A 144,179-nucleotide genomic window follows, 5' to 3' on the forward strand; every position below is an offset into this window, starting at 1 on the left:
TCAGTCGAGCACTACTTGCTTCCTTTAGGTAGAAGTGGAACATCAGCTTTCTACTGGACCCTATTGACAGCACTAAATGAGAGAATCCCAGTTCTGCTCCTGTCAAGTGGAGATGGAACAACAGTCTCCTGTTCAGGAGATAAGAAGATTAATTCCCTGCTTGGCCCTGCTGTACCATCTGCTTCTTTGGGGAGTAGTAAAGGGGGTTCAGTGGACTGGAATATCAACTGGAAGTAGGGCTGTGTATTTTTCATTGATTTTTTGCTAGAATAGGGTGGGAATTATCAGAAATATTTCCTTTTGTTAGATTATTCTTTTCCTAGATCTTTGAATATGGGAAACGGACTTTTCTGGTAGCATTTCTATGTCTGCCCATTGATAGTTCTAGGTAGGAGGCTTTTGGAGTGGCTTGTTTAGAATATGTGGGGACAATCAGGAAGCCCAGGAAACTCGCCACCTTGTCATTCCTCAAGTCCTGAGGTCTCTAGCAGCCTACCTTCTTCTTTCTATCTTTCAGAGCCTTCCTATGCTTGTTCTTTGTTAGGTACAGGATTTTTTAGCTGTAAGTAGGAGGACCTAGGAGAAATGGGTTACTCAATCTCGGCAAAATTGGAAGTTATCTTTACTCTTTTCTAGGAAAAACTGTTTCATTGCATCCTTATCATTGGTAGGCATCAGGTCCTGAAAGGAAAACCAAAAATCAGTTCAACTAAAATGCTTCATCTTGTCATTAACTCATTGAACTTCCAGGCTGAAGGGGGGTCTTACATAATATAGTTTCACTTTCTCATTTTACAGTAGAAAAAACAAAGTTCAAAATAAATAGTAGGACTTGCTCTAAAGGACACAGCAAATTGGAAATGGTACCAAAACTAGAAACTAGTCATTTGAACCCCCAGCCCTTTTCACTAAACCATTCTGCCTCTCATCAACATTTTTATTATCTTCAAATGTCGATATGTTTTTTAAAAAAACTCATTTGTGTTGTTTGTCTTAGGTTATAGGTGCTCAGAGGGCAGTTACATCTGTACCAGGATTGACATGGCACCAGGAAGAACAAGATGTATAATTGTTGCTTTCTAATAATGATGACAACATACATTTAAGGGAAAGGAAGAAAAAAGAACAAAAGTATATTTTGTTTCTAATATCACTTTGAGGAAGCCATTTCCTAACCAGCAACCAATTAATCAAAGTCAAAGTCATCAGGGAGAAATTCAGTATTCTAGCCTTGGATGTGGATTCAGGTTTGAACATAGGTTCACCTCAGAGTTCACCATTGGTTCCATTTCAAAATCCTTTCATTCAATCTCTGTGATGGTGAACCTTAAGATTTAGGTAAAAATCCTAAACTCTTTCTCGGTTGAGTGAGTTGTCAGAAGAATCCTGAACCTCTGTATAAAGGATTTTAAGCCTTCCAATAACATTTTCATATCTATGATCTCATTTGATCTTTAGAGACCCCAGGATGTGGGCCTGGTGGCCAGGATTTTTTATTTCTTATTTAACAGATGAGGATTTCAAGGCCATTGCTATTAAGTGAAAGTTCTGAGATCACAAAAAGAAGAAAAAAATTAGTGCCAAAGCCAAGATCATATCCAGGCCACCCACCTTTCCACTATCGTATCATATCACAGAAAAAAGAAAATGAAACAAAAATGCCCAGAATCATATTTCCTTAGAATTTGCTCAAGTCCTTTGAAGCAGTCTTACTGAGTGATTTGTTTCAGCCTGGGCAACTATTTCCTGCTCTGTTGTTGCAAAACCCAGAATGATTCCATTTAGTGTCATCAACTTTGCAAGAATATAAAGTTAATTTTCTAGAGAGAAATTATTTAAAAACCACCATAAATAAGAGCAAGTGGCTCTATGAGGCATGGAAATTGCCATAAAACCTTACAAAAGGATGAAAAGTTACATTTTAGAGAGTTTGAGGAATAACATTCATAGTGGGTAGTCTAGCATAAGAGAGATTTGAGCTCAGTTGGGGTTGTGTTAAAGAGAAAGTAAGTAACAGATAAGGAGAGACAGAGACCACCAAAGATGCAGAAAGACAAAGGCAGAGACACATACAGAAGCTGGAAACAGCAAAAGAAGAGAGTTGTGAGGCAAAGAAGGAAGAGTGAAATAGAAAAAAGACCGAAGAACAGAGAAAAACAGGAATGAGGAGTGAGGGAGAAGAGAATAAAGACGAAGAGATAAGAAAATGTGAGTAGAAAATGGTACAAGGAAATGGACTTAATATGAGAGAGAAGTGAATGAGAAAAAAGGAGAGGAGACAGATGCAGAAAGAAGAAAACTTTTTTTAAGTAAGAGACTATAAGACACACACACAAAAGAGGTTATCTTAGTTATTTTTATTTTTTAATGCATTTCAGACATGGAGCTGTGCAATCAGGTACTGAGTTGTGGTCATAACCATGGCTACAGAATGGCATATAGGCAACTGATGGTGGTGAGCAGTGGAATAATTCTTAGAAAAGTTTCTTGCCTGTATATATCTCTGTAAGTTATCACTTTTAAATTTACAAAGCCCCTCAAATACATTATCTCATAGAAATGACTTATTTAGGATGCCCAGACTTTATAACCTTTTTCCTTTATTCTCTTCTAGCTGAGAACTCTGAAACAAAAAGTGAACTTACAGGGACCTTGTAAGAAAACTAGTATAAAAATGCAAGTCATGGTTACATGTATTTAAACACTGTATTACTATTTTTCTCTCAGTCTCCTAACGGAATGAAGTGTTTTCTTTAGCAATAAGCCATTTCAGTGCATGATGGAATTTAGATTCTGTATTTTACCCTGATGAATTTACCTGTCACAGATCACATAACAGGGCTCTTCCTTCCGGAAAGTTCCCTTGTTGATCGAAAATATCACATAACAGGGATTGAGCCTCACTCCTAGAAATTTCACTTTATTCATCAAAACTTCTCTCTATTGATCAAGATTTATGTAGTAAAAAGTCTTTGTTTTTAAAAGAGTGTAGCTAAGTCTTCGCTTTTCCTGAAACCACGTTTTTTGTTTGTTTGTTTGTTTTTGGTTTTTGCCAGAATAGCCATTTAAATCTAAGCATCCATCAAGTGATGAGATTTTGGTGGATCTACTTTATACTTTTTGTAGTGCGTGCCAGCATTACTATCCTTTGATGCATCTATCCAACAGGTACTTACTTATCTGCAGAACATTATGCCAGGCTGTAAGAGATCCCAGTAACAAACCCAGTAATCCTGCTTTTAAACAATACTCATATTTTCATTCACATTGGACTTGGGAATCAGACTTCTAAGTGTCTGCAATAGCCACTGCTCTTCTTTCCACTGCCAGAGTGAGTCAGGAAGGAAAGATAACATGCCATGTGAGTCATGTAGTTTGTTCCTGGTGATTAGGGAGATGATAGATATCTCAGTGAGGTCACTCTCACACCTAAGACAAAACTCCCACATCGAATTGCCAGAAAGTGTTTTAAGAGGTTATGGAACTAAAAGCTATGCTGCTTGATACCAATTAAAAATGCTCAGGATTTAGGAGGAGAAAGTAATTCATGAAGGCTGGAGTTTTCAGAGGAGACTTTCTGGGCAAGGTGGGACTTCGATTTGTCCTTGAAAGATAGGAAAGACTTGTATTAATGGAAATTGAGGAGAAGAGCATTTTAAGTGGAATGGTGGTGGTGGGTCAAATATGTTTATACCCCTAAACTAGGCTCTGGGTGTAAACTGACATTGCCTTTTGGCATCTATAATGTTCTTTTGCCTTACATTATTTTTACAACTAACCATTGCTGGAGATAAAAAATGTCCAAAAAAGTTCTTATAAAAATTGAAATAAATCCAAAAAGCAGAATGATAGCTTTCTTTGACTAAAACATAGCAGTCAGAACTCTTGGTCAAAATTATGGAGACTTCACAGATAATGCTAACTTACATTTGGCATTTAGAGAATGATTACATATATGTATTTTATTGACAAATCATAGTTATATGCATTTATGGGTACCATATGATGTTTTGATATATATATACAATAAAAATATAATTAAATCAAGCTAATTAACATATCCCTCACCATGTTTACGTATCGTTTTTTATGGTTACACATTTGAAATTTACTCATTTTTAATTATACATTATTATTGACTGTTGTCTCCTTACTGTTCAATAGACGTCAAAACCTATTCTACCAGTCTAGATAAAACTTCGTAGCCTTTGATCAATAGCTCTCCAGTCCCTCTACCCCACACCAGTCTCTGGTAACCATCGTTCTCCTTTTCACTTCTGTGAGTTCAACTTCATTAGATTCCTGACATAAGAGAGATCATGCCATATTTGTCTTTATGAGCCTGGCTTATTTCACTTAGCATAATGTCTTACAGATTAATCCATGGTGTCACAAATGACAGGATCCCACCCCCTTTTTAAAAGTAAAAGCTGTTTAGTATTTCATTGTGTATATATACCACATTTCCATATTTTCTTTTCTTTCTTTTTTTTTTTTTTTTTTTTTTTAGGTAGAGTCTCATACTGTCGCCTGGGCTGGTGTACAGTGGTGCAATCTCGGCTCACTGCAACCTCTGCCTCGCAGGTTCAAATGATTCTGCTGCCTCAGCCTTCCAAGTAGCTAGGATTACAGGCTACTTGGCTAAATTTTTTTTGGGGGGGGGGTATTTTTAGTAAAGACAGGATTTCACTATGTTGGCCAAGCTGGTCTCGAACTCCTGACCTCACGATCCACCTGCCTCAGCTTCCCAAAGTGCTGGGATTACAGGTGTGAGACACTAAACCAGGCCTATACCACATTTTCTTTATCTACTCATCCATTGATGAACAATCAAGTTTTTTTCATAGCTTGGCTACTGTGAGTAATGCTGCAATGACCATGAGAGTGCAGATATCCCTTTGACACGCTGATTTCAGTTATTTTGGGTATATGCCCAGACGTGGGATTACTAGGTTGTATGGTACTTCCATTTTTAGTTTTTTTTGAGGAACTGTCATACTCTTTTCCATAATGGTTCTATTAATTTATGTTCCCACCAACAATGCATAAGAGTTTCCTTTTCTCTGCGTCCTCTCCAACTCTTATCTTTCATCTTTTTGATAAAAACTATTCTAGCAGTTGTGAGTTAATATCTTATTGTGGTTTTAATTTGCATTTCCTTAATGATTAGTGATTTTAAAGATTTTTTTTCCACATACCTATTGGCCATTCGTAGGTCTTCTTTGGAGTAATGTCTCTTCAGATCTTTTTCCCTTTTAAAAATCGGGTTATTTGTTTTCCTGCTATTTAGTTGTTGAGCTTTTTATATATTTTGGATATTAATCCTTTATCAAATGTATGGTTTGCAAATATTTTCTCCTATTCTGGAAGTAATGTCTTCACTTTGTTGATTGATTGCTTTGCTGTGCAAAGGCTTTTTAGTTTGATGCCATTCCATTTATCTATTTTTGCTTTGGTTGTCTGTGCTTTTAGGGTCATATTCAAAAAATCATTTCCCAGGCAAGTATTGTGAAGGCTTTTCTCCTATGTTTTATTCTAGTAGTTTTACAGTTTCAGGTCTTATATCTAAGTCTTTAATTCATTTTTAGTTGATTTTTGTATATGGTATAAGGGTCTAATTTCATTCTTCTTTATGTGGATATTCACTTTTTTCAACACCATTTATTGAGGAGACTGTTCTTCCCCCCACTGTGTGTTCTTGGCACCTTTGTTGAAGTAAGCTGATGGTAAATACATGGGTTTATTTTTGTGTTCTATATTCTATTCCATTGGTTTATGTGTCTGTTTTTATGCCAGTACTATGCTATTTTGATTGCAATCACTTCATAATATGTTTTGAAATTAGTGAGTGTGATGCACCCAGATTTATTTCTGTAAAGATTGTTTCCACTTTGGGAGACCAAGGCAAGTGGATCACGAGGTCAGGAGATCGAGGCCATCCTGGCTAACACGGTGAATTAAAACACGGTCTCTATTAAAAATACAAAAAATTAGCCAGGAGTGGTAGCAGGCACCTGTAGTCCCAGCTACTTGGGAGGCCTAGGCAGGATAATGGCGTGAACCCGGGAGGCGGAGCTTGCAGTAAGCCGAGATCGCGCCACTGCACTCCAGCCTGGGCGAGAGTGCAAGACTCTGTCAAAAAAAAAAAAAAAAAAGGTTTCATTTATTCATGGTTTTTTGGATTTTTTTTCATTTATTTAAAAATAAAATTGGAATTTCAACAAGGATTGCATTGAATCTGTAGATCATTTTGGGTAGTACGGACAGTTTCACATTATTAACTAGGTAACCTAGAAAAATGGATAAATCCCTAGACAGATATAACCGATTAAGACTGAATCACGAAAGAAATAGAAAATCTGAACAGACAAAGAATAAGGAGATGGAATCAGTAATAAAATGTTTTCCACCAGGTAAATGCCCAGAACCAGACAGCTTAACTGGTAAATTCTACCAAACATTTAAAGAAGAATTAATACCAATTCTTCTCAAACACTTCCAAAAAATTAAAATAAAGGTAAGACTTTCAAACGCATTATAAGAGGCTAGCATTACTCTGATATCAAAGCCAGACGGGGACACTACAAGAAAAGAAATTTATAGTCCAATATCCCTAATGAACATAGATGCAAAAATCCTCAACCAAGTATTAGCAAAGTGAATTCAAGAACACATTAAAAATAATTACTTCATGATCAAACAGGATTTATCTAGGGAATACAAAGATGGTTCAACAAATGCTAATCAACTAATATAATACACAACATAGAAAACAATAAAGGATAAAAATCATATGATCATCTCAATAGAAAAAAAAAGGAAAAGATCTAATACCCTTTCACGATAAAAACTTTCAACAGATTATGTATAGAGGGAATGTATCTCAATACAAGAAAGGCCTTATGTGACAAACCTGCAGATAACGTCATTGTCAACGGTAAAAAGTTGAAATATTTTCCTCTAAAATATTCCTTTAAGGAACACATTCCTTTAAGGAACAAGACAAGGATGCTCACTCTCACCACTTCTTTTTAACAAAGTGCTAGAACTAGCTGAGCAATTGGCAAGAGAAAGAAGTAAAATGCACCTTAATAGGAAAACGAGAAATCAAACTGTCTCTATTTGCTGGTGACACAATCTTTTTTTTTTTTTTTTTTTTAAATTTATTTATTTTTATTATACTTTAAGTTGTAGGGTACATGTGCATAACGTGCAGGTTTGTTACATATGTATACTTGTGCCATGTTGCTGTGCTGCACCCATCAACTCGTTATTTACATCAGGTATAACTCCCAATGAAATCCCTCCCCCCTCCCCCCTCCCCATGATAGGCCCCGGTGTGTGATGTTCCCCTTCCTGAGTCCGACTGATCTCATTGTTCAGTTCCCACCTATGAGTGAGAACATGCGGTGTTTGGTTTTCTGTTCTTGTGATAGTTTGCTAAGAATGATGGATTCCAGCTGCATCCAAGTCCCTACAAAGGACTCAAACTCATCCTTTTTTATGGCTGCATAGTATTCCATGGTGTATATGTGCCACATTTTCTTAATCCAATCTGTCACTGATGGACATTTGGGTTGATTCCAAGTCGTTGCTATTGTGAATAGTGCTGCAATAAACATACGTGTGCATGTGTCTTTATAGCAGCATAATTTATAATCCTTTGGGTATATACCCAGTAATGGGATGGCTGGGTCATATGGTACATCTAGTTCTAGATCCTTGAGGAATCGCCATACTGTTTTCCATAATGGTTGAACTAGTTTACAATCCCACCAACAGTGTAAAAGTGTTCCTATTTCTCCACATCCTCTACAGCACCTGTTGTTTCCTGACTTTTTAATGATCGCCATTCTAACTGGTGTGAGATGGTATCTCATTGTGGTTTTGATTTGCATTTCTCTGATGGCCAGTGATGATGAGCATTTTTTCATGTGTCTGTTGGCTGTATGCATGTCTTCTTTTGAGAAATGTCTGTTCATATACTTTGCCCACTTTTTGATGGGGTTGTTTGTTTTTTTCTTGTAAATTTGTTTGAGTTCTTTGTAGGTTCTGGATATTAGCCCTTTGTCAGATGAGTAGATTGCAAAAATTTTCTCCCATTCTGTAGGTTGCCTGTTCACTCTGATGGTAGTTTCTTCTGCTGTGCAGAAGCTCTTTAGTTTAATGAGATCCCATTTGTCAATTTTGGCTTTTGCTGCCGTTGCTTTTGGTGTTTTAGACATGAAGTCTTTGCCCATGCCTATGTCCTGAAAGGTACTACCTAGGTTTTCCTCTAGGATTTTTATGGTATTAGGTCTAACATTTAAGTCTCTAATCCATCTTGAATTAATTTTCGTATAAGGAGTAAGGAAAGGATCCAGTTTCAGCTTTCTACTTATGGCTAGCCAATTTTCCCAGCACCATTTATTAAATAGGGAATCCTTTCCCCATTTCTTGTTTCTCTCAGGTTTGTCAAAGATCAGATGGCTGTAGATGTGTGGTATTATTTCTGAGGACTCTGTTCTGTTCCATTGGTCTATATCTCTGTTTTGGTACCAGTACCATGCTGTTTTGGTTACTGTAGCCTTGTAGTATAGTTTGAAGTCAGGTAGCGTGATGCCTCCAGCTTTGTTCTTTTGACTTAGGATTGTCTTGGAGATGCGGGCTCTTTTTTGGTTCCATATGAACTTTAAAGCAGTTTTTTCCAATTCTGTGAAGAAACTCATTGGTAGCTTGATGGGGATGGCATTGAATCTATAAATTACCTTGGGCAGTATGGCCATTTTCACGATATTGATTCTTCCTATCCATGAGCATGGTATGTTCTTCCATTTGTTTGTGTCCTCTTTTATTTCACTGAGCAGTGGTTTGTAGTTCTCCTTGAAGAGGTCCTTTACATCTCTTGTCAGTTGGATTCCTAGGTATTTGATTCTCTTTGAAGCAATTGTGAATGGAAGTTCATTCCTGATTTGGCTCTCTGTTTGTCTGTTACTGGTGTATAAGAATGCTTGTGATTTTTGCATATTAATTTTGTATCCTGAGACTTTGCTGAAGTTGCTTATCAGCTTGAGGAGATTTTGGGCTGAGACAATGGGGTTTTCTAAATATACAATCATGTCATCTGCAAACAGGGACAATTTGACTTCTTCTTTTCCTAACTGAATACCTTTGATTTCTTTCTCTTGCCTGATTGCCCTAGCCAGAACTTCCAACACTATGTTGAATAGGAGTGGTGAGAGAGGGCATCCCTGTCTTGTGCCAGTTTTCAAAGGGAATTTTTCCAGTTTTTGCCCATTCAGTATGATATTGGCTGAGGGTTTGTCATAAATAGCTCTTATTATTTTGAGGTACGTTCCATCAATACCGAATTTATTGAGCGTTTTTAGCATGAAGGGCTGTTGAATTTTGTCAAAAGCCTTTTCTGCATCTATTGAGATAATCATGTGGTTCTTGTCTTTGGTTCTGTTTATATGCTGGATTATGTTTATTGATTTGCGAATGTTGAACCAGCCTTGCATCCCAGGGATGAAGCCCACTTGATCATGGTGGATAAGCTTTTTGATGTGTTGCTGAATCCGGTTTGCCAGTATTTTATTGAGGATTTTTGCATCGATGTTCATCAGGGATATTGGTCTAAAATTCTCTTTTTTAGTTGTGTCTCTGCCAGGCTTTGGTATCAGGATGATGTTGGCCTCATAAAATGAGTTAGGGAGGATTCCCTCTTTTTCTATTGATTGGAATAGTTTCAGAAGGAATGGTACCAACTCCTCCTTGTACCTCTGGTAGAATTCAGCTGTGAATCCATCTGGTCCTGGACTTTTTTTGGTTGGTAGGCTATTAATTGTTGCCTCAATTTCAGAGCCTGCTATTGGTCTATTCAGGGATTCAAGTTCTTCCTGGTTTAGTCTTGGAAGAGTGTAAGTGCCCAGGAAATTATCCATTTCTTCTAGATTTTCCAGTTTATTTGCGTAGAGGTGTTTATAGTATTCTCTGATGGTAGTTTGTATTTCTGTGGGGTCGGTGGTGATATCCCCTTTATCATTTTTTATTGCGTCGATTTGATTCTTCTCTCTTTTCTTCTTTATTAGTCTGGCTAGTGGTCTATCAATTTTGTTGATCTTTTCAAAAAACCAACTCCTGGATTCATTGATTTTTTGGAGGGTTTTTTGTGTCTCTATCTCCTTCAGTTCTGCTCTGATCTTAGTTATTTCTTGCCTTCTGCTAGCTTTCGAATGTGTTTGCTCTTGCTTCTCTAGTTCTTTTAATTGCGATGTTAGAGTGTCAATTTTAGATCTTTCCTGCTTTCTCTTGTGGGCATTTAGTGCTATAAATTTCCCTCTACACACTGCTTTAAATGTGTCCCAGAGATTCTGGTATGTTGTATCTTTGTTCTCATTGGTTTCAAAGAACATCTTTATTTCTGCCTTCATTTCGTTATGTACCCAGTAGTCATTCAGGAGCAGGTTGTTCAGTTTCCATGTAGTTGAGCGGTTTTGAGTGAGTTTCTTAATCCTGAGTTCTAGTTTGATTGCACTGTGGTCTGAGAGACCGTTTGTTATAATTTCTGTTCTTGTTCATTTGCTGAGGAGTGCTTTACTTCCAATTATGTGGTCAATTTTGGAGTAAGTATGATGTGGTGCTGAGAAGAATGTATATTCTGTTGATTTGGGGTGGAGAGTTCTATAGATGTCTATTAGGTCTGCTTGCTGCAGAGATGAGTTCAATTCCTGGATATCCTTGTTAACTTTCTGTCTCGTTGATCTGTCTAATGTTGACAGTGGAGTGTTGAAGTCTCCCATTATTATTGTATGGGAGTCTAAGTCTCTTTGTAAGTCTCTAAGGACTTGCTTTATGAATCTGGGTGCTCCTGTATTGGGTGCATATATATTTAGGATAGTTAGCTCTTCCTGTTGAATTGATCCCTTTACCATTATGTAATGGCCTTCTTTGTCTCTTTTGATGTTTGATGGTTTAAAGTCTGTTTTATCAGAGACTAGTATTGCAACCCCTGCTTTTTTTTGTTCTCCATTTGCTTGGTAAATCTTCCTCCATCCCTTTATTTTGAGCCTATGTATGTCTCTGCGTGTGAGATGGGTCTCCTGAATACAGCAGACTGATGGGTCTTGACTCTTTATCCAGTTTGCCAGTCTGTGTCTTTTAATTGGAGCATTTAGTCCATTTACATTTAAGGTTAATATTGTTATGTGTGAACTTGATCCTGCCATTATGATATTAACTGGTTATTTTGCTCGTTAGTTGATGCAGTTTCTTCCTAGCCTCAGTGGTCTTTACATTTTGGCATGTTTTTGCAATGGCTGGTACCGGTTGTTCCTTTCCATGTTGAGTGCTTCCTTCAGGGTCTCTTGTAAGGCAGGCCTAGTGGTGACGAAATCTCTAAGCATTTGCTTATCTGTAAAGGACTTTATTTCTCCTTCACTTATGAAACTTAGTTTGGCTGGATATGAAATTCTGGGTTTAAAATTCTTTTCTTTAAGAACGTTGAATATTGGCCCCCACTCTCTTCTGGCTTGGAGAGTTTCTGCTGAGAGATCTGCTGTTAGTCTGATGGGCTTCCCTTTGTGGGTAACCCAACCTTTCTCTCTGGCTGCCCTTAAGATTTTTTCCTTCATTTCAACTTTGGTGGATCTGGCAATTATGTGTCTTGGAGTTGCTCTTCTCGAGGAGTATCTTTGTGGCGTTCTCTGTATTTCCTGGATTTGAATGTTGGCCTGCCCTACTAGGTTGGGGAAGTTCTCCTGGATGATATCCTGAAGAGTGTTTTCCAACTTGGTTCCATCTTCCCCCTCACTTTCAGGCACCCCAATCAGACGTAGATTTGGTCTTCTTACATAATCCCATACTTCTTGCAGGCTTTGTTCATTTCTTTTTCTTCTTTGTTCTTTTGGTTTCTCTTCTCGCTTCATTTCATTCATTTGATCCTCAATCGCTGATACTCTTTCTTCCAGTTGATCGAGTCGGTTACTGAAGCTTGTGCATTTGTCACGTATTTCTCGTGTCATGGTTTTCATCTCTTTCATTTCGTTTAGGACCTTCTCTGCATTAATTACTCTAGCCATCAATTCTTCCACTTTTTTTTCAAGATTTTTAGTTTCTTTGCACTGGGTACGTAATTCCTCCTTTAGCTCTGAGAAATTTGATGGACTGAAGCCTTCTTCTCTCATCTCGTCAAAGTCATTCTCCGTCCAGCTTTGATCCGTTGCTGGCGATGAGCTGCGCTCCTTTGCCGGGGGAGATGCGCTCTTATTTTTTGAATTTCCAGCTTTTCTGCCCTGCTTTTTCCCCATCTTTGTGGTTTTATCTGCCTCTGGTCTTTGATGATGGTGATGTACTGATGGGGTTTTGGTGTAGGTGTCCTTCCTGTTTGATAGTTTTCCTTCTAACTGTCAGGACCCTCAGCTGTAGGTCTGTTGGAGATTGCTTGAGGTCCACTCCAGACCCTGTTTGCCTGCGTATCAGCAGCAGAGGCTGCAGAAGATAGAATATTTCTGAACAGCGAGTGTACCTGTCTGATTCTTGCTTTGGAAGCTTCCTCTCAGGGGTGTACTCCTCCCTGTGAGGTGTGGGGTGTCAGACTGCCCCTAGTGGGGGATGTCTCCCAGTTAGGCTACTCAGGGGTCAGGGACCCACTTGAGCAGGGAGTCTGTCCCTTCTCAGATCTCAACCTCCGTGTTGGGAGATCCACTGCTCTCTTCAAAGCTGTCAGACAGAGTCGTTTGCATCTGCAGAGGTGTCTGCTGCATTTGTTTAGTTTACTGTGCCCTGTCCCCAGAGGTGGAGTCTACAGAGACAGGCAGGTTTCCTTGAGCTGCTGTGAGCTCCACCCAGTTCGAGCTTCCCAGCAGCTTTGTTTACCTACTTAAGCCTCAGCAATGGCGGGCGCCCCTCCCCCAGCCTCGCTGCTGCCTTGCCGGTAGATCACAGACTGCTGCGCTAGCAATGAGGGAGGCTCCGTGGGTGTGGGACCCTCCCGGCCAGGTGTGGGATATGATCTCGTGGTGTGCCTGTTTCCTTAAAGCGCAGTATTGGGGTGGGAGTTACCCGATTTTCCAGGTGTTGTGTGTCTCAGTTCCCCTGGCTAGGAAAAGGGACTCCCTTCCCCCTTGCCCTTCCCCGGTGAGGCAATGCCTCGCCCTGCTTCAGCTCTCGCTGGTCGGGCTGCAGCAGCTGACCAGCACCGATCGTCCGGCACTCCCCAGTGAGATGAACCCAGTACCTCAGTTGAAAATGCAGAAATCACCGGTCTTCTGTGTCGCTCGCGCTGGGAGTTGGAGACTGGAGCTGCTCCTCTTCGGCCATCTTGCTCCGCCCCCGACACGATCTTATATATAGAAAACACTAAAGACTCTACCAAAAAACTATTAGAACTGTATCCAGTGAAGTTGTAGAATACAAAGTCAGCATACAAAAAATAATAATGTTTCTTTATAGTAATAATGAACAATACAAAAAGGAAATTAAGAAAGCAATCCCATTTACAATAGAAACAAAACATTAAATACTTAGGTGTAAAACTGAGAACTATAAAACACTGATGAAAGAAATAGGAATAAAAAAGCACAGATAAATGGAAAGATATTCCATATTCATGAATTAGAATTAATATTTTGTTTTTATTTTTAAAGTAATTTCTGGTAACACTAGTTTTGTAAACTATTAAAACATTACAGATTTAATGGTGCACAGACAGTGTACATACATACATTGTCTTCTACCCCTTAGGTTCTTTACATGATTTTATTAATTTGTGTCTTTGTATGTGTGTGCTTATGTGTATGTTTTACATAAATTATGTAACTTGTGTAATGGAATGTGTATTTATGCAGTGTATGTGTTGTTTTATAGCTGTACAAGTACTTATGTTTATAGTTGTACAAGTACATGTGTTTTACCTAAAGAAAATATGCAATATTAATTAGCATATTTTTGAACATAAGTGGTATATCATTTTGTGCCTGCTCCAGTCGGTCTTAAATGTATATCTTTGTAACACAAAATTGATTTACTGTTTTTCATTGTTGATGCTGTTTTTTAATCTAATCAGCATATTATTTTTTTCCTATTATTCTATTATGAAAAAATTCAATAAACAGCAAACTTGAAAGAATCTAACAGGAAATGTCCATATACATACTAGGTAGATTCTACCATTAACATGTTACTATGCTTCCTTTATCACATCTATGAATCTAGGAATTGCTGTATTTAGCCATAAATGCATCTTAAATTTTTTGCCTTGTTTTAAACTGTCACATAACATTTTGTAGAATTGTGATAACATAGTTTGTCTGAGGTTTATTTCTCTTACATACAATGCTGCAATTAATATTCTGGTCTATTTGTGCCCATTTCAGTGAATAATTAGGAGCAGGGATTTCTGTAATATACATAGTAAATATATTTTAAATATTTAGTAGATATTAACAAATTACTTTCCACAGTAGTTCTACCAATTTATAGTTCTCATTAGCGTATGAGAGGCTTGTTTCCTCACATACTTTCACAAGCCTTCGTCAATTTCTAAAGTGTTTTAAAAATGTTAGTAAATATAGTGGATTGGTGATGTATTTTGCTGCTTTTATTTGCAATTTGTATTTCTCTGATTACTAGTGATTTGAACTTCTTTCCATGTTTGATTATCCACTTTGGTTCTTGTTTTTATTCTTATCCGTTGACTACAGTTTCATTGGATTATCTTTTCCACATATATTCTGAATAGTAATTACCTGTTATATATGTGGTGAATAATTTTCCTTGTCTATTGCTCATCTTTCCACTTTATGTTTTTGTGTACAGAACTATTCCATCTTACATTTATATGGCACTTTTAGTTGATCTTCAGGGCTACCTGTGAAGTTCACAAGCAAGATGGTTTTATCCTCATTTTATAGAATAGGACTCTAAATTGTAGAGAGATTTTTTTTAAAAAAAAAAATCCTGTCCAATAACAAGCAGCTAGTATGTTTCAATAGCAGGACTCAGAGTTAGGTCTGTTGACTCCTGTGTTAGTTTCCTATTGCTACTATAATAAATTAGTAAAAACCTGGTTTCTTAAAACAACACATATTTATTTATTTGGGTTTTTTCTTCAACTTTTATTTTAAGTTCAAGGGTACATATGCATGATGTGCAGGTTTGTTACATTGGTACATGGTGGTCTGCTGCACAGATCATCCAATCACTTAGGTATTAAGCCCAGAATCCATTGACTATTCTTCCTGATACTCTCCCTCCCCCAACCCCACCCTGCCTCCTCCAACAGGCCCCAGTATGTGTTGTTTCCCTCCCATGCTTCCATGTAACAGCATGTATTTTTAATCTTATAGTTTTAATAGGTTAGACGTCTAAAATGGGGTCTCACTGTGCTTACTTCTGGAATGTCTAGGGACAATATATTTACTTGACTTTTCTGGCTTCTAGAGACGTAAATTCCCCACTTCATGGCCCTCTTCCTCTATCTTCAAAGCTGGCAACAGTGAATTGAGTACTTCTCATACATCATTATTCCAACCTTCTCTTCTATTTCTCTCTTCCACTTTAACTGGAACTTTGCTATGTAATATAACACATTCACAGGTTCCAGGGATTGGAACATGGACATTTTTGGGAGAAGCGTTATTCTGTCTACCTCAACCCTTAATCCACTGTCTTTTTCACTTAACAGACTAACAAGTAGCCAGAGGAGTAGTAGGGCTAAGATCAATAGGTTTGGAAAGTAGGGTTGAGAAGGGACACAACTGCCACTACTTAGGCTATACCTTTGATTGTGTTCACATTATTTCTTAGAAGAGCAGTTGTATTTTAAGTATTTCTGGGAGTTCTGTATATAAAAAGAGTCAGAGTTTGAAATTGCACACAATTCATTTTTTCATAATGGTGAACTTGCCATAGAGTCACGCAAACACAGAATCTGTAAGTTGTGTTCAGACACATGTGCATGTCTTCTGGATGTTTGTGGGTGCTAATCCAAAAGCCTCAGTCACAGAACCTTGGAATATGAGAGCTGAAAGGGACCTCAAAGGCCAATTAATACAAGGCTCTTATTTTCCGTGTGAGAGGACTGAGGTCCAAAGAAGGGAAATAGCCTACTCCAGGTAACACATAAGTTTGTGGCAGAGAGGACTGGAATGAAGTCCTCACTATTGTGCCCAATTATATCAAACTAAGTTGTCATTTTGGAGAGGAAGCATGGAATTTTTTTAGTCCCTTAAATAATATCATGAACATGATCACTTCCTTCAACCAGTGGTTAGGCCAGCCATCATAGAGGCATTTTCTAACACAGTTCTGTGGGGATGAAGAAAGTATTGGGCATGAAAACAAAGAAGAATGGGACTTGAAAGTCAGAACTGCATTGTAGGTGCTCAAGAAAAAAAAATACACTCTCACAAAGAGAGCTAGTTGTTTTGCTGTTAGAGGAGGGCAAGATGGCACTAACTAGCATTTTTGCTGAGGAGTTCTAAATTCACTAGAAAAAGGAACCAATGAACAGAAGGTTGAAGGCGGCATATGTTTGGCTATTTAATATGGGAAAAGATAATCTAGAGTTGCCTTAAGAGATAATTGAGTGAGTTCTCAGTTATTACATGTATCCAAGCAGAGTTCGTATAGCCGTTTGGAAATAATGCTGTGGGTACATTTGGGAGTTTTCAAGTTAATTTTACCAAAATTTATTCCTTCGAATGAAAGTCTATGGGGTTTCATTTACCCATTTAATATGTATCCAGTCTATTAAATGGATAAATGCAGCCTTCTGAAGAGCCCTATGAGGCAACATAATTTGAAAGCAAATGACAACCATGCCTTCTGAGGCTTCATTTTGTTCACTATTCTTCTAACCCAAGGTAACCTAAGATAATTTGGGGATTAGGTGCTCAGAGGAATAGGGCTGGGCCAGTGGATGAATTGATTGGAATAGCACAGGGGTTTGTAGTGACATACACACAGGCTTTTTAGAAACAAACTTGGTCAAACAATGAAACTGTCAGGTACAATCAAGTCAACCTTTCAACTAGAAAAGTCTCAAGTCATCTTCTGAAATGTGAAGTTAGCAAACACTTTTTTTCTAGTAGGATCTTGCTTACCTTAAAGGTCAGCTCTAAGGTTGCTGTCTTATTCTTTCACTAATCATTCATGTATTCATTCATCCAGAAACTATTTATTGAGCACCAACTCTGTATCAAGTGCTGTGCTAGGCATTGAGGCTACAGTAGGGAGCAAGAAAAATGTAATCCCTGACCCCATAGAGCTTCCATTATAAGGTGAGGAGAGTAGTTAAGCAAACAATTTCAACAAATTGTGGTTAGATGTACGGGGTGACTTGGGAGCACATCACAGGGGGACCTCGCCCAGAAGCATAGAAAGTCAGGGAAAACCTCTTGGATGAAGGGACTTCTAAACTGAGACCCACAAGATGAGTGGGTGAATGAACAGGTGAAAAAGTGATTGAGGCAGATGAAACAACATATCAGAATCTGTTGGAGGGAAGAGAGAGCACCATGCACATTGGAAACTGACAAACTGACAGTGCTTTGGCATGGGTGGGATGCATTGAGTGTGAGATGAGGAAGGGCAAGCAGTGACCTAGAAAGATTAGGAAGGGCTGGGCCATAAAATATCATATAGGCCATGTTAAGAAGTTTGATCTTTATACTAGTGAAATAATAAGGAATTTATTTTCTTAACGTAACAGATATGAGTTTCTTTCTTGAGAGAATAAAAATACAAAGAAGAAAACAAAAGTGGCTTCATATTCACTTTCCAGGTGACTTTTTTTTTTTTTTATAAATGTAACTAATGTGTAAAGCTTGAAATCTAAACAGTTCAAAATGAAAAATGAAAGTCACGCTTCTCCCAACCAAGTTGCTCTCCCCAAGGAAAACCACTATTAAGAATATTTTGTGTTATTTCCAGAAGAAGTATCCCTTGTTCCCTCATGTAAGTCTGTATATATATGTGTGTGTGTGTGTGTATATGTGTGTGTGTATATATATGGAGTTATCTACATCTCTATATATAACCAATCACAAGATGCTCACTCTTCTGCACCTTGCTCTTTATTTAATGACATATATTGAAAATATTTTCATATGTGCATTCACACACACACACACACACACACACACGAAATATTTCATCAGTTTGAATGCCGTCATTACTAGGGAGTCTTACTAATCTCATTATTATTCCAACTTTAGTCAATAAGGGAGGGATTGCTGGGAGATTTTAAGCAATAAGGGTTTACAACCACTTTTGTGTTATGGGAAAAATAGCTTTGGCTGTTATTTGAAGACCAGATTATGGGGGGTCAAGAGTGAAGTCATAAAGAATTATAAGGAGGCTATTATGCTGGTCCAATTAAAAGATTGTGGTGGCTTAGACCAAGTCCATGGCAGTGGAAATAGAGAGAAGTGGCTGGATTGAAAAGATGTAAAATATAAATATGACAGGACTTATCAATGAAATGGTTGTAGAGAGTGAGAGAGAAGGGAGTAATCTCAGATGACATTCAAGTCTCTGGCTTGGTATATAGGAATGAGAATCCTAATTATATCATTCAGTCGTTCAGGAGGCTTATTCTGAATGACACTCACCCATTGAAAATATCCTCTTCCTACTCTAAAATGTTGCATCACATTGCACAGACCTCTATTCTCTTACTTACTATGTCCATTTATGGTAATGAAACACTTTATTTGTACATTGTTTTAGCCTTCTTACATGCTATGTACTCCTTAGTAGTGTGGCTTGAAGTAGGAAGGCATGAGGAAAATAGAGGAAGAAAAAAAACCTGACATTTACTGATCATTTACTATGTAACAGGGGCTGCACAGGGCCCTTTTTCAGATATTGCATTTTATTTTCACAGCCTGATTTTACAAATAACAAAATGGAGGCTCAGAGAACTCAAGTGACTTCCCCAAGATCACACATTTTAGGGAGAGACAGAGCTAATATTCAAACCAGGTTTGTCCATGCCCAGAGCCCACCATCAGGAAGCCAAATGACAAAGTATAGAAGAGTTGGGAGGAGGAGCTGATGCCATGTATAGAGCTGCTCCAGGCAGGCAGTGTAGAGGAAAACATGTTAATTGCACAGGGAGAGGAGAGGAAGCTTCACCCAGGCAAGCAGAAAGATTATTGGGCAAGGGAAGTGGGGAAATAGGTGTTGGGAGGACTCTCAGGGAGATGCCACATGAATGAGGTACCAGGAAGATGAATAAAACATATTTTTGATCTAGGGCCAAAGAGTGAATACTCAAAGACCAGGGGAGTCTGGAGCTAAAGAATCAGTCAGCAGGCGCAAGTAAGCTGGTAGTGTTGGGGGGTGGGGGAGGTGAGCTTCAGAGCAAGCATCCCTTAGGGCAGTGGTCCTCAAAGTGTGGTCCTCAAACCAGCAGCATCAGCATCACCTGGGAACTTGCCAGAAATGCAAGGTCCTGGGCATCACCCAAGATTAACTGAAGCAAAAACTCAATGTCTTAACAACCCCTGTAAGGGATTCTGATACATGTTTAAGTTTGAGACCTACAGTCTTGACAGTGTTAGAGGACTAGGGAAAGCAGGGAGTGGAGTTCAAGAGCCAGAGTACAAGAGCCAAACAGTATACCCAGAGCAAGCCTGGGACTGTCGCACATCACAGCAAAGCAGAGCAACCTTTCCAAAGCATAACAGAGTCTGCTGGTCAGAAGTGGTGATGGGGAGTGGCTTCAGAGATGTGGTCTCTGGGGGACAACCCCCTCTTCCCTGCACCCCTCCACCTTTCCCCAGAGGTCTTCTTTCTAAGAAACTGCTAAGAGCAAGCTCATCAGAGGATTCTGAGGTAAAGGAGTTAGACTGTCTGTGCCAAGGCACTTTAATTTTCTCCTGGTACCTGATACTGTCACAAAATTTTACCGTGGAAAATATGGGAAGGAAAACAACATTTATTGGGGGTCCCAACATGCTGAACACTGTGCTAAGGGTTCACGCAAATGCCAACTGATTTAATCCTCACAATATTTCAGTCATGGAAGTGTTATTATTCCTATTCTGCAGATGAGGAACCAGAGGCTCGAAAAAGTTAAGTGATTTGCCCAAGGTCACATAGCTCAGAAAAAGGCAGCCAAGATACAATCCTTAGTCTTTCTGACTCCAAACGCCATGCTTCTCACACTAGACCATGTTGACTCTAATGTGAAGGTCCCTGAGGTCCTCTCCTCTTTATAGCCACCCCAGGGCCATGTGTTAGTGATGGCCCATAGATGAGTAACCTGGAAATATTGGTTGAATGAATAAATGAAAAGATGTTCTAGTGACAGATTTTAACACGTGAAGGCCCCTTAAGGATATTCTGGTCTTATGGGTTTCAAATATGTTTTTAGTGTACTAGACATTTCTTACTGGTGCTCTGGACATACACACTGTCTGGGAAACCAGTCATAACCAGTGGCCAGGTTCCTCTGTCCCTTCACCCTTGCCCATTCCTATCTCCTTCCCTGCCTTACCTAGAACAAATCCACTTTCATCTTCCATAAGTAGTGGGTGTTTACTAAGATTCTGTTTAGGGAAAGGGTTCTGCTGCCAAAATTAATTTTGAGAAATCCAAATCTAGACCACCTTTTTCATGTTATAGGTGAAGAAACTGAGTGATAGAAAGGCAAAAAGACTTGTCCAGGGTCACTGTGTGCTCTTTAGTAGCATAACTAGAACATGAAGCCAGGATTCTTGAAACATTCTTCTTTTTTAACACAAGTTAATACAGTTTGTGTCCTAATGAAGAAACAATTATTTAGATTTAAACAATTATTTAGAATTGAAATATTAAAAATTATAACTCTAATTTTTGCCTTTACTATGTTCCAGTTATTGTGGTAAATAGTTAATATGTATAGCCTTATTTAAGTTCTTATAACAGCCTTATAAAATGGGTAATATTATTATCTCCATTTTAAAGAGGTGAAAACCGAGGTTTAAGGGGATTAAATTACTTTAATCATAGAATCAGGAAATGGCACAGTTGGGATTTCAGTTCAGAATATCTGATTTCAGTTTTCATGCTCTTAATAGTGATGCCATATTTCAAATGTCTATATTGGAAAAAAAAGTCTATTATTTAGCTTGCTGCTTGTTTTGTAAATAAATTTTTATTGGAACAATGATATACCTTGCGAGCTACAAAGACAAATTTGTGTAGTTATGGCAAACAGAAACTGTATGTTCTGGAAATAAAATATTTAGTAACTAGCCCTTTACAGAAAAGGTTTGCCAACCTCTGGTCCGTAGACATCAACTTGAAAATGTTTTTCAAGTGACCTCCAGGAGAAGGAACCAGAAATATACCCTGGATTTGCAGAAGAGGTGGGTGCTGCTTGTATTGTCAGTGAAATTGGTGAATGAATAATACAAGCCTGGAAACCTGGCCTACCTGGCCTCCTGCAGTCTTCACTGTGTTGATTCAAGTCTATTATGACCTGTTCTTGTTGTCTTTCATGAGTCAGAGCAGAGGCCTTATCCCTTCCCCTCCCTGTCATAAATGCCTTAGAGCTTGGACTTGGATCTCAGCTTAATGAGTTTTGTCTCCACTTCCCCTTTCTTGCTTCAAGGTTCACATGTGTGCCAGGCCGATAATTCTAGGGGCTGCCGTGGCTTGGCTAAGCTTCCCTTGACCACTGAGCATTTCTAAGGGAGTTGAGGCTGGTGGCTCCTCCCTCCTTCCTACTGGTGCTTCCACCTGCCTTGGTCTGAGTTGCAGTCCATGGGGCAGCGCCTAAGTGTCTGAGCACACTTAACTTAAGAATCTCTAGTGGTTTATGACGCAGACTTTGCCCTACCAGCTCAGACTTCTGAATGTTCTCTTCCCTGGACCCTGCTCCAGACACTTTAAATTCACAAGAGGAAAATGTGCCCAGCCTGCCTGGAGAAAACATCTGCTCCTAGCCAAGATCTCCTCATCACAAAGTAAGAATATCAGGTGGTGGAACCTCCATCATACCTGTCCCCTTCCTATACCTGGGTCTGTTGGGTAGATGCAGTCATTTTTAGAGAGGCATAGTATTCTCAGACCTGTCGCCACAAATTGCTCCCCACTCATTCTTTTCCTATACTTTGTGTCTTTGAAACCTCTTCATCTTCTATGTTTAATATCTAGACTATACTTTCTTCATGGAATTCTAAATATGTAAATTTACAGGGCTAGGAGGGTCCATATCTAGTTTAAGACCCTCATTGTAGAAATAGAAAAAGGCCTAGAGAAGAGAAGGGAGTGGGCCAAATCCACAAAATCCACATAGCTGATTACTGCTAGAGCAAGTGGGACGAGAACCTTGGTCACTTGACTCAGGACGGTGACTTTTCACTGTTCTCTCTTTCCACCAGGAACAGTAATGACCTTTGACTTTAAACAAATCCAGACCTCAGTTTTACCCTGAATTTTTGGGAGAACGTTTAGGTTTTTTTTTTTTTTTTTCTTTTTAGTATTTTCAATTCTTCCGTGTCTTAGTTTTTAGGGTGTTGATCGGTGTTAATCCAAGCTATCTTCTAGCTATATCTGGTTTCCTCAAGTGGAAAATGTTAAATATAGTTAATATAAAATTTCACTCTAGAATCTGTTAGAAATGACAGAGGCAAAGTTAATGTATATAAAAAAAATACCAAAAAATTCACCAGTGTCTGGTGGCCAGTAGACTTTCAATAATTGTGAAGTCCCTTCTACCCCCTCGAAAGGACTGTGTTTCTCCCCTAAGCAGCACAGTGTATGTGGTGGTTTCATGGTTAAAAGTTTAGACAGGCCCAGTAAATCTCTCTTCTCTTTTACTTCCTAAGTGTGTGACCTTGGACAAGCTACCTTCCCTCTCACAGCTGAATTTTCCTCAGTTGTAAAATAGAGAGAATTAGAGTATTCATCTCACAGGATAATTGTGAGACTTAAATAAGAGAATGCATGTAAAATGGTTAACATAGGACTTAGAATGTACAAAAAAAAAAGCTCTTTGTTTTACTGCCAGTTTTATTTTTACTTATGACCAAGCAGCCATGACCTCAGAATAATAGTCAGGGCTGACAATTGTGCTTCAAAGCAAGAAGGGAAACAACTGGTGACATGGAGACTCTTTCCATTTCTACCTCATTTCTTAAACGGAGCTGTTAAAATCTACCCATGAGCTTTGGCTGGCCACACTGACAGTGTCCTCCTCTTAGCAAAGACCAATTAACAAGTTCTGAAAACAGAAGTACAACCCACCCCCTTGTAATTCCTCCTGAGATCCTAACCAGGATTTGTAAAACACCCGGATATGGGTAAAGAACCATCCCGGGTTTTGTATCAAACCAGGCCCCAGAGGAACAGGACATTCCAGTAGTTTTGTTTCTGGAAAAGAGGGCACCCAGCCCTTCCCCCTCCCTCATCCTCCCATCCCAGTAACCCCTGCCAAATTGAAATCCTGGACTTAATTTAGGAGAAAGGCCCTGTAACCAAGATACTGACTGAACATGGCTGGCGGACTCAGGCTGGAGTCTGCAGTGCAGCATTAATGGGCCGCTGACATGAATATGGAGTAGTTTTCTCTAGCAAAGGTAAGCTTTATTTTCTCTTTTCAAACCCTACTTCACCTGCCTTCCTGTGCAAAAACGTTTATTTAGTTGGGCGTAGGTGAGTCCTGGCAATTGAGAGAAAAAGTCCGTGGCCAAAAGTTGGAGGAGGTTTGGCTGGTGTGCAGGAAAGTTAAAGGAGACAATAGGCTCCTTTTGTTCCTCTCGCCCACGTAGCCAGGACCACAGGCTTGTCTGTTTCAGGGCCAATCCTGGAGCCATAGAGAGTAGTTCATTTTCCTGTCGAAACAGCTTGCTCATCTTCTGTCTCACAGGTTGAGGAATTTATTGAGGTGATGGATCTGAGGATTATATAAGTGGGAACTCAAATACTTAAAAATAACCATGTTTGGTTTCATATTTTGAGACCAGATTGGCACAGAGTAAGCCAATAAATGATAGCTGAACTAAGCTAAACATCTGAATTTGCGTAGTCTTAGTGTCTAAATAGCAAAAATCTTTTAGAAATCATTGGTTCAAATTCTTGCTATTTTTAACAACCGGCTCCCTGACTTTGAGCAAATGCCTGCACCTCTCTGGTCTCAGTTTTTTATATATCACATGAGGGTGATTGAAAAAGATCGTTTCTAAAGGTTTCATGCATGTGTGAATCTATAACACGTTCAGTTTTTCATTACTCAGCATCTGTTATATGACAAGCAATCCTTTTGCTAGGGACTCAAATATCCATGGTTTTGTTTGGGCCTCAAGACAATCCTGTGAAATAAATATCATCCCATTTTTTGGATGAGATGACTAAGGCTAAAATAATTTATTGAAAGGTCACATAGCTATCACAGACAAGAGATGGGATTTGAATCAAGGTCTTTAACTTCAAATCGGTATGTTTTCTATCACAGAGTTAAGAAGGCAGAGGACCAAAAGGTGAATTTTGATGCAGGGTTTATTAGGAAGGCTGCTGAGAGATTGGAGACAGGGCCCCAAATTTGGCTCAGCATTCCTTTACTCAGTGGAGTAATCCTTTGTTTAGGATGAGCCTGTCTAGCCCAAAGTACTAAAACTGAGAAAGGGAGATGGAGCAAGAGAAAAGAGCATTGTCACAATAAAGGAACAGTTTGCAAATTCCAGGGAACACAGCAATGCAAATTGTTATGAATAATAGGGACCAGACCCAGGTAACATTGGGATGACAGGAATGTAAGGTAAAGCTAAGGGAGGCTTAACTTTATATTGGCTGATCTTCTCTCCAGGTTGGCGCAAGGTTTCATTATATCTTAACTAAACTATCCAAATAGCCTAGAAATTTCCTTTCTCTTATCCTTCCTTTGAGTGCCTCTTCTTTCTGCCTTCCTTTTTAATTAATTAATTATTATTATTATTATTATTATTTACTTTTTCCCAGGATTCTTTCTCAACTTACTTACTTCATTTCTCCTTTTATTTCTTCCTGTTCTTTTTCCTCATCAGTCTGGTTCTTTTTTTTTTTTTTTTTTTTTAACCTGGAACTTTTTTTTTTTTTTTTTTTTATTATACTTTAAGTTCTAGGGTACATGTGCATAACGTGCAGGTTTGTTACATATGTATACTTGTGCCATGTTGGTGTGCTGCACCCATCAACTCGTCAGCAACCATCAACTCGTCATTTACATCAGGTATAACTCCAAATGCAATCCCTCCCCCCTCCCCCGTCCCCGTGATAGGCCCCGGTGCGTGATGTTCCCCTTCCCGAGTCCAAGTGATCTCATTGTTCAGTTCCCACCTATGAGTGAGAACATGTGGTGTTTGGTTTTCTGTTCTTGCGATAGTTTGCTGAGAATGATGGTTTCCAGCTGCATCCATGTCCCTACAAAGGACACAAACTCATCCTTTTTTATGGCTGCATAGTATTCCATGGTGTATATGTGCCACATTTTCTTAATCCAGTCTGTCTCTGATGGACATTTGGGTTGATTCCAAGTCTTTGCTATTGTGAATAGTGCCGCAATAAACATACATGTGCATGTGTCTTTATAACAGCATGATTTATAATCCTTTGGGTATATACCCAGTAATGGGATGGCTGGGTCATATGGTACATCTAGTTCTAGATCCTTGAGGAATCGCCATACTGTTTTCCATAATGGTTGACCTAGTTTACAGTCCCACCAACAGTGTAAAAGTGTTCCTATTTCTCCACATCCTCTCTAGCACCTGTTGTTTCCTGACTTTTTAATGATTGCCATTCTAACTGGTGTGAGATGGTATCTCATTGTGGTTTTGATTTGCATTTCTCTGATGGCCAGTGATGAAGAGCATTTTTTCATCTGTCTGCTGGCTGTATGAATGTCCTCTTGTGAGAAATGTCTATTCATATCGTTTACCCACTTTTTGATGGGGTTGTTTGTTTTTTTCTTGTAAATTTGAGTTCTTTGTAGGTTCTGGATATTAGCCCTTTGTCTGATGAGTAGATTGCAAAAATTTTCTCCCATTCTGTAGGTTGCCTGCTCACTCTGATGGTAGTTTCTTTTGCTGTGCAGAAGCTCTTTAGTTTAATGAGATCCCATTTGTCAATTTTGGCTTTTGTTGCCATTGCTTTTGGTGTTTTAGACATGAAGTCCTTGCCCATGCCTATGTCCTGAAAGGTATTACCTAGGTTTTCTTCTAGGGTTTTTATGGTATTAGGTCTAACATTTAAGTCTCTAATCCATCTTGAATTAATTTTCGTATAAGGAGTAAGGAAAGGATCCAGTTTCAGCTTTCTACTTATGGCTAGTCAATTATCCCAGCACCATTTATTAAATAGGGAATCCTTTCCCCATTTCTTGTTTCTCTCAGGTTTGTCAAAGATCAGATGGCTGTAGATGTGTGGTATTATTTCTGAGGACTCTGTTCTGTTCCATTGGTCTATATGTCTATTTTGGTACCAGTACCATGCTGTTTTGGTTACTGTAGCCTTTCAGTATAGTTTGAAGTCAGGTAGTGTGATGCCTCCAACTTTGTTCTTTTGACTTAGGATTGTCTTGGAGATGCGGGCTCTTTTTTGCTTCCATATGAACTTTAAAGCAGTGTTTTCCAATTCTCTGAAGAAACTCATTGGTAGCTTGATGGGGATGGCATTGAATCTATAAATTACCTTGGGCAGTATGGCCATTTTCACGATAGTGATTCTTCCTATCCATGAGCATGGTATGTTCTTCCATTTGTTTGTGTCCTCTTTTATTTCACTGAGCAGTGGTTTGTAGTTCTCCTTGAAGAGGTCCTTTACATCCCTTTTAAGTTGGATTCCTAAGTATTTGATTCTCTTTGAAGCAATTGTGAATGGAAGTTCATTCATGATTTGGCTCTCTGTTTGTCTGTTACTGGTGTATAAGAATGCATGTGAGTTTTGCACATGGATTTTGTATCCTGAGACTTTGCTGAAGTTTCTTATCAGCTTAAGAAGATTTTGGGCTGAGATGATGGGGTTTTCCAAATATACAATCATGTCATTTGCAATCAGAGACAATTTGACTTCTTCTTTTCCTAACTGAATACCCTTGATTTCTTTCTCTTGCCTGATTGCCCTAGCCAGAACTTCCAACACTCTGTTGAATAGGAGTGGTGAGAGAAGGCATCCCTGTCTTGTGCCAGTTTTCAAAGGGAATGTTTCCAGTTTTTGCCCATTCAGTATGATATTGGCTGTGGATTTGTCATAAATAGCGCTTATGATTTTGAGATACGTTCCATCAATACCGAATTTATTGAGAGTTTTTAGCATGAAGGGCTGTTGAATTTTATCAAAGGCTTTTAGTAGGCTCTGAAATTGAGGCAATAATTAATAGCCTACCAACCAAAAAAAGTCCAGGACCAGATGGATTCACAGCTGAATTCTACCAGAGGCACACGGAGGAGCTGGTACCATTCCTTCTGAAACTATTCCAATCAATAGAAAAAGAGGGAATCCTCCCTAACTAATTTTATGAGGCAAACATCATCCTGATACCAAAGCCTGGCAGAGACACAACAGAAAAAGAGAATTTTAGACCAATATCCCTGATGAACATCAATGCAAATATCCTCAATAAAATACTGGCAAACCGGATCCAGCAGCACATCAAAAAGCCTATCCACCATGATCAAGTTGGCTTCATCCCTGGGATGCAAGGCTGGTTCAACATATGCAAATCAATAAATGTAATCCAGCATATAAACAGAACCAAAGACAAAAAACACATGATTATCTCAATAGATGCAGTCTGGTTCTTCTCTATCGGCTTAGCTGAGAAAAAAATAGCCTTGCCCAAGTGAAAAGCTTACACAGGGTTTTCACATCTTTCATATTATTTGACTTTTATTACAAACTAATGAGGGGCCCAAAGTAGAGACAATCCTCATTTAAGACAGGAGGAAACTGAGGCTCAGGAAGTTAGGGACTTGTTCAAGGTCATATAACCAATAAATGATGAATCCAGAGCTAGAACTGACTTTTTTCTTGTACCTGAACGCAGTCCACTTTACCATGAAATATCTAAGTGGTTATATTTTATTTTATTTTGTTTGTTTGTTTGTTTGTTTATTTATTGCGACCGTGTTTTGCTCTTGTTGCCCAGGCTGGAGTGCAATGGAGCGATTTCAGCTCACCACAACCTCCGCCTCCCGGGTTCAAGCGATTCTCCTGCCTCAGCCTCCCTAGTAGCTGGGATTACAAGCATGTGCCACCACGCCCGGCCAATTTTTTGTATTTTTAGTAGAGACGGGGTTTCTCCATGTTGGTCAGGCTGGTCTCGAACTCCCGACCTCAGAAGATCCGCCCACCTCGGTCTCCCAAAGTGCTGGGATTACAGGCATGAGCCACCACACCCGGCCTAATATCTAAGTGGTTACAAAGGGTTTTATGGGTTTTCCATTTTTTCTGCTCTTATAGTATAAGATAAATCCAAATTAAATAGCAATAACAATGACAAATTCAGATTTGAGGAGGAAAGAAAGGATGTCAATAATTAGAAGGAAGAAAAATACTTATCAGGTGCCTACTAAGTCCCAGATACTGCAAAAAGTTATCTTATTTAAATACAGAGTAAAACAGTACTTAAACCTAAGTTCGTCTGACTCAAAAGTTCTAGTTCTTTACATTATAGCATGTTGTTTCCAAGAAGAGAGTTCAGCTTCGGCTGTGTGTGGTTTCATACCTGTGTATATATTCCCGTACACTTAGAATGTGTTACCATATATGGGAATTTATGAGTGTGCACATATTTGTTGCTATTCATAAAATGGAAAATATTTATGGCCCTGTCAAGTTTCATTCCCAAACGATTTCCTTACTTGCGATAGTAATAGCCACTAATACCTTTTGATCACTTACATATGCCCTTAAAGTACTTACAGATCTTAATTAATTTAATCCCCACAAAACTCTATGAGGTAGCTAATAGTATTAATACCATTTAAAAAATAAAGACATTGTGGTTAAATAAATGAAGAAGTTTCCCAAGTCATACAGCTAGGAAAACTGGAGCCAAGATTCACTTAGGTAGCCTGATACCAAAGCCTGTGCCCTGGATGCAAAATCGAGTAAGTATTCCTTATCTCTCAAGATCTTGAGAATTATGTAAGATGGAAGATATGAAAAACACATTGTAATCTGGAAACTGCTAGAGATATGTTAGGTGGCACTTCCCCCCACTCCCCAGATTCTATTGTCTAAGCAATTTGGATCATAAGTCACCACTGTTGAATGCTTGTTCACTGTATGCTGAAGGCCTGTACTAGTCTCTTCTAGGAATATTTTCAGTTTTATCATGTGTTTCTCCAGTTGTGGAGCTCTTGCCTGGGACAGTTTTCTGTCTAGGTAAATGAGTTCAAGGCACAACTGCTTTGTTGACACCTCTCTGAGACAGAAGATTGAAAGGGTTCCATGTTGCATTCAGACTTGGAATGAACCAAGGACACTCCCTCCCTGTTGAGGATTCCAAGACATGACTATTTGTGTGACCATATATAGAGCTATATGTAGGATATATAGAGCTATATGTAGGTGTATATGAGTATGCCTGTGTTTCATCAGTGAATGTGAGTATTGGCAGCATGTGAAAGCTGGAAGGACTCTTTGAGAGCTCATTATATACCACATTTTTATGGTTCTGCACTTAGATTACCAAACTTCTGTGACTCCCTCAAAAAGTAAGAACTATATAGTCCAGCTTTATATAGTCAATTATTTTATAGATGGGAAAAATGAGGTGAAGAAACTTGCCTAAATTCACCCTGAACAAGTATTAGAACTTGAACCAGACTCAACTGATGGAAAAATGTATGCTTGTGTTTCTTTATGTCACTTTAACAATAGCTGTTATTGCCCATCTACTTGGCCTTCATCACCATGTCTGGTAATAGATACACAGCGACCTCTAAAAAATGACATTCTCTTTCAAGGAGTGTGTAGTCCAATCTGAGAAATGAAGACAGTTCACGAAGCAGGTCATGAGATGGAAAGGTAACAATAATACAGAGTCTGACTTAATCTAATTGGGTGCTAGTAAGTAGCCCTTCAGAGGATAGTGATATAGAGAGGCTAGAGGTGGCCTTCTGGAGCAGCAAGTATTCAAATTAACACTTGGAGTAGGAAAATAGAAAGTATGATGCATGGGAGACTGTAGAGATGAATTAGCAAACTGTAGCCAGGAGGGAAAAGGAAGAGGAAGGCAACCAGTAGTTACTACTGCCTACTATATTCCAAACATGGATTATACTTGTCCCTTTCATGTAAGCTTTCTTATTTATTTCTCCAAGGCTGGTATTATTATACCCATTTTACAGATGAGAAAACCGGTTCTGAGTGTTTAAGAAATTCTCAAGGCTACACAGCTGGTCAGTAGGAGAGCCAGGTTTTGGAATAAAGAACCACAAAACAGATCCTCTCTTACATCAAGGGCTTTCTGCCAAATATAATATGGAATCTAGGGATTAACACTTGGGTCACTGCTGCATATGGAGAGGACTGGGAGTTTGTGAAGTAGTCTATAAGTTTGTTTCTTAAAAAGGGTAAATATCTGGGCATTTTCTATCCATATGTAAATCTGTGCATACATTTGATTCTCTATTTTTTATTAACAATGCCTATTTCATGTGCTTGGGTTGAAGATTTAGTGAAATAATTTATATAAAGCACTGGACATGGTGCTACTATGTAATAATCTCTCAGTGCATAGTAGCCATTATCATCATTATCATTAATACAATCTATTAGGTATATTTCTTCCTACAAGAGTATGTGTGTCTGTTTGTAAAATGATTGTAACTGCATGTAATTGCTTGTTTCAGAATGTATGTGTTTTTTTCACAAATATGGCTGTAGCTATGGGCATATGTATGTTCTCTGTGTATATACATGTGAGTGTGCAAGTATATTTTTGTGGAAGGTAATACAGCATGGTGATTATGCTGGAGCCACACTTCCTGAGCTCAAATCCCAACTCTACCGATTTTTATCTAGATGGCTTTGGGCAAACTACTTTACACCTCTGTTCTGCAGTTTCTCTGTTGTAATAAGGGGATAATAATGGTGTCTACTTCATATGGTGGTTGTGAGGAATAAATGATTTAATCTGTGTAAAACACTTGGAACAGGTGCACCATGCACATACAATAAATATAGCTTTATTATTATTATTATTATTGTCCTGAAGTTGACTAAGATTTTATGTAACAGAGTGATTTTATGTGTAAATGGAAGTGTGTGCATCTCTGCTTTTAGGTAAGACTACATGTACCTGTGTGTGCAAGTTTATGTATTTATGTAATGCTGTCCATGTTTCTGTGTTTGACTGTAACTGTGTATGGTATCACTGAGTGCTTCGTCCTAGTCCCAGGAAATCTAACGTCCTGACTTATGCATTGAAGTGAGAGGTTAGAATCTTGAGTCTGCTTCTGACTCAGGATTAGACCTATGAAATGAGTTTATGAATAGCCTTGGGAATCAGCAGACAACATTTCTTCTGAGAAGTTCAAAATACTTCCCTCACATACTATCATTTATTTTTGGTTCATTGTTAACTTTTGAAGTATAATACACATAAAGTGCACAAATCTTGTTTATAGCTCAATGTATCTTCATAAACTGAGCAAGCTTTTTCAACCAGCATGTAGATCAAGAAACAGAGCATTACTTAGAAGCCCTCCTCTTCCCTTCCCAGTCACAGAATCCTACTCCAAGGCAAACATTATCCTTACTTCTACCAGTATAGATTATGTTGGCCTGATTTTGTACTTTATTTAAATGAAATCATACAATATGTACTATTTTGTGTCTATTTTTTTAAACATTACATTTGTCATAGTCATTCATATTGTTGTGTGTAGTTGCAGTTTGTTCATTATTATTGCTATAAAGAATTTCATTTTATGAATAAAATGCAATGTGTTCATTATAGTGTTCGTGAACATTTTGACTGTTTCTATTTTGGGTTTATTAATATTCTAGTAAATATTTTTTGGTAAATTCTCACTTGTTGTTAAGTACAATTTAGAGAGGATAGGAAGTGGCAACAATGAGTGTTCCCCTTTTGCCTATGGGAAAACAGAGGCAAAGGGAGAATTAGTGTTAGCGGCCCAATAAGGCTTCTGGTGCCTGTTTCCTGATTCTTGGGAGAGAGAATATTCTTCCTGCTACACCTTTGAAAAAACAGGGACATGGATGCAGCTGGAAACCATCATTCTTAGCAAACTATCACAAGAACAGAAAACCAAACACCGCATGTTCTCACTCATAGGTGGGAACTGAACAATGAGATCACTTGGACTCGGGAAGGGGAACATCACACACCGGGGCCTATCACTGGGAGGGGGGAGGGGGAGGGGGGAGGGATTGCATTGGGAGTTATACCTGATGTAAATGACCAGTTGATGGGTGCTGACGAGTTGATGGGTGCAGCACAGCAACATGGCACAAGTATACATATGTAACAAACCTGCACGTTATGCACATGTACCCTAGAACTTAAAGTATAATAATAAAAAATAAATAAATAAATAAATAAATAAATACTAAAAATTAAAAAAAAAAAAAAGAAAAAACTGGATCCAGATCTCTCTTCTGAAGGAACTAGTAATACCCGATTAGCAGCATGGGTGACTTTTTAACTATGCCCTTCAAAATCCAATCACTGAACACTTATTGAACCAGAAGGAATCAGGTAAGCTAAAGAAACTGGGCTAATTGGGTTTTGCTTTCTCAGTCACTAAATCTGGCTCATGCCTCTTCAGTTTTCTGGACACGTAGAAAGCCCTTTTGTTCTCTTTCTTCTACACCAGCAGTTTTTATTTGCCTGTTTCCCAGAGTAATGTGGGCCATGGAGTCAGGCCACCTCCTCTGGGCTCTGCTGTTCATGCAGTCCTTGTGGCCTCAACTGACTGATGGAACCACTCGAGTCTACTACCTGGGCATCCAGGATGTGCAGTGGAACTATGCTCCCAAGGGAAGAAATGTCATCACGAACCAGCCTCTGGACAGTGACATGTAGGTTTAATTTCTTGTGGTATTTGTGGGGAAGTTGTGGGAGCACCCTTGAGGTCAGGAAGTAGCCTCTTGTGGCCCCTTTCCCTGGATGTGGTAGCCTCCAACTCCTGATCACTCCGAGCTGTGCATACTTAATGGCATATTTCCTGGGAAGAAGGCTAGTTGACTCAGAAGCCAGTATTTCATCTGGAGTTTGCCATAACATTTTTAGAGTCTTAAAGAGAATTCCATATTTGCTGTTTTCTAATCTGAAACCCACAATGTTTACTTATTTAATAACAGCTGTTTGATTTTAAAAAAGAATAATGAAATATATACAGTGTTTATAAGATGTATGTGTGGGAGCTATGCTTCTATAGTTTGGTGAAGCTACTGTATATTTATTTCAGATATGTGAAAATGTAAAAAAAGAAAGTAAACCTTAGAATCAAGGAATTAATGGTAATAGCTCTTACTTATGTAATACTCTGTGATACAGACCATACTAGAAATTTACATTCTTTGTCTCAACTCTCACAAAAACTCTAGAAGGTAAGTATGTGTGTAGTTATTTTATAGATGAGAAAACTGAGGCTCAGGGAGGGCAAGTGACTTATCCAAGTCCTATAACTAGTAAATGAAAGAGATAGGATTTGAACCTGGATAATGTGAATGTAAACTAATGCTCTTCTCACCACTCTGTCCCTCATAGATCCCATAGGATTCACCTTTCCTGATCTTAGAAAATAGCAAGTGCTCCACAAGTATCTGTTAAAGAATAAATGAATGTACGAAAAAATCTTTTGTGACCGTGACTCATTTTTTCTCTCCAAAGCTTTGGAGTTTTCCAAAGTTGATTGTAACATCTCTGAGTTCTCTGAGAAGAATTAGAGTATAGTAGGAATAACAATTCTGTCTTTTTTGACACAAAGTATTCATCTAGTTTCAGAGTCAGAGTCCTTGTATTAATTTTTTTGAGGGAATAAATTCATTATCTTCCATCCCTAGTACTTTGAAGTAATAGTCCATATTTATTGAGCTTTTACTATTTGCCACTGTCCTAAGCTCTTCGTGTATTTGAATGTCTTTTAGTCACCAATAAAAGCTCTCTGAGTTAGGAACTATGATTATTTTCATTTTACAGATGGGCAAATTGTGTACGGAGTAGTTAAATAACTTGTTCAACATCCCACTAATTTGGAAGTGACAGAGTAAGCAATCAGTCCAAGTGGCTTGGCTCCAAAGTTTGGAGTTATAACCACTATGCCCTAAAGTCTCCCATATGTCTCAGAATGATGTTAAGTCAGGCTACGTCGACGAGGAGTCGATCACTTAAAGAGTCAGTCCACAGTTGGTTGTCTCTTTGTTACTATATATTGTGTCAAACTATGTGAAATTGCCTTTTATGTGGGTTTAAAGTGGTCAAATATCAGCAATTTCATATGCTGATATTTGAAATTTTTAACAGTTAAATCTAAAACTTTAGTGTTTTGATCAGTACAATCCCGTTTCCTCTTATTTTGTCCTAAACAAAGATATTCACTTTTTGGCCAGTCTCCTCTGGAAAAGGAGCCTTCCAAGGCTTGAAGATGGGGGGCAAAATTATGACTCTCTTTCTTCTTTCCCAGAGTGGCTTCCAGCTTCTTAAAGTCTGACAAGAACCGGATAGGGGGAATCTACAAGAAGACCATCTATAAGGAATACAAGGATGACTCATACACAGATGAAGTGGCCCAGCCTGCCTGGTTGGGCTTCCTGGGGCCAGTGTTGCAGGCTGAAGTGGGGGATGTCATTCTTATCCACCTGAAGAATTTTGCCACTCGTCCCTATACCATCCACCCTCATGGTGTCTTCTACGAGAAGGACTCCGAAGGTAAACCATTTTGCCGTTTCTTTCCCCCATGCCCAACAAATATCACTTTTCCTTTACTGCCATTTAAAGGAGAAGAGTTGGCAGTGAAGATTGTCTTTTCTTCCTATTTATCTGAGGTTGCAAAGACTCTCCTCAGAGTAAACAAGGGTGGGCACTGGTATCAGCTCTGCCATTCATATATTGTGTGACTTGGACAAGTCATTGTCTCTCTCTAGGTCTCAGATTCCTTCTCAGAAATGTGAAGACACAGTCTACCTCTTAACACAAGGAACTATTTGAATGGCATTTCCATAGAATATTTGAATATTCTATGAAAAGAAAAGAGAATGCTATAAATGTGAAGGATTGTCATCCTAGTGTCACAGTCTTCTGAAAGTTCCATTTCGTTTTTCCCTAAAGGGGAGTTCAGCTTATTTATCTCCACTTCCCTTATTCCTGGCCCAGTGATTTATAATACTGACAACAGTGAGTGAGAGGAATAGAAAGGGAAGTCAGAAGACTCTGGCTGGGCCACTGAATCCCTGTATGATCCTGGACAAGTTGCTTTTCCTTAGTTTTCTCTTCCATACAATGGAGAAGCGAACCAACTATTCATTAAGTTGACTGTAGACCGAAATTATGTGATTGCCTGCTTTTTTTTTTTTTTTTTTTAAGTGAGTGCTTGAAGGGAGGGAATCATGTCTTCTTCCTTGCTTCTATGCCACCAGCTTTATGCTATGGCATTACCAGATCAGGCCGAGCTGTACTTTTCCTAGCCATAGAACTTTTCAAGTGGCTACAATCTTTCCACCCATTGTTAATGTGAGGACTGGATTTTTTAGGTTAAATGTTACCTAAATCTGTGCTCTCCTTAGGTTGTGAGGAACACTATGCAAGTCATTAGAATGCTACATTTTATAAGACCGGACCTAGGGTTCTACATGTCAGCTGTGTCTTAATTTATGTATTTGCCACGGTCCCTCACTTATTCTGGGCCTGGGCATGTGCAATTTCATTTCTAGGTTCCCTATATCCAGATGGCTCCTCTGGGCCACTGAAAGCCGATGACTCTGTTCCCCCGGGGGGCAGCCATATCTACAACTGGACCATTCCAGAAAGCCACGCACCCACCGATGCTGACCCAGTGTGCCTCACCTGGATCTACCATTCTCATGTAGATGCTCCACGAGACATTGCAACTGGCCTAATTGGGCCTCTCATCACCTGTAAAAGAGGTACAGGTCCCAAGGATAAGCTATGAGGTGCAGTTTGGGACATCTAGGGGTAGCAGTGATATGGTTGAACCACATACATATTGGGCAGCAGCTTGAGGAGTGCTAATTCAGCACTCTTGTTTATTAGCAAGGAAAATCTCTGCTAAACTCACTTTCCACTATTTTTTTTTTCAATTTCATTACTTTTTTCTTTGTTTGTGGGTTAGGAACAATTTTTTTTTTTCAATAGGTTATTGTGGTGCAGGTGGTATTTGGTTACATGAATAAGTTCTTTAGCGGTGATTTGTGAGATTTTGGTGCACCTATCTCCTGAGCACTACACACTACACCCTATTTGTAGCCTTTTATCCCTCGCCCACCTCCCAGCCTTTTCCCCAAATCCCCAAAGTCCATTGTATCATTCTTATTCTTTTGCACCCTCATACCTTAACTCCCACATGTCAGTGAGAACATACAATGTTTAGTTTTCCATTCCTGAGTTACTTCACCTACAATAATAGTCTTCAATCTCATCCAGGTCACTGCAAATGCCATTAATTCATTCCTTTTTATGGCTGAGTTAGTCCATCGTGTATATCTATCTATCTATCTATCTATCTATCTATCTATCTCACAGTTTCTTTATTCACTTGTTGATTGATGGGTATTTGAGTTCGTTCCATGATTGATTTTGCAATTGTGAATTGTGCCACTATAAACATGCATGTGCAAATATCTTTTTTGTATAATGACTTCTTTTCCTCTGGGTAGATACCCAGTAGTGGGATTGCTGGATCAAATGGTAATTCTACTTTTAGTTCATTAAGCAATCTCCACACTGTTTTCCATGTGGCTCTACTAGTTTACATTTCCACCAGCAGTGTAGAAGTAACTGTTCCCTGTTCACCACATCCAAGCCAACATCTACTGTTTTTTGATTTTTTGATTTTGGTCTTTCTTGCAAGAGTAAGGTGGTAGTGCACTGTGGTTTTGACTTGCATTTCGCTAATCATTAGTGATGTTGAGGATTTTTTCATATGTTTGTTGGCCATTTGTATATCTTGTTGTGAGAATTGTCTATTCCTGTTCTTAGCCCACTTTTTGATGAGATTGTTCGTTTGTTTTTTTCTTGTTGATTTGTTGGAGTTCACTGTAGATTCTGGATATTAGTCCTTTGTCAGACGTATGGATTGTGAAGATTTTTTCCCACTCTGTGGGTTGTCTGTTTACTCTGCTGACTGTTCCTGTTAGCGTGCAAAAACTCTTTAGTTTAATTAAGTCCCAACTATTTTTCTTTGTTTTTATTGCATTTGCCTTTGGGTTCTTACTCATGAAATCCTTGCCTAAGCCAATGTCTAGAAGGATTTATCTAATGTTTTCTTCTAGAATTTTTATAGTTTTAGGTTTTATATTTAAGTCCTTAATTCATCTTGATTTGATTTTTGTATAAGGTGAGAGATAAGGATCCAGTTTCTTTCTCTTACATGTGCTAGCCAATTATCTCAGTACCATTTGTTGAAAAGGGTGTCTTTACTCTACTTTATGTTTTTGTTTGCTCTGTCAAAGATCAGTTGGCTGTAAGTATTTGGGTTTATTTCTGAGTTCTCTATTCTGTTCCATTGGTCCAAGTGCCTATTTTTATACCAGTACCATGCTGTTTTGGTGAAATGGCCTTATAGTATAGTTTGAAATCAGGTAGTGTGATGCCTCCAGATTTGTTCTTTTTGCTTAGTATTGCTTTGGCTATGCGGACACTTTTTTGGTTCTGTATGAATTTTAGAATTGTTTTTCTAATTCTGTGAAGAATGATGGTGGTATTTTAATGGGAATTGCATTGGATTTGTAGATCGCTTTTGGCAGTGTGGTTATTTTCACAATATTGATCCTAACCAACCATGAGCAGGGATGTGTTTCCATTTGTCTGCGTCATCTATGATTTCTTTCGGCAGTGTTTTGTAGTTCTCCTTGTAGAGGTCTTTCACCTCCTCAGTTAGGTATAGTCCTAAGTATTTATTTATTTATTTGTTTGTTTGTTTTTTTGTATGTTTTTGCAGCTGTTGTAAAAGGGGTTGAGTTCTTGATTTGATTCTCTGCTTGGTCACTGGTAGTGTATAGAAGAGCTACAGATTTGTGTATATTTATCTTATATCCAGAAACTTTGCTGAATTCTTTTATCAGTTCTAGCAGCTTCTGGAGGAGTCCAATTTAGGGTTTTCAAGGTAAACTATCATATCATCAGCAAACAGTGACAGTTTGACTTCCTCTTTACAGATTTGGATGCCCTTTATTTCTTTCTCTTGTCTGATTTCTCTGGCTAGGACTTCCAGTACTAAGTTGAAGAGGAGTGGTGAGAGTGGGCATCCTTGTCTTATTCCAGGTCTCAAAGGGAATGCTTTCAAGTTTTCCACATTCAGTATAATATTGGCTGTGGGTTTGTCATATATAGCTTTTATTATATTGGAGTTTGTCCCTTGTATACCAATTTTGCTGAGAGTTTTAATCATAAAGGAATGTTGGATTTTGTCGAATGCATTTTCTGCATCTATTGTGAGGATCATGTGATTTTTAAAAAATTCTGTTCACGTGGTGCATGTTCTCACTCATAGGTGGGAACTGAATAATGAGATCACTTGGACTCGGGAAGGGGAACATCACACACCGGGGCCTATCATGGGGAGGGGGGAGGGGGGAGGGATTGCATTGGGAGTTATACCTGATGTAAATGATGAGTTGATGGGTGCTGACGAGTTGATGGGAGCAGCACACCAATATGGCACAATTATACATATGTAACTAACCTGCACGTTATGCACATGTACCCTAGAACTTAAAGTATAATAATAATAATAATAATAATAATAATAAAATTCTCTTCACGTGGTGCATCACATATATTGACTTGCATATGTTAAACCATTCTTGCATCCCTTTCATACCCATCAAGTTAGTATGAAACCCACTTGATCACAGTGGATTATCTTTTTGATATGTTGTTGGATTCCATTAGCTAGTATTTTGCTAAGAATTTTAGGACCTATGTTCATCAGAGATATCGGTCCTAGTTTTCTTTTCTGGTTATGTTCTTTCCTGGTTTTGGTATTACGGTGTTGCTGGCTTCATAGAATCAATTAAGGAGAGTTTCTTCTTTCTCTCTCTTGTGAAATAGTGTCAAAAGGATTGGTACCAATTCTTCTTTGAATGTCTGGTAGAATTCCACTGTGAATCCATCTAGTCCTGGAGTTTTTTGGTTGGTAATTTTTTAACTGCCATTTTAATCTTGCTGCTTGTTACTGGTGTATTCAGGGTATCAAATTCTTCCTGGTTTAATCTAGAAGGATTGTATTTTTACAGGAATTTATCCATCTCTTTTGAGTTTCTAGTTTACGTGCATAAAGGTGTTCATAGTAGCTTTGAATCTTTTGTATTTCTGTGGTGTCAGTTGTAATATCTCCCCTTTCATTTCTTAATGAGATCGTTTGGATTTTCTCTCTTCTTTTCTTGGTTAGTCTTGCTAGTGGTATATCAATTTTATTTATTTTTTTCAAAGAACCAGCTTTTTGTTTCATTTATCTTTTGTATTTTTTTTTTTTTTTGTTTCAATTTCCTTTAGTTCTTCTCTGATCTTGGTTATTTCCTTTCATCTCTAGTGTTTGGGTTTGGTTTGTTCTTGTTTCTCTAGTTCCTTGAGGTGTGACCTTAGAACGTCAGTTTGCACTCTTTCAATCTTTTTGATGTAGGCGTTTAGAGCTATGAAATTCCCTCTTAGCATCACTCTTGCTGTATCACAGAGGCTTTTATACGTTGTGTTATTATTGTCAGTCAGATCGAAGAATTTTTAAATTTCCATCTTGATTTCATTTTTTGCCCAATGCTCATTCAGGAGCAGATTAATTTCCATTTATTTCCATGGTTTTGAAGGTTCTTTCAGAGTTGATTTCCAGTTTTATTCTACAGTGATCCGAGAGAGTGCTTGATATAATTTCAATTTTCTTAAATTTATTGAGGCTTGTTTTATTGCCTATCATATTATCTATCTTGGAGAAAGTTCCATGTGCAGTTGAATAGAATGTGTAATCTGCGTTTGTTGGATGAAATATTCTGTATATATCTGTTAAGCCTATTTGTTCCAAAGTATAGTTTAAGTCTGTTGTTTCTTTGTTGACTTTCTGCCTTGGTGACCTGTCTAGTGCTGTCAGTGGAGTATTGAAGTCTCCCACTATTATTGTGTTGTTGTGTATGGCATTTCTTAGGTCTATTAGTAACTGCTTTATAAATTTGGGACCTCCAGTGTTAGGTGCATATATGTTTAGGATTGTAATATTTTCCTCATGGACAAGGCCTTTTACCATTATATAATGTCCCTCTTTGTCCCTTTTAACTGTTGTTGCTTTCATGTTTGTTTTGTCTGATATGCGAATAGCTTCTCCTACTCACTTTTGGTTTCCTTTTGCATGAAATACCTTTTTCCACCCCTTGACTTTAAGTTTATGTGAGTCCTTATGTGTTAGGTGAGTCTCCTGAAGCAGGAGATGGTTGGTGATTTCTTATCCGTTTTGCATTTTTGTATTTTTTAAGTGGGGCATTTAGGCCATTTACATTCAATGTTAGTATTGAGATATGAGGTACCATTGCATTCATCATGCTATTTGTTGCCTGTGTACCTTGGGTTTTCGTTTTGTTTTGTTTTGTTTTTGCTTTTTAAATTTTATTTTTGTTTCATAGGTCCTGTGTGATTGATTTATGTTTTCAAGAGTTTCCATTTTTATGTATTTTCTGGATTTGTTTAAATATTTAGAACTCATTTTAGCAGTTCTTGTAGTGGTGGCTTGGTAGTGGCAAATTCTCTCAGCATATGTTTGTCTGAAAAAGACTGTACCTTTCCTTCATATATGATGCTGAGTTTTGCTTGATACAAAATTCTTGGCTGGTAATTGTTTTGTTTGAGGAAGCTGAAGATAGAGCCACAATCCCTTCTAGCCTGTAGGGTTTCTGCTGAGAAATATGCTGTTTATCTGATAGGTTTTCCTTTATAGGTGACCTGGTGTTTTTGTCTCACAGCTCTTAAGATTCTTTCCTTCTTTGTCTTAACTTTATATAGCCTGATGACAATGTGCCTAGGGGATAATGTTTTTGTGATGAATTTCCCAGGTGTTCTTTGTGCTTCTTGTATTTGGATGTCTAGGTCTCTAGCAAGGCCAGCGAAGTTTTCCCCTATTACTCCTCCAAATATGTTTCCCAAACTTTTAGAATTCCCTTCTTCCTCGAGAATAGCAATTATTCTTAGGTTTGGTCATTTAACATAATCCCAGACTTCTTGGAGGCTTTGTTCATGTTTTCTTATTCTTTTTTCTTTGTCTTTGTTGGATTGGGTTAATTTGAAGACCTTGTCATCAGCCTTCGAATTTTTTTCTTCTACTTGTTCAATTCTATTGCTGAGACTTTCCAAAGGATTTCGCATTTCTATAAGTGTGTCCAATGTTTCCTGAAGTTTTGATTGTTTTTTCTTTATGCTATCTATTTCCTTGAATATTTCTCCCTTCACTTCTTATTTTTGTAGTTGTTGTTTTTTCTTTATTTCCTTTCATTAGGCTTCACCTTTCTCTGGTGCCTCCCTGATTAGCTTAATAGCTAACCTCCTGAATTCTTTTTCAGGTAAATCAGGGATTTTTTTTTTTTTTTTTTTTTTTTTTTTTTTTTTTAATCTTGGTTTGGATCCATTGCTGGTGAGCTAGCGTGATTTTTTGGGGGTGTTAAAGAACCTTGTTTTGTCATATTACCTGAGTTGGGTTTCTGGTTCCTTCTCATTTGGGTGAGCTCTGTCAGAGGGAAGGTCTAAGGCTCAAGGCTGTTCTTCAGGTTCTTTTGTCTCAAAGGGTGTTCCCTTGATCTCTCCCTTCTTTTTTATGGATGCGGCTTCCTGTGAGCTGAGCTCCAGTGATTGTTGTCTCTCTTTTGGGTCTAGCCACCCAGCAAGTCTACCTGACTCTGGACTGATACTGGATGTTGTCTGCACAGAGTCCTGTGATGTGAACTGTGTATGGGTCTCTCTGCTGTGAATACCAGCGCAGTATTTGGGGTGTCTCCCGAGTCCTGCAGGAGCAGTCCATTTCCTTCAGAGGGTCTGTGGGTCCTCTTGGGATTCCTGGTGTGTTCATGCAGGGTGCTGGAGCTAAAATTCATGATGCAAGCCTCCACATGCTGCTCTGTCCATTCAAGTCTGAGCTGCAATCTAGTCCTGACTCTTGTCCACCATGATGATCGTAGGAACCTTTTTTAAAATTATTGTTATTAAAAACAACAAAACACCGAACTTTTCTCCTTTTTATTTTTTGTTGTTTCACTTTTAAATCTCAAATTAGTCATTATAGGAGTCAAGTCACATTGAAATCAGATATGTGGTAAGAGTTTAGATATGGATAAGACTGAAAGTGTGGTCATCAGGGTTTGGGAGGATTTTGCTGGTAATAGGACATGCTCCAGGAAGAGTCAGACTTGAAGACCAGAGGGTGGCAGGAATGTGGTCAGGTTTAGGCCCTGGGTTGAAGACATAGGCAGGGATGGTGGGAGGGAATTATTGTAGATTCTATGTGTCTTAACATCAAGTTCTAGGTTCAACTGAATTGGTGGTTTTAAATGGGGAGTTCGGAAATAGAAATTAACCCAAGAAGGTTATATCTGCTTTTCTGTTGCTTACAGATTCTTAAGGCCCCTCTCTTTCTATTCCTTTCTTATGAGTACCCCTTTCAGCTTACTATTGCTAAGGAAAGGATTTTCTCAAGGGAAACTTTCTTACTTGCTCTAGGAGCCCTGGATGGGAACTCCCCTCCTCAACGGCGGGATGTAGACCATGATTTCTTCCTGCTCTTCAGTGTGGTAGATGAGAACCTCAGTTGGCATCTCGATGAGAACATTGCCACTTACTGCTCAGATCCTGCTTCAGTGGACAAAGAAGATGAAACATTTCAGGAGAGCAATAAGATGCATGGTGAGTTGGGAAAAGGTGGCCACATTGTGACAGGGAACATTGTTGGAGGGTATCCACTGGGCCTAGTATTTGGTGGATGCTTTCACATACATAATCCTTTTTAGTCATCACAAGGACAAGGAGTAGTAGATGGCTCTTCCCTGTTTTACATGTGAGGACACCAAGGCTCCTAAGATTATGCAGCAGATAAATGGCACAGCTAAAATTCCAACCCTGATCTCTCTGACTACATAGATTGTGCTCTTGCCCTTAGGCTATTCTGCCTCATAATGTAGAATAGCACATAGGCTGATGACGGCCTGTGGAATAGCACACAGCCTAAAGTTATATAGTATATACTCAATTACTTTGCTGTGGGTTTCCCACTGATACAATTAATTAATATTGATTTGTTTTAAAAAGGAAGAAGTTAGCAAAATTATCCACTTTGAGGAGAAAAATGGTTGCTTTCAAGCTACCTTGTTTATATCTCCCATCCTACTCTGTGCTTATGTCTATAAGGGCATTGACCATATTAATTAAATTAAAAAAGAAACTAAAGGCACAGAAGATCTGAGGCATGAATGGTGAACTGATTTTAGGAATATAAACAAGTCGATTTTGTTTTTATTTCATTAAGGAAGTCATTTACTGGCCACTGGTGACAGGGGTGGGCTAAAAACCATACAGCCCCAAAATGAGGCGGAAATTCAGAAGGAAGATGTAAAGGATGGCTTGGACAGCTCAACTTTCTCTTGAATTTTATGCCAATTGATTATAATAGCCATGTTAATTAGTCAGCCAGTTTGACAATTGTCCTGTTGAAATTTTTAGAATGAAACCACCCTGAAATAATAGCCTGCAAAATAACTAAATTCCTTAGAGTGCTTCTTCACATTTCTAGTTTGGAATATTGGCTTTAAGAATTTATTAGCTCTATGGCATTGGGAAAGAAGTAACTTCACCTCTCTAAGCCTTGTTTTTTTTCTCTCTCTCTCTCTCTCTCTTTTTTTAATGAGACTAATGATATCTGCCTATTTCTCAGGGATGTTTTTGAGATTTAAAGAAGATATGGTCAACACAGTGTGCTCTTTATAACCTCATTTAAATGTCATATATTACTGTCAAATGGTAAGGCTTCTTCCATTCGGGTGTCCTTTCCTAATCTTGATATTTTCCTTCAATTTTCTTTTGCAGCAATCAATGGCTTTGTTTTTGGGAATTTACCAGAGCTGAACATGTGTGCACAGAGACGTGTGGCCTGGCACTTGTTTGGCATGGGCAATGAAGTTGATGTCCACACAGCATTTTTCCATGGACAGATGCTGACTACCCGTGGACACCACACTGATGTGGCTCAGATCTTTCCAGCCACCTTTGTGACTGCCGAGATGGTGCCCTGGGAACCTGGTACCTGGTTAGTTAGCTGTCAAGTGAACAGTCACTTTCGAGGTGAGATCCAAGATTTCTGACCCTTGGGTTGTAAGACAGAGGTACGATAATGGTCAAAGGAGGCTGGGCTTCTGGCCTGAAGCCATAGATAAGTCTTGCAGTTGAGGCATCTTGGGATAAAGGATAGCACACTAGATTAGAAGTCAGGGGACCCAGGTTTTTTCCTGAATCTGCTGTGAAACTTGCTGGGTAACTTTGGGCACATCTCTCTGTGTTTAATCTTCCCCACCTTGAACATAAGATAGCTTGGGGATGAATAGGTAGACTTTTAATCAGCGTTTTGTTATTTGCTTAGAATTCTAAACAATTAATGCCTGGAGACATTTTCAACATATTGAACAGGGAGTGAAGGAGAGATTAATTAAAAGACAGTAACATTTCTGTAGGAGATCATGGTGTATTGTGGGTACATAGTTACACTCTGGTTGGAACTCAATAGCAATAGGAGTGGAAGGTTTCATTTTCAAAGGGAGAAACATTAAAGTAATGTCATTGCAGAGCAACGTATTGAGGAGCATCAGATGCGTCAGAGGAGAGGAAGAGCATATGAGGCAATGGAAAGAATAGTAGATAAGTGATTAGGTTTGAATTGTAGTCTCAGGTTTGTGAAAAACTTTATATGACTTTAGACAGGTGCCTTTCCATATCTAGGTCACATTTGCCACATCCGTAAAATGGGAAAGTTTGTCTAAATAGCCTCTTAAATCCTATTCAGCTTTCATTTTCTAGAATTATTTGATTTATGGTAAATTAGAATGGGTGTCACAAAAATGACATGCGAGTTCTTGAAGTGGATTTGAGTAGGTTAGGAGTCGTAGACTAATAGGATAATAAATCTTAGGTGTTAGGTTTGACACAATAGGGGCCAGTTACATGTGCTCCATTATCCAGGGTATGTCTTAGCCCCAAAGCTTCTTAGGTAAGAGACTATAAATATGAATTGGGGTTAGAGAGGCAGCATGATAGTGGAATAAGCATGGACCTTAGAGACAGACATGCCTGGATTCAAATCCTGGTTCTATCACTTGTTTAGCCACCTTTGATAAATCATGTCACTTCTCTGAGCCTCTTAATAGCAGTAGTGATGTGTAAAATTGTAATGAGGTTTTAGAGTAAAAATGTGATTTTGAGTCTTAGAGAATAGGGGGATGATGTAACCACGATAGCAGATATAAGAAAATAAAATGAACACTTAAGATCTGTAGTTGAAAGATGGGAATTTAAGTCTCAACTCCACCTCTGACTAGCTGTGCAACCTTGGCAAGTTATTTAACCTGTCTGACCTTTAGTTTTCTTCATCTGCAAAAGGGGACATTAAAAGTATATTTCATACAATGGTTGTAAAGATTGATAGGGGTAACATATGTACTCCCTGGGACTGAAATTTTAAAAAATATGTAAAACACCTGACACAGAACCTACCTAACATAATACATGTTGAAGAAAAAGAATATTTTTTCCACTCCCTTCATCATACCTCAGGTTTCTAATTTACAGATTTCAAATCTCCCTGGGATGTTGTGGGACTCTAATAAAATAATATACTAAGTGACCTCTATAAGTTGCTAAGCCAATATAAGACAGTACTATCCATTGCCATTATGACCCAATGTAGTATATTCCACATTTGAAAACACTACTTAGAATCTACATTTTCCTTACAGTCCCAAGTCTGAAGCTTTATCTCCACTGATAGAAGATGTTCTATTATTCTGGGAGCTTCCCAATTTATAAATAATTAACCCCTATTTTAAATTTGATGCTCCTACCAGCCACATGAGGTAGACTTTCCTATTCTCTCCTTTGGCAAAAGAGGGAAGCTCAGATTGAGGAAGTGACTTGCCTAAGGTCCTATAGATAGTGCTTAAAGCTTGGGCTTGACTCGTTTCCTTACTTCCGTCTCTGTGATGTTGCTACAATGTGAGTCTATATTCAGAGGCAGGAATGAAGATCTAGTAAATGCATCAGTGGTGGTATAAGCAAGTGGAGGTACTTGAATTCTAACCTGGACTCTCTCTCTCAGTCAGGCATTTTAAGAGTGAGAGAAAGTGGCCCTTTTTGGAGCAGGAGTAGAGATTAGTGGAGGGTGGGAGGAGGAAACACTAACAGAAGGAGGAAGGTGAGTCCTCTGCGTTAAAATCCTATTGGATAGAATGGGGTCAGCCATAATGTTCTTCCTTCAGATGGCATGCAGGCACTCTACAAGGTCAAGTCTTGCTCCATGGCCCATCCTGTGGACCTGCTCACAGGCAAAGTTCGACAGTACTTCATTGAAGCCCATGAGATTCAATGGAACTATGGCCCGATGGGGCATGATGGGAGTACTGGGAAGAATTTGAGAGAGCCAGGCAGGTAAGAGGCAATGGGATCCCTCTCTTTACTTCTGGGTCCAACTCCAAACACTTACTATCTTTCTTCTAGAAATCTCTCACTTTACTCGGGAATCGAAATCATTGTCTGACTGGGATTACATGAACCAACTGTTAGCCAAGTTCTTGTGGCCCCTGGAGAGCTTGCTCTTGGGGAGATACAGGTAACAAAGCTTTTTGTGGGATTATTCCATATCCCCACAACGAGTCCAAGCAGAGTTTGAAGTCGGTCCTACTATAATTCCTGGCCATTTTCATAAAGGAAAGTCCAGGTGGGACCAGTTCTTGTATCAGTTGAAATAGCTGTTTTTCCAGGTTTCTTCACTTTACCCATTATTTACCTCCTTGCTCCTTCATTTATTTTCTATAGTCTGAATGAGGCGTTTGAGCAGGAGTATAAAAAGCACTCTGAGGAATGTAGGAAGAGAGGCAACCTGCTTTTTGGCTATCGCATGCCCATTCTTTTCAAGGAATTTCTCCAAGTTCTCCTGCCTCATTCATGATCCAGATGTGGGCAAGAAAGAGTAGGAGGTTAGTGCCCTACTCAGTTGCTGGGTCTTAAGTCATACCACTCACTGGGCAATTGATGATGATAGGTCTTCCACAGAGGAGGTGCTTGATAGACAACTAAGACAGGGGTTGGGAGAAGGTCCTTCATGGTTATACTTCTAGCAGGAAATAATAGAGTAAATCTGGAGAAAACTTAGGAAAATTGGTGTTTGAGTCTCAGCATGGATTCCAGGATTTATAACTGGGCTTATTAACATAGTGGGCTTTCATTTTGGAGTGAAAGGATTATTAATGCCTAAGGATGATTAAGGACAGATGTAGACCATGAATCTCTGAGGGGCAGAACTGGTCCCCAGTGCCTGGAAATTATAAGCAAGAATATTCCAATTTACGCTAAAATAGAATTCCAATAATTTAAAATACCCAACAGTAAGGGAGATTGTCTCCTCTGGATATGAGTTTCCTATTTTTGGAAAGGCTCAAGCAGAAGCTGTATATAACTTTCTAGTGGTGTCGCCAAAGAAGGTATCTTCACTGGTGGGAGTTAACTTATATGAGCTCTGAGGTCCTTCCTAAACATAAAGATTCATAACTTGATGAGACTAAGGGTGAGATGGGAGTCTATTTGATACCAAATGAAATCGTATCATATTTTCCTTTTTATACATCAGTATCTCAGATAAGTTTTTCCAGAAGAGCTCCAGCCGAATTGGGGGCACTTACTGGAAAGTGCGATATGAAGCCTTTCAAGATGAGACATTCCAAGAGAAGATGCAGTTGGAGGAAGATAGGCATCTTGGAATCCTGGGTGAGGAATTTTTTAATTCTGAAATTCATTTACTGAGCCAGATAATTGAATTGAGGAAGACTTTGAAGCTGAGGCCTGGACATCACTTAGGAGCACGGTATAGACTAGTATCTCCCAAAGTGAGTCTTATGAGACGATTGTTTTGTGAAAAAGGGTTATGAGTCTGAATGTGTTTGTAAAACCACTAAATTAAGCAGTTAAATAGTGCTTTTTATGCTACAGGATTTCTAAGAGCCTTAGGTTTATTTTTGTTTATCATGAATCTCCACTTTTTTTCAGTGAATGTCTTCCAATACCACTGATGTACAGTAAACACTTTTAGAATTCCTTGTCTAGAAATATTCCTAAAGGGCTACATGAGGAATTAAGACTGTATATGTTCTCAGCAATCTGGGGACAGTAGCAGATTGGCATGACATACAGACATACTTGAAATAGGAGGAATGCGAAATAGGCTTAGTGTCTGAACTTGAAGAAGGTATCTAGAAGGGCTAAACCACGGTTAGATGTGGGTTAGTAACATGATGGAACCAGAAAATAAAATAGGCCAGATGGAAAAAACTTGAGAAATTAATATAATGGACCATACTTGGGATAGGTGTGTGCCAGTTGATTCTAGATCTAATAATGGACAATAGATCTTACATCAGCTGGATAGGCAGATATAATGAGGAGACATCCACCACAGGAAAGAGAGATGGTGGTCAGCGTGAAGGAATTGTCATTGGCTGGACTTCAGTATGGGTGCCCAGTCTTTGAGAAGAGGTGAAACATTAGATGTGGAAATTGAATAGGAAACCAAGGTAGAAACTCTGACCAAGGGTTAGAGCCAGAATAGGTGCCCAGTTTTGGTACTTTTGGTCTGCTTCAAAGGTGACCTAAGCTAGATTATATGTGGCGGGTAGTGAAGTTCAGAAGAGTCCAAGAGTTGTGGCTAGATTACCTAGCCCAGTGCCTGAATAGAAGATATAATAATTCTCTTTGCTCAGAATTGGTTTCAGATTGAGGCGAGCGCAGATCTTAGATAGGTCCACCAAGAGATGTAGCTATGGGATCTGGGACAATAAAGTAAGTGAAAATTAGATTGGGGCTGACAGTGGGATGAGAGAAATTCTTGGCCTCTGGTCCTGGCTGAATGGCTAATCAACCATTTAAATTTGCGTAGGTAAATTCCACCTCTCTCAGCTGAAATTTTCTCATCTGTAAATTGGAGTTAATAATTCCTGCCCTATATGCCTTAAAATGATGTTTGAGAATCAAAATAAGATAATGGGTTTTCCAGTGTTTTCTGTAACTGTAAATTGCAGTACACTTGAAAGGGATTATTCTTATTATTACAAAGAAAAGAGTTTCTTATTTTCTTCTTCACTTTCACTTTCCTTTTCTTTCCCTCCTTCTTCTTCCATTTCCTTCCTCCCTGTTTATCCCTTTCGTCATTCTCATTATCTCTCCTTCCCATTTTCCAGGGCCAGTGATCCGGGCTGAGGTGGGTGACACCATTCAGGTGGTCTTCTACAATCGTGCCTCCCAGCCATTCAGCATGCAGCCCCATGGGGTCTTTTATGAGAAAGACTATGAAGGCACTGTGTACAATGATGGTGAGTCAACAGGGTTTCTAGTAAATGTGGGCTCTAGGTGGTACCAGATGTCTCTAGAAAACAAATAAATGGGGGATGGGGAGGACGAAGTAGGCAGAAATAGTTCCCTTATGTGGATGTTGTTGAATGAATGAAAAATATAATAGTAAAACAGAGCTAGGCTTCAATAATAAGATAAAATCTCTTTTAAATATATCCTAATTCTAAACATAAGTGTATTGTAGAACTCTGAAAAGCAGACAATTACAAAGTAAATAAACATCATTTATAGACAGTTATATAAATTTTGATATACCTTTAAATATTTTTATGTGTTTATACAAGTCTGTATATAGAAATATGTGATCATATGGTTTATACAGTTTCGCATCCTACTATCCTCACTTACCATTGTATTGTGTTTGTTTTTCCATGCCATTATAATGCTACAAACATTTTGATGACTATATAACATTTTATCTCAAGGATTTGTCATAATTTATTTACTTTTTCCTCTATTGCTTGGACATGTAGGTTTTATCAGTACTTTGAATATTGTAAGTCAGGTTGCAATGAATGAATGCATATATCTTAGCTTGCATTTTGGATTACTGTATCAGGAGAGAATCTTAGAAGTGAGAGTATTGTGTAATTAATTTTTAACTTTATCTGAGAATATTAATGCATGCTAATTCTAGCTAAAATATAAAATAAAAACTGAAAGCATAAAGAGTAAAGTTGCAGACAAATCTTCTATAAGGCAACTGGTCTAGTCTCTTTAAGAAGTCAATACCATCAATAGGGGGATTAGAGACATAACAAATGGAATGTGCAAATTTTGATTGATTCTGCTTATAAAAATAGCTTCAGGAGACATTTTGGAGATGATTGCAAAATTCTTGATATAGACTGGATATTAGATGTTATTAGGGAATTTTCTTAGGTGGAATAATGGCATTATAGTGACATAGGAGATGCTTGCTAATATCATGATGGTTGCATTCTACTTCCAAATGATTCAACAAAAGCAAACCAACAAAAACTGTGTATGTGTGTGTACATGTACATATACATAGATTGGATAAAGATGGCAAAATGTTAGCAATAGATTCTAGGTGACAGGGTGATCATTGCACTGTTTTTTAAAGTTTTCTGTGTATTCAAAAATTTGAAGAGTAAGAAATAATGAATGAATAAGAAAAGATAGGTTAAAACCATCCTAAATTATAGCCCCTTGTTTTAAGCTATACTACAAATATCCTTCCATATGTTTCTTTGAACATTTTTATAAACCTTTCTTCAGAATATATTTTTAAGATGAGGAATTGCTATATCAGAGGGTATGTACATTAAAATTTTTGGTACCTACACCCAAATTACTCTCTGGAAAGATTTGCAGCCCTATCAGTTTAGAGTTCCATTAGCGGTACCTGAGGAGGGCTCCTTTTCTGACAACCTCATCAGCAATGGGGAAATCTTTTCAATATTGTCGAAATGGCAGTCTTGTAGGCAAATGACAACATCAACAAAACTCACTGTTGATTTGATTTATGTTTGTTTGATTATTTTATGTTGAACATTCAGTATTTATTGCATATACTATTCTACTTGTGGATATGAACCTTTTAAATAACTAGCTTTGTCTACACTTTTGTCTACATTTTTTTTTTCAAATTTTGTCTACATTTTTTTCAAAAGTGTTATTTCCTTTTACATTTACACTCTTTATAGATGAGTGAGTAGGGCAGTTGCCATCTAAACCACTTCTTACCATCATGCATTATTACAATTTGTAAAATCTTTGCTAAATTAATTTGTAAAAAAGTTATCTAGCTATTTTCAATTGTACTTCTTTAATTACTGATGGCATGAAAATTTGAAAAAAGTCTGTGCATTGCTTGACCATGTCTTGTGTCCATTTAGAAATTACAGCCTTAGTGTTTTTTATATATATGTGTGTATATATATATACACATACATACATAACATATACACACCCACATGTACATAATACATATTAAAATAAAAAATATTAAATAATCAGAGCTGTTCAAAGATGACATGGGCTATAATGGCAGGTAGTGAGTCCCTCATCACTGCAGAGTTTTAAGCAGAAGTAGGGATGTAAGAGCAGATTAATGTATGTTTTCAAGTGAGAGATGTTCCAAATAAGACTTAAAGTCCCTTTTAGTCCCAAGGTCCTATGATCTTGGAAAACTGAAACATAGGGAAGATTAAATTGCTGCATTTCATATAGCAAGTAGTGGCAGAACAAGAAAATAAACTCATCTCTTGACTCCTTGACCAGAGTTCTCCTCAATATTCAATATTCCATGTTGCTGCTACTGCTGCTCCAAAATGCCTTTGTAGTTCATTATCTTTATTTTGCTGTTTGGAGCTGATGATTCTCATTCTAGTCAATCTAAGTAATTAGTCCCATATTTTCCCTACAGGCTCATCTCACCCTGGCTTGGTTGCCAAGCCCTTTGAGAAAGTAACGTACCGCTGGACAGTCCCCCCGCATGCCGGTCCCACTGCTCAGGATCCTGCTTGTCTCACCTGGATGTACTTCTCTGCCGCAGATCCCATAAAAGACACAAATTCTGGCCTGGTGGGCCCGCTGCTTGTGTGCAGGGCTGGTGCCTTGGGTGCAGATGGCAAGCAGGTATTGTCGGAGTTATCTGGCTAGGAAGCCTGCTGGGAGAAGGATGAAGCTGGGTTGCTGGATAGGAGTTAAGCATGGAACTGGGTTCTAAAGTTTATGGAATAGAGGAAAAATAATCAATCTGGTCCATCAGAAATTAATAGTTGGTGACCTCATGCTATCTTGCATGTTATTTTTTGTACTGACAAATATATATCTTCTTTAGCCTTGCAGATAATTCACGATATCCTTTCATCATCTCCTTCTTTCCTCCCTCCTTCCTTCCCTCCTTCCCTCCCTTCCTCCCCCTCTCCTTCTTCCCTCTCCCTCTCACCCACCTTGGTGGCCCCTAAACCTTGCTCCTGATTGGTAAATCTGCTTTAATGTTTGCTTGTCTTCTTTTGTATTCAGCCCACGATTTCTAGCTGTGTAACACTGGTTGAGCTACTTAACTTCTCTTTGACTCCACTTCTTCATTTGTAAAAATGGCATAACAATGGAAGAAGACACCTTGGGTTTCTGTGAAGATTAATTAAAATAATCCATATAAAGTGCTTAGCACTGGGTCTGGCACGTAGTAAGCACTCAATAAATGTTAGTGGTAACAATAATTAATACTGATATTACTTATCTTTTATTTTCTGGTTTTCCCCCAAGATGCCCCCCTGCTTTTCTAGCCACCTCCCCTCATTCCTCTCCCCAGGTGATTCCCAGCTCTCTTCTTTTACACTGTATACCTCTTATGTCTTATCCCTATGCTCCTTCCCTGCCCACTTTCATACGTTCTTCCCTGTCAGGCTTGTCCTTTTATTCTGATCTTCTTCTCTCATCTGCAATTTGAGGTTACCTAAGGAAAAACTGCTGCAGCTCTGGATAGGAGGTATGGGCTCAAAATGGGAAAAGGAAATGGCAAAGAATCTGGCATCCCTTGATCTGTAACGACACAGTCCACAACTGCTGAAACCATTGTTATTTTTCCCTCTACTTTCTTCTATTGGGCCTGCAGAAAGGGGTGGATAAAGAATTCTTTCTTCTCTTCACTGTGTTGGATGAGAACAAGAGCTGGTACAGCAATGCCAATCAAGCAGCTGCTATGTTGGATTTCCGACTGCTTTCAGAGGATGTTGAGGGCTTCCAAGACTCCAATCGGATGCATGGTATTGGGAGTACTTTTGCCCTGGGCTAAATTGGGGGGTCCCAAGTAAAATCTAACTTTAACCGTAATCATGACCAATCCTGAAAACACTGATTTTATTGGTCATCTCTGTCTAAGAGGCGAGATAGATTGAGAGGTTAAACCAAACACAACAGATCTTATACTTAGTACCTTTGGGTGCTGTGTTCTGTGTTACACAGTATGGGGGGCACTGGAAGAAAGTACTGCAAAATGAGGATTGTGCACAAGAAATCTACAAGGGATTGTGAAGAATAAGCCAGATGATACCTTTCCAATCTTATCTCCCTCTTCCTTATATTTTAGTACCTTTGCTCCCCCACCCCATACTCCAGCCAACTGGGGCTATTTTTCTTGTGAACATGCTGATGTCATGCTTTTGCAGTGCTGTTCCCTTCACTTGAAATGCTCCATCTCTTGGTTCCCATTACTAGTTAGTTTCATCATTTGGAAAAAGTAAAACTGTCTCATGAGCAAAGTTCATTCCAGTTAGAATTTACTGAGTGCCTAATTGGTACTAGGTAATGTGCTAGGTGCTCAGGCAGTCACATAGATATAGAAAAAAAATGATATGCTTCCTGTTATGTCAATCCAGTGCAGGAAATAGATTTGTAAGTAAATCACCAGAAAGTATATCAATTACATTCCACAGCAACTGATACTGCAGAATTTTGTGGGATAAAAGTTTCATGGATCAAAGAGAGTGTTATAACTGATTTACAGAGGATATCTGAACAAAGATACGATGGGTAAGTGGTAGGATGCCATAGAAAGAGACCATAAGGGAAGTTTATTCCAGAAAGAGGAAACTATGTGAAAAGTCAACAGGTATTATCAAAGCGCCTACAATGTTTAAAGTTTCGGTAATGCAGAGACAAATAGAGCTCATAGATAAGGACAATGGCGTGTGTGTGTGTGTGTGTGTGTGTGTGTGTGTGTTTGTGTGTGTGTAAGAGGATGGGAGGACAGATTTCAGGTAGGAGTACCAGAGAGGAGGCTATTGTAGGAGTTCAGGCCAGGGAGGATGAGGGCCAGAACTAGGGCAGTAGCAGTGAAGATGAAGAGGAGGAAACAGGTTGAGAGCTGAAGATGGAATTTTCAGATCCCCAACACATTATGGAGGGGTGGAAAATGAGATCAATGTAGAAAAGGAACAATCAGAGTGGTTGTAAAGGGACCAGAAAGTATGTTGCCACAGAAACCAAGGAAGGAGAGTTTCAAGAAATAGGGAATAGGAGAGATTGGTGTGTGTGTGTGTGTGTGTGTGTGTGTGTGTGTGTGTAGTAGTGGTTCAATGTTGTCAGGATGTGGATCATGGTGGAGGTGAGGCAAGAAAGGACAGTTGAGTGCTCATCTCAAAGACGCAGATAATCACAAGTAGAGTTAAAGTGGATTAGAGAAGAAGGCAGAGGTGTTGAGGATGACTCAGCAGTTTCAAGTTGTGTGAAACCATAGTACATAGCTGATACCATGCTGCTGGCCAATGCTGGAGTAGTCTGGTCTCATCTCCCCATCTTGTCTTGTGTTTTTGTTTTCCAGCCATTAATGGGTTTCTGTTCTCCAACCTGCCCAGGCTGGACATGTGCAAAGGTGACACAGTGGCCTGGCACCTGCTCGGCCTGGGCACAGAGACTGATGTGCACGGAGTCATGTTCCAGGGCAACACTGTGCAGCTTCAGGGCATGAGGAAGGGTGCAGCCATGCTCTTTCCTCATACCTTTGTCATGGCCATCATGCAGCCTGACAACCTTGGTAAGTGCCTTAGCGGCTGGCCCTAGAGGCTTTATTGGGTATAGGGCCAGGAATGGGGTCGGGACGAGGGAGGGATGGTGAAGAGAAAAGAAGAGGCATGCTGACGGTTCTAGGAAGTTTTTAAAAACACTTTTGTCTTTTTCTTCTTCAATGTGCTCTCCATGTTCTGGTTACTTGGGTTCCCTACTCAGCTGCAGGCAGAATAGAGTTAGTAGAAGGTAGAGGAAGCTCTTTTCTGGAACAACAGAAGGGAAGTTGGGATGTTGATCAGCTTTAGTGCAGTTCTTACATGGCAGGGAGTGGACTTGACCACATAGAGATTTTTTAGATATAGTACTTTTATTGGGAGGAAGGTAAATAAAATGCACTTATAAGTGCTATCAAATTGATACTCTGAGGATTTCTACAGACTTTCGCATTTCTGGTCTCTCCCTCTCTCTCTTTCTCCCCGTGACACACCCCTCCTCCCCTGCTGCCCCCGGCCACCCCATTGTGTGTGTTTGTATGTGTGTGTGGTGATGTAACAATTTCAGCCTGGAAATCAGAACACAGGAGCCCTAGTTCAGGCTCTTTCATTAACTTGCTGCAAACTTTGGTCTAATTACTTCCTTTCTCTCTAGCTAGATTTCTTCCTTCCTTGATTCTTTCCTTTCTGCCTTCCTTCCTTCTGTCCTTTTGTCCTCCCTCCATCTCTCCTTCCCTCCATATCCTTTTTCTTCCTTTTATGAAGATGTTTGACTATAACGTTTCTTCAGATTCTAGGTATTTCTAGCATTTCATAATGGAGCAGTTATCTTTTCTTTTGTCCCTATGGTGTATTTTTTTTCCCAGCCATTAGATGACAATAGTGTTTGTAAGAACAACCTGTCAGCTCCACACAGTTCCTATTAAACTTTTGTTTTACTCCTGTAAATTCCATGCATATTTCGGGGCAAAAACATCCTTGAACAAGTGTCTTCAACACTTTAATAAATTTAACCTAGTCCTGAGTTTGACAAACACTTGACATAAAGCTGGTCTCTTCAGAAATAGAAAGGACAGTTTGGAGGCTATTGTAGTTTTCTCGTGAGAGAAGCTTGTGGCTTGGACTAGGGAAGAGGCAGTGGAAATGAAAAAATAATTTTGAAGGAATTGCTGATAGGATTTACTGATGCAATAGATAAGGGTGGTAAGGGAAATAAAATAAGTAGATGTGGAAAGAAATGAACAGACCCTTTCTTTCAAGGTGTTTATAAACTAGTAGAAGGGATCATTTTAAAAGAGAGGGGCACTTAGCCCTTTAACATATGCTTTAGATATAAAGTGCATTAGGGGTGGAGAAGCGAAGAATGCAGAACTCTGTTTGGGCCAAAATAGTCAGGGAGGGCTTTCTGGAAAAGAAACATGAATTGGGTCTTGGATAATGAGTGGACTCTCATTGATACTTGGGGGTTGGGTGGACAGGTAAGTTCCACAAAGAGGGTGACAAAATGAATGAAGATTTCAAGGTAGGAATGAATGAAATGTGTGAGAGAAGCAGTCAGAGTTCCGTGTAGTTGGAGTGATAGTTGAATTTGAGACAATGTGTGGGAAGTAGAACTGGATAGGTAGTTTGGGGCTAACTCATAGAAGGCTTTGAAAGCCAGGAAGAAGAGTTTGTAGTGATGGGATAAGCACTGAGCAGCAAAGTAAGGAAACGATGAGAGTAATGTTCTACGAATGTTAGCTTCTTTGATCGACGTTGAGTTTGAGTATCCTTGAGGTAGAAATTTGGAGCTTAAGATCCGGTTGCGGCAACTCCACAACACAGACATTTAAGACTGTTACCTGCACATTCCATTGTAAAAAAAGAGTGAAGGACCTTCTAAAGCTGTCTTAGGTAAGCATCCCTCTGCAATCAAGACGTTCTCTTTCTTTTTAGCTAACTATTAAATTCTATTTTATTTCTTTGGTACTTGGTGGGAAACAACTCATCATTGTTTTTCTTGGAATAAGTATTATTATAGCTATATTTACTTATTTATAGCATCACTTAACTGAGCATTGAATATGTTCTATACTAAGCACTGTTCACAAATTATTGGGTTTAGTTGTAAAACAACCAAATAAAGTAAAATAATCCTCATTTTACTGATGAGGGAACTGAAAAACACAGAGGTTTAGCAATTGCCACAAGGTTTTATGTGTGTATATATATATACACACACACATATATTATATATGTATGTATATGATTTATATATAATAAATGAAAGATAGGGTTACCAACCATGGCAGTTTGCCTAGTACTACGGGGTTTCTAGGAATATGGGACTTACAGTGCTAAAACTAGAAACACCCTGGAAGAAGTTGGTTATTCTAGTGTCTGAGTTTAGTTTTAATAAACCCAGTGTATGTAGCTTTGGAGCTGGAGCTCTTAACCTTTGAGCTCATTACTCTCAATAAACTTTTAATACTCTTTTATCTATGTGTAGTTAAGACAAAAGCCTTATCTGAGTCTATCTGAGACTAATTATTTTCTACAGTATGCCTAGGGAAAGGCAGGAAATCCCCCAGGCACCACCCAGGGGTGTTCTGAGTCAGATTTTTCTCTCTGATCCTCCCTTAGGGACATTTGAGATTTATTGCCAGGCAGGCAGCCATCGAGAAGCAGGGATGAGGGCAATCTATAATGTCTCCCAGTGTCCTGGCCACCAAGCCACCCCTCGCCAACGCTACCAAGCTGCAAGAATCTACTATATCATGGCAGAAGAAGTAGAGTGGGACTATTGCCCTGACAGGAGCTGGGAATTGGAATGGCACAACCAGTCTGAGAAGGACAGGTAAGGCTTCAGAAATGGAGGGATTACACTTTTAGAAAAGTGTTTTGCAAATGAGAATACTGAAATTCTGAGATGAGGAGACTCTTATCTCAGGTCTCCTAATATGATACCAACAGATTTGGGAGATGGGGCTATAATGCAGCTCTTATGAATTCTAGCTCAGTGCTGCTTCTATATTGACATAGTGAGGGAATAAAGCTTGCCCACACTTTCACGCTCTTAATCTTTGTCTCTCTTCTTTCAGTTAACTGAAGTATTTACCCTGGGACTTAAATTTTACAGGATTTACTCAAGGGACAGAATGTCTCAAGCTCAGCTGCCCCTTGACAAAATGGCATTGCATTTATTAAGGTACAGACTAAGCTATGTAGCAGAAAATGTCCAAAACAGAGTGATTTAAATATGATAGAATTTTATTTCTTTTTCACATAATAATACAAATATGAGCAATTCAGGGCTGGCAGGTGAACCCTATCATCCTCAGCACTTGTTTTCCTTTCTGGGGTCAAGATGTCTATTCCAGTTGTAGCTATTCCCAGCTATCATGAAGAAAGAAAGAAGTCTAGGGCAAGCAGCTTCGTTTATAAGGACACAGCATGGAAGTTGTATACATCACTTTTTTTAAAATTTATTTTTTATTATACTTTAAGTGCAAGGGCACTTGTGCACAACGTGCAGGATTGTTACATATGTATACATGTGCCATGTTGGTGTGCTGCACCCATTAACCCGTCACTTAACATTAGGTATATCTCCTAATGCTATCCTTCCCCTCTCCCCCCAACCCACAAAAGGCCCCGGTGTGTGTGATGTTCCCCTTCCTGTATCCAAGTGTTCTCATTGTTCAGTTCCCACCTATGAGTGAGAACATGCGGTGTTTGGTTTTCTGTTCTAGTGATAGTTTGCTGAGAATGATTGTTTCCAGCTGCATCCATGTCCCTACAAATGACATGAACTCATCATTTTTTATGGCTGCATAGTATTCCATGGTGTATATGTGCCACATTTTCTTAATCCAGTCTGTCATTGATGGACTTGTGGGTTGATTCCAAGTCTTTGCTATTGTGAATAGTGCCACAATAAACATACATGTGCATGTGTCTTTATAGCAGCATGATTTATAATCCTTTAGGTATATACCCAGTAATGGGATGGCTGGGTCAAATGGTATTTCTAGTTCTAGATCCTTGAGGAATTGCCACACTGTCTTCCACAATGGTTGAACTAGTTTACAGTCCTACCAACAGTGTAAAAGTGTTCCTATTTCTCCACATCCTCTCCAACTATTGTTGTTTCCTGACTTTTTAATGATCACCATTCTAACTGGTGGGAGATGGTATCTCATTGTGGTTTTGATTTGCATTTCTCTGATGGTGAGTGATGAGGAGCATTTTTTCATGTGTCTGTTGGCTGTATGAATGTCTTCTTTTGAGAAGTGTCTGTTCATATCCTTTGCCCACTTTTTGATGGGGTTGTTTGTTTTTTTCTTATAAATTTGATTGAGTTCTTTATAGGTTCTGGATATTAGCCGTTTGTCAGATGAGAAGATTGCAAAAATTTTCTCCTGTTCTGTGGGTTGCCTGTTCACTGTGATGGTAGTGTCTTTTGCTGTGCAGAAACTCTTTAGTTTAATTAGATCCCATTTGTCAATTTTGGCTTTTGTTGCCATTGCTTTTGGTGTTTTACACATGAAGACCTTGCCCATGCCTATGTCCTGAATGGTATTACCTACGTTTTCTTCTAGGGTTTCTATGGTTTTAGGTCTAACATTTAAGTTTGTAATCCATCTTGAATTAATTTTCATATAAGGAGTAAGGAAAGGATCTAGTTTCAGCTTTTTACTTCTGGCTAGCCAATTTTCCCAGCACCATTAAATAGGGAATCCTTTCCCCATTTCTTGTTTTTCTCAGTTTTGTCAAAGATCAGATGGCTGTAGATGTGTGGTATTATTTCTGAGGGCTCTGTTCTGTTCCATTGGTCTCTATCTCTGTTTTGGTACCAGTACAATGCTGTTTTGGTTACTGTAGTCTTACAGTATAGTTTGAAGTCAGGTAGTGTGATCCCTCCAGCTTTGTTCTTTTGGCTTAGGATTTTCTTGGCAATGCGGGGTGTTTTTAGGTTCCATATGAACTTTAAAGCAGTTTTTTCCCATTCTGTGAAGAATGTCATTGGTAGCTCAATGGGGATGGCATTGAATCTATAAATTACCTTGGGCAGTATGGCCATTTTCACAATATTGATTCTTCCTATCCATGAGCATGGTATGTTCTTCCATTTGTTTGTGTCCTCTTTTATTTCATTGAGCAGTGGTTTGTAGTTCTCCTTGAAGAGATCCTTTACATCCCTTGTAAGTTGGATTCCTAGCTATTTTATTCTCTTCGAAGCAATTGTGAATGAGAGTTCATTCATGATTTGGCTCTCTGTTTGTCTGTTACTGGTGTATAAGAATGCTTGTGATTTTTGCACATTGATTTTGTATCCTCAGACTTTGCTGACATTGCTTATCAGCTTAAGAAGATTTTGGGCTGAGACGATGGGGTTTTCTAAATATACAATCATGTCATCTGCAAAGAGGGACAATTTGACTTCTTCTTTTCCTAACTGAATACCCTTGATTTCTTTCTCTTGCCTGATTGCCCTAGCCAGAACTTCCAACACTATGTTGAATAGGAGTGGTGAGAGAGGGCATCCCTGTCTTGTGCCAGTTTTCAAGGGGAATGCTTCCAGTTTTTGCTCATTCAGTATGATATTGGCTGTGGATTTGTCATAAATAGCTCTTATTATTTTGAGATGTGTTCCATCAATACTGAATTTATTGAGAGTTTTTAGCATGAAGGACTGTTGAATTTTGTCGAAGGCCTTTTCTGCATCTTTTGAGATAATCATGTGGTTTTTGTCTTTGGTTCTGTTTATATGCTGGATTACATTTATTGATTTGCATATGTTGAACCAGTCTTGCATCCCAGGGATGAAGCCCACTTGATCATGGTGGACTAAACTTCTTGATGTGCTGCTGGATTCGGTTTGCCAGTATTTTATTGAGGATTTTTGCATTGATATTCATCAGGGATATTGGTCTAAAATTCTCTTTTTTTGTTGTATCTCTGTCAGACTTTGGTATCAGGATGATGTTGGCCTCATAAAATGAGTTAGGGAGGATTCCCTCTTTTTCTATTGATTGAAATAGTTTCAGAAGGTATGGTATCAAATCAGTTATTTATTTAGTTCCTCTCATTTGTTTCTGATCAGAAACCAGTGAGAAACATCTAACAAGATCTTTTAATTTAAAAAAAAGAAACCAGAAAAGAGAGAGATATTTACATCAGTTTTTTAAAAAATGTATTATTAGTTGCTAGCATTCAGGTAGGGCCAAGTGAGAATACTTTTTTAAAATTATTTTGACTTTTATTTTAGATTCAGGGAGTACATGTGCAGGTTTGTTACATGGGTATATTGTGCAATGCTACGTTTTAGAGTATGAATGATCCTGTCATCCAGGTAGTGAGCATACTATCCAATAGTTAGTTTTTCAACCATTTTCCCCATCCTCCCGTCCCCCTTTAGTAATCCCCAGTGTCTCTTGTTAAATCTTTCTTTTAATTAATTTCAACTTTTATTTTAGGTATGGGGGTACCTGTGCAGGTTTGTTACATGGGTGTATTATATGATGCTGAGGTTTGGGGTACAGATCCCATCTCATAGGTAGTAAGCATAGTACCCAATAGGTTTTCAACCCTTGCCCCCCATACCAGTTTCTATTGTTGCCATCTTTATGTCCATAAGTACCCAATGTATAAGTGAGAACATTTTTGCTTTCTGTTCCTGCATTCATTTGCTGAGAAATTAATGGCTTCCAGCTACATCCATGTTGCTGAAAAGGACATAATTTCATTCTTTTTAAAGTCTGCGTAGAATTCCATGGTTTATAAGTACCACATTTCCTTTATCCAGTCCACCATTGATGGGCAGCTAGGTTGATTCTATGTCTTTGCTATTGTGAATAGTGCTGTGATGAACATATGAGTGCATGTGTCTTTTTGGTAGAATGATTTATTTTTCTTGCTTTTTTTTTTGAGATGGAGTCTCACTTTGTCACGCAGGCTGGAGTGCAGTGGCTTGATTTCGGCTGACTGCAACCCCCGCCTCCCGGGTTCAAGCAATTCTCATGCCTTGGCCTCCCAAGTAGCTGGGACTACAGGCACACACCGCCACACCCATTTCTTGCCCATTTTTAATGAGGTTATTTGATTTTGCTTCTGAATTGTTTCAGTTTTTGGAAATTTTAAAAAGTGACTTCCTCTCTCTGAGCCTGAGTATACTCATCTTGAAAATTATGCTGTATAAGATGAAAGAACAGGACTAGAAAAGGAGGGAGGGAAGGAGCAGCAGGCTTGAATCTACATCCTGGCTCACTTTCTGGCTAATAATGTCTCTTGTAGAATAAGTCCTGTCATCTCTGTGCAACTGATTACACCTCTGGCACCTACCTAAACCCCATAGGCCTATTAGAAATGTCAAATGACAAATCTCTTTGTAAACTAGACAGAATCCTATAAGGATAAAATCTGTAAGATTTCATTCCCTTCCTATGCCTCACCATAGTTAATGCTTTCCTGCCACCTTGTACCTTGCCCTTTTGTAAAACTAATTTCATCAAGACATCATTAGGGCTGCAGCTAAAGCCTGTGGCTTCTGATTCTTAGCTCAGTTCTCTTGTAGTATTAATTATGTACCAAATTTCTATCTGGATGATGGCAAACAAGGAAACCTGCCATCCTTTATTCTTTTTTCTTTTTTTTGACAAAGCCTCACTCTGTTGCCCAGGCTGGAGTGCAGTGGCATGATCTTGGCTGACAGTGACCTCTGCCTCCCAGGTTCAAGGGATTCTTGTGCCTCAGCCAACCAAGTAGTTGGGATTACAGGCACAAGCCACTACACCCAGCTAATTTTTTTAATTTTTATTTTTAGTAGAGATGGGGTTTTGCCATGTTGCCCAGGCTGGTCTTAAACTCCTGAGCTTAAGCAGTCTACCAGCCTTAGCATCCCAAAGTGCTGGGATTACAGGCATGAGCCACCGTGTATGGCATACCTGCCATCTTTAATTGTGGTTATGCAGCCAATGTGGTGAGAAGTCTGACATTAGAAGAAATAGGGACCAGGCGTGGTGGCTCACGCCTGTAATCCCAGCACCTTGGCAGGCCAAGGCGGGTGAATCACCTGAAGTCAGGAGTTCAAAACTAGCCTGACCAACATGGAGAAACCCCATCTCTACTAAAAAATACAAAAATTAGCCGGGCATGGGGGCGCATGCCTGTAATCCCAGCTATTCTGGAGGCTGAGACAGAAGAATCGCTTGAACCTGGGAGGCGGAGGTTGTGGTGAGCCGAGATCGTGCCATTGCACTCCAGCCTAGGCAACAAGAGCGAAACTCCCTCTAAAAAAAAAAATAATAAATAAAATTTTTTAAAAAGAAAAAAAAGAAATATATCCCCCCCTTTTTTTTCTATCTGTGACATGAAGCTGGTTCTGACTTAGCTTCCCCATAAATATTCAAATGAAAATGAGGGGTGGATGGGAGGTGCTGATAGTACTCTTTGGATTCTTCTAGTTATGGTTACATTTTCCTGAACAACAAGGATGGGCTCCTGGGTTCCAGATACAAGAAAGCTGTATTCAGGGAATACACTGATGGTACATTCAGGATCCCTCGGCCAAGGACTGGACCAGAAGAACACTTGGGAATCTTGGGTAAGGGAATTCCACTTCCCTCCTAATGTTTAACAGCCTGATCTGCACCTAGGGCAGCTATGTTGTACCAGGATGGCCTCACTATTCCCCATTCTCAGTGTTTTCATATGATACACTGGAATTATGGAATATTTTATGAAACAATCACGACAATAAACAGTGAAGGAGGAGGAGGGAAATCATGAATTCTGCTGCAACATGAACCAGGTTTTACTGGGTTTTCTGTATCGTCAAGGTATGAGTTTCTGAGGATGGTAAGTTGTAATAAATGCTAGGGGCAGGAGAACTTAGGAACATCAAAAAGTGAAAAAAATATATATATATACAAGGAATCAGTTTTTTCATTGTACCCCTGTTTAACTATTGCTTTAGGTGTTTTCCCCCTTATTCTAGTTATGGTACAGAAGGGACCCATTGACTCCTGAAGAGATCCTCTCAATTCTATATTGTCTGCCAAACTTATCACTCCTTATCATCAATGATTCCACAGCACCTTGATTCTTTAGACCTTAGGGCTGTTATAGATAAAGGGTAGGGGTGGGAAAAGTGGAGGTAATTGAAAGTATAATCTTGTCGTTGAAGTACCTTCTTCCTGTGGGTAATAGTAACAGTTTAAGGACTTCTGAATCTAAAAATGGAGCCAGCCATGCCTTCTAGGTCTTAGAAGGATGTTTTTTTCAGGGTAAACTCCTAATTCTATGAAGTGCCCATGTATGTCCCTTTCTTTAATGTTCCCTGTCCTACTCCTTCATTAATGAAACTTTATTTATTTACTTATTTTTGTTTACATTAGGTCCACTTATCAAAGGAGAAGTTGGTGATATCCTGACTGTGGTATTCAAGAATAATGCCAGCCGCCCCTACTCTGTTCATGCTCATGGAGTGCTAGAATCTACTACTGGCTGGCCACTGGCTGCTGAGCCTGGTGAGTGAGGACACTTAGTGAAAGAACAAAGGACATGCATCACCTCTGCTTCAGGCTTCTGGATTGTTCCTTTAAAAATTATGTACTTCAGACTGGAGTGGTAGCTTATTCCTATAATCCCAGCATTTTGAGGGGCTGAGGCGGGTGGATCACTTGAGGTCAGGAGTTCAAGACTAGCCTGGTCAACATGGTGAACCCTCATCTCTACCAAAAATACAAAAATTAGCTGAGTGCAGTGGCGTGCAACTGCAGTCCCAGCTACTCAGGAGGTTTAGTCAGGAGAATCTCTTGAACCCAGGAGGTGGAGGCTGCAGTGAGCCAAGATCATGCCACCACACTCCAGGTGGAAATGAGACAGCTGTATGGATAGGAGATTATCATCAGTTTGAGATATGGATCTGTAACTTGGAAGAGACACCTGGGATAGATATAGAGGTTTAGCAGTTGTAAGTAATTACAATGGATGATAGTTGAAATCATGATATGTATGTAATCACCCAGTGAGATAGTGTGTAAAGTGACAATGATATTAGCTGAGAATGAAACTTTGGAACATACTACTATTTAAGAGGAGGTAATCTATCTTAAATAATGTATAGGTTTAAAGTAGTTCTAACTACTATATCCAATCACAGTTGGATATTTTATTTTATTTGTACAAATGTAAGGAGTATGTGAGAAATTTTGTTACATGTATATTACGTATAATGATCAAGTCAGAATATGTATAGTGTCCATCATCCGAGTATAATATATTTTTGTTAAGTATGGTAATCTTAATCTGCTATCAGACATTGAATTCATTCCATTTTACTGTATACTTTTACCCTTTAAATCAGTTTTCTCCATCTTTCCCTTTCTTTAACACTCACCACCCTTCCTAGTCTCCGTTATCTACCTTTCCACTCTTTATTTCCATATGATCAAAGGTTTTAGCTATTACATATAAGTGAGAAAATGCAATATTTGTCTTTTTGGGTCTGATTTATTTTACTTAAGGTAATGACCTCCATTTCCATCCATGTTGCTGCAGATGATATGATTTCATTCTTTTTTATGGCTGAATAGTGTTCCATTGTGTATATATACCACATTTTCTTTATCCATTCATCCCTTGATGAACACAGGTTGATTTCATATATTTGCTATTGTGAATAGTGCTATATATAAGTGCAGGTATTCCTTTGATATATTGATTTCTTTTCATTTGGGTAAATATCTAGTAGTGACATTCCTGGATTGAATAGTAATTTTTTAGTTTTTTTAGAAATTTTTGTACCATGTTTTATAGTGCCTCCACTAGTTTACATTTCCACCAATAGTGTGTAAGAGTTCCCTTTTCTCTGCATCCTTGCCAGCATCTGTTATTATTATTATTTTTTGTCTTTTTAGTAATAGCCATTCTGACTAGGATAAGATGATCTGTCATTGTGGTTTTAATGTGCATTTTCCTGATAATTAGTAATGTTGAGCATGTTTTCATATACCTGTTGGCCATTTGTATGTCTTATTTTGAGAAATGTCTATTCATGTCTTTTACCCACTTTTTAATGTGTTTTTTTTTTTCCTTTTAACTTGCTTGAGTTTCTTGGTATTCTAGTATTAGTCCCCTGCAAAATGAATACTTTGTAATTGTTTTCTCCCATTCAACAGGTTGTCTTTTCACTCTGTTATTTCCTTTGCTGCGCAATATTTAGTTAAATATAGTCCCATTTGCCTATTTTTGCTTTTATTAACTGTACTTTTGAGGTCATCAATTCTTTGACTCAACCAATGTTCAGGAGAGTTTCTCTCCAGTTTTCTTCTACTATTTTTATAGTTTCACATCTGACATTTTAGTCTTTAATCCATTGTAAGATAATTTTGTATATGGTGAGAGATAGAGGTCCAGTTTTATTCTTCTGCATGTGGCTATCCAATTTTCTCAGCACTATTTACTAAAGAGGATGTTCTTTCTCCAATGTAACTTTTTGTCAGTTTTGTCAAAGATCAGTTGATTGTAAATATGTGGCAATATTTTTGGATTTTCTATTCTGTTTCATTGGTCTATGTGTCTATTTTTATACCATGCTGTTTTGGTTACCATAGCCTTTTAATATATTTTGAAGTCAGGTAATGTAATGCCTCCAGTGGTTTATTTGTTTATTTGTTTATGGCTCAGGACTGCTTTGGCTATTTGGGTTCTTTTTTGGTGTCATATAAATGTTCAAATTTTTGAAAAGTTTTGTTAAGTATGACATTGATATTTTTAGAGGAATTGCATTGAATCTGCAGATTGCTTTGGACAATATGGTCATTTTAATGATATTAATTATTTTGATATTTTTTCATTTGTTTATATCCTCTTCAATTTCTTTCATCAGTGTTTGTAGTTTTCATTGTAGAGATCTTTCATCTCTTTGGTTAAAATTTTTACTAGGTATTTTTATTATTCCTAGGTATTTTATTATTTTGTATAACTACAACTGGATATATTTTTGTACTGCAATGAAATTATTGTATGCAAAGTTCATTTGGAAAAATAAAGAATACCTGAGCAAGAAGAGCCAAAACACTTAAAAAATACTAATGAAATCATACTAGCATAACCCAATAGTATAGCATATTATGAAGATGAAGATACAATAATTAAAGTGACATGATACTGTAAATAAAAATCAATAGGACAAAACAAACATTCATGAAACAGACCCACGCTTCTGCCTTTGTCAATAGCAATGGGAATACAGATAATGCTAGTCTATTACTAACTGCACACTTCTGCCTTCTACCTCCATCAGCTTCAGACAAGAAAGATGTTAATTTGATTAGTCAGAACCTAAAATGTTCGCTGGAAATGTCTTACCAGTGGGCAGGATTACTGTTTCTTTTATCTCAGCACTCCCTATTGCACTGCCCCTTTCCATGTGGTAAGTTGACCTATGCCTGCAACTGGGTAAGCTGGATATGTGAGTTAGTAGAGGGTCTGTGCTGCAGATCTAGCTATCTTAATTTAATGAAATTTGAGAGTCATCAGCATGTAGATGATATTTAAAGTCATAATATGGATGAGATCACTCAAAGAGTGAGTTATACAGTAAGTAGTGGCAAAGGTGGCTGGATTAATTCAGGTAGGAGATGATGGTAGCTTGGACCAGCTGGATAAAGTGGAAAGGGTGAGTAGTTTTCTAATTCTGTATTTATTTTGATGGTTAAGAAATTAGCTGGTGAATTGGGGTTTCTAGATGCTGTCTTTTTTATTTTCGGTAGTTGCTATATTTTAGTCATTAATCCCTTCTATGATTTAAACATGGCAGATATCTTTTCCCAGTTTGTTAACTTTGTGTGTGATATCCTTTGTTGAACAGAAATCCTTGATGTAATGTGATCAAATAGATGGAATTTTGGCCTCATAGTTTGTGCTTTTGAAATTTTGTTTATCAAGTTCTTCCCAACCCTTGGACACAAAGACATTCTGCTGCATTATCTTCTGTTAAATTTATAAGTTTCTTTTTTCACATTCAAATCTGTAATCAGACCAGAGTTTGCATTTTTATATTCTTTTAGCTAGAGATCCATTTTTAATTTTTCTTTATATAGAAAGAAAATGTTATTAATACCATCTTCTAAACCATTTGACGATCCCCCCTTTGAGTTGCTTTGCCATCATTATTTCATGTTTAATTTCTTTAAATACATTAATCAGTCTCCAATCTATTCTGTTATATTTGTCTATTCAGTTATTGAAACAATATCGTATTATTTTTATTATCATAGGCTTGAAAGTTGTCTTAATATTTGAAGAACAAACCTCTTTTATTCAGGATTTACTTAGGTGTATGTTATTTTTCCATATAGATTTTAGAGTAAGTTTCAAGTTTCTCAAATACAGCTGAAATTTTGATTGACATTGTATTAAATTTATAGATTAATTAGGAGATAATTTGCATCTTTGCATTATTTGTTGGAATGGATCTCCATTTATTCAGATGGCCTTCTATGACTTTATAGTGTTGTAAAAATGTCATCATAAAGGTTGTACATATGCTTGGTTAAGTTAATCCATTAATGCTTCTTAGTTTTTCATACTACTTTTAAATTATATTTCTAATAGATTATTTATAATGTAGAGAAATGCTATTCATTTGTGTAAGTCAAACCTGTATCTGGTAGTCTTCTTGAACTCCATTGTTAGTTTTACTAGTTTGTTGATTCCAGAAATATTGAGAGTTTTATTCTATCTCTTATTCTTTCCATTTCCATATATTTTTGCCAGGATCACCAATACTAGTGATGGTAGTGGTCATCTTCAACTCTCTACCAATCTCAAGGGAATGCATGCAAAGTTTCTCTCTGTTTGCTATGATTTTTTTGGAAATTTATTTAAATTTCAAAGAGAACAAAAATTTATTTAAGTTTTTAATCAAGATAACTGATCTAAAACCTTCAATAGAAGAATAATTTTGAAACCATTTTGGTGGTGGAGGAGAAAATGGTGGATAGGAAGTAGACTAACTTGCAACTCCCACTGGAATGGACAGAGCAGCATGTGGAGATCCATATTATCAACTTTTGCTCCAGGAACTACCGTAGAAACATACCACTGAGAGAATCCACAGACCCTTTGAAGGAGGTGCATTGCCACTGTAAGCTCCATGGGACAGCTGAGGGACTGTGAGTTGTCTTGCTTTCTCAGTTGGGAGGCTTGTAGCCTGGGGAAGGTTGTCAGTCCTGCTCACCAACTGCCTGGAAATAAACTCAGTGCTATTGGGAAGGCACGATGCTATTGAGACTGGCCTTTTCAGCTGTGGGCTGCCATCTTTCTTTCACTTCCCTGGTGTCCTGTGTGATGTAGCAGAGGCAGCCATAATCCCCCTAGGAACATAACTCCATTGGCCTGGGAAACACACTCACATCCCCCAAAGCAGCCACAGCAAGCCCTGCCCAAAGAGAGTCTGAGTTCAGGCATGCCTAATTCTGCACTCCTGTTAGCCAAAGACAATGAACATAATCTCTGGGGAGCTTTATGGCCCTTCGTACCACCTGATAAAACTGAACACTTATCCAAAGGCGACCCTATGAGAACCATGTATCCTCCCTATACACCTGCAGCTGATGTGTTCTTGGAAGCACCACTTCCTGATTGGAGTCCAAACAACACAAAACCAATGCACTTAATAAAAATACAACCAAGGACCCTCACATAGTCCACTTCACTCCCCTGCTACCTCCAATGGAGCAGGTGCTGATATCCATGGCTGAGAGACATGAAGATGGATTATATCACAAGACTCTTTGCAGTCACTCCCCATTGCCAGTCTGGAGCCCAGTAGGTCTGCTGGGTGGCTGAATCCAGAAGAGAAATAACAATCACTGCAGTTTACCTCTCAGGATATGGTGCTCTCCCTATCCCTAGGGGAAAGGGGAGAGCACCACATCGAGGGAGCACTCTGTGGGACAAAATAGTTTGAACAGCAGTCGCTGAGTCCCAGATCTTCCCTCTGACATAGTCTACCTGAGTAAGAAGGAACCAGAGCACCAATTCTGGTAATATGACAAAACAAATTCTTTGACAATCCCCAAAGATCACACTACCTTACCAGCAATGGATTCAAACCAAGATAAAAATCTCTGAATTGCCAGAAAAAGAATTCAGAAGGTAGACTATTAAGCTAATCAAAAAGGCAACAGAGAAAGATAAATATCAACTTAAAGAAATTAAAAACGGGATACAGGATATAAATGAAAAAATCTCCAGTGAAATAGATAGCATAAGGGCATAGTTACAGAATGACAAAATACACTGAAAAGTCACAGCAATAGAACTGAAGAAGTAGAAGAAAGAGCTTCAGAGTTCAAAGACAAGGCTTTCAAATTAACTCAATGCAACAAAGATAAAGAAAAGATAATTTAAAAAGCCTCAAAGAAGTTTGGAATTATGTTAAATGACCAAACCTAAGAATAATTGGTGTTCAGGAGGAAGAATATAAACCTAAAAGTTTGGAAAACATATTTAAGGGAATAATAGAGGAACATTTCCCTGGCCTAGACATCCCAAAACAGGAAGCTCAAAGAACACTTGGGAAATTCCTCTCAAACAGATCGTTCCCTAGGTACGTATCTACCAGGTTATCTAAAGTCAAAAGTAAGGAAAGAATTTTAAGAGTTGGGAGGCAAAAGCACCAGGTAACCTATAAAGGAAAACCTATCAGATTAAAAGAAGATTTCTCAGCAAAAACCCTAAGAACTAGAAGGGTTTGGTGTCCTATCATCAGCCTCCTCAAACTAAACAATTATCAGACAAGAATTTTTTGACCAGCAAAACTAAGCTTCATAAATGGAGGAAAGATACAGTTTTTTTTTTTTCAGACAAACAAATGCTGAAAAGAATTTGCCACTACCAAGCCAGCACTACAAGAACTGCTAAAAGGAAATCTAAAACTTGAAACCAGTTCTCCAACTATACCAGAATAGAATCTCCTTAAAGCATAAATCCTACAGGACCTATAAAACAGCAACAATTAAAAAAAAGTTAAGGTATTCAGGCAACAAACAGCATAATGAATAGAACAATACCTCACATCTCACTACTAACATTTAATGTAAATGGCCTAAATGTTCCACTTGAATGATACAGAATAGCAGAGTAGATAAGAATTCACCAACGAAGTATCTACTGTCTTCAAGAGACTCACCTAATACATAATGACTCACATAAACTTAAGGTAAAAGGGTGGAAAAAGATATTCCATGCAAAAGGACACCAAAAGTGAGCAGGAGTAGCTATTCTTATATCAGACAAAACAAACTTTAAAGCAACAGCAGTTAAAAAAGACAAAGAGGAACAGACATCATATAATAATAAAAGGACTAATTCAACAGGAAAATATAATCATCTTAAATATATATGCACCTAACACTGGAGCTCCCAAATTTATAAAACAAGACCTAAGAAATGAGGTAGACAGCAACACAATAATAGTGGGGGACTTTAATATTCCACTGACAGCACTAGATAGGTCATTAAGACAGAAAGTCAACAAAGAACGGACTTAAACTATTCCTAGAACAATTGGACTTAACAGATATTTACAGAACATTTTACCAGCAACTGAAGAATATGCATTCTATTCATCAGCACATGGAATGTTCTCCAAGATACACTATACGACAGACAAAGTTCAAGATACACAAAACAAGTCTCAACAAATTTAACGAAACTGAAATTATATATTCCCTCAGACCACAGTGGAATAAAATGAGAAATCAACTCCAAAAGATACCCTCAGAACCACTCAAATACCTAGATGTTAAATAATCTGCTCCTGAATGATCATTGGGTCAACAGTGACATCAAGATAGAAATTAAAAAACCTTTTGACATGAGCAGTAATAGTGCCACAACCTATCGAAACCTCTGGGATGCAGCAATAGTGGTGCAAATGTAGCAGGACAAGCCGCAGACAAAACCCTTCAGACACTGAGTTAAAGAAGGAAGGGCTTTATCCACCTGGGAGCTTCGGCAAAACTCATGTCTCCAATGACTGAGCTCCCTGAATGAGCAATTCCTGTCCCCTTTAAGGGCTCACAACTTTAAGGGGGTCCATGTGAGAGGGTCATGATTGTGCAAGCAAGGGGTATGTGACTGGGGGCTGCATGCACCAGTAATTAGAATGGAACAGAACAGGACAGGGATTTTCACAGTGCTTTTCTATACAATGTCTGTAATCTATAGATAATATAACCGATTAGGTCAGGGGTCAATCTTTAACTACCAGGCCCAGGGTGTGGTGCCGGGCTATCTGCTTGTGGATTTCATTTCTGCCTTTTAGTTTTTACTTCTTCTTGTTTCTTTGGAGGCAGAAATTGGGCATAAGACAATATGAGGGGTGGTCTCCTCCCTTACTAAGGGGAAAGTTTATACATTTAAATGCCTACATCAAGAATTCTGAAAATGCATATATAGACATCTATGGTCATGCCTCAAGGAACTGGAGAAACAAGAACAAATCAAGCCCAAATTCAGCATAAGAAAGGAAATAACCAAGATCAGAGCAGAACTAAATAAAACTGAAACAAAAATAATACAAAAGATAAATGAAATAAAAAGCTGGTTCTTTTGAAAAGACAAAATTGATCGACCATAATGGAGATTAACCAAGAAAATAAGAAACAAATAAGTTCAACTAGAAAAGAAACAGGATATATTACTACCGATACCACAAAAATACAAAACTTCACTCAAGGCTACTATGAACACCTTTACATGCACAAACTAGAAAACCTAGAGGAGATGGATAAATTCCTGGAAATATACAACACTCCTAGTTTAAAGCAGAAAGAAATAGAAACCTGTACAGACCAAAAACAAGCAACGAGATTGAAATGGCAATAAAAATTGTCAACAACAACAAAAAGCCCAGCGTACAACAGCTGAATTCTATCAGACATTCAAAGAAGATTTGGTTCCCATCCTATTGACACTATTTCAAAATATAGAGAAAGATGGAATCTTCCTCAAATCATTTTATGAAGCCAGTATCACCCTAATACTAAAACCAGGAAAGGACAAAACAAAAAAAGAAAACTACGGACCAATATCCCTGATGAACATAGATGCAAAAATCCTCAACGAAATACTGGTGAACTGAATCCAACAGCATATGAAAAATAATTCACCATGATCAAGTGGGTTTCATACAAGGGATGCAGGGATGTTTTAACACCTGAAAGTCAATAAATGTGATACATCACATAAACAGAATTAAAAACAAAAATTACATGGCCATTTCAATAGATGCAGAAAAAGCATTTGACAAAATCTAGCATCCCTCATTAAAATTGGCATAGAAGGTGCATACCTTAAGGTTTCACAAGCTATACCTTAAGATATGTCAAGCCATCTATGACAAACCCACAACCAACATTATATTGAATGGGGAAAAAGTTGGAAGCATTCCCCCTGAGAACTAATACAAGACAAAGATGCCCACTCTCACCACTTCTATTCAACAAATTACTGGAAATCACACAAGGGAAAGAAATCAAGGGCATCTAAATCGGTAAAGAGGAAGTCAAACTCACTGTTTGCTGATGGCATGATTGTATACCTACAAAACCCTAAAGACACATCCGGAAAGCTCCTAGAACTGGTAAATGAATTTAGCAGAGTTTCAGAATACAAAATTAATGTACACAAATCGGTACCATTTGTCATACCAGTACCCAGCACCTTCTGTTGAATAGGGTATTCTTTCTACACTTTATGGTTTTGTTTGCTTTATTGAAGATTAGTTGGCTGTAAATATTTGGCTTTATTTCTGGGTTATTCTGTTCCATTTGTCTATGTGCCTTTTTTTAAATACTAGTACCACGCTCTTTTGGTGACTATGGCCTTATAGTGTAGTTTAAAGTTAGGTAATATGATGCCTCCAGATTTCTTCTTTTTGCTTCACCTTGCTTTGGCTATATGGGATCTTTGTTGGTTCCACATGAATTTTAGGATTTTTTTTTTTCTAGTTTCGTGAAGAATTATGTTGGTATTTTGATGGAAATTGCATTGAATGTAAAAAAAAAAAAAATGAAACTGAATCCTCACCTCTCACTGTATTGGTCCATTTTCATGCTGCTGACAAATACATACCTGAGACTGGGCAATTTATAAAAGAAAGAGGTTTAATGGACTCAGAGTTCCATGCAGCTGGGGAGATCTCACAATCATGGCGGAAGGTGAAAGTCACATCCCACATGGCAGCAGAAAAGAGAAGAGAATGAAAATCAAGCAAAAGGGGTTTCCTCTTATAAAACCATCAGTCCTTGTGAGACTTATTTACTACCACGAGACAGTATGGAGGAAACCATGCCCATGATTCAATGATCTCCCACTGGGTTTCTCCCACAACATGAATTATGGAGCTACAATTCAAGATGAGATTTTGTGGAACACAGCCAAACCATATCACTCACCTTATACAAAAATCAACTCAAGATGGATCAAAGTCTTAAATCTAAGACCTGAAACCATAAAAATTCTAGAAGATAACATTGGAAAAATCCTTCTAGACATTGGCTTATGCCAAGACTTTATGACCAAGAACCCAAAAGCAAATGTAACAAAATCAAAGAGAAATAGATGGGACTTAAATAAACTAAGGTTTCTGCACAGCAAAAGAAATAATCAGTAGAATAAACAGACATCCCAGAGAGTGGGAAAAAATCTTCATAATCTATATATCTGACAAAGTACTAATATCTGGAATCTACAAGGAAGTCAAACAAATCAGCAAGAAAAAAAAATCCCATCAAAAGGTGGACTAAGGACATGAATAGACAGTTCTCAAAAGAAGATATACAAATGGCCAAAAACATGGAAAAAATGCTCAACACCACTAATGATCAGGGAAAATCAAATCAAAACCACAGTGTGATATCACATTACTTCTGCAAGAATGGCCGTAGTCAAAAAAATCAAAAAAGTAATGGGTGTTGACGTGGATATGGTGAAAAGGGCACACTTTTAAACTGTTGGTGGAAATGTAGACTAACACAACCTCTATGGAAAACAGTGTGGAGATTCCTTAAAGAACTAAAAGTAGAACTACTCTTTGATCCAGCAATTCCACTCCTGCGTAACTACCCAGTGACAAGAAGTCATTATACAAAAAAGATACTTCCACATGCATTTTTAGAGCGGCACAATTTGTAATTGCAAAAATATGGAACCAGCCTAAATGCCCATCAATCAAAGAGAGGAAAAAGAAAATGTGAGATAGATATAGACATAGATATAGATATAGATATAGATATAGATATAGATATAGATGCACCATGGAATACTACTCAGCCAGAAAAAGAAATGAAATAGTGGCATTCGCAGCAACCTGGATGGAATTGGAGACCGTTATTCTAAATGAAGTAACTCAGGAATGGAAAACCAAACATCATATATTCTCACTCATAAGTGAGAGCTGAGCTATGAGGACACAAATGCATAAGAATGATAGAATGAACTTTGGGGATTCAGCGGAAAGGGTGGGAGGTAAGTGAGGGATAAAAGACTACGCATTGAATGCAGTGTACACTGCTCAGGTGATGGGTGCACAAAAGTATCAGAAATCACCACTAAAGAACTCATCCATGTAACAAAATATGACCTGTTCCTCAAAAACCTATTGAAATAAAAATAAAACATTTTGAAGACTACCTCTATAAGGTATCTTTTCCAAGATGTTTATACCAGACATATCTTAATCTCTAAATTGTATTAGATGGCATAGATTCTGATAAGCTTTGATAAGCTTGGAATTTGTCCCTTTCATCCTACTCTCCAAAGAAAATTTACTCTAAGGGTTGTTACCATAATACTGTAGAAGGCATACAGCTTCTCCTATATTTAGTTTTCTCTTAATAGAGAATAAAAATCCAACCTAGTTATGACATCAACCATACCACTATTGAAAATCTGCAGTGTCTGCTTCAGAATGCTGGCATGAGCAATTTTATATTTTAATATAATGTCCTTATTAAATCCTAGTGTAGTATTAGTATTGTCAGTTATAAGGTTGGTTAATATATGGTGCAATGGGGACATATGCAAGTTATAATGTGGCATAACATCTTATTTTTATGAAAACAATTACAGTCTAATCAGGAGAAAACTACCTGTATACCCACCTTAATGATAAGCTCTCCTGTGTATCAATGTACTATATTTAATTTTAAAATACATAAAAAATACATAAATAGCACCAAAATACATAAAATAGTTATGATAAATGAATATGATATATTCTATCAGTAAACCAGATACCAGATTTACTTTTTATAGGATAACATAAATTATTACATAGAAAAATTATACCCTTGGAAAAGCTTTTGCTCTGTCATAGTGATGTGTGATTGGACTTAATGGGCCCAATTATTAAATATCTGGATTTAGTTATATGTTGTATTTTATAAGGACCCTGTATACAAGTATATCAATTATAGTACCTTAAGAGCTAACCAACAAATAATTAACCTACAGAAGCATGATTATGATCTAAGCAAAAAATGGTCTTACTTAAGTAAAAATGCAGCATCTTATAAACAATTTTTTACAAATACATCACGCATTAAAATTAACATAGTTTACACAATTAATTACAAAACACCATACGAACTGCCTCTCTTCATAACCAATTGGCCAAGTGGGTATGTGTGTGTATGATGAACTAATTATTGAGAAAGGATGGTACACAGGTGAGCATGTTGAAAAATCCCACCAGGTATGCTTCACCAGTCTCCTGAAAGGCGTCCATAACTGCATTACCAAACCTCAAGCCTGTTTTGAGACCCCAGACAACAGATGTCAAATTAGATGCTTTGTTCATGTCTGGTAATAATAACAGTTCTGGGTCTGTGAGGAGGCTTTGTAGTGCTTTGGTTGATAGAGTTGCTCTTTGTGTCTGCCTTAATTGCCAGCTATTTGTGAGGAGCTTTCCTACAGTGGATTTATGAGCACTGGACTTACTGAGCAATCTGTTTGGACAGAATATTTTCTTTTGCCCAATGTTAAACTTTTAACTACTTCACTGCCGACATTAAACATTAAAACCATCAACATAAAAAAAATTAAGTAACTCAGTGAAGAAAATCTTCTTTAACAATGGCTAATCTGTGCATCTAGTATTAGATTTTTGTCTTTCTCAAGGAAACATTATTAGTGACCATACTATATATTAAAATTAAATTGAATATATACATTTCTAAAAAGCATAACATGGAAATCAAGGCATTCATCAAATTCATGTACTTAACCAAAGTCTTGATTTTCAGAATTCACTGGTCAGTCATGATTCTAGACCAAGGCTGTCAAAACATGTTTTTATTTTTATTTAGTTAGTTTAATTTTTTATTTTTTATTTTAAGTTCAGGGGTACATGTTCAAGTTTGTTATATAGGTAAACTTGTGTCATGGGCATTTGTTGTACAGACTATTATCTAACTGAGGTACTAAGCCTAGTACCCAATAGTTATTTTTTCTGATCCTTTCCCTTTTCCCACTGCTCACCCTCCAGTAGGCTCCAGTGTCTGTTGTTCCCCGATATGTGTCCATGTGTTCTCATCATTTAGCTCCCACTTGTAAGTGAGAACATGCAATATTTGGTTTTCTGTTCCTGCGTTAGTTTGCTAAGGATAATGGCATCAACTCCATCCATGTTTCTGCCAAGGACATGATCTCATTATTTTTTATGGCTGCATAACATTCTACAGTGTACTTATAACGCTTTTTTAAAAAATTCAGTCTACTGTTGATGGGCATTTCAGTTGACTCTGTGTCTTTGCTATTGCAAATAGTGCTGCAATGACCACATGCATGCATCTGTCTTTATGATAGAACAATTCATATTATTTGGGCATATACCCAGTAATGGGGTTGCTGACTTGAATGGTAGTTCTGTTTTTAGGTCTGTGAGGAATCGCCCTACTGTTTTCCACTACGGTTGAATTAATTTATACTCCCACCAACAGTGTATAAGCATTCCATTTTATCTGCAATCTTGCCACCATCTGTTATTTATTTATTTATTTATTGACATTTTAGGAATAGCTGTACGGGTATGAGATGTTATCTCATGTGGTTTTGATTTGTATTTCTCTAATGATCAGTAATGTTGAACCTTTTTTTTTTTTTTTTTTTTTTTTTTTTTTTTTTTTTTTTTCAGAAGGAGTTTTGCTCTGTCGCCCAGGCTGGACTGAAGTTGCATGATCTCAGCTCGCTGCAACCTCCGCCTCCTGGGTTCAAGCAATTCTCATGCCTCAGCCTTGTGAGTAGGTGGGATTACAGGCACATGCCACTACACTTGGCTATTTTTTTCTTTTCTTTTTTTTTTTTTTTTTTTTTTTTTTTTTTTGTATTTTCAATAGAGATGGGATTTCACCATGTTGGGCAGGTTGGTCTCAAACTCCCGACCTCAAGTAGTCTGCCTGCCTCAGCCTCCTAAAGTGCTGGGATTACAGGCGTGAGCCACCACATGCAGCCATTGAGCATTTTCTTTTTCTATGTTTGTTGGCTGCATGTATGTCTTCTTTTGAGAAGGGTCTGTTCATGTCCTTCGCCCACTTTTAAATTGGGTTGTTTTTACCTTATAAATTTGTTTAAGTTCCTTATTGATATTCAACATTAAACCCTTCTTGGATGCATAGTTTGCAAAACTTTTTTCCATTCTGTATGTAGGTTTCCAGTTCACTCCATTGATAGTTTCTTTTACTGTGTAGAAACTCTTTAGTTTAACTAGGTGCCATTTGTGAATTTTTACTTTTGTCGCAATTGCTTCCAGTGTCTGTGTCATGAAATCATTGCCTTTTTGTAGATCCAGGATAGTATTGCCTAAGTTTTCTTCCAGTGTTTTTATACTTTTGGATTACACATTTAAGTCTTTAATCCATCTTGAGTTGATTTTTGAACAAAGTGTAAGGAAGGGGTCCAGTTTCAGTCTTCTGCATATGGCTAGTTAGTTATCCTAGCACCATTTATTGAATTAGGGGATTGTTTCCCCACTGCTTGTTTAATTTTTAGCTTTGTTGAAGATCAGATAGTTGTAGGCCTTCTTTTTGGGCTCATTATCCTGTTATATTGATCTATGTGTCTGTTTTTGTACCAGTACCATGCTGCTTTGGTTACTGTAGCTTGGTATTATAGTTTGAAATCAGGTATTGTGATGCCTCCAGCTTTGTTCTTTTTCTTTGGATTGCTTTGGATTGCTATTTGAGCTCTTTTTGGTTCCATATGAATTTTAAAATCGTATTTTCTAGTTATTTGAAGAATGCCATCTGTAGTTTGATAGGAATAGCATTGAATCTGTGCATTGCTTTGGACTGTATGGCCATTTTAATGTTATTGATTCTTTCTATTCATGATCCTATATTTGCATTAGTATCATCTCTGATTTCTCCGGGCAGTGTTTTAGGAATAGAATGGAATGGAATAGCATTCCTGATTTGGCTCACGACTTAACTATTGTTGGTGTATAGGAATGCTAGTGATTTTCCTGAGACTTTGCTGAAGTTGCTTGTCAGCTTAAGGAACTTTTGGGCTGACACTATGTGGTTTCTAGATATAGGATCATGTTGCCTGCAAACAGGGATAGTTTGACTTCCTCTCTTCCTATTCATATTCCTATTCCTTTCTTTATTTCTCTTGCCTGAATGCTCTGGCTGGAACTTCCAATACTATATTGAATGGGAGTTGTGGGAGAGTGCATCCTCTTCTTGTGCTGGTTTCCAGTTTTTGTCCATTCAGTATGATGTTGGCTGTGTGTTTGTCATAGATGGCTCTTATTATTTTGAGATATGTTACCTCATTACCTAGTTTATTGAGAGTTTTTAACATGAAGGAGTGTTGAATTTTATTGAAAGCCTTTTCTGCATCTGTTGTGATAATAATGTGGCTTTTGTCTTTAGTTCTGTTTATGAGATGAATCCCATTTATTGATGTGGATATGTTGAACTGACCTTGCATCCCAGGGATAAAGCCGATTTTATCATGGTGGATAAGCCTTTTGATTTGCTGTGGAATTTGGTTTGCCAGTATTTTGTTGATGATTTTTGCATCAGTGTTCATCAAGGATATGGCCTGAAGTTTTCTATTTTTGTTGTGTCTCTGCGGGGTTTTAGTATCAGGATGATACCGGCCTCATAGAGTGAGTTAGGGAGGAGTCCCTCCTTCTCATTTTTTTTTGCAATAGGTTTAGTAGGAATGGTAGCAGATCTTTGTACATCTTGTAGAATTTAGTTGTGAATCAGTCTGGTCCTGTGCTCTTTTTTTATGGGAGGTGTGGCTGGCAGGCTATTACTGATTCAACTTCAGGGCTTTTTATTGGTCTTTCCAGAAATTCAATTTTTTCCTGGCTCAGTCTTGGGAGGGTGTATATGTCCAGAAATTTATCCATCTCTTCTAGATTTTCTAGTTTATGTGCATAGAGGTGTTCATAATATTCTTTGTTGGTTACTTGCATTTCTGTGGGGTCAATGGTAATATCCCTTTTGTCGTTTCTAATCGCGTTTATTTGGATATTCTTTCTTTCTTCTTTATTAATCTAACTAGAAGTCTATCTATTGTATTAGTTATTTCAAAAAATAAACTCCTGGATTCATTAATCTTTTGATTTTATGTGTGTGTGTGTGTGTGTGTGTGCGTGTGTGTGTGTGTGTCTGTCTCCTTCAGTTCAGCTCTGATTTTTTTTTTCTTATCTTCTGCTAGCTTTGGGATTGTTTTTTTCGTGTGCTTCTTTAGTTCTTTTAGTTGTGATGTTAGGTTGTTAAATCGAGATCTTTACAACTTTGTGATATGGGCATTTTGTGCTGTAAACTTTCCCTTTCCCTTTTCACACTGCCTTAGCTGTGTCCCAGAGATTCTGTAATGCTGCATCTTTGTTCTCACTGGTTTCAAAGAAGGCCTTGATTTTTGCCTTATTTTCATTATTTACCAAAAAGTCATTCATAAGCAGGTTATTCAGTTTCCATGTAATTGTATGGTTTTGAGTGAATTTCTTAGTCTTGATTTCTAATATGATTGGACTGTGTTCTAAGAGACTGTTATGATTTCAGTTTTTTTGCATTTGCTTAGCAGTGTCCTCTGTTCGATTATGTGGTTGATTTTGATGTACCATGTGGTGACAAGAAAAATGTATATTCTGTTGTTTTGGGTGGATAGTTAATGTAGATTTCCATCAGGTCTATTTTATCCAGTGCTGAGTTCACGTGTTGAATATCTTTGTTCATTTTCTGCCTCAGTGATCAGTCTAATACTGTAAGTGGAGTGTTGTAGTCTTCCACTGTTATTGTGTGGGAGTCTAAATATCTTTGAAGGTCTCTAAGAATTTGCTTTATGAATCTGTGTGCTCTTGTGTTGGATGCATATATATTTGGGATAGTTAGGTGTTCTTGTTGAAGTGAACCCTTTGCTATTATGTAATATCTTTCTTTTTTTTTTTTAATCTTGATCTTTGTTGGTTTAAAGTCTGTTTTGTCAGAAACTTGGATTGCAACCCCTGCTTCTTTGTATTTTCCATTTGCTTGGTAGATTTTTTTCATCCCTTTATTTTAAGTCTGCAGGTGTCATTGCATGTGAGATAGGTTTCTTGAGGACAGCACGTCAGTAGGGTCTTGGATCCTTATGCTACTTGCCACTTTGTGCTTTCTAAATGGGGGCCTTTAGCCCATTTACATTCAAGGTTAGTATAGGTATGTGTGGATTTGAATGTGTCATCATATTAGCTTGTTATTATGCAGACTCATTAGTGTGGTTGATTTATAGTGTCACTAGTCTGTGTACTTCAGTATGTTTCTGGAGTGACTAGTAATGGTCTTTCCTTTCCATATTTAGTGTTTCCTTCAGGAGCTCTTGTAAGGCAGTTCTGGTGGGAGCAAATTCCCTTGACATTTGCTTGTCTGAAAAGGATCTTATTTTTCCTTTGCTTATGAAGCTTAGCTTGGCCAGATATGCAATTCTGAGTTGCAATTTATTTTCTTTAAGAATGTTGTACTTGGGTGGTTGAAGTGTGAGGATCCCTTGAGCCCAGGAATTCAAGGTTGCATGTAGCTATGATCATGCCACTGCACTCCAGCCTGTGTGACAAAGTGAGACCCTGTCAAAACAAACAAACAAACAAACAAAAAGAATGTTGAATATTGGCTGGCTTGTAAGGTTTCTGCTGAGAGGTTCACTGTTAGTCTGATGGGCGTCCTTTTGTAGGTGACCTGCCCTTTCTGTCTAGCTGCCTTTAACATTTTTTTTTTCCTTTTATTTTGACCTTGGAGAATCTGATGACTGTGTGTCTTGGGAATGATCTTCTTGTGAAGTATCTTGCTGGAGTTCTCTGGATTTCCTGAATTTCAATGTTAGCCTCTCTAGCTAGATTAAGGAAGTTTTTATGGATGATATCTTGAAATATGTTTTTTTATGTTGCTTACATTCTTTCCATTTCTTTCAGAGACACTAATTAGTCATAGATTTGGTCTCTTTACATAATTCCGTATTTCTTGGAGGCTTTGTTTGTTCCTTTTATTCTTTTTTCTCTTTTTTTTTTTTTTTTTGCTATTCTTTTGATTTCCATTCATTGTGACTGTCTTATTTCGGATGAGATCGGGCACGTTCTGGGTGGTATGGCTGTAGCTTGTCTTATTTCAGAAAACTAGTCAAGTTCTGGATTCTTTCCTCTTCTTGGTCTATTCTGCTATTACTACTTGTGATTTCATTATGAAATTCTTATAGTATGTTTTTCAGGTCCATCATATCAGTTACATTCTTTACTATACTGGCTATTTTGTCTACCAGCTACTGTAATGTTTTATTGTCATTTTTAGTTTGCTTGGATTGGGCTTCAGTGTAATCCTGTATCTTAATGATCTTCACTCCTATTTATAGTTTGAATTTTATTTCTGTAATTTCAGCCATCTTAGCCCAGTTCATAACTCTACCTGGAGAGGTGTTATGATAGTATGGAGAAAAGAAGGCACTTAGTCTTTTTAAAGTGTCAGAGTTCTTGTGATGTGTTTTTCTCATCTTTGTGGGTATATGCTTTTTCAATATTTGAAGTTGGTGACCTTTGGATATTCTTTTTTCTTTTATCCTGTTTGATGACCTTGAGGGTTTGATTGTAGTATAAGCTAGATTCAACTGACTGGCTTCTTATATGGGAGATTTTAGGGGGCCAGTTGAGCTCCCAACTTTTGGACTGTGTGCTCTAACTCTGGGGGAATTGTATTGGGCCTTTAATTTGTTCTCTTGCTTCTCAAGGTTAGGAATCCACTGTGCTGATAGGGCCAAGTTACTCCCAGACCACTGGTCACTACACTGATGAGTGGTGTCAGCCAAAGTGTTTCATAGTGCGGTGGCAGTAGGATCTGTTCTTGTTCGCTTGTGCCAATAGCTGTAGCAGCAACTGTGTAGCAGGGAGCACACTCATTGACTGTGGCAGAATGCTACTGAATGCCAGGGTGCCTGCCTCCATGTGGCCATTCACCACAGTGGTAGAGGTAGTCTGGCTCGGGTGGGGTGGGGGCCCTTTCTAGTGACTGTGTGTGTGATTGTGCTGGTTGTGGTGTTAGCACAGGGTTGGGACAGTTGCAGGTGCATCTCTGCGTGCACTTTCTAAACACCACAGGCAGAGGTGGTCACTCAGGGTGGAGAAGAGTCCACTGTCCTCTGTGCCTAGTTTCATTCCAGTGGCCTTGTTGGCACGGGGTGATGCACTGGCAGGGGTAGGGCTGGCTGGCTCTGTGCTCACCAAAACTTTTCACTACAATGATGGCTCAGTGGGGGTACAGCGATTGGACTGTTCTCTGGCTGAAGCAGTGTCATGGCAAGGTGCACCCACACATGTACTCCACTGGGGCAAGAAAGGCAAAACTCACTTGTGTACACTTGTGCCAGCAAAGTGATGTGGGGGTTGCTGTGGGTCTGGGGACATAGCTGCAGTGTGAGAAGGGAGCAGATGGGCTGGTGTATGGCCATTAGGGCCATCCCGCTGTAGCTCTCCACCTGCCAGACACAGTCCTCCATGGAGGAACTCTGTTTGTCCCCAGGGAACTTCAGGCTGCCCTGGAAGCAGGCACAGCCAGGCTGGGCCCTTGGTAGAGGCCAGCAAACCAAACCGTTCTCAGATTGGGCCAGTTTTGTCTGATGGGCAAGATCACACTGCAGAATTTGTGTCTGACAATTCCCATAGGGCTAAAGTCTCCTATGGAAGCAAATTGAGTCTAGGGGAATGGCCATCCTGGCCATGTTCTGCTACAGACACTCCTACACCAAATCCTCTGGGCTCCACGTCAGTTGACTTGCTGCCCCCACCACTTCCCTAAGCATTTATCCCTGCCAAGTCCAGTATCCCTGGTGGTTGAAGGGTCTCTTTCTGCTGGGATTTCAGAGGCCCATGGTGACAGGAGGTTGCTGCTTGTTGGTTCAACTCACCCATTCCCCCTGAGTTGTTGGGTACCAGGAATGAGTCCGGGTGCATGGTAGCCCCTTGTAGAGTCCACAGCTTCCTCCCACTTCAACCCAGCTTCTGTGTCTTCCCTCCATCCATTCTCGATATCTTCCCTTTGAATACTTGTTAGAAGCATGCCATTTGTCTCAGTACCTCAGTGGCACCTGTTCCACCTGGCTGTGTCTCGTCGACCGCTTTACCTGACACATGTTTTTAAATGGTTAAGATTTCTTGTTCATAGATGGAACAGACCATCCTCTATGTGATAATTACTTCCACATAATGGCTTTGGGTTCCCAGATATTTTAATTGTTGTTTACTTCATCACGTGAAGATTTGCATAATTCATAGACAGAGAAAAATATGAAACCAAGCAGGATCTAGACCCTGACCGCACAGAGCATGGCCTGGCCAAATCCTATGGTTCCAGAGCAGAAAGGACACACTCTTCTAAGATGTTTAACATTTAAATTAAAACTTTATATTTAGTAAAATTCTCTCATAATGTAGTGTTTTTATGAGTTTACAAAATGAGTCATATATCTACCATAACAATCAAGATAAAGAAAAATTAAATCACCTCAGAATTATCCCTTATGCTGTCCGTTTGTTGTCAAGCCCTTCCCCCACTTTCTCACCCTTGGTAAACACTGCCACTATTTTCTATATTTCTAAGCTTTATCTTCTTCACAATGGCGTATAAATAGAATAATACAGACCATACTTCTGAGAAACAAATAAATCAAACAAACTAGATTCTGATAATGATATAGATGTTAGTAATGCCTGAAAGGGAAGTAAAAATAACTACAATTAAAACGTTAAAGGCTCTAATAGAAAAGGTGAACCACATGCAAAATGGGCTGGGTAATTCATTAGAGAGATGAAAATATAACAGAATAAAATGGAATGCTAGAAATTAAAAACACAATAATACATATAGTCTCTTTATTGGCCTTATCAGGAGACTTGGCACAGCTGAGAAAATCATTAGTGACATTAAAGATATGTCGATAAAACTCATCCAAACTGAATCACTAGGGGAAAAAAAAGGAAAAAAATGAAATATATCATCCAGGATCTGTGAGATAATATCAAATGCCTTAACATAAATGAAATTCTAATTGTATAAAGGAAAGAAATATGTGACAGAAGAAAGATTTCAAATAAAATGGCTGATAATTTTCCAAAATTGTTGACAAATATTAAACCACAGACCCAAAAAACTCAAAGAACCACAACTTGACTAATTATTAAAAAAATAAATAAATAAATGTACCCACCCCTAAGCATACAACGTAAAATCTACTGAAAACCAAAGACATTCAGAAAATCTTAAAAACCGAGAAAACAAAACTAAATATAGAAAGAAACAAAAATTAGAGCAATGTTTTCATCAGAAACCATAGAAGCCAGAAGATAATGTTGCAAAAATCTTTTATGTGCTGAAAGAAAAAATAGTTTACTCAGAATTCTGTACACTGAAAATAAAAAGAAAACACAAACACATTTTCAGAAAAAAAAGTCTATGAGGATTCATTACCTACACACCTATACTAAAAAACATGTTAAATAAACTACTTCAGAATGAACACCTCCAATACACATAGTCATCAGATTCTGCAAGGTCATCATAAAAGAAAAAATATTACACCAGGCACAGTGGATCATGCCTGTAATCCCAGCACTTTGGGAGGCCAAGGCGATTGCTTGAGGTCAGGAGTTTGAGATAAGCCTGGCCAACTTGGAGAAACCCTATCTCTACTAAAAATATAGACAAGCACTTAGCATTTGTTAAGGGAATTCATTAACACCACACCTGTCTTACAGGAAGTCCTTAAGGAAGTGCTAAATATGGAAATAAAAAACCACTACCAGCCATGACAAAAACCAACTTAGGTGAATAGTCCATGGACACTATTAAGCAACTATCATATCATGCCTAAATAAAAACCAGCTAACAGCATTATGATAGGATCTTATCTCCACATATCAGTATTGGCCTTGAATGAAAATGGGCTAAACACCTCAATTCAAAGACATGGAGTGCCAAGTTGGATAAAGAAGCAATACCCAACTCTATGCTGTCTTCAAGAAACCCAACTCACATGCAATGACACCCATAGGATCAAAGTAAAGTGATGGAGGAAGATCTATCAAGAAAACAGAAAACAAAAAAGAGCAGAGGTAGCTATTATTGTTCAAGATAAAACAGACTTTAAACCAACAACAATCAAAAAGGCCAAACAGGGGTACTACATAATGATAAAGGGTTCAATTCAACAGGAAGACATAACTATCTTAAACATATATTCATTCAACACTGGAGCACCCAGATTGATAAAACAAGTTCTTAGAGACCTATGAAGATACTTAGATAACCAAACAATAACAGTGGGAGACTGCAACACCCCAATGACAGTGTTGGACAGATTATCAAGAGATAATATTAACAAAGACATTTGGGACATAACCTTGACATTCAACCAAATGTACCTAACAGAAATCTACAGAACACTCCACCCCACAACAACAGAATATACATGCTTCTCATCTGCACATGGCACATACTCTAAGATCGACCACATACTCAGTCATAAAGCAATTCTCACAAATTAAAACCAAAATTATACCAACCTCATTCTTAGACCTTAGCAAAATAAAACCGGGAATCAATACCAAGAAGATATCTCAAAACCATACAATTACATGAAAATTAAACAACTTGCTCCTGAAGGACTTTTGGGTAAGCAATGAAATTAAGGCAGAAATCAAATTCTTTGAAACTAATGAAAACAAAAGTGCAATTTACTATAATCTCTGGGACACAGGTAAGGCAGTATTAAGAGGACAGTTTATGACACTAAATGCCCACATTAAAAAGAAATATCTTAAAGTAACATCCAAATATCACATCTAGAAGAACCAGAGTAACAACAGCAAACTAACAACAAAGCTAGCAGAATAAAAGCAATAACCAAAATCAGAGCTGAACAGAATGAAATGCAGATGAGTAAAACCATAAAAAGATCAATAAAACCAAAACGTGGGTCTGTGAAATAACAAATAAAATGGATAGGTTACTATCTAGGTTAATAACAAAGAGAGAAGTTCCAGATAAATGCAAACAGCAAAACCAAGGGGATATTACCACTAGCTTCACAAAAATATAAAAAACCCTCAAAGGCTATTACAATCACCTCTGTGCACACAAACTAGAAAACCTACAAGAAATTGGGTAAATTCCTGGAAAGATACAAGCTCCAAAATTGAATCAGAAATAAATGGAAAGTGATAACAGACCAATAATGAGTTCTGAAATTGAATTAGCAATTAAAAAAAGAAAACCTATGAAGCAGAAAAAGCCCTGGAATAGTCAGCTTTACGGCCCAAGTCTATGAGATATACAAAGAAGAGCTAGTACCAATCCTACTAACACTATTCCAAAAAATCAAAAAGGAGGGAAACCTCTCTAACTCACTCTATGAGGCAATAATCATCTTTATACTAAAACCTGGCATAAACACAACAAAAGAGAAAACTTCAGGCCAATATGCCTGATGAACTTAGACACGAAAATACTCAACAAAATCCTAGCAAATAGAATCTAGCAGCACATCAAAAAGCTAATCCACCGTGATCAGCTAGGCTTTATTCCTGGTATGTAAGGCTGATTCAGCATGTGCAAATCAATATATGTGATTTACCACATAAAGAGAACAAAAAACAAAAACCACATGATTATTTCAGTAGATACAGAAAAGGCTTTTTGATAAAATTTAGTATCCCTTCATGTTAAAAATCCTCAACAACTAGGCTTTGAAGGATTATACCTAAAAATAACAGCCATGTATAATAAACCCACAGCCAGCATCATACTGAATGAACAAAAGGGAAGCATTCCCCTTGAGCATTGGAACGAGACAAGGAAGCCCACTCTCACTACTCCTATTAAACATAGCACTGGAAATCCTAGCTAGAGAAATTAGGAAAGAGAAAGAAAGGCATTCACTTTGGAAGAGAAGTCAAGCTATCATATAAATGATATAATTCTATACCTAAAATATCATGTAGTCTCTGCCCAAACACTCCTAGAACTGATAAACAACTTTAGTAAAATCTCATGATACAAAATCAATGTGCAAAAATTAGTAGCATTTCTACACACCAGTAGCATCCAAGCTGAGAGCCAAATCAAGACTGCAATTTCATTCACAATAGCTACAAAAAGAATAAAATACTTACGAATAGAGCAATTCAGGGAGGTGGAAGATGTCTGCAACAGAATTACAAAACACTGCTCAAAGAAATCAGAGATGACATAAACAAATGGAAGAAGATTCCATGTTCATGGATAGAAAGAATCACTATTGTTAAAATGGCCATACCACCCAAAACAATTTGTAGATTCAATGGTATTCCTATCAAACCACTAAGGACATTCTTTACAGAATTAGAAAAAAACTATTTGAAAATAAACATGGGGCCAAAAAAGAGCTTGAGTAGACAAGACAATACTAAGCAAAAAAAAAAAAAAAAAAAAAAAAAAAAAAAAAAAAAAAACCAAAAAAAAACCTGAAGACATCATGTCATCCAACTTTAAACTATACTACAAGGCTATGGTAACCAAAACAGTGGGGTATTGGTACAAAAGCAGACACATAGACCAATATATCAGGTTAGAGAATGAAAAAATAAAGCTGCACACATAAAACCATCTGATCTTTTCCAAATATGACAAAAGCAAGGAATGGGAAAAGAAGTCCCTAGTCAATAAATGGTGCTGGGATAAATGACTAGCCATATGCAGAAGATTGAAACTGGACCCTTTCTTTAATCATATACAAGAATCAACTCAAAATGGATTAAAGACTCAAAAGTAAAACCTAAAACTATAAAGCCCCTAGAAGAAACCTAGGACATATCATTATGCACATAGGCCTTGGCAAGATTTTATGACAAATACTCCAAAAGCAATTGTAGCAAAAACAAACATTGTCAAGTGGAATCTAATAAAACTAAAAAGTTTCTGTACAAAATAAACTACCAACAAAGCCAACAGACAATCTACAGAATGGGAGAAAATATTTTCAAACTATGTATCCAACAAAGGTCTAATATCCAGAATCTATAAAGAACTTAAATCAACAAGCAAGAATCAAACAACCTTATGGACAAAGGACATGAACAGATACTTCTTGAAGGCATAGACGTTATATCCTGTGGCCAAAAAGCATATGAAAAAATTCTCAACAACACTAATTATTAGAGAAATGCAGATCAAAACCACAATGACATGCCATCTCACACCAGTCAGAGTAGCTGTTATTAAATAGTCAAAAGCTAACAAATGCCAATGAGATTGTGGATAAAAGGGAATGCTCATACACTGCTGGGAAAAATGTAAATTAGTTTAGTCACTGTAGAAAGCAGCTTGGAGATTTCTCCAGGAAATTAAAACAGAATTACTGTTTGACCCAGCAGTTTTATTAATGGATATATAACCAAAGAAATATAAATAATTCTATCATAAAGACACCTGACGTGTGTATTCATCACAGCACTTTTCATGATAGCAAAGACACGGAATCAATCTTCATGCCAACAGTGTATTGGATAATAAAAAGTGGTACTATTCACTATGGTATACTAGGTATCCATGAAAAAGAATGACATAATTTTGAGGCAACATAGATGGAACTGGAGGCCATAATCCTAAGTGAACTAATGAAGAAACAGAAACCCAAATACTGCAAGTTTTCACTCACAAGTGGGAGCTAAACTTTGAGTACAAGTGAGTACAGGGCGTACTTGAGGGTAGAGCATGCCAGGAAGCTAAGGATCAAAAAGCTAGTCAGGTCTTCTTGTTGAATTGAACCCTGTACCATTACGGAATGCTCTTCTTTGTCTTTTTTGATCATTGTTGGTTTAAAGTCTGTTTTGTCTGAAATTGGAATAGCAACTCCTGCTTTCTTCTGTTTTCCATTTGCTTGGTGGATTTTTATTCATCTCTATACTTTGACCCTATAGGTGTCATTACATGTGATATGGATGTCTTTTAAACAGCATACAGTTGAGTCTTGCTTCTTTATCCAACTTGGCACTACATGCCTTTTCATTGAGGCATTTAGCCCGTTTACATTAGGTTATTATTGATACATGTAGGTTTGATCCTGTCGTTGTGTTGTTACCTGGTTATTATGAAGACTTGATTGTGTGCTTTCTTTATAGTGTCAATGGTCTATATATTTAAGCATGTTTTTGTGGTCACTGGTAAGGGTCTTTCCTTTTCCATGTTTGGCACTTCCTTAATGACCTCTTTTAAGGCAAGTGTGATGATAACTAATTCCCTTAGCATTTGCTTGCCTGAAAAGGATCTTAGGATCTCATTTCTCCTTCTCCTATACAGCTTAGTTTCACTGGTTATGAAATTCTTGGTTTGAATTTCTTTTCTTTAAAGATGCTTTATATAGGCCCCCAATCTCTTCTGACTTGTAGAGTTTCTGCTGAGAAGTACACTGTTAGCCTGATGGGGTTTTGTTTACAGGTGACCTGCCCCTTTCCTCTATCTGTCTTTAACATTTTTTTTCCTTCATTTTGACCTTGAAGAAAACTGAAGACTGTGCACACTAGGAATAATCATCTTGTATAGTATCTTTGAGGTGTGCTCTGCAATTCCTGGATTTGAATGCTGGCTTCTCAAGTGAGCTAGGTGAAATTTTCATGGATATTTTCAAGTGTGTTTTTCAAGTTGCTTGCTCTCTCCCTTTTTCAGGGTTGTCAATGAGTCATAGATTTGGTATCTTTATATAATCTCATATTTCTCAGAGATTTTATTCATTCTTCTATTTTTCTTTATTTTTGTCTTAGTGGGTTATTTTAGAGAACTAGTCTTTGAGCTCTGAGATTCTTTCCTCAGCTTGGTTGATTCTGCTGTTAATACTTGCAATTTTATTATGAAATTATTGAGGTGAATTATTCAGTTCTATTAGATTAGCTTGGTTCTTTCTTAAAATGTCTATTTTCTTTTATCTCCTGTATCATTTTATTGTATTACTTAGATTATTTAAATTGGGTTTCTACTTTCTCCTGAATGTTGATCTTCATTCCTATCCATATTCTGAATTTTATTTCTGACATTTTACCCATTTCAGCCTGATTAAGAACCATGGCTGGATAACTAGTGTGGTCATTTGGAGGTAAGAGGACCCTCTGGCTTTTTGAGTTTTCAGAGTTTGTGTGCTGATTCTTTTTCATCTGTGTATGCTGATGTTCCTTCAGTCTTTGAAGTTGCTGTCTTTCGGATAGGTTTTTCTTGCTTTTGTATTCTTTGATGCCTTTGGGGGTTTGATTGTGGTGCAAGGTGGGTTCAGTGAAATGGTTTTGATTCTAGTCCACTCTTTGGTCTTTAAATAACTCCCTCTGATTACTGTCTCTGTGCCTGTGTTTCTTTTGTTGGGTGTTCTTGTCCATGAAGCTCCCTTAGGCAAACGCTGCAGTTGCAGACAGGCCATATCCTTGCCGGGTCAGCTGTAATCTGCTGTCAGAGTGTGTCCTGGGGGAACTTGGGGTTGTGCCTGCCCACAGAGTTCCAGCAGAAGTGGGACTACTGGATTGGAAGTTCTAGCAGATGTGGCCTGTCTGGCCATGAGAGGAGGTAGATGGAATTAATTGCCCTGTTGTCTGGGTATTTCCTGGGACAGCAGGAAGCTGAACAGGACTGAGTTCAGACAGAGTGAGACTGTTGGGTTAGAAAATTTAGCAGGCATTACCTGCCTGGCTACCAGTGGCAGGAGTGGGTGGGATTGTCATTCCTGCCATCTGGGTGCTTTTTAAGACAGCAGAGGCTACAGATGTTGGCTGAGTTTAGGTAGAAGTGAGACCACTGTGTCAGAAGCTGATGCTGAGCCCTGTCTGATGAGGAGCAGTAGAGCAATCTTACTCCTTCTAGGCACCATGACTTTAGTCTCTATTGGGGCTGTGGTGTCAGTACTGGTCTATTCTGTGGCTTAAGACTTGTAGAGTTCCTCTTGGAGTCAAGAGTTTCCCCTGCAAAACATCCAGGTGGTTCTCTGCCTCAGTCTAGAAGCATGGTGGGGGCGGTGTAGGGGGGCCAGGGTGATTCTGCTGTTCCCAGTCTTGCATAGGTTCCTGTGGAGGATGTGAATTTCCCAGAATATTCTTACTTACTCACTCTTCCCCCTGTTGGAGAGGTTCTTCTGGCTCTTTGCTGTGCCCATACAGCCCGGTGCTCAGCTTCCCTCTTCCCTGATCTCCGTAGCCCTACTGCCTTGATGAATCCTGACATGGTTTCTCTGTTGATTGGCCCGAAGGGACAGTGTTTACTAACCTTTTTGTTTCCTCTCTGTGAGAGTGGAGTACATTTGCTGCTTTTATTCTGCCATATTGGCCCCTCCCACTCTCTCCTTTTTGAAGGGCCATTTTGTCAAATATAGAATTATTTGATGAAGAGTATTTTTTTTTCTGTCAGCACTTTAAATATGTCAATTGACTTATTTCTAACCTCCATGGTCTCAGAGAAGAAATTGGCTATTAATCTTATTGAGAATTTCTTTTCTGTGACAAATCTTGTTTTGCATCTTTTCAGGTTCTCTTTATCTTTATTTAAATAGTTTCATTACAATGCTCCTTGGTGTGGGTAGAGTTTTGCTAAGCCTACTTTTAGTCAGTTGAGCTTCTTGGATGTATAGATTCATATGTTTTGTCAAATGTGAGACATTTTTAGCCATTATTTTTTCAGATGTTTTTTCTCCTTTCTCTCTCCCCCTTCTTTGACTTCCATAATGTATGTATTAATCCGCTTGTCATGTTATCCTACAGGTCCCGTATGCTCTGTTCACTTTTCTTCATTATTCTCTCCTCCTGCTCCTCATACTAGATATTTTAAATTGTCCTATCATCAAGTTATCTGACTCTGCCTTCTGCCTGCTCAAATCCGCTGTTTAACTCTTCTAGTGAATTAAAATTTCAATTTTACTTTTCTATTCTAGAATTTGTTTGGTTCCTTCTTATTTCTGTATCTTTATTTATATTTGAATTTTGTTCAGATACAGTTTTAGGAGCTTTTCTTTACTTTTTATTTATGTTTTCAGTTCTTTAAGCATATTTAAACAGCTGTTATAAGTAATTATTTCAGTGAAATCGTGGGAACAAAAGTCAAGTTACATGAACCAAAGAGTGAAAAGGAGTTGTGGGAATGAAAATAGGGAGTATCAACAACTTTTCTCAAGGCTTATTTTAAAGGGTATTAAAAAATGGGATATTGTAGTTCGATAGAAATGTGTGACTAAGGTAGGTTTTTTAAATGGCATAGTTTGGGCTGAACTGCCCAATACCACAGCCACTAGTTACATATGGCTATATAAACTTAAATTCATTATAATTAAATTATAAATTAAGTTCTTCAGTTATATTAGCTACATATGACTACTGTATTGGACAGCACTGAAAGCTCCTCTAATTTGCACCATCTTCCGTTTCTTTCTTCCAGTTACAAATAATGAGGCATCTTTTCTCTAATTAAATATTAATTCCTATCATTCATGCTCTGGATCCCATTTCCTCTCCATTTTTTTTTTTTTTTTTTTTTACTTACCTAAGTCCTATGGTTATTATCTCTCTCTCTCTTCCACCTAATTATCAGTCTCTCCCTCTCTGCTAGATCGACACACTCTAGTACAGTAGTACTACTTCATTCCTGGTTTCACTTTCTATGCTTTCAGTTATTCATGGTCAATCATAATCTGATAATATTAAGTGAAAACTTCCAGAAATAAACAATTTAAAAGTTTTAAATTTTGTATCATTATAAGTGCTGTGATAACATCTCATACTATCCCACCTGGGATGTGAATCTTTCCTTTGTCCAGCATATCCACACTGGATATGCTACCTGCCCATTTGGCACTCAGCTGTCTCAGTTACCAGATCAACGGTCACAGTTTTGCAATGCTTGTTTTAAAGTAGCTTTTATTTTAGTTAATAAAGGCCCCAAAGTGCTAGAGTAGTGATGCTGGCAATTTGTATGTGCCAAAGAGAAGCCATATAGTGCTGCTTTTAGTGAAAAGGTGAAAATTCTTGAATTAATAATGAAAAAAGTTGTATGCTAAGGTTGCCAAGATTGATGGTAAGAACGAATATTCTGTCTATGGAATTGTGAAGAAGGAAAAATAAATTCATGCAAGTTTTTCTGTAGCACCTCAAACTACAAAGGCTATGGCCACAATGTATGATAAGTGCTTAGTTAAGACGAAAAAGGCATTACATTTGTGGGTGGAAGATAAAAACAGAAATGTGTTTCAATTGACAGTAATCAGCTTCAGTACTATCTGTGCTTTCAGATTTCCACTGGTTTTGGAATGTATCCTGCATGGATAGAGGGAACTACCGTATAGTGAGAGAAATTTGCGGATTTTACAATAGTGTAATGAGAGTTTTTGTCTGATGGTTTCAATTTTCTGATTCAGATCTGAGTAAAGGCCATTAGTGTTGTGGAGGTGGGTGCGCTGGGGTAGGAGGTTTGAAGGAAAGGAAAAAATGTGTGAAATTGTTGATTCAAAGGGTAGAAAAACAAACTTTTCTGAGAAATGGAATAAGACTGATGAACAGCACAGAGGACCCACGTGAGGTTTCAGATAATGAATTCCAAGAAAAGTCAATTTTCTTGTTTTATTTTTGTTTTTTTTTGTCTTTTGATTTTCAATTTGCAAAGATTTTTAAAAATTATCCTGTTACTGGGAATACAGTGTAATGTGCACCACTCTTGAAAGTTTGGTGCGTTTCCATCTAGACTTCTTATTCGTTTGGTGCATTTCCATCTAGTCTTCTTTCTCTGTATTTGCATACACTTTCACATAAATATATTACTTTAATAACTAAAAATTGTTATTTGTTAACTTTATGTTAAAATAAAAAGAAAGAGATGGGTAGAGAAAAATAAAGCAATGAAAGGGGAATGCAAGATTGGTGAGTGAACCAGGAGGCAATGGTGTTTGGAAGTCAAATAGAGTTTTAAGAAAAGGATGGTCTAAGGGGTCAGATAGTGCAAATGGTAAGAATAGTGTCTGAATTCCATCCATATTTCCATTCCTCACCCTTGAACGGCTAGGAAGTCTTCATCTGGCTGACCAGGTAGGCAGACTGGCTTGGAAGTTGTTTTGAGATGCTATAGCTAGAAGGTTCTATTGTAGACTGGAAGACAGCCCAATATGGGAAGTGCCAGAGGAGATACAGTTTGGAACTCACTTTCTTTAATTAACCTCTGATTCTTGAAAGAACGAACAAAAGTTTTTTTTGGTTTGTTTGCTTGTTTTTTAAATCTGAAAACAAAACGTATCTGTAACATTTACTCTAATGCAGTCTGACTCAGTATCATATTGCTCCACAGGTTTTAGCTACTTTTCCTTAATGAGGAGATGGATGCTTGACATTACAGCAGATGATTCATGAACTTCATATGGCTAACTTCTTAGGTTGGACCACATTTAGTAAAGAAGTAGCTCAGAGCAAATGAAGATGTGATATCAGGTTTGGGACCTTCAGTGAAAATGGAAGTGGTCAGGCACTGCTAGTTCCATTCATTCAATTGTAAAAGCTAGATTCTAAAGTACAGGAGCAAAGCTGCAATGGGAGACGGACCTAACATGCAGAAGTGAAGTGGAGAAAGAGACTTGAATCAGAGTAAGAGAGCATCAGGAGCTAAGAGAGGAGGTTTCTGAGTAGTTGCTGGAGACACCTTTATGGTATCAAACATTTGCATATTTTTGGATGATTGTGTGTTAGCATATTGTTTTAGCTAAGCTTTCAGGAATGAGACACAAGATCAGGAAAGAAAGAAAGGATTTAAATTATCTATTTCTTTTGATAGTGTCTTAGTCCATTTTGCTTGCTATATAAAGGATTACCTGAAGCGGGGTCATTTATAAATAAAGGAGATTTATTTGGCTCATGTTTCTTCACACTATATAAGAAGCATGGCACCAGCATCTGCTTCTACTGAAGGCCCAAGAAAGCTTTCAGTTGTAATGGAAGGTGAAAGGGGAGCAAGTGTGTTACATGATGAGAGAGGGAGCAAGAGAGAAGGAGAGGAGGGGTGCCATGATCTTTTAAACAATCAGCTCTTGTGTGAAGTAATAGACCAAGAACTCACTCATTGCTGAGCGGACAGCACCAAGCCATTCGTGAAGGATCTACTCCTATGACCCTCCCATTAGGTGGCACCTCCAGCACTGGGGATCAAGTTTCAGCATGATATTTGGAGGGGACAAAAATTCAAACTACATCAGATAGCATGAAAGTGTTGGAGGCTGTATTAGTTTGCTAGGGCTGCCATTATGAAGTACCATAAACTGAGTGACTTAAACAACATAAATGTATTGTCTCATAATTCTGGAGGCCAGAATTCCAAATCAAGGTGTCAGCAGTTTTTTCTGGTTTTTTTTTTTTTTTTTTTTTTACTATGAAGAAAGACTCATTAAGGAGTATACAAGAAATGAGGAAGTAAAGAAAGTAGATGTCGGCAGGACTTTAAAAATACTTTGCCGTTGAAGAAGACAGAACAAGGGATTGCAGTAGCTTGAGGGTCACAGGAGAGAGAAAGGAGAGACTTGATCATGGCTTACATGGGGAAAGGAACAAGCAGAGGAGAAGTAGAAGATCCAGGAGGAAGAGGAAATTCAAATCTGTCAAGAAGTGGGAGAAAGTATGAACCTTGAATTGGAGTAGGATCACTTCCCCCTCTGAGGCTCCAGGGCTTGGTAGATGTGGATAAAGAATGGAATTTTAAAGGATGAGAGTCTTTGTAGAGTAGTGGTAAAAGGAATTCTGAAGCTAAACTGCATGGGCTCAAATTTCAGCTATGATGTGTGATCCTTAGAAAATGATATAATATCTAAGAGTTGAAGCCTTAGTTATTTCATATATACAATGAAATTAATAGTAATATCTGTCTCATAGGGATTTTGAATTAATGTCTTATAAATGCTATGCAAGTTTTTGACAATATTATTCTTATTCTGTGAAATCTGAGTTGAATTCAGTTTTTTAGAGTGAGAAGGTAAGGAACAAATGAGGCTTGAGGAGTGTAGTGAAAGTCTGGAATTGTCACCAAGAGGAACAGGATTAAAAGCTATCGAACCAAATAGCACTGAGGACACAATGAGACTGGAAAATTGAAATTTGAAGAAGCAACACTACAGAAGGCTGTACAATTTTCCCCAGCTGTGTTCAACCACAGTTTAAGATCAGAAGAGGCAGATTATAAGATACACCTAGGGAGGTTACTGGTACCCAACTTTAGTGAACATGAGAATCACTTGGAGGGATTGTTATATTGCCCATAGGTTGCTGAGCCCACGCCCAGAGTTTCTGAATCTTCAGGTGTGGAGAGATTCCCAATAATTTGCATTTCTACAAACTGCTAAGTGAATTCTGATGCTGCTGGTGGAAGCAATATACTTTGAGGACCACTGATTTCCATGAAGTTATTATGGAGTGGGAGTGGTGAAGGGGATGCATTGTGTAGAATAGAGTAACAGGCAAGAATACATGAGAGTGCAGGATATTTGTAAAAGAGTAGTTCAAATGCTGACCATGGCAGTGAGGGAATTTGGACCAGATAGGGAAAAGGATGGAGTCAGGAGGGACCTGATTTAAAAAGGTAAAGGAGGGTAGGGATCTTCACAAGGACATAGCACTTATCCCAGTTTGTAATTCTACATGTTTTCTTTTTGTTGTTGTTGTTGTTGTTGTTGGTTTACTTGTATGTTGTTTCCTCTCCCAACTAGATTCTAAGAGGACAGGCACTATGTTGTTTTGTTTATGACTCTTTCCAACACTCAACATGTAGTATGTGTTCAATACAGCTTTGTTGATTGTATGGGTGAAAAAAAAAATTGCATGCTTTCACCTCTGACTCTTCTTCTTTAAGCTCTCCTCATTCCTTGAGATTCAGACCAAGCCTAAACTCTCCTATAACACTTTCTCCAGGGATTAATAAATCTAAACTCCTATAGTTGTTAAAGTCTTACAGTATAATTAACTTTTTTGATGTATAGATTAGTATAATCACCACCGCAATTAGGAATTAGAGCAGTTAACTCTCTTGCTATTCCCACCCTCTTTGAACCACTGATCTGTTCTCAATCCCTATTATTACATCTTTCCTAGAAAAAAAGATGCATATATATGTATACATATTCTATGATTTACGTAAGTGATATCTACATATAAATGGAATAATACAGTATGCAATCTTTCAGGATTAACCTTTTTCACACAGCATAATTCTCTAGAGATTCTTCTAAGTTGTTGTATGTGTCAATAGTTTACTGTTTTTAGCGCTGAGTAGTATTTCATGGTATGAATGTATCACATTTTGTACAACTTTTCACTGTTAAAGGGAATTTAGATTTTATCCAGTTATTGGCTCTTATTAATAAAATTGCTACGACTATGTGTATAGAGGCATTGATTGATTGATTGATTGAGGCAGAGTCTCGCTCTGTCACTTAGGCTGGAGTTCAGTGGCACGATCTTGGCTAACTGCAACCTCTGCCCCCCAGGTTCAAGTGATTCTCGTGCATCAGCCTCCTGAGAGGCTGGGATTACAGGTGCCTGCCACCACACTAAGCTAATTTTTGTATTTTTAGCACAGATACGTTTTGCCATATTGGTCAGGCTGGTCTCAAACTCCTGACCTCAAGTGATCCACCTGCCTTGGCCTCCTAGTGTGCTGGGATTACAGGTGCTGTGTAGAAGCTTTTGTGTGAACATCATTCACATTTCTCTATGGTAGATACCTAGAACTAGGATTTCTGGATCATACAGTAAGGGGATATTTAACTTTATAAGGAACTGACAAACTTTTTTCCAGAGTGTCTGAACCATTTTACATTCCCATCAGCAAAGTGTGAGTGATTTAGTTGTTCCACATCCTTGCCAGCATTTGGTGTTATCACTGATTTTTAAAGGCCATTGTGACAGGTATGTAACGATATCTCATTGTAATTTTGATTTGCATTTTCCAAATGGCTAATAATGTTTAACATCTATCATATGTTTATTTGTCATTCTTATATCTTGTGTTGTGAAATATCAGTTCAGATTTTTTGCCTATTTTTAATTGGGTTGTTTTTATTTTGTTAAAATTTAAGTGTTCTTTATGTATTTTGGATACAAGAGTGAAGCCTTGACTACTACGGTCAGTCCCAGGCTCTCTGAGGAAATTATATTTAGGCTGATACTTGAATGTAGCATAGAAATCAGCCATATTAAGAAAGCTACAGGACAGCTTCAACTGCAGGTGTAAATACCTTGAGACAGGAATGATCTCAGTGTATTTAAGGAATAAGAAGAAGACAGTGTGGCTGTAGTATACTAAGAAAGATGAAGAATATAAGAAATGAGTTTGTAGATATAAAGAAGGATAAGTAAGATCATGTAGAGTCTCGCAAGCCATGGTAGGGAATTTTTATTTAGTTTTACTCACAGTGAGGAGCTGTTGCAGAGATGTGGCATGGCTTATATAGTATTTTAAAAGGTTACACTTGTTGTTATGTGAATCACATGTTATGAGAGGAACAAGATAGGTGACAATTGTAGTTTTTCAGGTGACAGAAGATAATGGCACAGACTATGGTGGTAGCATATACTTTTCAGGTAGATCCCTCAGAATTTTGATGATGGATATGAGATGTGAGGGAGTGAGAATAATCAAAGATAACTCTTGAGGTTTTGGCTTTCATAACTGGTGGCACTCTCTAGTGAGAAAAGGAAGACTGAAGAGGAGAAGGTTTGGGTGAGAGGTCAAATATTTATTTTTAATATGTTGAGTCTGAGATAAAATCTAGACAAATGGAGGTGCCAAGAAGACTATTGAATAAGTCTTGAACTCAGTGGAGAGGTTGGAGAGAAGTTCATGTAAACAGAACAACATGACAAAAGATACAGAGCTATGAAAGTATGAGGTATGACCAGAGGTGAGCAAGTGGTTAGGTTTGACCAGTATATATTTTGTAGAACCAGAAAGAGTAAGAGACATTGCTGGAAAGGCAGGCCAGGGCTGAGTTAGAGAGGGCTTAGCTGATGGGGAAATTTTTGGAATTTATTATTTGAATATGAGAGAGCCATTACAGGTCTTTGACAAAAGGTGTGACATGAACAAAGAAAGATTTTTGAAAGATTAATATCACACAGCCAAAACAATGTCACAAAAGAAAAACAAAGTTGGAGAACTCATACTTACTGGTTTCTAAACTTATTACAAAGTGTAGAACTCAAGACTGTGTGGCATTGGCATAAGGATAGGCAGATAGATCAACAGAATAGAATTGAAGATCCAGAAATAAACCCTCTCATTTTGGTCAACTGATTTTCAACAAAAGTGCCAAGACCTTTCAATGGAAAAAAAAATAGTCTTTTCAATAAATGGTGCAGAGGCAACTGAATATCCACATACAAAACTATGAAATTGAACCTCTAACTCACAACATACAGGAAAATCAAAATCAACTCAAAATGGATCAAAGACCCAAATATAAAAGCTAAAGCTATACTTCTAGGAGAAAATAAATGAGCAAACATTCATAACCTTGGATTAGGCAATGGTTTCCTTTATACACCACTAAAAGCACAAGTGAACAAATAAATTGAAATAGCTTAAAATTTAAAGTATCCTTTAAAGGACACCATAAAAAGTGAAAAGGCAATCCACAGGATATGAAATAATTCCATAATCATATATCTGATAAGGGACTTGTATCCAGAATCCATAAGGAACTATTGCTTGATGTCATTGTTATTTGACAATGCTATTATCAAAAAACACATAACCCAATTTAAAATGGGCAAAGGATTTGAATAAACATTGCTCCCAAGAAGATGTTAAAATGGCTATTAAGCACAAGAGAAGATGCTCAATATTGTTAGCCATCAGAGAATTGGAAATAAAAACTGTAGTGAGATAACACTTTTCACATGCTAGGATAACGAAAATAATTTTTTTTAAAAAGCAGACGATAGCTAGTGTTCATGCAGATGTTGAGAAATTGGAACCCTAATATGTTGCTGGTGAGAATGCAAAATGGTGCAGGTGCTTTGGAAGCAGTTTGGCAATTCTTTAAGTGGTTAAACACAGCGTTACCATAAACTCAGGAATAAATGAAAACATATATCCACATAAAAACTTGTAAACAAATGCTGATAGCAGCACTATTCATAATAACTAAAAAGTGGAAATGACCCAAATGTTCATCAACTGAAGAATGAATGAATAAAATGTGGTATATCTATTCAATGGAATATTTGTCAATAAACACAATTAAGTATTGATATGTGCTACAACGTGGATGGACAATGAAAACATATTAAATAAAAAATCAGTCACAAAATGAAATGTATGATATAATTCAATATCTATGGAATGCCCAAAGTGGACAAGTCTATAGAGACAGAAAGTAGAATATTGATTACCTTGGGTGGGGTGTGGTGGGGGTGGGTGGGTGGATGAGAGGGTGAGGGCAGTACAGGAGTTCTTTTGGTGGTAATGAAATGCAAAATGAATCGTGGTGGTTACAAACTTCTGGTAATATACTAAAAAACATTGAATTGAACATTTTAAATGGTTGAATTGTATTGTATGCAAATTATATCTCAATAAAGTTGTTAGAAAAGATTAATGTAACATTATTTGGAAGATGAATTAGAGAGGGCAAGGCTGGAGGCAGAGAAACATGTTAGGAGGCTTTGTAATGGTTCAGTTAAGAAAACAAGGGTCTAAACTAGGGCAAGAGTAATGATAATTGAAAGGAGAAGAGGATGGTTCTAAAATATAATGTAGAGGTAGAATCAATAAGACCTGCCATTTGGTTAGATGTTGAATTATGAAAGTGAAGAAGTAAAGAAGATTAAAGTTTTGAGTCTGAGTAAGTACAAGAGTGATAGTGTTATTTCTAGATAGACACTGGGAGCACAGATTGGGAAAGAGGGTGGTTTTTCAAAGGAGGGAGGTGAGTTCATACAATCTATTTTCCTGGTGCTGTCAGGACAATCTTTAAAATATATTCAGTATCTAATAGAATATTTGGAATTGGAGCTGAGTAACAAGGTGAGTCTGGCTGGAACTAAGTATTTAAGAGTCATTGATGCACAGATCATAGTTGACATCAGAAAGGTGACTAAAGGTTCCAAGGAGAGAGTATGGAAAGAGAGAAGAGAACTGAGACAGAACTTTGTGCAAACAACTGCATTTAGGAGACAGCGGCTGGAAAAAATAAACCACAGCAGAGAACCTCACCCTGCCTCCCCCGTCCCCTGCCTTCCCCGCAAAGATAAAGAGGATATTAAAAGCAGGAAAAAAAAGTAGCAAGGCTGCCTTACCAGAGTATTGGACCTGGGCCTTTGAGGAAAGGGAAAGCAGAAAAGAAAGGTTGAGGGTGTCCCAGGAGGGAGAAGCACAAGGTCACAAAAATAAAATGATGGAGAAAGGATGAAGATCTTAAAGAGGATGGGATTCACCCACCACTGCCTCTTGGGGAGACCTGGGAATTGAGAGAAATTTCTGACCCAGTGCAACTGGAGGTTCCTTGTTACACTTCCTAGGTGAGGTGCTCACTTATCAGTGGAACATCCCAGAAAGATCTGGCCCTGGGCCCAATGACTCTGCTTGTGTTTCCTGGATCTATTATTCTGCAGTGGATCCCATCAAGGTAAATACAAGATTGGCTACCTGGAAGTGGGTCAAACTCCCGGCAAAAAGAAGCTATTAACCAGGTGTAGTAAGAAGCTTGCTCCTGAGATACTACAGCCTAGAATTTGGGGAACATTCCTCAAAAGCTGGACTTATTTTAATAGACAGGAGGAGGGAGGAAGGGAATGGGCAGCACCAGATACTTGTCACAAAGATTTTCTTTCTTATCTTTTCATTTTGGATCCTATATAGTAACATGCTCTCATTACAAAAAAAAAAAAAAAAAAAAAAAAAAAAAAACCACACACAAGCAAACAGAAAACACAAAAGAAACCTGGGGTTGGTTGTACAGAGATTGAGGCTCTAGTCCCAAATTTGGTTATAGCATGCTTTTAGAATGACCTTAAATAAGTCATTCTGCCTCTGTTTCTTCATCTGGAAAATGGATTTATCGATCTAGCCATCCATCTACAGCCAGCCATTAACAATCATTTATTGAGTGCCTACCACATTTTAGGCATTTTACTTGGTGCTTTGGATGATATAAATTTAAGATACATTTCCACCTTCAAAGAGTATTGTCTAGTTAAGCAAGAGAGAACCTGGAGAAGGCATCACAATGGGAGGTGCATGTACTCTTGGCCTTAAAAGCTGAGTCACATTATGCCATCAGATAAGCGATATGATGATGGGGAGGGCATTGCAGGCAGAGGAAACAGCACAAAAAAGACACTAGGTTGTAAAGATGCTGGGTAGGCTAAGAGGTCAATAAATACTTTAGCCTAGATAAAGCATAGGTCAGATAGTGCATCTTAACTAAGTCCCAAGATAATTGTTAGAATGAATTCAAATAACATAGTGGGGTACTTATAAATGTAAGATATCATGAGGAAATGCTGAGAGGCACAGTGGGCTTGTATGAGAAACTGGCTCCCTGCAGAGTACTGCTACCCAGAAACAACTCCATCTCTTTCTGTCTCTCCCACTTCCTCCCTTCCTCAGGACATGTATAGTGGCCTGGTGGGGCCCTTGACTATCTGCCGAAAGGGCATCCTGGAGCCCCACGGAGGACGGAGTGACATGGATCGGGAATTTGCGTTGTTGTTTTTGATTTTTGATGAAAATCAGTCTTGGTATTTGGAGGAAAATGTGGCAACCCATGGGTCCCAGGATCCAGGCAGTATTAATCTACAGGATGAAACTTTCTTGGAGAGTAATAAAATGCATGGTCAGTAGTAAAAAACCTACTCTTTTTCCAAAGCAGTCCCTACTGGTTACATGGGGATATCTAATAGGCCTATTACTATCTAAGGGAACATAATCCCAGAAGGGACACGAACATGGTAAGGTGAAATGAGAATGAGTCAGAAGAAGCATTTCCTACTATCGTACATTTACATATACAAAGGGAGATATGTGGTCCAGGTTAGATTGGGTGCCCAGAAAGCAGGAAGTTGACTGTGTAAAGTTGCCATGGTGATACCAGCAAATTTTAACATATTAGAGAAGGCAAAATGGACATGTATGACCTTCAATGTACTTGTCAAGCTGACTGCTTAGTGCCTCTCTATTTTAAAACCCTGAGTTTAGTCTCCCAATATCATCTTATTTATTTACTGCTCTAAATTTGGGACCAGTTATCTCAATGGATTCCAATACAGCCAGATGAAAGCTTGTATTTTAGTGTCTTTTTAAAAGAGTTTCCATTTATAGATGGAAGAATTGAAGAAGACAGCCTCAGTGAGAAGCATACTGGATTTATGTCAGATACAGGGAAGAACTTTCTGGTACTTGAATGGATTTTGGAGAGAAATTGTGCATCAAAGCCTTCCTTTGCTCAAGAGATCTGTGTCGCTTTTCAAAAACAAGAGAAAGAGGGGAGAGCATAAGTGCAGTAGAATGAAGTGATCTCTCACTATTCCTTCTAGCCCAAGATTTCTTTGATCTGAGGATATGTACCTTTGATAGTGATTCTAATGGAACTAAAAAGTAGTATATTATTATCCCACAGATTTTAGCTATTTCTCCCTGATGGAGTGATGAATGATTCACATTACAACAGATGATTCACACACTTCACAGGGCAGACATTTTAACACCTGTCAAATCAAAGAAATGACCCAGGACAAAAAGGGAAAGAGGGCACAGTTACATCCTGTTAATGCAGGGGTTTGGCTAATGCTTACTTTCTTCTGTTTGTTTATGTGTCTATCCACATTCTTCAGGTATAAATATACCTACCTTTCCATCTAGCAGGTATTTGTTGTGCAGTTTCAGAGTGCTAGCACTGGAGATATTTGCATCTGAGGGGTAAATAAATAATATCCCTCTCTTCCTTTTCAGGTTCCTGAACCAACTGAGAAAGACAGATGCTTAAGATCAAATGTGAACCTTATTACTAAGAAGGCTAATGGAAAAACTGATTTCAGTTCTACAACTAAATAGGCTTACTCACACTTCTCTGGCAACAGATAGACATTTCCACCTTGTCATTGACATAGATGGTCAGCAATACTTTCCTCTTTGGCAGAGGGAGAATCATACCCACAGTGAAATAATGAATCAGCTATTGCCCATTTCTGTGGCCCAACTGATGAGTGAGAGAAAAGATCAATAAGAGGATGAGTTGATCATGTTTAGTTTCCTCTCTGAAATCCACAATTTGGTAGACACAGAGACGGATTATAAATGATTGCTTCCTCTCTTGAGGAATAAAGTGGAAATTATCTTCCCTCTGTAAGAACATGAGAAGTGGGGGAAAATTGTCCAGGGAAAAGTCCTGGAAGTGTGAATTTTTATAACAATAAGTACTTTGATGTCCTTGGAGCATAAGATGTGGCCTGGGAAGAGACCCATACATTAATATATGTTATTATCCCAGGCATTAATATCACTATTCTATGCATTAATGTTATTAATTCCATGAATGTGGCAGGTCTTTTTTTTTAACATTTAATGTTGACTCAGCTGTCTACTGGGTGTTCTGAAAAAACACAAGGAAGCCATAGTAATGCAGTGTATACATACATCCTTTTCTGCATATTAGGAACCTATAGTCTAATTAGAGATGTAAGCTTTTACACATGAAAAGACAGGTAAATGTAGAAGACAATTTCTTATGAGTTCCAATGAGTCATGAGACAGTACTGGAGGAGTTCACAGGTGGAAGGGCATGCAGGGAATGAGAGGTATGGAGAGGAACTAGGAGATCAGGAAAGTCTTTCTGGGGGAGTGAAGACTTGACTAGGCTTTAAAAATTTTATAAAAGAAGGCAGGATTTCTAGTAGGGAATCTTAGAAACACAAGGATAAAAAGAACATGCATAGACCATTTGAGGGATGGTGAAGAAATCACCCTAATTAGAATAAGCGTGTTGGGTAGTGGGAGTTAAATCTGGGAAGGTGGTTTGAAGTTATATTTTGAAGGATCTTGTTGGGTGAAGTAAGGATCCATGGATTTGCTCTTTGGAGCAGGAGAGAGTAATTAAAATATTTGAAGCAGCAGAATTATGTCATCACATTCAGTTATTTAGAGAGATAATTTTGATAATATTAATGTAAGAAGATACCTTGAAAAGGGACAGATGGAATAAAGATGAGACAAATTAGGAGCCCATTGCTATCTTCGAGAAAAAAGATTAGGACCAGGTCAGTGGCAATGGGAAGTCAAAAGGAGAGATGTAAGAAGCTGCTTCTTCTTCTTCTTCTTCTTCTTCTTCTTCTTCTTCTTCTTCTTCTTCTTCTTCTTCTTTTTTTTGACAGCAATCAATGGGAAACTCTATGCCAACCTTAGGGGTCTTACCATGTACCAAGGAGAACGAGTGGCCTGGTACATGCTGGGCATGGGCCAAGATGTGGACCTGCATACCATCCACTTTCATGCAGAGAGCTTCCTCTATCGGGTGAGCTGGAAAGGGGGCTGAGTCCCTCAAGGATGATTAGAACAGTGGTTTAGCAGCAATTGAGAAAAAGGGTAGTAGCGTGGAACAAGGTAACAACTAGTTAAAAGAGCGGAGGTCTAGTACATGGAGCACTGAGCTGGAAATTTTAGTCTGGCTGTATATCCCAGGGTCAATAACTTCCTGCTAGGCCCTAGCTTTCTCTTCTGATGTGGAAGAGAAAAAATGGTCCATTTATCGGTAAGGAGACTGAAGGAATCAATATCAAGACTCAATGTCAAGGACTCAATGTCAAGGAATCAATGTCAAGGACTTGAGACTCAATGAGCAGTGATTTTTAAGAACAAGGAATTTCAGAGTGGCATCTCAGAATTGCTGAAAGTCCTTAATCTATTAAAAGAAGAGCTTCAACTTAGAGGGCACATGGAACAATATGTAGATTTTGAAAACAGTTTAGTCTTAGGTAAAGGTGGAAGAGTTGGGGGCACTGATATAGACTTCGAGATTTAGAAGTGCTGAAAAAGACAATGGCAAAGATAACTTTATTTCAATCAATTTCTTTTCTTTTTTTTTTTTTTTTTTTTTTTTTTTTTTTTTTTTGAGACGGAGTCTCGCTCTGTCGCCCAGGCTGGAGTGCAGTGGCTGGATCTCGGCTCACTGTAAGCTCCGCCTCAGCCTCCCGAGTAGCTGGGACTACAGGCGCCTGCCACCTCGCCTGGCTAATTTTTTTTGTATTTTTTGGTAGAGATGGGGTTTCACCGTGTTAGGCAGGATGGTCTCGATCTCCTGACCTCGTGATCCGCCCGTCTCGGCCTCCCAAAGTGCTGGGATTACAGGCTTGAGCCACCACGCCTGGCCTATTTGAATCAATTTCTAAAGGAAATATATGCCTCATTCATAGGGGTGAAAGCTTACACCAAATTCTTCATATTTTAGCCTGCTGAAAATTATAAAGATACTTGTTTTGAACTCTCTAAAGTAACCTAGAAATTATCTTACTTTGGGACACTTTAAGAGGAGAAAGTCACCTCTGTTGATTTAGATTCTGTGGGTGGGTTCATTGGAGATACGAATAAAGTGGACTTTTTTTTTTTTTTTTTTTTTTTTGAGATGGAGTCTCACTCTGTCGTCCAGGCTGGAATGCAGTGGCGTGATCTCAGCTTACTGCAAGCTCCATCTCCCAGGTTCACACCACTACTGTTTCTGCCTCCTGAGTAGCTGGGACTGCAGGCGTCTGCCACCACACCAGGCTATTTTTTTTTTTTTTTTTTTTGTATTTTTTAGTAGAGACGAGATTTCACTGCGTTAGCCAGGATGGTTTCGATAAAGTAGACTTTTAAAGCCATTCACTGGTCTAGGAATCTTGGAGTCTCAGCTCCCTAATGTGGACATCACAAATTTTTAGTTCCTGAAAGCTCTAAGATGATCTTTATATCCTTCACTTCCTCTTCCTCATTCCCAATCTCTCTTGCAGAATGGTGAGAACTACCGGGCAGATGTGGTGGATCTGTTCCCAGGGACTTTTGAGGTGGTAGAGATGGTGGCCAGCAACCCTGGGACATGGTTGTTGCACTGCCATGTGACTGACCATGTCCATGCTGGCATGGAGACCCTCTTCACTGTTTTTTCTCGAACAGGTAAGTCCTAACTTCCCCAAAACGATCATCTTTTAACACTTTAGCCTATAGGAACCAGATAATACCAAAAAGCCTCTTGATTGTCTCCTTCTGATCCCAGAATAAGCATGTCTTAAGACAGAGCATAGACTCCCTCTAGATATTGCCCCAACCAATATTTCTAATCCTCCATTCCACCTGTCCCTCCATTGCCCCAACTGATATTTCTAATCCCCTGACACCTGTCCCTCTCCTAATTACTTCAAAACCTGTTGAGCTCGCATGGGTTGACCCAGCCTGAAACTGGTTTGGCTCTATGCATTGAAGTCTAGTGCAGGTCTGCTTCTTTTCAAATAAATTTAACTTATATACAAATGTATTACTTGACTGTATTAGAGTAACTGATTATTTCAAGGAATATTGCTAATTAGTCTTTCTAAAAAGAGAATAAAAATAAGTCTAACAGTCACCCATTAAATTAATTTGTTTTGTGGGGTTGTGAAAGGCAATTCTTTCCTTTTCTTTTCCTTTCTTTTTTTTTTTTTTTCTTAGAGTCAGGGTATTGATCTATCACCCAGGCTGGAGTACAGTGGTGCAATCATGGCTCATTGGAGCTTCAGACTCTTAGGCTCAAGCGATCCTACCACATGAGCCTCCCAAGTAGCTGGGACTGCAGGAATGTGCCACCACACAAGGCTAATTTTTATACTTTTTGTAGAGAAGAGGGTCTACCTATGTTACGCAGGCTGGTTCCAAACTCTTGGCCTCCTTCTGCAGCAGCAATCCTCCTGCCTTGGTCTCCCAAAGTGCTGGAATTGCAGGCATAAGCCACTGCACCTGGCCTAGCTTTTATCTTTAGGCATAGGGTTTTGCCTAGGCTGGTTTCAAATTTCTGGGCTCAAACCATCCTTCCACATCAGCCTCCCAAGTCACTGGGATTACAGGAATGAGCCCCCACATCTAGCAAGACAGTTCTTTTTGGTTTTTGAATATCTTCATCTAAGGCTAGAAAGAGATATTGACCTTCAATTACAGCTTATCTCAGAGTTACTACCAAGGGTGGAAAAAACTTTTTCTTTATATTTTATATGGAGAGGGAGCAGCTGGGGCAATTTCTTCACCAGCCACTCTTTGTTCTTCACCAAAAAATGTAGATGGGTAGGCTGTGTTGGCTTTTGTGTCTTTGGGTAATTAAAGGGTCAAATATCTTACTTCTTAAGGTTCTTGACCCGAGTCCAGCTGCCAACACTATTTGCCTTCCAAGAAGCCCTATAGAGCCTTTTGGGGTCCATAGAAATCAAGGCTTTTTTTTTTCCTATGCTTTTAAAGAATATATAGACACTATTTAAACAAAAATGGTATTCTGGGGTTGTCAGTCACTGGCACTCTATCAACAGGAATAGTGAATGGGAAAATGTCTTTAAATATTCAAATAAACTTAGCAAATGAGGGTAGAGAATACAAATCTTCTGTTTATCCTCAGGGAGGGAGATGAATGATTGTACATTATGACTTCCTATATCATTTAAAAGATTTATTCTCTGTCAACTAATACTCCTAGAATGCAGCTTCCACTTAACTACTCAGGAGCTATTCCCTAGCACCCAGATTTACAGAAACTTCTTTGTTTTGTTGTAAGTACATAGAACAAAAGTCAAGTGATCAATTGATACATCATCAGGGAGATATAGATCCAGAACAACAGGTTTTCTCTATATGTAGTAATGGGATATCCCAAATATGAGCCATCCAATATATGAGACCATTTCAATACATATTGCCAGGGTACTTCCATGAGGAAGTATAGCTCATGTCTCTCTGTGACAATGAGCCAGCCCATAAATATTTTCTATTTGCCTTTTTGGTTTTTTTTAAACCCACTATGGCCTAATTTCATGTTGTTTCAACTCCATATGTGTTCACAGGTCAACAGGAAGGAAGAGTTGAAAAGATAGAGGGAAAACACTAATTCTTGAAACAAGGTTTCTGATAAGGCAGCAGGAAATGAGAATCAGAGCTAACATGAAAGATTAGTGCAAGAGTGGAGGAAAGTAATCTTTCTACTGTAAGAAGAAAGAAGACAGAAAATATAAGGATCAATGTGTAGGTTTGGCCAGGGGGTTTGACAGACTGACAGAGAATTTCAGCCTATGGTCTTTCTCTTCTCTCTGATGGAGCAAATAGAGTCATCTGCTGAGAATGAAGGGCAGGTGATAGGGTACAGGGTTTGAGAAAAGTGGACAAAAGTTTGAAATAGCCACTCTGGTGAATGGGAAATAAATTATCGCCAGGCAGCATTGATGATTTAGCTGAAATTGGACATGAAGAATATTAATCTTTACAATTGTGTGATTTTCTCTGGCAGCATTCAGCATACCAGACAAAATACAGGGAAATTACAGTTACTGGAGTTTGAGTAGATTATTGCAACACTCTTGGTAGATTAGGAGTTGAAGTGATAGACCTTGGAGTCTCACTTGGTCAGGAATGGAAGAAAAGACAGGATGAAGCTATTAGGTTGAGGAAAAAAATTGAAGGGTTTGAAAGCTAGAGGTCTCATGGCAGGGGAGGATAACAAGTTTTTGAAATACAGTGTATTAGAGCACTGAAAGGATGGGAGGTTGTTGTTAGATTTTAGATTTCTGAGATGTAACAATTCTTGACAACAAGGTTAATGTGACCATTTGAGTGGTTGGTAGAATTGGAGTAGACATCAAAGTTATTGGAGTTAAAAGGTCCGGAAACTGTGAGGCTTGAGTATTTGATGTGTCAGCACTCATGGCTGGAATTGAGGGAGAGGAAGACTGAGCCAGCTACTAAAGACTTCCATAAATGAAGAGAACTGCTAGCTAACAATAATAAGAAATGATTGTAGTTCTAGCCAAATAATATGAGCCTCAGAAGAGATATATCTTTACAAAAAGAGGAGAAACAATTATCTCAAAGAAGCATTGAGGGGATGTAAATGAAGTATGGTCCTCAGAGAAGAACTCAGCTTTATTAAATCAAGGAGAGGAAGAAGTGTTCTGAGAAGATGTTGAATGTGTAGGGAAGTATGTTTGGCAAGGAGCAGGGATTTCCTGAAGGAAGTGTGGCAAATGGTGGGAAAAAGAGCAATAATGGGAATAGAGGAAGTGCCAAGAAATATGTAAATAATAGCAGAGGGGTGATTTACATTTTGGACTCCAAGCCTGTTATCTTGCCCATATTTCATGTCACTGTTCAAAATCAAATCAACATGCTAATATTGACTTTGACTATAAAGTAGTAAATTCTACCTTTATTTTGCTTACTTTATCACAGAGAAATTCTGCAACCAATGTTGACCTTTCATAGGGGGGTCTATGAATTGGTAGGAAGAACAACAAGGCTAACCTCTTGTCTTTTTCCCTCCCAACCAGAGCACTTAAGCACTATCACCACCATCACCAAAGAGGCTGAAAAAGGTACGTAAAATGATGCACAGACTGGGTAGTTATACGTAGTGTGTCTGTGTGTAGGGTGGGTGAGGTACATTTAGGGAATGGGACTTATGTGACTGAAAGTTAGAATACATCAGCAGAAAGTATCCTGAGACGTCCGCAAGACTTCAGAAGCCAAAGAATGAAGGTTTAACTTCCCTCAGCAGGTTAATTCTCTCTGGCTTCCACCCCAGACCTCCTGAGTTGGGGAAAACAGCCTCCTCCCCATTTAAAGGCTGCTATTTTAGCTTTTCATCTAACATGTGAGAGGAGAAGAAAATTCTAGATGCTAGTCAAAAACCAAATACTGCATGTTCTCACTTATAAATGGGAGTTAAGCTATGAGTATGCAAAGGTATACAGAATGGCATAATGGACATTGGAGACTCAGAAGCAAGGAGAGTAGAAGAGCAGTGAGGAATAAAAAACTACCTATTAGGTACAATGTACACTACTTGGGTAATGGGTGCCCTAAAATCTCAGACTTTACCACTATACGATTCATCCATGTAACCAAAAACCACTTGTACTTGTACTCCTAAAGCTGTTGAATATATATATATATATGTAAAATCTAGGTCCTGCTGGGTGGGACATGGAAAAGTTGTAGCACAAATATGAATTCCCCCTAGGGACAGTGTGAAACTAGATGAAACACCACATGTTCTTCAACAGCTGTTTTTATTCTTGCCTCTTTCCCTTTCATCTATGGAATACCAAGGACTTAAACCTTTGGAACCAGCCATTTCTGACATTGAATACTATAGAGATTATTTTTCTGCACAGCCCGGGTCCAAATAGTGTGTTATTCTCCACCTCATTTGTCTCTGGACTAGGAAAGATCCAGAAAGTTATGAGAGCTAAAAAGAACATTAGAGATAATTAGTAGTTTAGTCTGAGGTTTTACAGCTGTTTTGGAGAAGTCTTAATGATCTGCCTAAGTATCACATGGACTGTTAACCAGGGGACCAGGATATGCCCTGGAGGGGTTGGGGAGAGGTAAGGTGTGATTGTGTGGGTGGGCCTTCAGGCCATATCTCTTTCAACTTGAGCAACTCAATTATTTTATATATATTTAAATATTTTACATATATATTTGCATTCATACATACTTTGTGTGTATATTTGTATATATACATACATATTTTGTGTACATATATATATTACTCATAAGCTATCATTTGTTAAAAAGTTTTCACAATGGGGAAAAAAGCCTTTGAAACTGTTGTTCTAATAAAACCCAATAATTTTCTACATGACAAGCTGAGAAATTGAAAGTGATTTGTTCAGTGTCACGAAAAGAGTATGTGGTAGAATGTAAACTCAGAACCAGGAAGTTTTGAGCTTCTATTTGAACTCATTATATTCTGTCTTCTCTCAGTTGTGTTATAACATTAATTCATCCAGTTATACAATCATCAAAGAAGTGTCAGGTACCAGGGATATCAAAACAAGTAAGACATAGTCGCTATTTTTCAGCGTCTAAAAATGGAATGAGGCAGAGAAATAATAGTTGCAATGCTGGATGCTGTTTGCTGTACAAAAAGGGCAAACAATAATAACAGTTAACATTTATTGGGCACTTCCTGTCTGCTAGGTGCTATACTAGATATTTTATAAGTATTGATTCACTTAAATTTTACAATATGCCTTTGTATTAGGTATGGTTATTATTCTAATTTTATAAAAGAGGGAACTGAGGTTTAGATGGGAAGTGAAGGATTGGGTCACTTGGTCCAAGGTCACACAATAAGTAAATTATGGGAGTACAAGGTACAGGTGCTTGGAAAACATAAAGGAAAGAACAATTAATTTTCTAATGAAGTCAAAGAAAACATTGCAGAGACATGTAACATTTAAGGTAGGGCTAGAAAGATAAGAAGGAGTAAAGTGTGTTCAGACGAAAGGATTAGCATAAGCAAAGTCTTAGAAGCCTGAAAGGGGATCACTGTTTATGAGGAGGAAAGAATGAGTTACTATGGCTGAAAAGTAGTAGATAGGACTAGAAGGATAGATTAGAGTCTGATAGTGAGAGTTGGAATGTCTGATTTAAAAGTCTGAGCTTTTCTCTGTAGGCTAATTGGGAATCATCAAAAATTTGTATGCCAAGAACTAACAATCAGATATTTCACTTGGAAAGGTCTATGTGACATCAGTGTTAATATGACCCAAAGAGGTAAGACTGGACAGCCTAGTAGCAGGTTCTTGTCATAGTTTAATGGTCAAAATTGCTATTGATAAGCTGGATGATTGAGTCAAACTTCTTTCTGAAGTTTCCCTTATTGCTTCCAATTCTACCCTCTGAAACCATACAGAACAAGTAAAATTCATCCTTTTTTATATCACAGTCCTTTAGATATTTGAGAAAATGTATCAAGGGCCTTCCCAATCTGAGTCTTAGCTCTTTCCATGAGTGGCCTGGGGCCTCAGTGATTCTCAAGGACCCTTATAGCTGTAACATCATGTTTCCTTGATTCTTTACTTTAACCTCTAAATCCGTTTTCATCAGCTGGTTTTGTGAAGGATAAGGACAGGTCTCCTGTCCTATTTGGATTGACTTGTTTTGTCAGGTGATGACTATAGAAAGTTACCTTTTAGAGTACTCTCCATCTCAGGATGCCCATTTTTTTCTTTCTCCATTTCAGCAGTGACCCCCAGAGACATTGAAGAAGGCAATGTGAAGATGCTGGGCATACAGATCCCCATAAAGAATGTTGAGATACTGGCCTCTGTTTTGGTTGCCATTGGTGTCACCCTCCTGCTTGTTGTTCTGGCTCTTGGTGGTATGGTTTGGTACCAACATCGACAGAGAAAGCTACGACGCAATAGGAGGTCCATCCTGGATGACAGCTTCAAGCTTCTGTCTTTCAAGCAGTAACATCTGGAGCCTGGAGATATCCTCAGGAAGCACATCTGTAATGCACTCCCAGCAGGCCATGGACTAATCACTAACCCCAGTGTCAAAGGGTCATGGGTGGTCGGGTGGGGGGAATTAAGCTTATCTGGATATTTCTTTCTTTATTTATTTTACATGGAAATAATAGGATTTTACTTTTTCTTTAGTTTCTTTGCTCTACTTGGGCACCTGGGGCTAAGGGAATACCTTAGTATCTTACATCACAAATTTCAACAGCTACATTATATTGCCTTCTGACACTTGGAAGGTCTTGAAATTTCTAGAAATGTATCCTTCTCACAAAGTGGATACTAAGAGAAAAACTCATTGATTGGGTTTCTACTTCTTTCAAGGACTCAGGAAAGTTCACTTTGAACTGAGGCCAAGTGAGCTGTTAAGATAACCCACATTTAAACTAAAGGCTAAGAATTTAGGCTTGATGGGAAATTGAAGGTAGTCTGAGGACTGGGAATCCAAATTGAATTTTGATTCTCCTTGGCAGTGAACTATTTTGGAGAAGTGGTGAATGGGTTGTTGCTACTGTGAGCACGTACAACCTCTGGAGCCAGAAGCTCCTCAAGAAAGGCAGTCCTCCAGGTTCCTGAACAGTGGCACTGAAAGGAATGTTGATTCACCTCTTCAAGTTTTAGACAGCAAACCCTATCCATTAAAGTACTTGTTAGAACCCTGAAAGACTGAATTTGGTGATTTTTGATGGTCTCTGTGACTTCTGTCTCTGTGATTGAAACAGAAAACACTTAGGGTGTGAGTGAGTATAGTATGCATTTGTCTAGCCTTTGTAGAACCTACAAGTTTTTGTTTTAGAAATGAGGAAACTGTTCCAGAGGAAGCATCAAAGAGTGTTGGGTACCACCCTAGAAAAGGAGCTATCGCATAAATGACAAAAATTTTCTGCATGCCAAGAAAATTTGTCAGAGGGAAATAGAAGTCTGAGATGAGACTCAAACTTGTCCAGTGGGACAGGAGAAGTAGGACTATATCTTGTGGGGCCTTTTTGGCAGTGGTGGTGTGAAAGGTCTAGTTGCAACTTTGGGGGCTTCCTTATAGGATGGAGTCATTCTTTCTGGTATTTTACAGCAATATTCCTTTGTTACATGCAAATTTGAGCCTCTGTAAAATATTGGTTAGAGAGCACAGATAAGTGATAAATTTTAAATTGGGTAAGATGGCCCACCCCACTGCAGTATCCATAATACTGTACCACATGGCAAGTGGAGAATAGAAGAGATATCAAGGAGAGTAAAGATGATAATTCAATTATGCACTGTTTTACACTTTAAAAAGCATTTTAATTCCTGATTGCATTGGGATTACCTCAGAGCAAGACATTTTACATTTGAGTAATGTTATACACTTAATACATTTGAATGAACAAAACTTATGGACATTAAGTAACTTCATCCAAGACCCCTCAGCTAGAAGTTGAACAGGGATTCAAATATTCATCTATTTGACTCCAAATACCTATTTCATCCTCCTATATCATGAAAACATCCACTAATCTCCATCCACCTTACCCATATTTATTCCAGCTTTTCTGTCTGTCCAGCAATCTGTCTGTCTAGATAGCAACCTCTTGCAGATAAAATGTAGAAACCCACAGAGCTGGTGTTCAGTTAAAATATAACGTTAAAGTTTGGAGGGGAAAACACAATCCAGAGGGTATTATTCCTCTTATTTTTCCATGGTCAGTGGGTTCCTGGAGAGCTTTACTGAGAATCTCAGAAATACAATGCGGGTGGAAGGGGGATTTAGATGGCTAGTTATCCAAGGGTTAGTATTTAAGCCATTGAAGAATCAATGCATTTAACAGCAGCAGAACTCTTTTGGCCTGCAGTTAACATGGATGTTAATGAAGAAGAAGTACACGCTAGGAATTCCAGTCAATTAATGGTTATATTTTACATGCAACTGGGAGGTTCTTAGCTTGGTCTCAATTGTAAATCTAAGAGACTAGGAGTGGTGGATGAGATGGAGTGCATTTCTTCTTATTCTGTAATCTTACTCCAGGTCAAGGAATAGAAACTCAGAGCCCATGTATTTAAGAAAGAAATATATTTCTGTTGTAAGTTTGCTCCAAGTAGGGATGCAAGTAGGTATTTTTGATAGTCAAGTGACATTGCCATTTATTCAGTTGCTCAAGCTGGAATTTTTTTTTTAATACTTTTTTTTTATACTTTATACTAAAGTACATCTGCATAACGTGCAGGTTTGTTACATATGTACACTTGTGCCATGTTGGTGTGCTACAACCATCAACTCGTCAGCACCCATCAACTCGTCATTTACAACGGGTATAACTCTCAATGCAATCGCTCCCCCCTCCCCCCTCCCCGTGATAGGCCCCAGTGTGTGATGTTCCCCTTCCCGAGTCCAAGTGATCTCATTGCTCAGTTCCCACCTATGAGTGAGAACATGTGGTGTTTGGTTTTCTGTTCTTGTGATAGTTTGCTGAGAATGATGGTTTCCAGCTGCATCCATGTCCCTACAAAGGACACAAACTCATTCTATTTTATGGCTGCGTAGTATTCCATGGTGCATATGTGCCACATTTTCTTAATCCAGTCTGTCACTGATGGACATTGGGGTTGATTCCAAGTCTTTGCAATTGTGAATAGTGCCACAATAAATATATGTGTGCATGTGTCTTTATAGCAGCATGATTTATAATCCTTTGGGTATATACCCAGTAATGGTATGGCTGGGTCATATGGTACTTCTAGTTCTAGATCCTTGAGGAATCGCCATACTGTTTTCCATAACGGTTGAACTAGTTTACAATCCCACCAACACCAACAGTGTAAAAGTGTTCCTATTTCTCTACATCCTCTCCAGCACCTATTGTTTCCTGACTTTTTAATTATTGCCATTCTAACTGGTGTGAGAAGGTATCTCATTGTGGTTTTGATTTGCATTTCTCTGATGGCCAGTGATGATGAGCATTTTTTCATGTGTCTGTTGGCTGTATGAATGTCTTCTTTTGAGAAATGTCTATTCATATCCTTTGCCCACTTTTTGATGGGGTTGTTTGTTTTTTTCTTGTAAATTTGTTTGAGTTTTTGTAGATTCTGGATATTAGCCCTTTGTCTAATGAGTAGATTGCAAAAATTTTCTCCCATTCTGTAGGTTGCCTGTTCAGTCTGATGGTAGTTTCTTTTGCTGTGCAGAAGCTCTTTAGTTGAATGAGATCCCATTTGTCAATTTTGGCTTTTGCTGCCGTTGCTTTTAGTGTTTTAGACATGAAGTCCTTGCCCATGCCTATGTCCTGAATGGTATTACCTAGGTTTTCTTCTAGGGTTTTTATGGTATTAGGTCTCACATTTAAGTCTCTAATCCATCTTGAATTAATTTTTTTATAAGGAGTAAGGAAAGGATCCAGTTTCAGCTTTCTACTTATGGCTAGCCAATTATCCCAGCACCATTTATTAAATAGGGAATCCTTTCCCCATTTCTTGTTTTTCTCATGTTTATCAAAGATCAGATGGCTGTAGATGTGTGGTATTATTTCTGAGGACTCTGTTCTGTTCCATTGGTCTATATCTCTGTTTTGGTACCAGTACCATGCTGTTTTGGTTACTGTAGCCTTGTAGTACAGTTTGAAGTGAGGTAGCGTGATGCCTCCAGCTTTGTTCTTTTGACTTAGGATTGTCTTGGCAATGCGGGGTCTTTTTTGGTTCCATATGAACTTTAAAGCAATATTTTCCAATTCTGTGAAGAAACTCATTGGTAGCTCGATGAGGATGGCATTGAATCTATAAATTACCTTGGGCAGTATGGCCATTTTGATGATATTGACTCTTCCTATCCATGAACATGGTATGTTTTTCCATTTGTTTATGTCCTCTTTTATTTCACTGAGCAGTGGTTTGTAGTTCTCTTTGAAGAGGTCCTTTACATCCCTTGTAAGTTGGATTCCTAGGTATTTTATTCTCTTTGAAGCAATTGTGAATGGAAGTTCATTCCTGATTTGGCTCTCTGTTTGTCTGTTACTGGTGTATAAGAATGCTTGTGACTTTTGCACATTAATTTTGTATCCTGAGACTTTGCTGAAGTTTCTTATCAGCTTAGGGAGATTTTGGGCTGAGACAATGGGGTTTTCTAAATATACAATCATGTCATCTGCCAACAAGGACAATTTGACTTCTTCTTTTCCTAACTAAATACCCTTGATTTCTTTCTCTTGCCTGATTGCCCCAGCCAGAACTTCCAACACCATGTTGAATAGGAGTGGTGAGAGAGGGCATCCCTGTCTTGTGCCAGTTTTCAAAGGGAATTTTTCCAGTTTTTGCACATTCAGTATGATATTGGCTGTGGGTTTGTCATAAATAGCTCTTATTATTTTGAGGTACGTTCCATCAATACCGAATTTATTGAGAGTTTTTAGCATGAAGGGCTGTTGAATTTTGTCCAAGGCTTTTTCTGTGTCTATTGAGATAATCATGTGGTTTTGTCTTTGGTTCTGTTTATATGCTGGATTATGTTTATTGTTTTGCGAATGTTGAACTAGCCTTGCATCCCAGGGATGAAGCCCACTTGATCATGGTGGATAAGCTTTTTGATGTGCTGCTGGATCCAGTTTGCCAGTATTTTATTGAGGATTTTTGCATCGATGTTCATCAGGGATATTGGTCTAAAATTCTCTTTTTGTGTTGTGTCTCTGCCAGGCTTTGGTATCAGGATGATGTTGGCCTCATAAAATGAGCTAGGGAGGATTCCCTTGTTTTCTATTGATTGGAATAGTTTCGGAAGGAATGGTACCAGCTCCTCCTTGTACCTCTGGTAGAATTCAGCTGTGAATCCATCTGGTCCTGGACTTTTTTTGGTTGGTAGGCTATTAATTATTGCCTCAATTTCAGAGCCTGCTATTGGTCTATTCAAGGATTCAGCTTCTTCCTGATTTAGTCTTGGGAGAGTGTAAGTGTCCAGGAAATTATCCATTTCTTCTAGATTTTCTACTTTATTTGTGTAGAGGTGTTTATAGTATTCTCTGATGGTAGTTTGTATTTCTGTGGGGTCGGTGGTGATATCCCCTTTATCATTTTTTATTACGTCTATTTGATTCTTCTCTCTTTTCTTCTTTATTAGTCTTACTGGCGGTCTATCAATTTTGTTGATGTTTTCAAAAAACCAACTCCTGGATTCATTGATTTTTTGGAGGGTTTTTTGTATCTCTATCTCCTTCAGTTCTGCTCTGATCTTAGTTATTTCTTGCCTTCTGCTAGCTTTTGAATGTGTTTGCTCTTGCTTCTCTAGTTCTTTTAATTGTGATGTTAGAGTGTCAATTTTAGATCTTTCCTGCTTTCTCTTGTGGGCATTTAGTGCTATAAATTTCCCTCTACACACTGCTTTAAATGTGTTGCAGAGTTTCTGGTATGTTGTATCTTTGTTCTCATTGGTTTCAAGGAACATCTTTATTTCGGCCTTCATTTTGTTGTCTACCCAGTAGTCATTCAGGAGCAGGTTATTCAGTTTCCGTGTAGTTGAGCGATTTTGATTGAGTTTCTTAGTCCTGAGTTCTAGTTTGATTGCACTGTGGTCTGAGAGACAGTTTGTTATAATTTCTGTTCTTGTACATTTGCTGAGGAGTGCTTTACTTCCAATTATGTGGTCAATTTTGAAATAAGTGTGATGTGGTGCTGAGTAGAATGTATATTCTGTTGATTTGGGGTAGAGATTTCTGTAGATGTCTATTAGGTCTGCTTCCTGCAGAGATGAGTTCAATTCCTGGATATCCTTGTTAACTTTCTGTCTCATTGATCTGTCTAATGTTGACAGTGGGGTCTTGAAGTCTCCCATTATTATTGTATGGGAGTCTAAGTCTCTTTGTAAGTCTCTAAGGACTTGTTTTATGAATCTGGATGCTCCTATATTGGGTGCATATATATTTAGGATAGTTAGCTCTTCCTGTTGCATTGATCCCTTTACCATTATGTAATGGCTTTCTTTGTCTTTTGATCTTCGATGGTTTAAAGTTTGTTTTATCAGAGACTAGTATTGCATCCCCTGCTTTTTTTTGTTCTCCATTTGCTTCATAGATCTTCCTCCATACCTTTATTTTGAGTCTATGTATGTCTCTGCATGTGAGATGGGTCTCCTGAATACAGCAGACTGATGGGTCTTGACTCTTTATCCAGTTTGCCAGACTGTGTCTTTTAACTGGAGCATTTAATCCATTTACATTTAAAGTTAATATTGTTATGTGTGAACTTGATCCTGCCATTATGATATTAACTGGTTATTTTGCTTGTTAGTTGATGCAGTTTCTTCCTAGCCTCGATGGTCTTTACATTTTGGCATGTTTTTGCAATGGCTGGTACCGGCTGTTCCTTTCCATGTTTAGTGCTTCTTTCAGGGTCTCTTGTAAGGCAGGCCTGGTGGTGACAAAATCTCTAAGCATTTGCTTATCTGTAAAGGACTTTATTTCTCCTTCACTTATGAAACTTAGTTTGGCTGGATATGAAATTCTGGGTTGAAAATTCTTTTCTTTAAGAATGTTGAATATTGGCCCCCACTCTCTTCTGGCTTGGAGAGTATCTGCCAAGAGATCTGCTGTTAGTCTGATGGGCTTCCCTTTGTGGGGTAACCCGACCTTTGTCTCTGGCTGCCCTTAAGATTTTTTCCTTCATTTCAACTTTGGTGAATCTGGCAATTACGTGTCTTGGAGTTGCTCTTCTCGAGGAGTATCTTTGTGGCGTTCTCTGTATTTCCCGAATTTGAATGTTGGCCTGCCCTACTAGGTTGGGGAAGTTCTCCTGGATGATATCCTGAAGAGTGTTTTCCAACTTGGTTCCATTTTCCCCCTCACTTTCAGGCACCCCAATCAGACGTAGATTTGGTCTTTTTACATAATCCCATACTTCTTGCAGGCTTTGTTCATTTCTTTTTCTTCTTTTTTCTTTAGATTTCTCTTCTCGCTTCATTTCATTCATTTGATCCTCAATCGCTGATACTCTTTCTTCCAGTTGATCGAATCGGTTACTGAAGCTTGTGCATTTGTCACGTATTTCTCGTGTCATGGTTTTCATCTCTGTCAGTTCGTTTATGGCCTTCTCTGCATTAATTATTCTGGTTATCAATTCTTCCACTCTTTTTTCAAGATTTTTAGTTTCTTTGCGCTGGGTACGTAATTCCTCCTTTAGCTCTGAGAAGTTTGATGGACTGAAGCCTTCTTCTCTCATCTCGTCAAAGTCATTCTCCATCCAGCTTTGATCCATTGCTGGTGATGAGCTGTGTTGCTTTGGAGAGGGAGATGTGCTCTTATTTTTTGAATTTCCAGCTTTTCTGCCCTGCTTTTTCCCCATCTTTGTGGTTTTATCTGCCTCTGGTCTTTGATGATGGTGACGTACTGATGGGGTTTTGGTGTGGGTGTCCTTCCTGTTTGTTAGTTTTCCTTCTAACCATCAGGACCCTCAGCTGTAGGTCTGTTGGAGATTGCTTGAGGTCCACTCTGACCCTGTTTGCCTGGGTGTCATCAGCAGAGGCTGCAGAAGATAGACTACTGCTGAACAGCGAGTATACCTGTCTGATTCTTGCTTTGGAAGCTTCCTCTCAGGAGTGTACTCCACCGTGTGAGTTGTGGGGTGTCGGTCTGCCCCTAGTGGGGGATGTCTCCCAGTTAGGCTACTCAGGGGTCAGGGGACCCACTTGAGCAAGCAGTCTGTCTGTTCTCAGATCTCAACCTCCGTGTTTGGAGATCCACCGCTCTCTTCAAAGCTGTCAGACAGAGTTGCTTGCGTCTGCAGAGGTTTCTGCTGCTTTTGTTGTTGTTGTTGTTTAGCTGTGCCCTGTCCTCAGAGGTGGAGTCTACAGAGACTGGCAGGCCGCCTTCAGCTGCTGTGAGCTCCACCCAATTCGATCTTCCCAGGGCTTTGTTTACCTACTTAAGCCTCAGCAATGGTGGGTGCCCCTCCCCCAGCCTCGCTGCTGCCTTGCGGTTAGATCGCAGACTGGTGTGCTAGCAATGAGGGAGGGTCCGTGGGCATGGGACCCTCCCAGCCAGGTGTGGGATATAATCTCCTAGTGTGCCTGTTTGCTTAAAGTGCAGTATTGGGGAGGGAGTTACCTGATTTTCCAGGTGTTGTGTGTCTCTGTTCCCCTGGCTAGGAAAAGGGATTCTCTTCCCCCTTGCACTTCCCAGGTGAGGTGATGCCTTGCCCTGCTTCATCTCTCACTGGTTGGGGTGCAGCATCTGGCCAGCACCGATTGTCCGGCACTCCCCAGTGAGATGAACCGACTACCTCAGTTGATAATGCAGAAATCTCTTGTCTTCTGTGTCGCTCGTGCTGGGAGCTGGAGACTGGAGCTCTTCCTATTCGTCCATCTTGCTCTGCCACCTCAAGCTGGAAATTATCAGTGTAACACATCAGTGAGTCTTGGTTTTATGTCCAAAATATAATTATCTTATTCATTTGTTTCTATCTCCATTGCTATCCATTTGTTTCCATCTCCATTGCTACCACTTAAGTTTAAAACACAACCATCTGACCCAAAGCAATCTACAGATTCAATAAAATCCCTATCAAAATACCAATGACGTTCCTCACAGAAATAGAAAAAAAATCCTAAAATTTATACAGAGCCACAAAAGACAATGAATACCCACAGCTATCGAGGAAAAAGAAAACTGGGGGAATTACGTTACCTGATTTCAAATTATACTACAGAGTTATAGTAACAAAAGCTGTCACATAGACCACTGGAAAAGAATAGAGAGCTCAGAAACAAATCCACACACCTGTGGTGAACTCATTTTCAACAAAAGTGCCAAGAACATACACTGGGAAAAAGAAAGTCTCTTCAATAAATGGTGCTGGGAAAACTGGATATCCCTATGGGGAAGAATGAAACTGGTTCCACTATCACTTGCCATATATAAAAATCAAATAAAAATGGACTAAAGACTTAAATTTAAGACCCCAAACTATGAAACTACTACAAGAAAAAATTAGGCAACATCTCCAGGACATTGGTCTGGGCAGAAATACCTCAAGGAATACCCTACAAGCACAGGCAACCAAAGCCAAAATGGACAAATGGGACCACATCAAGTTAAAAAGCTTCTTCAAAGCAAAGGAAACAATCAATGAAGTGATGAGACACCAAACAGAATAGAAGAAAATATTTGGAAACTATCCATCTGACAAGGGATTAATAACCAGAATATATAAGGAGCTCAAACAAGTCTCCAGGAAGAAATCTAGTAATCCAATCAAAAATTGGCAAAATATTTGAATAGACATGCCTCAAAAGAAGACACATAAATGCAAACAGTCATGTGAAAAGGTACTCAACATCATCCGTCATCAGAGAAATACAAATCAAAACTACAGTGAGATATCATCTCACCCGAGATAAAATGTCTTATATCCAAAAGATAAGCAATAACATGCTGGCAAGGATGTGGAGAAAAGGAGAAAAGGTAACCCTCATAACTCTTGGTAGGAATGTAAATTAGTACAACCACTGTAGAGAACAGTTTGGAACTTATGAAAAAGAAAAAAAAAAAGCCTAAAAGTTAGGGAGTGGCTAAGATGGCTCACTAGAAGCAGCTAGTGTGTATGGCTCTCTCTCTCATGGAGAGGAATGGAAGGGGCGAGGAAATACAGTACTTTAAACTGAAATATCCAGGTACTCACATTGGGACTAATCAAGGAAACAACTTGACCCATGGAGAATGAAGAAAAGCAAGACAGAACAATGGCTCACCTGGGGGCGACAAAGAGCCAGGGGAACTTCTCCCACCTAGGGAAGTGGTGGGTGAATGTTTGTCCCCGAGGTACCATGGTTCTCCCAAGGATCCTTACAGCCCTCAGGTCAGGATATCACCAGGTGAAGCCACTCCACTGTGGCCTTCAGTCTGAACATGCAGGGCTACATGGAGTCTTGGCAGGGCATCTGCTCAGGTATGCTTGGAGACCCTGGAGCCTTAGGTATTTGGGTTTTTTTGGCAAAATAGCTGCAACTTGGGCAAAGTGGGAGGTTAGACCCCCATACATCAGGGTAGTCGAAATAACGCTGGAGTATTCCAGATAAGCCGAGAAAATGCTGTGGAAAGAAGGTTAAATTTACACCTATAAATATAATGGCAAAGTGGGCTTTGACATAGTTTTGGTCAAGAGTATAACCTGAAAATAAGGGAAATCGGTGGATAACTGATTGACCCTGGGAAAGAGGCTAAATTCACAGGGCTGAGCAGCAACAGCCTGCAGTCCCAACTTCCATGGCACATGGCACGTCACAAGATAAGATCCACTGGCTTGTAATTCCAGCCAGCCTCCAGTAACAGCATTGCACCCCCTAAGAAGGAGGTCCTGGGAGGAGGGGTGGACTGCCATCTTTACTGTTTGGGTGCCTTAGCCATTCCAACCTTCAGGCTTTGTAGAGTCCAAGCTGATCGGCAGCAGAAGGGATCCATCAACACAGCCCAGCTGCTCTACCAAAACGTGGCCAGGCTGCTGCTTTAATCTGGTGCCTGATCTCATTTCTCCTCGCTGGTTTGGGAACATCCAACTGGAGCCTCCAGCCTTTGCTGTTGGTATTCTACAGCATACAGAGATTTGTACCCTCCCTGGGATGGAGTTCCCAGAGGGAGGGGTGGGCCACTATCTTTTCTGTCTGCGTGACATATCTATTCCAGCCTTCAGGCTTCAGAGTGTCTGAGGCAACTTGTGTGGTTAAGCATACCCCCAGCACAGCACAGCTGCTCTACCAATCTGTGGCCAGACTGCTTTTTAAAGTGGATCACTGATCCTGTTCCTACTCACTGGGTGGGACCCCCCAACTGGGGTCTTCAGCCACCTCCTATAGGTGTGTTTGGGCTAGAAACAGGCCCATATCTCCCTGACACAGAGCTCCCAGAGGGAGGAACAGACTGCCATTGTTGCTGTTTCACCGCCTTTACTGGTGATACTTCCAGGTACTGGAAAATCTGAGGTGACTGGAGCAGGTTCCAAGCATACTGCAGCAACCCTGTGGAAAAGTGGCCAGAGTGTTACATAACTGTCTGTTCCTATTTCTCCTCACCAGAAAGGTCCTCCAGACCTGGGCCTCCAGCCACTTCCTGCCAGAGCTATTGAGCCAGTAACAACTCAGCAACTCTCTGGACAGAGCCTCGAGGAGCAACTGAAAGCCTTTCTGCCATTACTTCTGCAGTGGAATTGCTCCTGCCATTTATGGACTAATGCAGGAGCAAAGACTCTAAGTCCCCTATCCACACCTCCAACAAGCTGCAGTGGACCCAAGGAGAGGAGGCAAGTCTGTCCCCCATGAGTCCCCCACACACAGCTACTGCTCATCACCAGAGAACTCCTACCTTGGGCCCACAGCACAGGTACCCCATCCTGGGCTGATTGCACTGAGCTATTGCTGACCTGCATCTTTTGAAGAAGTATGAGATTATGTAAAAACGCCAAATCTACAAATTATTGGCATCCCTAAAAGGGAGGGGGAGATAGCAAACAACTTGGAAAACATATTTCAGAATATCATCCATGAAAACTTTACCAACCTTGCTAGAGATGTCAAAAGTCAAATTCAACAAGTGCAGAGAACTCCTGCAAGATTCTACACAAGAAAATCATTTCCAGGACACTTAATTTTCAGAAATTCTAAGGTTGAAATGAAAGAAAGAATGCTAAAATCAGTTAGGAGAAAAGGGCAGGTTACCTACAAAGGGAACCCCATCAGGCTAACATTATACCTGAAACTCTACAAGCCAGAAGTCATTTGGAGCCTACATTCAACATTATTAAAGAAAAAAAAAATCTTCAACCAACAATTTCACATCCAGCCAAACTAAGCCTCCTAAGTGAAAGAGAAATAATGTCCTTTTCAGACAAGCAAATGTTGAGGGAATTTATTACCACCAGACCTGCCTTATAAGAGTTGTTGAAAGGTGCACTAAATATGGAAAGGAAAAACTGATACCAGTTAATGCAAAAACACACTCAAACACACAGAGCCGTGTCAATGCATAGCAACTGCACAAACAAGGCTAACAGCACAATTGCGGGATCAAATTCACACATATCAATGCTAATCTTTTATATAAATGGGCAAAATGCCTCACTTAAAAAGTACAGAGTGGTGAGCTGGATAAAGAAGCAAGACTGGATGGTATGCTGTCTTCAAGAGATCTATCTAACACGTGAAGACACTCATAGGCTCAAAATAAAGGGATGGAGGAAAATATACCAAGCCAATGGGAAACAAAACAAAACAAAAAAGCAAGTGTTGCAATCCTTAATTCAGACAAAGGAGATTTCAAACCAAAAATTAAAAAAGCAAGGAAGGGCATTACATAATGGTAAAGAGTTCAATTCAACAACAAGAAATAATGATCCTAAATATATATGCACTTAACACATAATCATCCAGATTCATAAAAAGTTCTTAGAGACCTTCAAAGAGGCATAGATCCCCACACAATAATACTGGGAGATTTCAATACTCCACTGACAGTGTTAGATATATCATGAGGCAAAAAATAAAGATAGTCAGGATCTAAACTCAACATTGGACCAAATGCATCTGATAGACCTTTACAGAACCCTCAACCCCAAGCAACAGAATATATATTCTTCTCATCACCACATGGCACATACTCTAAAATCAACCACAAAATTAGACATGAAACAATTCTCATGAAATATAAAAAACATCAAATTCATACCTAACATACTCTCAAACCACAACACAATGACAATAGAAGTCAACACTGTGAAAGTTTGTCAAAGCCATGAAATTAAATGGAAATTAAACAACACGCTCCTGAATGATTTTGGGGTACATAATGAAATTAAGGCAGAAATCAAGAAGATCTTTTAAAATAATGAAATGAAACATACCACAATCACTGAGACACAGCTAAGGCAGTGTTAAGAGGGAAATTCATAGCATTAAATACCAACACCAAAACTTGGATCTCAATAATGTAACTTGAAAACTGAAGAAGCAAGAACAAATCAACCCCAAAGTTAGCAGAAGACAAGAAACAACAACAACAACAACAAAAATAGAGCTGAACTGAACAAAATTAAGACACGAAAAGCCATCCAAAAGATCAGTGAATCCAAGAGTTGGTTTTTTGAAAAAATTAATAAAACAGGACATGAGCTGGAATAATAAGGAATAAGACGGAGAAGATCCAAATAAACACAATTAGAAATGGTAAAGGGAATGTTTCTACTGACTGCACAGAAATAAAAACAACACTCAAAAACTACTACAGACACATCTATACACACAAACTAGAAAACCTAGAAGAGACGAATAAATTCCTGGATACTTACATCCTCACAAGATTGAGCCAGGAAGAAATCAATTCCCTGAACAGACTAATAATAAGCTCCAAAATTGAATCAGTAATGAATAGTCTACCTACAAAAAACAAACAAACAAACAAAAAACCTGAAACCTGATGGATTCACAGCCAAATTCTACAAAAACAATGGTATCATTTCTACAAAAAACTATTTCTAAAAATTGAGAAGGAGGGACCCTTTCCAAACTCATTTTATGAGACCAATATCATTTTGATAACAAAACCTGATGAGACAAAAAAATAAAAATTTCAGGCCAATATTCTTGATGATCATCAATGCAAATATTGTCAACAAAATACTTCCAAACCAAATTCAGCAGCACATCACAAAGCCAATCCACATCATCAAGTAGGCTTCATTCCAGGATGCAAGATTGATTCAACATATGCAAATCAATAAATGTGATTCATCACATAAACAGAACTGAAGACAAAAACCACATGACTATGTCAATAAATGCTGAAAAGGTTTTTGGTAAATATCAATACCCTTTTATATTAAAAACTCGCAATAAATTAGGTATTGAAGGAACATATCTTAAAATAATAAAAGTCATCTATGACAAATGCACCGCCAATATTACACCAAATAGGCAAAAGCTGGAAATATTTTCCCTTAAAATCAGCATAAGGTATTGATGCCCTCTCTCACCACTTCTATTCAACATAGTGGAAGCCCAAACCAGAGCAGTCAGGCAAGGGAATAAAATAAAGAGCATTCATATAGGAAGAGAGAATGTCAAAGTGTATCTATTTGCAGATGACATGATTCTATAACTAGAAAATCTCATAATCTCAGCCCAAAAGCTCTTCCAGCCAATTAATAACTTTAGAAAGGTTTTAAGATACAAAATTAATGTAGACAAATCACTAGCATTTCTATACACCAACAACAGCCAAACCAAGACCCAAATCAGAAAGACAATCCCTTTCACAATTACTACAAAAAGAATAAAATACCTAGGAATACAGCTAACCAGGGAGGTGCAAGTCCTCTACAATGAGAATTACAAAACACTGATCAATGAAATCAGAGAAGTCACAAACAAATGGAAAAAGCATCCCATGCTCATGAATAGGAAGTATAAATAAATAAATATTATTAAAATGGTCATAGTTCCCAAAGCAATTTACAGATTTAATGCTATTTCTCTGAAACTACCATAGGCATTCTTCACAGAACTAGAAAAAAACTGTTTTGAAATTCATATGAAACCAAAAAGGAGCCCAAATAGCCAAGGCAATTCTAAGCAAAAAGAACAAAACTGGAGGACTCATGTTACTCTACTTCAAACTATACTACAAGGCTACAGTAACCAAAACAGCATGGTGCTGGTATTAAAAACAGGAACAGAGATCAATGTAACAGAATAGTGAGCCCTAAAATAAGGCCACACATCTATGACCATCTAATCTTCAACAAAGCTTACAAAAACAAGCAGTGGAATGGAGGAAACAACTCCCTATTCAATAAATGGTGATGTGATAGCTGGCTAGCCATATGCAGAAGATTGAAGCTGACCCCTTCCATATACCATGCACAAAAACCAAATAAAGATATATTGAAGACTTAAATGTAAACCCCAAATTATTAAAACCTTGGAAGACAACCTCAGCAATACTATTCTGGACGTAAGAATGGGCAAAGATTTCATGACAAAGAAACGAAAACCTGTCACAACAAAAGCAAAAATTGGCAAGTAGGATACAATTAAACTAAAGAGCTTCTGCACAGCAAAAGGAACTATTAACAGAGTAAACAGCCTACAGAATGGGAGACATTATTTGCAAACTCTGCACCTGACAAAGGTCTAATATCCAGCATCTATATGAACTTAAATTTACAAGCAAAAACACCATTAAAAAGAAGGTAAAATACTTGAACTGACACTTTTCCAAAGAAGACATACATGTGGCCAAAAAAGCATGTAAAAAAGTTTAGTATCACTGATCATTAGGGAAATTTAAATCAAAACCACAATGAGATGCCATCTCACACCAGTCAGGATGGCTATTAATAAAAAGTCAAAAAACAACAGATAGTGGTGAGGTGGTGGAGAAATGGGAACACTTATACACTGTTTGTGGGAGTGTAAATTAGTTCAACCATAGCAGAAAGCAGTATGGTTACACTCCCACCAACAGTGTATAGTGAATCACCAGATGGTGATTCCTCAAAAAACTTAAAGCAGAACTACCATTCAACCCAGAAATCCCATTACTGGGTATATACCCAGAAGAATATCAATCATTCTACCATAAAGACACATGCACGTGAAGGTTTACTGCAGCACTATTTACAATAGCAACGACCTGCAATGAAGACAAATGCCCATCAATGACAGATTGAATAAAGAAAATGTGGTACACATACAACCATGGAATATTATGCAGCCATAAATAAGAACAAGATCATGTCTTCTGTGGGAACATGGATGGAGCTGGAGGCTATTATTTTTAGCAAACTAAGGCGGGAACAGAAAACCAAATACCATGTGTTCTCACTTATAACTGGGAGCTAAATGATAAGAACTTATGAACACAAGGAAACAACAGACACTGGGGTCTATTTGATGCAGGAGGGTGGGAGAAGGAAGAGGAGCAGAAAAAGTAACCATCGGGTACTGGGCTTAATACTTGGGTGACAAAAAAATGTACAAAAAAATCTGGTGTCAGGTGTTTGCCTATGTAACAAACTTTCACATGTACCCTGCAAGCCTAAAAGAAAAAGAAAAAAAGAAAAAACCTAAAAATTTAGGTACCATATCATCCAGCAACCTCACTTCTGTATGTATACCAAAAGAATATAAATTAGTATATTGAAGAGCTACCTGCACTTCCATGTTTGTTGCAACACTGTTAACAATAGCGAAGATTTGAAAGCACTCTAAGTGTCCATCAGCAGATGAATGAAAAAGAAAATGTGGTACAAATACACAATAGAGTACTATTCAGCCATAAAAGAATGAGATCCTGTCATTTGCAACAATGTGGATGGAACTGGAGGTCATTATGTTAAGTGAAATAAGGCAGACACGGAAAGACAAACTTCACATGTTCTCATTATTTTTAAGATCTACAAACCAAAACAATTGAACTCCTGGACATAGAGAGTAGAAGGATGGTTACCAGAGGCCAAGAAGGGTAGTGAGCAGGGAGATAGATAAAGTTAGTGGGTAAAAAAGTTTAAAAATGCATAAACTTATTTAATAACCAAACAGGGTGACTATAGTCAACAATAATATAACTGTACATTTAAAAATAACTGAAAGGGCATCAATGTATTGTTTGTAACACAAAACATACATTCTTGAGGAGATGGGTACCCCATTCTCTACAATGTGATTATTATGCATTAAATGCATGTATCGAGAGTACTCATGTACCTCATAAATATATACACTTACTTGTACCCATGAATGCTAAAAATTAAAAATTCCCACAATGATATGTTACCTGAACTATTATAGTAGTCTTCGGCTTAATTTTCTCACATTCTCTCTAGCTCCATCCCATCCATTCTTCACAAAGAAAAGTAATATTTTGCAAATAAATTCGGCTTCTGTCTTGGACAAAATGTCATAGACTTGTCTCTCCTCTAAGATGAACAGACACTGGAAATTATGATATAGACAACAATAAAAGTATTTAAAATGTTAAAAAGAGAAAGGCAGACTGGCTAGGGACAGACCTGGGAGAGCAATACAGAAACTTGACATCACAGAAGCCTCAGTCCAGAAATTGAAGTTGATATAGGCCCAGTCTCTCCCAATGTAGCAAAATGTAGCCTGAGGTTAAAGGAGAGTCCTACTGACAATTCCAGGTGGGCCTGGCAGCAGTGGCAAGAGACACTGGGAAGCTTTGTTAACACTAAGTGGTCAGGGGAACTGCTCTTCCTCTCCACTAGCCAGTGACTCCACTCTCCCAAATAGACACGATGTGGCACTTGCAAGGGTGGATCGCATCCCAGCAAGGTGCCCAACCCAGAAAGCACTCTTTGTTCCTTCAAGCTAGAGAATCCCTCCCACTGTCCAGAGACACCAGTTGGCTCTGGCAAAGATCAATACGAGCCTTGCCTTCATGACACCAGAGAATCCAGGCAAAATAATACAGCACATCAAAATCTCTGAAAATTATTTTGTTACTGGAACTCAAAATTATGCCATGATCTGTTTGCTAAACATAAACAGAGAGACAGCCTGCTAAAACAGAGAATTTCTATATAGCCCAGAATTTTATCATATGGAGAACAAGGAAAATTACAACTTGACTCAAAAAAGTCAATCAGTAGGCACAAATACTGATATCAATCAGGTATGGGAATTACCCAAAAATTATTTTAAAGCAGCAGCCATCATGAAAATGCTTCCATGAGCAATTATAAATGCTCCTGAAACAAATGATGTATTAGTCTGTTTTCACACTGCTATAAAGACCTGCCCAAGATTGGGTAATTTATAAAGAAAAGAGGTTAAATTGACTCTCGGTATTAGTCCATTTTCACACTGCTAATAAAGACATGGCCAAGACTGGGTAATTTACAAATGAAAGAGATTTACAGTTCCATGTGGTTGGGGAGGCCTCAGAATCATAGCAGAAGGCAAGGAGGAGCAAGTTACATTTCATGCGGATGGTGGCAGGCAAAGAGAGAATGAGGAAGATGCAAAAGCAGAAACCCCTGATAAAACCATCAGCTCTTGTGTGACTTATTCACAACCACAAGAACAGTATGGGGGAAACTGTCCTTATAATTCAATTATCTCCCACTGGGTGCCTCCCACAACATGTGGGAATTATGGGAGACCAAGTCAAGATGAAATTTGGGTGGGGAAAAAGAGGCAAATCATATTACTTACAGTCCCACATGGCTGCGGAGGTCTTAGGAAAATTACAGTCATGATGGAAGGGGAAGCAGGCACATGTTATATAGTGGCAGGTGAGAGAGAGTGTGTGTGTAGGAGGAACTGTCAAGCACTTATAAAACCATCAGATCTCATGAGAATCCACTCACTATCATGAGAACAGCATGGAGAAAACTTCCCCCATGATCCAATCAACTCCCACCAGGTCCTGCCCTCAGCACATGGAGATTATGGGGATTACAGTCTGAGATGAGATTTGAGTGATGACACAGAGCCAAACCATATTATTTCACCTCTGACTTTCCCAAACCTCATGTCCTTTTTATATTTCAAAACCAGTTATGCCTTCCCAACAGTCCCCCAGTCTTAACTCCTTCCAGCTTTAACCCAAAAGTTCACAGTCCAAAGTCTCATCTGAGTCAAGGAAAGTCTTTTTCACCTGTGAGCCTGTAAAACCAGAAAACAAGTTAGCTTTCTCCAAGATACAATGGGGGTACAGGCATTGGGTAAATACACTCATTCCAAATAGGAGAAATTGGCCAAAATGAAGGTGCTACAGGCTCCATGCCGGTCCAATATCTAATAGGGCAGTTATAACATCCAAATGCAAACAAAGCATGGGCTCCCAACACCTTGGGCATCTCTTCCCCTGTGGCCTTGCAGGGTTTAGCTCCCGTGGCTGCTCTCATTGACTGGGGTTGAGTGCCTGCAGATTTTCCAGGTTCACAGTGCAAGCTGTTGGTGGATTGACCATTCTGGGGCCTCGAGGATGGTGGTCCTCTTCTTGCAGCTTTACTAGGCAGTGCCATAGTGGGGACTCTGTGTGGGGGCTCCAATCCCACATTTCCCTTTTCTACTATCCTAGCAGAGGTTCTTCATTGGGGCTCTGGCCCTGCAGCAGACTTCTGCCTGTACATCTAGGCATTTCCATACATCTTCTGAAATCCAGGCAGAAGTTCTCAAACCTCAATTCTTGACTTCTGTGCAGCCACAGTCCCAACGCCACATAGAAGCTGCCAAGGTTTGGGGCTTGCACCCTCTGAAGCAAAACCTGGAGCTGTACCTGGGCCTCTTTTACCCACAGCTGGAGCTAGAGTGGCTGAAATGCAGGGCGGCAAGTTCCAAAGCTGCACTCAACAGTGGGGTCTGGGGCCCCGGGCCCAGCCCATTAAACCATTTTTTTCCCTAAGCCTCTAGGCCTGTGATGGCTGAGGTTGCTCTCAAGATCTCTGACATCCCTTGAGACATTTTCCCCATGGGCTTGGTAAATAACATTTGGGTCCTTGTTACTTATGTAAATTTCTGCAGCCAACTTGTATTTCTCCCCAGAAAATAAGTTTCTCTTTTCTATTACATTGTCAGCCTGCAAATTTTCCAAACTTTTATACTCCTCTTCCCTTTTAAACATAACTTCCAATTTCAGATCATGTTTCTCAAGTTCAAAATTCCACAGAACTCTAGGGCAGGGAAAAATGCCCACCAATCTCTTTGCTAAAGCATAACAAGAGTGATGTTTACTCCAGTTCCCAATAAGTTCCTCATTTCCATCTGAGACCACCCCAGCCTGGACTTCATTGTCCATGTCATTATCAACATTCTGGTCAAAACCATTCAACAAGTCTCCAGGAAGTTCCAAACTTTCCCAGATTTTTCTGTCTTCTTCTGAGGCCTCCAAACTGTTCCAGTATCTGCCCATTGCCTAGTTTCAAAGTTGCTTCCACATTTTTAGGTTATCTTTACAGCAGTGCTCCACTCTCACTACCAATATCCTGTATTAGTTCATTCTCACACTGCTATAAAGAACTACTTGAGATTTGGTAATTTACAAAGAAAAGAAGTTTGATTGACTCACAGTTCCACATGGTCGAGGAAGCCTCAGGAAACTTACAATAATGGTGGAAGGGAAAGCAGGCATAACTTACACAGTGGCAGGCAAGAGAGAGAAAGTGAGCGTGTGTAAGAGGAATGGTCATACATTTATAAAATCATTAGATCTTATGAAAACTATGAGAACTCACTAACATGGGAAAAACTTCCCCGTTATCTAATAACCTCTCAACAGGTCCTGCCTTCAACATGTGGAGATCATAGGGATTACCATTCGATATGAGATTTGGGTGAGAATACAGAGTCAAACCATATAAAATGAAAAATATAAAATCTCAACAAAGCAACAGACATTAGAAAAAGAAAACAAGTGAAAAACAGATCTGGAAAATATAATTGAAATTAAAAAAGATTACTAGATGGATGGACTTAACAGTAGAATGGAGATAACAGAAGATAGGATTAGCGAACCTGAGGCCAAGTCAACAAAATTTACTAAATCCAAACAGCAGAGAAAACAGACTTGAATGAACAGAGTCCCAGGGGCTTATATAACAATAGATTCATAATTCATATTATAGGAGTCTCAGAAAAGGAGAAATGGATGAAATTGAAAGAGTATTTGAAGATATAATGGTTGAAAACTTACCAAATTTAGGAAAAGGTTTGCTCCTACAGATTTAAGAAGCTGAGTTTTCCCCAAATATGATAATCCCAAATAAGTCTATGCCAAGACACAGCATTCTTAAATTATGAAAACTAAAGACCAAAACCAATCTTGAAAAGATCCAAAGAGAAACAGCATGTGACCTATAGTGGAACATCAATTTGAATAACAGTGGGCATTTATCTGAAGTTCTAGAGGCCAGAGGGAAGTGGCATGCCTTTTTTTTTTTTTTTTTTTTTTTTTTTTTTTTTTTTTTGACAGAGTCTCACTCTGTCACCCAGGCTGGAGTGCAATGACGCAATCTTGGCTCACTGCAACCTCCACCTCCCAGGTTCAACCAATTCTCCTGCCTCAGCTCCAGAGTAGCTGAGATTACTTGCACGTACCACCACACCTGGCTATTTTTTTTCTATTTTTAGTGGAGACAGGGTTTCACCATGTTAGCCATGCTGGTCTGGAACTCCTAACCTCAGGTGATCCACCTGCCTCGGCCTTCCAAAGCGCTGTGATTACAGGCATGAGCCACTGAACCTGGCCTGTATTCCATTTTTTAAATGATGAATAAAAAATATTATCTATATCCAGTGAAACTATGCATCAAGAATGAAGGAGAAATAAAGACATTCTCAGACTAAGAAAATTTAAGATACATTTTTAGTATCAGACATACTTTTAAAGAATGGCTAAAAGAAAGTTCTTCAAACGCAAAATACATGATAAAGGAAAAAAATTCTGAAACATTAGGAAGGAAAGAAAAAAAAACAGAAACAGAAAGCAAAACTATGTATAAATGAGGACACAGAAGGTTTGAACAATACCATCAATCAACAAGATCTAACTGATATATATAAAATACTCTACCAAGAATAGCAGAATACACGTTTTCAAGTAACCATGGCATTAATCAGGATATACCATACAACAAACATCAGCAAATTTAAAAGAACTGAAATCATACAGTGTGTGTTCTCCAATAAGAATAGAACCAAACTAGAAATCACTAACCAAAAGAGAAAGGAAAAATCTTTAACAGTCAGAAATTTAAAAACACATTTCTTAATAATTCATGGATCAAAGAATTCTTAAAGGAAATTAAAGAAATACATAGAACTGGTTGAAAGTGAAAATACAACATAACAAAATTTGTGGGATGCAGCCATACTCATGCTAAATAGTAAATTTGTAGAACTAAAATGCTTACATTAGAAGAGGTCAAGCCTTGCCCCCTCCATAGAGTATTAATTACCATTCCACTTCACAGTGATTTAAAGTATCTAAAAATGGGCAGTATTTATCATTTACAACTCATGGCTTTGGGCTGTTCTATAATTTCTAACAAATTCCATTCTTACAGATGAAGAAACTAAGAGTCAAAGATAATAGGGGTCTTTATTAGGCTGTAAAGCCAGGGTGGGACTCAAATGGTGGTCTGCTGGCGTTGTTGAGTGCCCTTTCCACTACAGTATATTGCTTGTAAGTGTTAAATATAAATGTATTGCTTGGTGAGATGCAGCTAAAGCAGTGTTTAGAGGAAAATTTATAGCATTGAATAAGTATATTAGAAAAGGAGAAAGATTTAGAATTAATAAACTAATTTCCTAATTTAGGAAACTAGAAACAGAAGAGCAAATTAAATCAAGAATAAACATAAGAAAATAATAAAAATTGGAGCAGAAAGCAATGAAACTAACAATAGAAAATCAATAGAGAAAATCAACAAAACCAAAAATAGATGATTGGAAGATAACAATAGACAAGCCAACCAAAAAATAAGAGAAGATGCAAATTACTGATACCAAAAATTCAAGAGGAGTCATTACTGCAGTTTCGGTAGACATTGAAAGGAAAACGCATGAATATTATGAGCAACTATATGCCTATACGTTAAAACCTTGATGAAATTGACCCATTCCTTGAAAGACATTATCTGCCAAAACTCACACAAGAAGAAATAACCCGAATACTCCCATATTTATAAGAAAAGATGAATCAATAATTAACAATATTTTTAAAAAGAAAGCATTAGACCCCAATGGATTTACTTGGTGAAGTCTATCAATATTTAAGGAAGAAATCACACAAATTCTCCATAATCTCTTTCAGAAGAAGGAATATTTTTTAACTCATTCTATATGGCCAGCCAGCATTACTGTATTACAAAAAGCAAATACATGCAGAAAAAAATAACTACAGACTACTATCTCACATGACCATAAATGTAAAAATTCTCAGCAAAATATTAGCAAATCAAATCTAATCATGTATGAAAATTATACACCATGACTAAGGGAGATTGATTTCATGTATGCAATGCTGGTTCAAGGTTTAACAATCAATAAGTGTAATTAATTTTATCTACACACTAAGAAGAAAAATCGCATGATCATACTAATAAATGAAGAAAAATGTATTTGAAAACTTCCAGTGCCCATTCATGATAAAAACTCTCAGCAAATTAAGAATATACAGGAACTTCCTTAATTTGATAAAGAATATCTACAACAACCTACAGTTAACATCACCCTTAATGATGAACTAGAAACTTTCCCACTAAGGTCTGGAACAAGGCAAAGGTATCTCCTCTCACCACTCCTTTTCAACATTGTACTGACAGTCCTAGTCAATGCAATAAGACAGGACAATGAAAGAAAATTGATACAGATTGGGAAAGAAGAAATAAAAGTCTTTGTTCACAAATGACATGATTGTCTGTGCAAAAAATTTGAAGGAATAGATAATGAAACTCCTGGAACTAGAAGGCAATTATAGCAAGGTGACAGGATAAAAGTAAGTCACATTCTCATATACCAGCAACAAGAAGTAAAAATTTTGAATTAAGAACACATTACTGTTTACATTAGCATCCCCTAAAAGAAAATGCTTATGTATAAATCTAATAAAAAAGTACAAGATCTATATTAGGAAAACTACAAAACTGATGAAAGAAATCAAAGAACTAAATAATGAAGAGTTAGATAGGAAGGCTCAGTATTGTCAAGATGTTACTTTTTCCAAGTTGATATATAGACTCGATGCAATTCCAATCAAAATCCCATCAAGTTGTTTTGTGGATATCAACAAATTTATTTTATAGTTTATATGAAAAGAAAAAGGACAGAATAGCTAACACAATATTAAAAGAAAAGAACAAAATCAGAAGAATGACACTACTTGACTTTAAGACTTATTATACAATTGTAATAAGACAATGTGATTTTGGTGAGAGAATAGACAAGTAGATAATTCAGCAGACTAGAGAGGCCATAAATAGATCCACATAAGTATAGTCAACTGATCTTTGACAAAGGAGTAAAGGCAATACTATGTTGAATACAATGTTGAATGTAGAACAATGCTGAAAATATTTAACAAGGCCCTGGCTAGAGGCTGTGCGCCATCCTGGAGAATTCCTGCCAGGCCAGGAATAGTTTGTGTCTGTATATGCCAATAGATCGTCGGTCTTGGTGGCCCACTCCCGCTTCATGCCACATCTTTCAATATGACCCCATGGTATAACTAAAGCAAAGACAAGCAGAGACCACAGCCACTCCGTGGGACTGCAAACTCTAAGGACTCAGGGCCTAGATTCCATTTAGGACAAGTCAATACCAACCAAATTGAATGTATCAACTGGAGATCATTCAAGACTTTGGACATTAGAACCACATGGTCTTAAACTTCACCTTGGCCAGTGAGAAAGAATGTGAGGGGTCTTTTACTGGCAAAGAATAAGTAACCTTATCCTGCCAAAACACAGGTCACCCAAGAGTCAATCAGCCTCAGCTAGGAAGGAGTAGCCACAACATGCCTGACAGAGAGGCTGGGGACCTTTGAGGACATTTCTGGGATAAATCAATTATACAAGGAGTTGCAGGAATGCTAGAATCCCTAATTCATAGGCAGCATGAATCCTTATTGAATGAGGTCCAACTATACCTTAAATGCTGCATAACAAACCCTTCCCCTGGACACAAAATAAGCAAGGGAAGGAATGTTGAGGTCAGGAACAAGGACCTCAGAAGGATTCAAATCTAAGGTAAGGGGTCAAACACAGGCCCCTTAGTGAAGGATTGAGGAAGCAAAATTCTGCTTGCCCTTAGTCTACAGTATAATAATCTTCCTTTGGACTTTCACTTTCCACATTGTACATTTTGATGTTCACAATTTTTCCTCACCAAGTGCTAATGGAATCCCATAGTTCACCTTGAAATCTACAGGCTCCTAACTGGTAGTCAAGAGATATTGCAGCAAGGTGAGTAGAAAATGTTCCTCTTCCTCCAAAACTTAAAAGGAAGCCACAATTCTGTGTCAGAAAGTGGTCCTTGTGAGTGCTATATTTAATGATACCAAAACTTCAGAAGTTGTTACTATGCCCTGTGAAAGTGCCTCCAAACACTCAGGTTTGGGAGTTCCAAGGGGCTGTTTCAGCAACTTTCCTAGGTTAATAATACTGAAATAGTTCTTCCCATGAAATAATCTGATGACCCTGCAAGATTTCTTATAAGCGAGGAATGAAAAAATCTGTATCTCATTTATTTTATTATTATTTTTTTTAATTATACTTTAAGTTCTAGGGTACATGTGCACAATAGCAGGTTTGTTACGTATGTATACATGTGCCATGTTGGTGTGCTACACCCATCAACTCATCAGCACCCATCAACTAGTCATTTACATCAGGTATAACTCTCAATGCCATCCCTTCCCCCTCCCCCTCCCCATAATAGGTCCCAGTGTGTGATGGTCCTCTTCCCATGTCCAAGTGATCTCATTGTCCAATTCCCACCTTTCAGTGACAACATGCGGTGTTTGGTTTTCTGTTCTTGCGAAAGTTTGCTGAGAATGATGGATTCCAGCTACACCCATGTCCCTACAAAGGACAGGAACTCATCCTTTTTTATGGCTGCATAGTATTCCATGGTGTATATGTGCCACATTTTCTTAATCCAGTCTGCCTCTGTTGGACATTTGGGTTGATTCCAAGTCTTTGCTACTGTGAATAGTGCCGCAATAAACATACGTGTGCATGTGTGTTTATAGCAGCATGATTTATAATCCTTTGGGTATATACCCAAGTAATGCAATGGCTGGGTCATATGGTATTTCTAGTTCTAAACCCTTGAGGAATTGCCATACTGTTTTCCACAATGGGTTAACTAGTTTACATTCCCACCAACAGTGTAAATGTGTTCCTATTTCTCTACATCCTCTCCAGCACCTGTTGTTTCCTGAAATTTTAATGATTGCCATTCTAACTGGTGTGAGACGGTATCTCATTGTGGGTTTGATTTGCATTTCTCTGATGGCCAGTGATGACGAGCATTTTTTCATGTGTCTGTTGGCTGTATGAATGTCTTCTTTTGAGAAATGTCTGTTCATAAAAGTATATGAACAAAAGGTAGCCCACTTATTGATGGGGTTATTTGCTTTTTCTTGTAAATTTGTTTGAGTTCTTTGTAGGTTCTGGATATTAGCCCTTTGTCTGATGAGTAGATTGCAAAAATTTTCTCCCATTCTGTAGGTTGCCTGTTCACTGTGATGGTGGTTTCTTTTGCTGTGCAGAAATTCCTTAGTTTAATTAGATCCCATTTGTCAATTTTGGCTTTTTTTGCCATTGCTTTTGGTGTTTTAGACATGCAGTACTTACCCATGCCTATGTCCTGAATGGTATTACCTAGGTTTTCTTCTAGGGTTTTTATGGTATTAGGTCTAACATTTAAGTCTCTAATCTATCTTGAATTAATTTTCATATAAGGAGTAAGGAAAGGATCCAGTTTCAGCTTTCTGCTTATGACTAGTCAATTTTCTCAGGACCATTTATTAAACAGGGAATCCTTTCACCGTTGCTTGTTTTTCTCAGGTTTGTCAAAGATCAGGGGTTGTAGATGTGTGGTATTATTTCTGAGGGCTCTGTTCTGTTCCATTGGTCTCTATCTCTGTTTTGGTACCAGTACCATGCTGTTTTGGTTACTGTAGCCTTGTAGTATAGTTTGAAGTCAGGTAGCGTGATGCCTCTAGCTTTGATCTTTTGACTTAGGATTATCTTGGCAATGCGGGGTCTTTTTTGGTTCCATATGAACTTTTTTTTTTTTTTTTAATTTATTTATTATTATTATACTTTAAGTTGTAGGGTACATGTGCATAACGTGCAGGTTTGTTACATATGTATACTTGTGCCATGTTGCTGTGCTGCACCCATCAACTCGTCATTTACATCAGGTATAACTCCCAATGCAATCCCTCCCCCCTCCCCCAACACTTTTACACTGTTGGTGGGATTGTAAACTAGTTCAACCATTATGGAAAACAGTATGGCGATTCCTCAAGGATCTAGAACTAGATGTACCATATGACCCAGCCATCCCATTACTGGGTATATACCCAAAGGAGTATAAATTATGCTGCTATAAAGACACATGCACACGTATGTTTATTGCAGCACTATTCACAATAGCAAAGACTTGGAATCAACCCAAATGTCCATCAGTGACAGATTGGATTAAGAAAATGTGGCACATATACACCATGGAATACTATGCAGCCATAAAAAAGGATGAGTTTGAGTCCTTTGTAGGGACTTGGATGCAGCTGGAATCCATCATTCTTAGCAAACTATCACAAGAACAGAAAACCAAACACCGCATGTTCTCACTCATAGGTGGGAACTGAACAATGAGATCACTCGGACTCAGGAAGGGGAACATCACACACCATATGAACTTTAAAGCAGTTTTTTCCAATTCTGTGAAGAATGTCATTGGTAGCTTGATGGGGATGGCATTGACTCTATAAATTACCTTGGGCAGTATGGCCATTTTCACAATATTGATTCTTCTTATCCATGAGCATGGTATGTTCTTCCATCTGTTTGTGTCCTCTTTTATTTCACTGAGCAGTGGTTTGTAGTTCTCCTTGAAGAGGTCCTTTACATCCCTTGTAAGTTGGATTCCTAGGTATTTTATTCTCTTTGAAGCAATTGTGAATGGAAGTTCATTCATGATTTGGCTCTCTGTTTGTCTGTTACTGGTGTATAAGAATGCTTGTGAGTTTTGCACATGGATTTTGTATCCTGAGACTTTGCTGAAGTTTCTTATCAGCTTAAGAAGACTTTGGGCTGAGATGATGGGGTTTTCTAAATATACAATCATGTCATTTGCAATCAGAGACAATTTGACTTCTTCTTTTCCTAACTGAATACCCTTGATTTCTTTCTCTTGCCTGATTGCCCTAGCCAGAACTTCCAACACTATGTTGAATAGGAGTGTTGAGAGAGGGCACCCCTGTCTTGTGCCAGTTTTCAAAGGGAATGCTTCCAGTTTTTGCGCATTCAGTATGATATTGGCTGTGGGTTTTTCATAAATAGCTCTTATTATTTTGAGATACGTTCCATCAACACCGAATTTATTGAGAGTTTTTAGCATGAAGGGTTGTTGAATTTTGTCCAAGGCCTTTTCTGTATCTATTGAGATAATCATGTGTTTTTTTCTTTGGTTCTGTTTATGTGCTGGATTATGTTTATTGATTTACGTATGTTGAATCAGCTTTGCATCCCAGGGATGAAGCCCACTTGATCATGGTGGATAAGGTTTTTGATGTGCTACTGGATTTGGTTTGCCAGTATTTTATTGAGGATTTTTGCATGGATGTTCATCAGGGATATTGGTCTAAAATTCTCTTTTTTTTTGTATCTCTGTCAGACTTTGGTATCAGGATGATGTTGGCCTCATAAAATGAGCTAGGGAGGATTCCCTCTTTTTCTATTGATTGGAATAGTTTCAGAAGGAATGGTACCTGCTCCTCCTTGTACCTCTGGTAGAATTCAGCTGTGAATCCGACTGGTCCTGGACTTTTTTTGGTTGGTAGGCTATTAATTATTGCTCCAATTTCAGAGCCTGCTGTTGGTCTACTCAGGGATTCATCTTCTTCCTGGTTTAGTCTTGGGGGAGCATAAGTGTCCAGGAAATTATGCATTTCTTCTAGGTTTTCTAGTTTATTTGCATAGGCATTTATAGTATTCTCTGATGGTAGTTTGTATTTCAGTGGGGTCGGTGGTGATACCACCTTCAGCTTTTTTTTTTATTGCGTCTATTAGATTCTTCTCTTTTTTCTTCTTTATTATTCTTGCTAGCGGTCTATCAATTTTGTTGATCTTTTCAAAAAACCAACTCCTGGATTCACTCATT

At 38.4% G+C, this 144,179-nt stretch overlaps 1 protein-coding gene across 3 annotated transcripts; it reads left to right on the forward strand.

The window, feature by feature from the left end:
- Window positions 1-23,326: 23,326 nt before the first annotated feature.
- HEPH (hephaestin) lies at window positions 23,327-115,991 on the forward strand. 3 transcript variants are annotated; one of them, XM_050776842.1, is made up of 22 exons: window positions 23,327-23,552; window positions 32,824-33,003; window positions 34,611-34,855; window positions 35,857-36,069; window positions 42,851-43,033; window positions 44,210-44,464; window positions 46,648-46,816; window positions 48,015-48,151; window positions 49,618-49,749; window positions 52,182-52,393; window positions 53,379-53,529; window positions 55,086-55,298; window positions 57,886-58,099; window positions 63,708-63,847; window positions 64,641-64,772; window positions 103,340-103,446; window positions 104,430-104,655; window positions 107,189-107,328; window positions 108,800-108,962; window positions 112,343-112,387; window positions 115,048-115,317; window positions 115,801-115,991. In XM_050776842.1, exons 2-21 carry the CDS (start codon window positions 32,828-32,830, stop codon window positions 115,278-115,280), a joined length of 3,486 nt encoding a protein of 1,161 aa, XP_050632799.1. In that variant the 5' UTR covers window positions 23,327-23,552; window positions 32,824-32,827; the 3' UTR covers window positions 115,281-115,317; window positions 115,801-115,991. The 3 variants fall into 3 exon arrangements, with proteins under 3 accessions (XP_050632799.1, XP_050632798.1, XP_050632800.1); XM_050776841.1 differs by having other exon boundaries at window positions 32,799-33,003; window positions 115,048-115,991; XM_050776843.1 differs by having other exon boundaries at window positions 115,051-115,991.
- The last annotated feature ends 28,188 nt before the right edge of the window (window positions 115,992-144,179 follow it).

The sequence above is a fragment of the Macaca thibetana genome, chromosome X, assembly GCF_024542745.1.
Source record: "Macaca thibetana thibetana isolate TM-01 chromosome X, ASM2454274v1, whole genome shotgun sequence".
Taxonomy (NCBI): Eukaryota; Metazoa; Chordata; class Mammalia; order Primates; family Cercopithecidae; genus Macaca; species Macaca thibetana.

What these genes read in the sequence shown, in the direction of transcription:
- HEPH (XM_050776841.1), top strand. Translation starts at nt 32,828, where the DNA reads ATGTGGGCCATGGAGTCAGGCCACCTCCTCTGGGCTCTGCTGTTCATG. An exon ending in CTACGAGAAGGACTCCGAAG is followed by an intron (nt 34,856 to 35,856) that starts GTAAACCATTTT and finishes TTTCATTTCTAG; the next exon opens with GTTCCCTATATCCAGATGGC. An exon ending in CACCAAAGAGGCTGAAAAAG is followed by an intron (nt 112,388 to 115,047) that starts GTACGTAAAATG and finishes TCTCCATTTCAG; the next exon opens with CAGTGACCCCCAGAGACATT.